The sequence below is a fragment of the Ostrinia furnacalis genome, unplaced genomic scaffold, assembly GCF_004193835.3.
Source record: "Ostrinia furnacalis isolate ACB-3 unplaced genomic scaffold, ASM419383v2 OfSCF5357, whole genome shotgun sequence".
NCBI lineage: Eukaryota > Metazoa > Arthropoda > Insecta > Lepidoptera > Crambidae > Ostrinia > Ostrinia furnacalis.
This window is the reverse complement of record NW_021135596.1, coordinates 260,082-394,194: the sequence shown is the minus strand read 5'-3', so window position 1 is coordinate 394,194 and position 134,113 is coordinate 260,082. Positions and strand designations below refer to the sequence as shown.

Below are 134,113 nucleotides of genomic sequence, written 5' to 3'. Positions count from 1 at the left end.
TTTCAGCCCGATCAGTCCAGTGTTTTGGGCTCTGCGTTGATAGATCACTATGTCAGTCTGTCAATTTCACCTTTGAGTTATATACAGTGTGAGTCACGTTAAAGTGTACATATGAAAATAGATGAAACTAGACCTATTTTTATCGACAAAAAAGAGGTCAATTTTTTTTTGAGATTTTTTAAAATATTTTTAAAGAATTTTTTTTCTTCCAATTACTTATTGTAAAGAAAACGTAATAACTTTTAAACTAAGCGGTATATCCTGATAAAATAAAAACAGTAATAATGATAAATAACAGGCGATACTAAAAAAATACATAAAATACACAAAAAAGGCCAACAAATAATAAAAAATGATACTTTTTGAAAAAAAAAAACTGCTTTTAAATTCGTGTTTTTTTGGTTATTTGATAAATTTCTCCAAAAAATGCCCCTATAACCGGTGGTTTTTATTACATTGTATTATTTCCTATCGTATTACCTTCGTAAAACCAAAAATCGCATGTCTCTATCCCTATCACAACGTTTGCAATGATCGTTTGAACTAAGCCTCTCCGGGCGCGCCATTCAACACTTCGTTAACAACGAAACTGAAAATGGCTCTAGATTTGTAATTTTGATAAAAATAAGTTAGATTTCAAATAAAAACAAAAGATTTCGAAGTAAAATAAGCATTTTAGTTAAAATTAAAATTGTCTCTACCTGTAAAGGAGAATAATGTTGTGGCAGGCCTTTGTTCAAATGATCATAGCAAATGTTGTGATAGGGATAGAGACATGCGATTTTCGGTTTTACAAAGATAATACGATAGAGAATAATACAAAGTAATAAAAACCACTTGTTATAGGGGCATTTTTTGGAGAAATTTATCAAATAACCAAAAAAACACGAATTTAAAAGCAGATTTTTTTCAAAAGTATCATTTTTTATTATTTGTTGGCATTTTTTGTGTATTTTATGTATTTTTTAGTATTGCCTGTTATTTGGCATTATTACTGTTTTTATTTTATCAGGATATACCTCTTAGTTTAAAAGTTGTAACGTTTTCTTTACAATAAGTAATTGGAAGAAAAAAAAATCTATAAAAAGTTAAAAAAAAATTAAAAAAAAATTTGACCTCTTTTTTGTCGATAAAAATAGGTCTAGTTTCATCTATTTTCATATGTACACTTTAACGTGACTCACACTGTATATTTGGAAGAAGATGTAAGATGGACTTATAGATGATTTAATTTGTTGCTAAATATTTTTTTCTTTTTAATAAAAAGATACCAAACATCCATATAAGATTCATTCTTACAAGAGAAGTTTTAAAATAGAGTCCAAAATGAAAAGTTCTACTTTCCTGTCATGTTCCATAAAGATTTTTTAATAAAAACCTTACCCTATCATGCTTTCACTATAACCCGTGTTAGTGGCCTTGGTAACGTAGTCTCTCAAATCCCACTATATTTTGATGGAAGCGTGCTCCTTGTTCTTGCGAATAAACCCCATAATTATCTATAAATGTATCCCAATGAGAATGTGACGTGCATCTTTAGAGATATTCTACTATGAAGATGGAAAATTCAAATCGCTATAACTTCTTAAAAAGCAATTATTTTCGATTTGTAATCGCACTTTTTTATATAAATTTGCTTATATGTATAACTATTCAGAATATAGTAAAATCCTAGCGCAAAAACAATTTTTTTTGTTGGCCGAAGTTATGAGCTGTTGATAAGTTAGTTATTAAAATTGAGCTGCCAAAACGCCACTCTATAGATTTTGTAATTTACTTTTACTAATTTCAAACTCAACTCAAGGTCTAAGCACAGATCTGTCTATTGTGCGTTTTCACCATCAATCCATAATTTTTAAGTGACCCTATGGTAACACATAACAGGCATTGGTTTTCATAGGGGTCACTTAAAAATTAAGGATTGATGGTGAAAACTAAATTATTAGTCATCTAAAAAGCAAGAATAATTAATAATTGAAGTTCCTATTTGTATTTATCTCTTTACCTGTGGGGACCTTTAAATGTTTCTATAGTCTTGATAGATTCAATTAAATTGTGTAAGTAAGCCCCATAAAGTAATTAAATAAAAAANATAAAAAATTTGTGCTTTGGAATTATTGTTTAATGGTATCGAGCCTACCTAATTATCCAAGCATTTTTTGGACAAAAAATGGACCCTTTAAGGTTCAAAGGGTTCCCTATTTACGATATTTTTCTGATAAATGAAAATAACACTTGTGTGTAGACACTTGTGCAAATTCATTGACAATTCCATTGTGAAATAAATTAAGAGCATTGTCTGTTTGAGTATGTACACTTGACTTTACGCAGTTAATGCAGCGACAAAAGCTTAATTTAGCCAAGGTATTGTTCTGTGTGGTATTAAACAATATTTGTTTTAAGTATTTAAATATTTTGCTTTGTGAAAATGTGAGGAACTATACAGTAGGCCCACAATGTGTGTATATTAGATATTTTTTAACGCCTGATTCTACATCAGATACGCTTTGGAAGAANGCAAAGTACAGACTTAGAGCTTACTGAGAGATAATCCTGTTTTTGTAGGACCCCGTTTAGTAGTATAATGCCCGTTTTCACCATCCTAAAGTCATTCGTATGATTTATATACTAAAAGTTAAAAATATTTCTCGTTGGTTAGTCTGCCACTGCTCTATGTAGAAACAAAACGTAGTGCAGCCTTAAAATATATGTAAGCTGTAAAAATCAACGCCATCTATCGGTACAGCAGGGAACTACTTGTTACGAGTTACCGCGCTCACGGCAGCAGACGTAATCCCTAATTTTAAGTGGCCCCTTTGAAAAGAATATTCCTGTTACGTGTTACCATAGGGGTCACTTAAAAATTAGGGATTGATTGTGAAAACGGGCATAAGTGTTTAAATAATAATTATTTACACAAACATCCCGTTTGCTGTGTCTGTGATGAAAAAATTTGTTGCAAATGACCAAAACCGGAAAACGCAGCGAGGAACGGTCCCATCCACAAGGTGGACGACTTTATAAAGATAGCAGGAAGGCGCTACCACTTTTGGCTGATTTTTGCAGTCAAAAGTGGTTTTGATCGATTATGAGTTTTGATTGTAACATATCTATTGAGATTTATGGATGGTCTATTACCTGAGTTATGAACATTTATCCGCTATACCTAGTCTATTCAGCGTAAGAAAGTGATTTAGACAGTAATTCAAACGTTTCGTTTGATGCGTTCAACTTTCTACGAATAAAAATATTAAGTTGTAAAAATAAACCACTTTTTAGGGTTCCGTAGCCAAATGGCAAAAAACGGAACCCTTATAGATTCGTCATGTCTGTCTGTCCGTCCGTCCGTATGTCACAGCCATTTTTTTCCGAAACTATAAGAGCTATTGAAACTTGGTAAGTAGATGTATTCTGTGAACCGCATTAAGATTTTGATGCAAAAATAAAAATAAATATTGGGGGCTCCCCATACTTAGAACTGAAACTCAAAAATTTTTTTTTCTTCAAACACATACGTGTGGGGTATCTATGGATAGGTCTTCAAAAATGATATCGAGGTTTCTAAAATATTTTTTTCTAAACCGAATAGTTTGCGTGACAGACGCTTCCAAAGTGGAAAAAAGTTGCCCCCCCCCCCCCTCTAACTTCTAAAATAAGAAAATGAAAAATCTAAAAAAAACATATGATGTACATTACTATAAAAACTACCAACGAAAATTGTTTTGAACGAGATCTCTGATTTTTGTGTTTTTATCCTTCCAAAATTCTTTTTTCCCCACTGCTCAACTGGTTATATTTCCCAATGCCCAACTACAAACTTCTCCAGTAGAGCAGTGGGAATTCCCCACTGCTCAACTATTTGCAGTTGAGCAGTTGACCAGTGGGGAAAAAAGGGTCGATCCTTAGATTTCTAAAGAAAATATTCCCGATTCAAATATCGATTAGGTTTAAACGGAGCACCTCACTGGATAGAACTGTCTAAATCACCAGGTACATCTCTTTGCACAAACATTATGCAGGTATACCTAGGTAAGCCTACTGAATTTACATTCCATTATATTTTGATTACGTTGACTTATACTCTAGTATAAAAACAGTTAAAATCACATCCACAGGTTTATTTCTGCTCTAGATTTAACCGATACCTACCGATAAAAAAGTTTTGCGTCTGTCGTGTCTCTAGTACAGGGCTTCCCATTTTTTTTTGCCAAGGAACCCTAATTGATTATACTTTTCCTAGCGGAACCCCCGTACTACTCCGCCCGCACGCCCTGCCCCTCCCTTGTGCGTAAACAAGTCGGTGCGAGCGAACAACGTCGGTCACGAAACGTGGTATAATATTTTTTACAGAACCCTTGCGGCCTTTCCACGGAACCCCAGGGTTCTGCGGACCACCATTCGGGAACCGCTGCTCTAGTAGGACTCGTACCTATGTACGTACTCTTACCTACATAAAATCAATACCGTGAAATTACTATATTTATTAAAAAAAAAAACATCGACGTTTTAAATAACTGTCTTAAAACCGTATAATTTGATGAATGAACAAAATTTAGAATAGAACAATATAAACAAGCAAAATAATGCAAATGTCCCAGTATTGACCCAAACAATCAATGAAGTACATAGGTTTAATTTGCCCATTTGGCCCAACTAAACGCAGTAGGTATGAGCATTTATTGTTCTACGAAGTACTAATTAATACGTGATAATAATTTACTGCCCAAAACTTAAGTAAACTTAAAATGACATAAAAAATAATTATTATCATTGTACATTTTTATTTAATTGATAATAATAGATGCGATTTTCGTGAACTCACAGGCTGAAGTGTTGCCAATGTAAATCTTCGATTAACGGTTTGATTTCAATCGGTTCCTTCATCACGTTAATCTCAGATAGAATGAGTTCGTGTAGTTTCTCAATATTCTTATGCAAATAAGATGGCCGTGCTAAGATATTTGGGTAGCCCCGGGAACGACGTGTGGGGTAAGGTCAGTCGTCTATTGACTGGTTCCCGCGACCTCGTACACAGGAAAATAGTTACAATAAAAAAAACGAAATTCACGAAAAATCTAGCAAAAAATTTTGTTTATTTAAAAAATAATTAATTTTACACACACCATTTACTCAATTAATATTCTTAAAATTAGGTTATGCTTGGCTACATTAATAATAAAATGTACAAAAGTGATAGGTATGAGACAAAATGTAAAGATAGAGTCAACAAATACAGAAGACTTAAAAGCGATTTATTCAAGCCAACCATGCTTAGGTACAGACAGAATTAAGACTATAGATAGGATTAGTGTCAAATTGTAGCAATAATAAAGATGAATCACTTACCTTTAGCGCGGCTGCTGTAAAAAGCTGTCAAAAAGGTGATAAAACCTGCTGAAATCGTCATAAAATACAACACATTCTACGAAAAGCACTGAATATCGAGACGTTCGGTCATTTATAAAATATATTTTTAAAATATTTTAGCCTAGCATCGTGTTAGCTTTGCTCTATAGGACGGTAAGGGTTAAAGGTTAAGACAAAACTATCTACAAGTCGATTGATCGTATCTCAAGATGATGGGGTACGGGCGTCGTTAGGCACGGCATAAAGACGTGCTGATTGAATCAGCAATTTGGCGAACAAAAGCTCTTATATAATGTATGGTGATGGTAAAANTAAGTGTCCATTAGAATGAAAGGGTGCTTAATGTATTAAAAAAAATAGAAAATAATTATGATGGGTTAATGTTTTTGGGCGGTTTTTTAGGCGGTTTCTGACAATGTCCTTTGAGATATGGCAAAGTACAGACTTAGAGCTTACTGAGAGATAATCCTGTTTTTGTAGGACCCCGTTTAGTAGTATAATGCCCGTTTTCACCATTAATCCCTAATTTTAAGTGGCCCCTTTGAAAAGAATATTCCTGTTACGTGTTACCATAGGGGTCACTTAAAAATTAGGGATTGATTGTGAAAACGGGCATAAGTGTTTAAATAATAATTATTTACACAAACATCCCGTTTGCTGTGTCCCGCAAAAAGCCGAGGCCAAGATAGGATTTCCACGACTACCGGTCCGGCGCTGCCCGCACCCAGGAGCTTCCCTTGACCTCTACCAGATCATAGGTTCACCAAGTAGGAGGCCTGCCTTATACGTCTCATCGTATTATTCGATTCAAAGTGGTATAAGTAAGTACATATTAGAAGACAGCTATACTTTTTATGCAAATTCGCCTCTATTACAACTACATACCTAATTAAAGAACTCATAATGGCATAATGGCACAGATAATAGTGTTTTATAATGAAACTAGCTGTGCCCACGACTTCGCGTAGAAGTCGAAAACGTTCTCATAGGATTTATAAACGGTTTTTTAACGTTATTAACTAAGTGTACAATAATACTTTATAAAATTTAGCTTGATGTGCTGTCATCTGGACCTAATTAAAGAACTCATTATGGCACAGATAATAGTGTTTTTAATTAAATAAATTAATTTTAATGATTATTTTACATGTTTAATAAACCAAATCAATCCTATACATTCGAATCGAGTCCCAATTTCATTAATAAGTACAGCTTTTATTACTTAAAATGTTATCTTAAAATATGTAATTAAAAATTACTTGAAATAATCGAACTGCCCAAGGCGGGAATCGAACTCACGACCTTTCGCTTCCCGCCTTAGGCAGGTCGATTTTTTCAAGTTATTTATAATTTAGTTTGAGATGCAACTTTAAACGCTAAAAAATTTTAATAACATCTTAGTTACATAATTATCCTACGAATACATATTATAAATGCGAAGTTTGGATGTATGGATGTCTGGATATTTGTTACTCTTTTACGAAAAAATTACTGAACGGACTTTGATGAAACTTTACAGTACTATTTTTTATAACCCAGATTAACATAATTATAGGCTATAATTTATGACGATCTGTAACAAACTAAATTTGCCGAAGAAGCCGCGGGCAAAAGCTAGTAATACATATTTAAAATCTAAAAATTGTATGTAGGTATTTATCTGTTTTATTTTTAAATTACAATCGTTTCAAATGACTTACCAGAAACCGTTGGTTACGGGTCTTGACTATAAATCGACCAGTTTGGCTGACCCTTCACTCATTCCTTTTGCTCGTTCCTGCAATATACATAAAGAGGTCATATTACACTGGCGCACAGCCAAAATACGTAGGCCCTCACATCACCTACGTTTTAACTTGTTACCATACACGACAGGGGTCTTGATAAAATGGTAAGGAGTTGATAAGAAAGCCAGCTGTGTGCATTACCCCCTTACAAACATCTGGTGTGTCTACTTAACGACTGCGACGCTTTTTTCTTAAAGTTTGGGATAAATAGGACACTCACCTGCTCGATGGACCGACGACCTTAGAAGATAGCTAAGAAGGCAGCGGCTGGATGATGACCGTGTTCCCGTCCGATAGAAGACTGACGTTACCTGAAATAATTACTTACTTAATGAAAAAACTTACTAAGTATATTATAATTCCTACCTTAAAATGCCTAAAAGCCATAATTAACTTTAGTCAACATAACTTACTAACAAATAGAACTCTTTACGATAAAGTTCACTAACCGACTTCTAGCAAGCCCTAAGCCAATCAATAAACCTAAAGTACCTACTTACTTTCATTTTAAAAATAATTTAATGTAGTATTAAAATGTATTTACTTACTTAAATAAACTTTTAGTTCACTAGAATTGAATTTATTTGGTTAATTTACATAACTTATATTACAAAGTATTTACTACTTACTGACTGTTCCCAATACTAAAGAAAATCGTATCATTACTAATTTTTCCACTAAAACAATTACTAAATTAATAAATACTTCATGAATATTTAACTTTTCACACTAAGCAGACTAATTTAATTCAATAAAACAAATTTTCCATTTAAATTTCCTCCGCGCAAATCTCTGAAAATTTTCTGGTTTTTTTTCTTACCACAGATTAAGTGCGCGGAAACGCGCGGTTTTGGCGCCAATTTTTATTCATAGACTCGTAAACGGCCAGATACACAGAAAAGCAAAGGAATTATTTTTCACAGTCAGCATAACTTTTTTTTAGTAGCAATTTCTATTTCATACCTATGAATGAAATTATGATTATTGTTATTTACAATGTTTTAGTGTTTTAATTAGTAAGGCTGATATTGTTTAAAAGTATTGTCGTGTATGATGTGTTGATGACACTCGCATCTAATCTGCCTAAAGTTGTTTATTTTTAAAAGAAACGTTATTGTAAAAAATTTTTTGGGGTATTAATTGCTATTAAGCAACAAAGTAATTAATTTTGTACCTTATATGTATTGTCTTGAGGATGATTGAAAGAAATCGCTTAAAAATAACTCGTGCTACAAACCGAAACGCCAAGACACCTGTTCCCGCTGATCAGTCATTTCGTCAATTCCCGCCCCATGCTACAAAAAGTGATGATTAAAAAACTTCAAGCATTGTTTTTTTTAAAGCACTGTTGGCATTTGGCTTAAAAAACTTTGGGGAAACGCATTAAATGTTCTGTGACTTGTTACACAAGTTGTGGAATATTGTTAGAAATATGAGTAAATAATTACAATTCGTCTGAGGTTTTACATGTAGAACAGTTATGACGTACGTTTTATCAAATCCTTTATTTGCCTCTGTCTAGTTTCTTTAAAGATACTTACTTACATTATAAAAACAGTTAATTATTTTTACTTTTTTATTTATACAACGGCATTTTATTGCCATGATAGGAGGGCCTAATGTATCAAATATCAAAACAGTATGTAATGTAACAGCAGTAGCAAAACATGACTCCTGATATTGTACCGAGTTGTATGTAGTGAGCTATGATGCCTGCCTTGATTAGTTAGCTACACTAATCCGTAGACAATAGAGTTCTAAATTCAAATAATTTAAAAATAACATCAATGTTAACAAACAGGTTTTTCGTACAGGGTTTTTATCTGAAGCACGGTAATACTTATGATAGTATTACCGTGTCTGAATATGTAGGTATGAGGAATTAGTAAATATCTATGAGCTTATATTAGTGGAATATTGAGCCATTGTTGCCATTCTAAACTCGTATAGTTGGCCTGGTAAAATAATGATCTGTTTCGCATCACTTCACTTAAAAATAATAATTTCCGATCTCCAACTGTTTATCCTCGTTTAAAATTATTGTTTTGTAGGGCATAAAACTATGAATACGAGAAATGAATTGCAACTTTCTCCTAACGATTTTCCAATATGTCGATGTATTGCAATTTAGTTTTTACTATACAATAAAACTTTTATTGGGGTTTAGGTATTTATTGATAACAGATAAATGCAAAATTCGAACACAAACTTTTCTCATAAACTTATTTTAACCATCTTATGTAACAAGATTTTACTTTTAAAATGTTTAAGCCCATTCCTTAGTTAACCACGTTAGGATATTGGTGTGTACAAAGTAGGTAAATACAGAACACTTGCAAGTAATTTCCTACACCATGCCAATAAGATACAGCGTCATACAAAGGCACAAATATTTTTCCCATCCAGGTGAGCATTCGTCAAATGTTTAAAGAGTCCCTAGCCCGTACCATGAAGCAGCGAGCACGTCACAATTTGCGATAGTCGTCGCGAATTTAGGCGAAATTCAACCTTATTTCTTTGGAGCCCTGCAAGTTAGGTTGATAGTATCGTTGGGGTTACTACGATAAGTGTTTGCGTAGTAACCGCAAACATCGTAACCTGGTTCTTCGCTCGTAAAGCGACCCTTCGTCTCAACCCGACGGATCTCTAATTAAGTAGGCTAGAGATTTATTGGTGACTTGAGCAAGCAACCCTAGTATTACGTTAATCTTAGGGACGAATTGATTAACGTTCTCGATAGATTTTATCCTAATTCAATACATAAAATGTGTTTGAAAATTATAACTGCGACTCTTAACGCTAAAAATTTAATAACTATATAAAATGTGTTTGTAAAAAGTTTTGTTTGTCAAAACAAGTATCATATAACTAACTCACTTAAATGACTGTTTTCATTTACATGGCTCTACCATGATCTTCTTTACCTTCCGTTTGATTAACAGCCGCGTGGCCTTGTGGTTTGCGCACTGAACTACGTCAGCTGCCTGCAGTCGTAGGTTCGAATCTCGTTAGGAACATGTTAGTGCATGAGCTTGATATTTATATCTGGAGTCTATACTTATTTATTAATAATTCTAATTGGCTGGTGAGAAAAGTCTCATTCCACTGGCATAGTTCCTAACTTTTTATAAACATAAAAAATAATAATAGACCTCTTATATTTAGATTTACGTACCTACGTACGTTGGTGAGTAAACATAACAATCAAAATCACAAGTGTATACTTGCGAATAAAAACACAATGCCTCACAAACATACTACAATTAACAAACAAAAAAAAACAAAAGACGTTCGGTTATCGCCACAAAAACAACAAACGAACAATGTCCCCGTAATTATATCATAATGAAGACGTAAATGTTTAACGAAGACAACATCTGTGGGACCGTGAAGGCGCTATAAATCGATAACGACGTCACTACTGAAAGAGCCTCTCATACTAATGAAGACGAGTCAATCCAACAACTGTCGCTCGAAGCTGTAAAAAAATATTCCTTTGCCTATAAACTAATCATGAGTGAAGAAAAAACATCACTTTTTTACTTTTATTGAATGAAACCCGCGAAGGAATAAAATTATGCAGCCTCAGAAATTTTCCCGCCAAGATGTTTGTATGTTGCAAGCCATAGACAAAAAATCTGCGTTTTAACATAAATTTTCTACTATACACAAAAATAGAAATCAATAACTTAAAACTAATAAGTCTGGTTAGCGATGATTTTTTTTTACAGTTATGAGCAGATTATACTATTTTCAACCGTCATTATAGCTACTATAAAATAGCTGTTGGCACAGCTGGCTAAATAGAGCAATCCAAATTCAAATAACAAAAAATATAACCAAAATAACAATAAACATTGTGGATTGAATAAGCTAATTATGTTACGTTTATTGGTGGTGAAGCCTGGTGAAGGCCTGATTTATAAAATTATATGGAATCCGGTTTCAATCCGATTGCGATGAGCTTGTAAGGGGTTTGATTACTGGTCGAGTCAATTTAAATAATGTAAGTTGGCGGGCTTTATGCTTAATTCCTTTACTTAATAATAATGGGTATACGAGTAGGTATTGTATTTTTATTATGTGAGGTGAATATTGTTGTGTCGATGGGATGTGCTTAAAGGCAAAGTGACATTCAATTACGCTTTGCTGTACCTAAGTAGAAAAGGTACAAAAAGTTGATACGGATTTATCGAAGCCAAATCGCTATGGAATCATACAAAGTCTAAACGTATGCTGCAAAAACCTGAAATCTATTCCGAAACGCTGGCAAGAAGTTGTTACGAATGTTCTCTGGATAGTTAAAGACTATCTTACAACTTAACTCCGACAATCTTGACACTTGGCAGATCAAAACTTGCGGACAAATTACTTGATTGAAAGTTTCGGACACCGGACAAATTGTCCGGCCAAGTATCGCGGGCAAGTTGACTAACTGACTTACGACTTGGGCAGAGCGATGGCAAATAGCGAAGCCACTTGTCAACAAACGAGTCTTGAGTTTGACTTAATTGAGATGTCTCAACTTAGTCGGACTTGACTCCTCGATTTAATCCAAGGAGTTGTCAAACTTTATCCAGTAAACTTACCAGTTATTGCCTGATCGGTTTGATAAACATCAAGAATGCAGAATGCAGCAGAAGATTGGCTAAAATAATTTGTACCTAATAATGTTTTAAAATCTATAAATATCTAATCTTATCTATACTTATAATAAATCTGTAGAGAGGTCAATTCTGTACATGAAATATATTTTCAAAATAACTATCAGGGGGTGATTAGTGATCGATACTGATGCCAAAAATGCAATCAGTAAAATTTTTGTCTGTCTGTCTGTCTGTCCGTCTGTATGTTCCTTATAGAAACAAAAATTACTCGGCGGATTTTAACGAAACTTGGTACAATTATTCTTCATACTCCTGGGCAGGTTATAGTATACTTAGGAATTCCCACGGGAACAGGAATTAGCAGGAAAATCCTTTTGTATGAAAAATCTAAACCGCTTAAGTTAGACGCTTGAAATTTGGCATGCAGGTACCTTAGTAAACTTAAAACTTAGTTACAAAAGGATATTGCAAAATTCTCACGGTAACGGGAGTTAGCGTGAAAAAACATTTGTTTGAAAAAATCTAAACCGCGTAAGATAGATGAAGGGGATAAAACGGGATCCACGCGTACGAAGTCGCGGGCGGCCGCTAGTCTTCAATATTTTTGATAAAAGAAAACGAAAAACAGATTAACTTAGGTAATACTCGTAAGTTGGTAAGTATCGCCGATTGCTAAAAACTAGACACAGCCCATTTTGGTCAAGTTCAAATGTGGCAGTGTTGTTTGTGTTATATTTTAAGCTAAGTGGTTTATACAACTCTATAATATTTTTTTCTTTTGGCTGAGCAGAAATTGCACTCCTTGTCTTTTGTACGTCTTTTAAAAATAATATTCCATTGTAACGTCTTAAATTAAAAGTAAAATAGGGTTGTCACCCTCTCCTGGTAAGACATCCTGTTGCTTTCTTGTGAGCACAGAGTATGACAACGCGTGCGCTTCGACCGTTCCTTACCGTTTGAGTCGTAGTTCTTATCTCTTGACGATAAGGATACGTTTTACTCAGCAAGGATGTTAAGGTAAGTTATGGAAATTGGAAACATCCGCTCGTGTGTCGCGCACGCGTCTTGCGGGTGCCGTGTGCACTATCCGTGAATAGCGGATAGCCGTTATGTTTAAAAATAATGGAAGAAAAATATTTTAATTGAAGCAAAAGTTCGTTATTTATTTTTAATATAGGATAGGAAAAATAAACAAAAATATTACTTGGTCACAAAATTTTATTCAAATACAATCATCAAGTTTGTTTGAAGGCTGTGTGTATGACACTTATTATTTTATTTATGATACAATATTCACCAGATTCTGAGTTCTAGTTTTGAAAAAACAATCTTAAGCTATAAAAAAACCACAATAACATTTTAAACCAGTATTGTGCAGAAGTAAACAAGATTCTACTAATAACAATGGCAGTGGCGCGCGCGCAGAGCGACCGTTAAAAATAAGTCACCGTGCGTTACTTCCGACAACAGAGACGAATTTGGGTTTAATTCTGATCATTAATCATTATTGAAACTAAGTATTTTACTACTGCAATAGATTCGAACTACTGTATTCGATGAGCAAACATTTAGAACTACCTATGAAAAATAGCTCAGTAAGAAGGCGATAATGGCTAGGTGTATTATACCAGTGAAAATAATCCAAAATGGACTGAAAAATAAGAATAATTTTATTCTGAGGACGTTCATCACAATCTGACATGCCAGTTGCTTGATAACTATCTTTTATTGTTTAAATATTTTAATTAGTAATACAGGACAGGCTTACAACATAGGCTTAAACAATTTTAATTCAACAATATTTAACACAACGTGATACATATTATGACTAATTCAAGATTAGTGTCTTGAAACAAAAAAAATTGTGTCAAAAATGTCAGAATTTAATAAAACATGGTATTTTACGGTATTTAAACAGATGCATTCCTTAGGTGTAAAAATGTTTTATAACATAAACTACACAATTATTCCTTAGTTCGTCTCTGTGTTAATGATTGCCTTTTATGTTTACGAACAATATTAGTGAGCGCGAAGAAAGCGCACCCCTCAAAATAAACCTTTTTATCGCTACCTGGCGGCAATGACCGGCTAGTAGACTCTATTGAGAAGACTATAGAAACCATTTTAGAAAAGCTTTAAAGGACTTTTGGTTTCGAATCTTCTTAACTGGTTGCCTTGGACGCTTAAAGAAATGTGGCCGTCGCCTTTTTGAACGTGCCTTAAAATCTTACATGCTTAGATTATTTGTTTTCTTATTGATAACTAATTACTATAAATTAAGTAATTTTCCTGAATCAGAGATTACACAGAAAAAAGTAGAGTTGTATTTTAGAACGGCCACAATATTGCTTTTTAAGCCCACAAGAAGTACTTATCGTTCTCAAATTCTACATAAATTTGCTTCTGATAAATTATTATCTGTCCTCCTGCAGTGGAGACTTAATGACCTAATGAGATAATGTTGATGGTAATAAATTTTGTAAAACAAATCAATACATAATTACATAAAATAATTCAATTATTCAACTAATATGTACATACAATATAAATGTTTACAGTTCTCTTTTCTTCTCTACACTCTCTTCTTGCAGTCACAATGTTATAAGCACTACGAAAATTTCACCATAATAAAAAAATTCAAACGGCCACTAGTTAGCAACACACTGTTATCACTATTGTAAACCAACACGAGGGGTCCGAAGGGCCCGTAACGTATTTTCGCCCTCAAGACGGTGAGTTCCTTGCCGACCGCCGCAGCGGCTGACTGCGCCACCCCTACGAGCGCGCGCCAAATTCAAACTTGACAGTTCGAATTCAAATTCGACAAGTGAACGGCTCTGAAAAGAAACAAAAGAATATTCTTAGTGGCCAGTTTTTATTTTCATTTAAATTTAATCGTAAAAAAAGTTCCTAAATATAGTAAGTTTTAGTGTAAAAAAATATTTAATACAAAAGTTGTTAATTAGTGCAATAAAGTGAAGTTTACAGCAACGTATGGTCTGATTAGGTGCTATAAATTAAGTGTTTTATGTTCAAAACAAGGATTTACATATTTACGAAGAGGAGATACTTCAGGAGAACGGTAAGTGTCATTTCAGGTAGGTAATTCCTATTTTAAATAATATTTACATTTTTTTTTTAAATACTGTAATTAAAACATCTCCGAGTGATCATTAGACTGGCAAACAGTTTTACAGCTTTACTGAAACTTTAGGAGCTCCTAAAGAAACAAAATTAAATCGAATTAATATGTGCATAANAGTTAAAAATAAAAATATATTTTTTTCCAAACAAATTCAGCCATAATCAGACACAAAATTAAGCAACAACACGGTTTTAAGTGACGAACATTATTCTTTGGCGCAATATTCCTTTAAAAATAATCACTGAATCAAGAAATCAGAAACTGTCAATGTATAGACCTTTGACCCTTTTTTTTATTATTTCATAAAATCCGTCTTCAGGTCGCCACAGAACAAGGCCTCGCGAAATCTGTCTTGCCCACATCAAATTTAGGTCTTGCCCCGCCTCTGTATGCACCAATCAAATTATTTTGTAAATAGTTTATCGTGAAATATTTTTGCCTAATGAAACATTTGGCAAACCATACTTTGCCAAACAATAATTTGCTAAAAAATAATATGCCAAGAAAAACATTTGCGAATTAAAAGTTTGCATTAAGTTGCTTTGCCAAATGAGAATTTGCCAAATGAAAATTTGCGAAAGGTTGTTTGCGATGTGATAATTTGGGAAACGTTTTTTGGCCAAACATTAGTAATCCGCATAAGGGTCATTTTTCGTTTTTATTGAAGACAAGACCAGCAACATGGTTACCTATCTCGTTCGCTTATGGGCTACTTTCATATGTGTCCACGAGAATCCTGCATTACTGAATCCCGCAAAACTGGACTGTTGTATAAAATTCGAATGACTGAATGGATCGATTTTTTGCGGTACCTACACTGCAAACGGGATGTTCGTGTGAGAGTTAATATTAAAACACGTATACTACTAATCGGGATCCTGCAAAAAACGGGATGTCTCTGAACAGGCCCTAACGGTGCGATGCGGCAAGGTGCAGTATCAATGATGATAATAATGATGATGATGTTGCCGCATCATCTACATATAGACTAGTTTTTTTTATCCATGACGAGGAAGCTCTTGGCCTGTATCTCACTTGATGGTAAGTGACGATCAGGTCGAAGGTGGAAGCAAGCTTCACTCGGAATCCTCACCACGTAGGAACTGGCTATCTTACCTCTAACTGCCGATTCTAGTGATTTTATCTTGGAAAACTAAATAAAGTAAGGCATCGTTCCTCAATCACGTTAACAAACAATTATGACACTTATGCTTTTAGCATTATGGGGCATATAGATAAACTTGTCCAATAGTAGCGCCCTCCTGTCAATGTCATAGTTGAGATACTTCTGTTCAAACATGACACTGACAGGAGGGCGCTAGCTATCAATAATCGTTTATAGTTCCGATTTTTGCCACTTGGCGTTACAGAATCGTTCAAATAAAGCAGGAAGCTGTAGTTGTCTGCTCTACTAGGTAATTTATATAAATTGATAGATGTGCAATAAAGACTGAATTTGAGTTAGATGAGTTCATAATAATATAATTAATATTTTATTCTTGTCTCTTCTTTTATTTTTACAACTGAAATGACAAATCTGGTGTCAGATTATTGTGCGCAGAATCAAAATACTTATTAACTTTATCTTTTAGTTCGAGATTAGATTACTACATATTACAGACTTTGTAGGTACATATTCTGTATCTCTAACTACTGAACCACGGAGTATGTATCAGTTTTAACTTTTACCAGTGAAAATCCGTTCATATTTCGTTCCATCCCTGTTTTTCAAATGTTTTTCGTCTAGCATTAGGCTTTACTCCTGTAGCATTAGGTGTCGTTTTCGAATGGACATCAATACTTTTAATCTGGCTACTGTTTCAGTAGGTCCTAATGTTTTTTTAGCATTAGTGGTTTATAAATGGTGTTTGAATGAATTATGTACATTTTGTCATTTATTAGAGTAGGTAGTGTTAGAATTTACACAACAAAAAACTTGTATCAGATAACCCAAACACGCAACAGATCCCCGCCGCTCATTGAAGCCGATCCGACATAAAAAACAACGCGGACGTCAATGAAAGCGTACTCATGTTAAAGAGCCAATAATTTATTTTATCTTTATCGAAAAATAATTCCNTCTATAGGATGGCATATTTCAAAAAACAAAACTGCACTCAAGCGTGTTGTCACAGCAACCGCTGAGCACATACTAATTGGATTTCGGTCCGTGGACCTATTTACGTGCCAGAAACAGTCTAGTTGACATGTCTTCTCTAGTACGTAGTACATTATAACTCAATGGTTCAATGTTAAATTTTATAGCAAAGTGATTATTGACAACTCTACAATATTTTTTTCTATTGGCTGAGCAGAAATTGCACTCCTTGTCTTTTGTACGTCCTTAAAAATAATATTCCATTGTAACGTCTTAAATTAAAAGTAAAATAGGGTTGTCACCCTTTCTTGGTAAGACATCCTGTTGCTTTCTTGTGATCACAGAGTATGACGACGCGTGCGCCTCGACCGTTCCTTACCGTTTGAGTCGTAGTTCTTATCTCTTGACGATAAGGATACGTTTTACACAGCAAGGATGTTAAGGTAAGTTATGGAAATTGGAAACATCCGCTCGTGTGTCGCGCACGCGTCTTGCGGGTGCCTTGTGCACTATCCGTGAATAGCGGATAGCCGTTATGTTTAAAAATAATGGAAGAAAAATATTTTAATTGAAGCAAAAGTTCGTTATTTATTTTTAATATAGGATAGGAAAAATAAACAAAAATATTACTTGGTCACAAAATTTTATTCAAATACAATCATCAAGTTTGTTTGAAAGCTGTGTGTATGACACTTATTATTTTATTTATGATACAATATTCACCAGATTCTGAGTTCTATCAAAACAATCTTAAGCTGTAAAAAAACCATAATAACATTTAAACCAGTATTGTGCAGAAGTAAACAAGATTCAACTAATAACAATGGCAGTGGCGCGCGCGCAGAACGACCGTTAAAAATAAGTCACCGTGCGTTACTTCCGACAACAGAGACGAATTTGGTTTTTTTTTTTTTTTAAAGAAGGCGATAATAGCTAGGTGTATAATACCAGTGAAAATAATACCAAAATGGACTAAAAAATAAGAAAAATTTTGAGGACATTCATCACAATCTGAAAAGCCAGTTGCTTGATAGCGATCTTTTATTATTTAAATATTTTAATAAGTGTTTTTCACTTAATTATCGTCTTCATTTCAGCCACAGGACGTTGCTGAACATAGGCTTAAACAATTTTAATTCAACAATATTTAACACAACGTGATAGGTACATATGACTAATTCAAGATTAGTATCATGATGAAACAAAAAAATTGTTTGTGTCAGAAATGTCAGAATTTAATAAAACATGGTATTTAAACAGAAGCATTCTACAAATCTTAGGTGTAAAAATGTTTTATAACATAAACTACACAATTATTCCTAAGTTCGTCTCTGTGTTAATGATTGCCTTTTATGTTTACGAACAATATTAGTGAGCGCGAAGAAAGCGCACCCCTCAAAATAAACCTTTTTATCGCTACCTGGCGGCAGTGACCGGCTAGTAGACTCTATTGAGAAGACTATAGAAACCATTTTACAAAAGCTTTAATAGGACTTTTGGTTTCGAATCTTCTTAACTGGTTGCCTTGAACGCTTAAAGAAATGTGGCCGTCGCCTTTTTGAATGCGTAAAAATCTTACATGCTTAGATTTTTTGTTTTCTTATTGGTACCTAACTATGTACTATAAATTAAGTAATTTTCCTGAATCAGAGATTATAGAGAAAAAAAAGTATGTAGTTATATTTTAGAACTGCCACAATATTGCTTTTTAAGCCGACCAAGAAGTACTTATCGTTCTCATATTCTATATTTGCTTCTGATAAATAAGAAAGGGTTGTCTGTCCTCCTGCAGTGGAGACTTAATGACCTGATGATATTAATGAAGGTAATAAATTTTGTGAAACAAATCAATACTTAATTACATAAAATAATTCAATTATTCAACTAATATGTACATACAAAAATGTTTAGAGTCTTCTTCTCTACACTCTCTTCTTGCAGTCACAATGTCATAAGCACTACGAAAATTTCACCATAATAAATAAAATTCAAACGGCCACTAGTTAGCAACACACTGTTATCACTATTGTAAACCAACACGAGGGGTCCGAAGGGCCCGTAACGTATTTTCGCCCTCAAGACGGTGAGTTCCTTGCCGACCGCCGCAGCGGCTGACTGCGCCACCCCTACGAGCGCGCGCCAAATTCAAACTAGACAGTTCAAATTCAAATTCGACAAGTGGACGGCTCTGAAAAGTAACAAAAGAGTATTCTTAGTGGCCAGTTTTTATTTTCATTTAAATTTAATCATGAAAAAAGTTCCTAAATGTAGTAAGTTTTAGTGTAAAAAATATTTAATACAAAAGTTGTTAATTAGTGCAATAAAGTGAAGTTTACAGCAACGTATGGTCTGATTAGGTGCTATAAAATAAGTGTTTTATGTTCAAAACAAGGATTTACATATTTACGAAGAGGAGATACTTCAGGAGAGCGGTAAGTCTCATTTCAGGTAGGTAATTCCTACTTAAAATAATATTTACAATTATTTTTTAAATACTGTAATTAAAACATCTCCGAGCGATCATTAGACTGGCAAACAGTACCAAGGTTTCATTACAAAGAAAAAAAAAAGTTTCAGTAAAGCTCCTAAAGAAACAAAATTAAATCGAATTAATAGGTATGTGCATAAGGATCATTTTTCATTTTTATTGAAGACAAGACCAGCAACATGGTTACCTATCTCGTTCGCTTATGGGCTACTTTCATATGTGTCCACGAGAATCCTGCATTACTGAATCCCGCAAAACTGGATTGTTGTGAAAATTCGAATGACTTTGAACGGATCGATTTTTTGCGGTACACTGCAAACGGGATGTTCGTGTGAACGTTAATATTAAAACACCTACTAAACGGGATCCTGCAAAAAACGGGATGTCTCTGAACAGGCCCTAACGGTGCGATGCAGTACGGTGCGGTATCAATGATGAGATGATGATGATGATGTTGCCGCATCATCTAATACAGACTAGTGATTTTATCTAGGAAAACTAAGATATAGTAAGGCATGGTTCCTCAATCACGTTAACAAACAATTATGACACCTATGCCTTTGGCATTATGGCGCATATGTAGATAAAGTTGTCCAATAGTAGCGCCCTCCTGTCAATGTCACTTGGGACACTTCAGTTCAACCATAACACTGACAGGAGGGCGCTACTATCAATACTCGTTTATAGTTCCGATTTTTGCCACTTGGCGTTTCAGAATCGTTCAACTATAGCACGTATCAGAATCAGAATCATCATTTATTTGCTATAAATGTGGTACAGGAGATGGATACGTAGCTGTACTTGTCTGCTCTACTAGGTAATATCTTTAAATATAAATTGATACACATGTGCAATAAAGACTTTGAATTTGAGTTAGATGAGGTCATAATAACATAATTAATATTTTATTCTTCTCTTCTTTTCTTACATTTTTGACTACAACTGAAATCACAAATCTGGTGTCAGATTCAATGTGCGTAGAATCAGAATATTAACTCTATCTTTTAGAGATTAGATTAGATTACTACATAATACAGACTTCGTACATATTCTGCTGAACCACGGAGTATATATCAGTTTTAATTTTTACCAGTGAAAATCCGTTCATATTTCGTTCCATCCCTGTTTTTCAAATGTTTTTCGTCTAGCATTAGGCTTTACTCCTGTGGCATTAGGTGTCGTTTTCGAATGGACATCAATTAATTATGTACATTTTGTCATTTATTAGAGTAGGTAGTGTTAGAATTTACACAACAAAAAACTTGTATCAGATAACCCAAACACGCAACAGATCCCAGCCGCTCATTGAAGCCGATCCGACATAAAAAACAACGCGGACGTCAATGAAAGCGTACTCGTGTTAAAGAGCCAATAATTTATTTTATCTTTATCGAAAAATAATTCTGCGATCAGCGCATTTTTCCCGCGGCGGGCGTCCACGTGGCCCGCGTGACGTCACAATCACAACGCAACCTTCACCCATTCGCCAATAATTGGGGCGTCGATCGCGCGAAACGCAAAAAAGCACGTTATTTTTAACGCGAAATAAAAAAAGTAATGAGTTATTGATTCGCGCGGGGTCATTGCACCGGTAATAACGTTACGGAACGCGGTGCAAGGTCGCCGGTCATTTGCGTATGCCGCCCATTGACAGTTTTTTAAACGCTCCCGTTTATCAATGGGGCTGTTTTTTAAGTGGGCGTAATTAACAAGACCACATTTAATTAAGCAGGTGTCTTACTAAATGACTTTCTAGTCAGGTGTGTAAGAAACACCTAACCAAATACTAAACCTACTTATTATTAGACTACAATCATCATTCTATTATAAAAGAGTAGGCACCCAGGTAGAGCATTGGATTTCAGATGTTCTAACACCTACAACTAATAAGGGTGGATTTCCATTGACACAGAATTGGCTATAACAGAGCGGAGTTTTCATACATTTTATTTGACAATGGCGCCTCTAAAATAAAGAGTTGTCTAAAAGCTCGCTAGTCTCTACATCAAAGTTTTCCTTTACATCAAATGAAAAGATAAGTTATAATTAGCAGTATTAGAAGTTTAGAATAGAACTTAAGATCCTTAATTTCAACGTTACGTAATAATATTGCGTCTCTACATCACTTTTCAGCAGTTATTTAATAAGCAAACAGCTGCATAAGTAAATAAAGCACAAAGCATAAGTTTTTGTACACTGTAGGCAAGGTTATACAAAAAAGGTAATTTTTTACCACAGATTTAAAAAAAAAATAATTCAACCAAAAAACATTTTGTTATGACAAACACAAACAAGCTGGCCAGCAAACACAACTATAATTAAAAAAAAGAATTTGATTTGAATTTTCAAAATAAAGCGATTCGAATTTGGAATTACGCATTCAAGTGGGCAGCGGCCGGCTACACCGCAAGACGTTTAATTGTCGCACAGATTTACGGCCCGGGGATGTGTTGGCCAAATTGAAAGTTCACTATAAATTAGACTGGAATGCCCACGGACAGTGCTAATGTATGCGTTCTCGGACTGTGCTCTTGATTTATAAGGTTTAAGGGATTGGAGCAATCTTGGTATTAGAATGAAGGCGGTTTGCTTTATCCTTCTGAGATTAAATTTGTAGCTAGAATAGCCCACAGACAGTTTAACTAACTTTCAACTATCTGTTAGATATTACAACGTTTTTGAGTAATGACGATTTTGCAATTTTGCATTAAAGAAAACAAGATCTTACCTCCTCTATTTTAATTTACAAGCTTTATAAGGGAAAATATAGTTATGAATAATTATTATTAAATTCTCAAATAGTATAAAACCTCAGTAAAAGTTCGTAATAACCTCAGATCATAGCTATGATCTGAGGTAATAACGGATTCCTCCAACTTAAAAACTCGGCAAAGGGAGCAGAAAAGTCTTATTAAGTCCTTCGTTAAAACTGCATTATATTTCTCATTTACGAACTGAATTGAAAGGAAGGCTCAAACTGAAAGAACCACAATCCTTTGTGAAAGTTACCTACTCGAAAAACTTATTTCGTTACAAAGTAAAGTAGGCACTTGTAATACTTACGCACATTATTACCCTTTAAGTACTTATACTTTTCTTTGTTCGAGGTCTTAATTCTTTATCAGACCGTACTTAATACTTTTTCCAAACCAAAATACGTCCAACCCATACCTTTTAAAGCATTCTTTAATATAACTTCGTTTTATCGGCTTTTAAATAAACAAATAAAAACTTGGATTTGTTTTCACGCGCTCACAAAGGTCTCATAGAAAAGTCATAAACGGACTTTAGGTTTATCCTCAACATTATAAGAGTACAATGTTTCGTCAACCCAACACATCAAAACGACGGCTATTTTGTTGCAAAGTGAGACTTCGAATTTGAAAAAAAAACAAACACCGAGGTAAGTCTGGAAGCAAACTCGAAAGTCAACTGTATGCCACTGTATTAGGCTTTCTTTTACCTCTGAAAAAAATTGCACATACGCCACGAGTGTGAAATAAACAAAAAGTTTTTATTTATCATTGACACTCAATTCTTAATGCACAACAATAGAATGTGGTCTTTATTTCGAATGCGCAAAGTTTACAAACGAGTGTGCTTATCCGGAACGAACGATAAAACGTTCCAAATTCAAAGTTATAGGTTCGTCAATAAAAAAGAAGTTAGCTTCTTACGTTACGCGCCATTACAAGGTGCGAATAAAGGGATCACGGAGAGGTGGGCATTTTACCGGTTTACGGTGTGCGCCATAGAAATTTGTTTTTCTTTATCGCATAGGCTGATGCGGCTGGACGCAAGTAATGTCGAATAAAGTTGATGGCGCCAATAATATGATTTATTATGGGGCCCAGGCATGCAAATTGGAGAAATTTTATAGGACCCATTCTAAATTTCACATTGGTATCACAAACCTTTTACGATACAGCGCATACAGTGATTGTGTTTAGTTAGAACTATATTCATTATGTGTTTTGTTCAATTTATAGATAGTGGTAGAGTCGCAAGCATAGCTTGATCGCCTCAAAAGTTTTTATAATATTTAACAAATTGATTTATTAGAAAACCGCAAAAAATATATTTAAAGCCATACGCTAGGAAAATTCAGTAGTAAAAAAAATTTTACGAGACATTCCAAATTAAAAAAAAACACTTTTATCCTTTATTCACATTACTTTGCCGCAAGACTGACTTGGCGTGTCTTAAAAAATGTACTCACAGAACCACTTAACGAGGTGTCATAAACGGGTAGTCAAGTTAACACTCGATCAAATAACATTGTGACACTCACCTTCCGCGACTCAATCTGGTGCGCGTTAAGAAGAAATCGACAACAGTTTTACGACGTGATTCCCGCTTAAAATTACAGGGGTGCCAACTTTACGAGCGGAGGTGACATCTTGTCACGCATTCGCGGTGATGACGACGTATTTGATGTTATGTCGTTTTGGAAAAAATGAGCGCTACAGCGATAAAAAAGAGCTGTTTTCGTTATTTAAAAAAAAATCTCAATATTTGGTAAGAGGAAATATTTTTAAATCAAATAGAGAAACTATTTTTAGCAAACATGATTCCTGTGCAATTAAATCTCTATTACTGGCTTTGTTATAGGTAACACGACATGTAGTTTTCAGAAATCACTTTTTGTGTAAGCTAAAAACGTTGAGCTAGTCAACCATCGAATGGGAAATGAAGTTGTGAACGAAACATGATACTTTTTACGCCATTAGGATATGCGACACGAGAAGTACGAGAACTAAAGGTAAGTAGTACTATTTCTTTAATTTTTTCTAGATCTGATTTAACCTGCAAAGCTTGAAGACATGAAGATTAGACATGTATCTGTAAGTGGCTTTACATTTTAGATATCATTTGCAATAAGTAAATACAGGTGGCGTCCTAAAACACATTTAAAAATACTACAACAGGTAAAATCAATGCACCATAATTATATTTTCCTACCATTCTTTCTCTTTTCACTTCTCAAAATCAAAGTGCATTTTAAGTGACAGACTCCATAAATCCAGCGATGTCAGCGGCTACGATCAGCTACGCGCTACGAGTGGTACAAGTGCTACGAAATGTGGTAACGGCGAGCGCTACGAGACCCTTATCGCGCGCTACGCCGCCTGGACGGGAGGACCATTATTTTAAACCCAGCACCGACACTGTCCCATGGTACTTGTAAAGTACAAGAATAACAGAGCAGTTATAAATGTTGGCAACATTGTGTGTCAACTACTACCAATCATGAACGTAATACTGACTCACATGTGAAAGCAGCTTATCTCCACAAGTCGGCGTAGGTTCCTTCTTATATTTCAGTTTCAAACAATTTTGTTTATCAAAGCGTAATTTGAATAAAATATTATTAATGTGCTTGACCTTAAATTATTTTGTAAAGATAAAAATCAGCTAGTTTAAATAAATAGTTTTATCTGTAGCAGGTAACCAGCTAAATATTGTTCCTATACGCAGATTTTCTGCAAGAGTTGGCTATCAAGAATGAAACAGCCAAATAATCAATTCTGAATTTTGTTCTTGTCACTTCTAAAGTATGTTGATTCCAGTTCTTTAATTTCAAACGTTCACAGTCACACCCAGTGTCCTTTTCAGGAATACATCTAGTTCCGCGGAGAAAAATTACGTTATCGCGGTTTATTTAAAGTAATCGCACAGGTTTACGAGCCCTGCTTTATTATGCAGCTCCAAGAACGAATATGGCGGCTTTTGATGAGACGAAGGAGCACGCAAAATAATAGGCACTTTTACACAGTGGTTATTATTGTTATCCCGAGTATAAGAGAAAGCGGCTGAAGCTCATAATATGTTTAATTTATACCTATTATTAATGCGAAAGTTATTTTCATTGACTGCTAATAATATTAAGTATACTTTTTTGGCGTGCGAAAGTTCTCAATGATCTCAAGGCTTAATTATTATTACTGACGGAATTGCTACCATGCACCTTAATTTTGAATTTCCGATATTTTAGCACTGTTGCAAGCGCCATGGTCACGGAGTAACTGAAGAAACTTGCGGGTGAGATCTCAAGGCAATTTTGCTTAGCAATCAAATAAAAATGTAAGTCTATGTTGTGTACATTTACAAGCACAACAAAAAGGGCGTAGAAAATACAAGAGTATTTAAATATTTCTAAAACTAGCGGCCGCCCGCGACTTCGTACGCGTGGATCCCGTTTTACCCCCTTCATCTATCTTACGTGGTTTAGATTTTTTCATACAAATGTTTTTTCCCGCTAACTCCCGTTCCCGTGGGAATTTTGCAATATCCTGTTGTAACTAAGCTTTAAGTTAACTAAGGTACCTGCATGCTAAATTTCAAGCGTCTAACTTAAGCGATTTAGATTTTTCATACCCGGATTTTCCCGCGAATACCCGTTTCCGTGGGAATTCCTAAGTATACTATAACCTGCCCAGGAGTATGAAGAATAATTGTACTAAGTTTCGTTAAAATCCGTCGAGTAGTTTTTGTTTCTATAAGGAACATACAGATGGACGGACAGACAGACAGACAGACAGACAGACAGACAGACAAAAATTTTACTGATTGCATTTTTGGCACCAGTATTGATCACTAATCACCCCCTGATAGTTATTTTGAAAATATATTTAATGTACAGAATTGACCTTTCTACAGATTTATTATAAGTATAGATGGGGAGTTACTTTTACAAAGCTGTCAAAATGCGACTCTCCCATAAAAAGATTCAAAGGAGTTGAGACATGTACCCTTTGTCATACTCTTGTATGATTTTGATTTGATTTTATGATTTCAGTAGTTGGCAAACTTAATTAACTTATTTATTAATTTCAAAGCTACTTACAAAAAACAGTAATTAGGTACTTAACTGTGTTTTTGATGGAGTTAAAAAATGTTAAGACAGACTGACAGTCCCTGAAATAATAGTAGGTATGAAGCAATCATCATTTAAATACCAGTAGGAACTTTTACTCTTTTATTTTTTTTAGTAAAGCCTTTTAATTACTTAATTAGTATACATTTCCATTTGATATTACTAACTCTGATTAAATTTTTAAACTGTCAATATTGTTACGGGTTAATATTAACAATGCATTATTCATGTAATACAACTATTTTATTCGGCAGTAATTTATCACCAATGAGTTTATTGTAGATTTTGGCCAAATAAATACGTCCTGGCGACATCACCTCATAAATATTTACATTTGCTCGCAAATAACTATGATGACTGATTGGTGAAACTTTTTAACAACGTCAAATGTTTTATATTAACTTAGATTTAAAAAAATACTTAAAAATAACACGGGACATTTTGATTGTTAGTTTCAAATGTCTAATGTTTGAATGTAATAAACTTCGACAACGTTTGATGAGCATTTGAAACTGCTAGCGCCATCTGTTGTAATTAGTAGTACAACTGGTCATTAGAAGACAAGATTAAATTAAATTAATAAATATCTGCCACTTGCGTAAAACATAAAAAATAAAGTTGTGAAAATAATAAAATGTGCAGCTGCAAGAAATACCGAACATTTCGTGCGAATGCCAGTTTTATTCGACACTAAACCTTCTTTCTCGGTTCCAGCAACAACACGACGAGGCGACACGATCAAAACGTCTGTAAAAACCGATGAAAACGAAAAAGATAACGCGAGTGCCCGTTGAATGGCCGGCGAGGTGAACGCTGCACTTTCACGATTAATAAAACGAAAAATTAAACGACGCGTTAGAAATGAACCATCGGCGATAGTTCCTATTAGCGCCGTCATTCAGCGCCGCGCTACCGTCGCAATTCCAATGAAGTTAGTTCCGCTACTCAACGCCGCATTATCCTAGCAGCACTGTCGACTCATATTAGAAAATTTTGATCTTTATTTTTTGTTAACGTCACGCTACTTGTTTTTAGTAGTAATTTTAACAGATTTAAATGTATATTTTTTATATTTATTTAAAAATAAAAAAAACCCTACATTATATTCTGTAATCAGCATAATACGACTCTATGCTCTACTTCGTTTGAAGAGCTTTTTAGGATAAGCTAATGTTCAAGTGTTACGATACTTTCTTACTTAGAATCCATTTAATAATTAAAAAAAATAGATAAAAATAAATAGGTATTTATATCAGCTAATTAGTTCATAATCCCACGGCTGAAGTCATACAAACGCGTCCGAAATCGAGCGCGTGCCAAAAAAGTATTGAAAAGCTTCGATCACATGATCGGTCGACAGATCGAAGCGGGTCAAGCACAACAGGTGAGTTCGGAGCGCATCAACTAAAAAATAAAATATCGAAATGCGAAAAAATAATAAAAATCGGCAAATATAGTAAATTGAAAAAAGAATAGTGTTGTCCTTGTCGTGTAGGGGAGATCGGGGATGCGTGGTCCCGCTCGCGGCCGCGCGCACGTGGCGGCGGGGCGCCGAGCGCCACATCCCGTCGCGGCCCGCGCCGACCGGCTGCGTTGCCCGTAACCTCCGAATGACCTCATTTTTTTTTCTCCAATGTAAATATTCGGCTCTTTTGCCGCATAGTCTATAAGTGGTATTAAGTTCCTTCGTCGCGTTCTATTTTTTTTTTTCATACTCATTAGTGGACTATTAACTTTCAGTGACAGACTTTACTTCAGTGTAATTTTAGTGAAACAAACTGATTTTTTGAGGACTCGTTGTATTGTTACGGATGTTTGTAAAAATTAGCTGCTAAGTTCGGACGGGATTTTAGACTTTTATTGAACTTTTGTGGTGTAGCTGGAGAAAAAAATATAAATTTGCCGAAACTGTGTTTAGTTGTAAGTTTGCGTCACGCCGTGCGAGACGTTCGAAGAATACATTTCATCTGATGTGGAAGGTAAATTTGTGGCACTCAGAGTAGAATGTTATCATTTTGTTTTTATTTTTTTTGCTTAAATTTTATTTTGCAAGCAAAAATAAAAATATTCTCAATTCGCGCACGATAAAAGTTACCACAGTATTTTTTGTTTATGAAGTACAACGTGAAAATTTCCGAATTTAAATAAATTGAATAAAATAATTTGTCCGTGTTAAAAAAATAAAAACCTCTAGGTTCGTTAAAGTTCTATATTGTGACTTTTTGAAATAATAAACTCTCATCTCATTCAGAGGTTTTTTTTTTATAAATTCTTTGGGGTCTGTTAAAATAATCTATTGTTATTTTATAACCATAACATAGCAAGCGGTAAAATTTTCACGGAAACACTTTGTGTTTCTCAACTCGGTTTTCATGTTGTTTGTTTATTTTATCGCATTAAATATTCGAAACGATATTTTTTTTAAATAGATTTATTTCATGTAAATCCAATACCAGAAATAATTTAGTGATTTTATCATTGGTATTTCATCCACGCATAAAAAAATAGACAGGTCTCTAAACTCTAAACAGTTATCTATTGCATAATTTGTAATGTTTCCACTTAAATATAACGGTAAAATTGTCGGAAATAAATTATTTAGAGCTACGTAAAAATGTATTTCGATGCGAAAACCTAATATTTATTTTAAACCTTTCCAAACATTTAAATATAAATTAGTAAACATTCCATTAGTAGTTAAAAATTACCAAAATAGAGTTTCAGTCTAATTTTTGTGACCAAGAGAGCATTTTTATGTTGATGTTGTAGTCGATTGGTTCCGCAGTTGATGTTTGCTTGAGTTGTAGAGTTGAGAAAATTAATCAGTGTTAAAGTACACCGTCACATTAAAATGTAGAAAGAAGGAAAGTAGATTTTATTCCTTAATTATAAAGTTAATACTTACTATGTGTCAACTAGTGCAAGAGAAGAGAGTAACAGTGTCCAAAAGCGTTGAATTCGTAAAATTCGTAAAAATTGCATAAAATGTAAAGTATCCCAAGTATTTTCTAAAGAATATTTTTTTTAACTGTGATTGTGTAAAAGGTATCTATTTCGATGGAACACAGAACGGCATTGGTAAAAAAAGAAGCCAAAGTGTTCGTTACTTACAGCTTTTTCAAGGCCTATTTATATATTTTTTTTCTCTGTCCCGAAGTCGCCAAAATTCTAGTGCCTAAATACCTAAAAGTAAGTTTCGTCCTTAGACACATCCAAACTCAGTATTGACATTATGTATTTTGTGGTACTCGATTTTTCGTTTGTCATTTTTCAAAATATATAGCTTTATTTTCAAACTATCCGTCTTAAAATATCTAAACAAACTCTACATCGATACAGTTAAGTAGCATCGCACTCGACTGTCCACTTAATTAAAAAAAATCGAAGGCACGTTAATCGCAAAGGCTACATATATTAATCAGGTTCCATTTTTAAAATTTTAGTCTCAAAATATCTAAGAACAAGAATGTCGAAACTGTAGCATCGCTCTCGACTGTCCACTTAAAAATCGAAGACTCATTAATCGCAAAGGCTACTTTAATAATCATATCCCATTTTCAAAAATAGCTTCCATTTTCAAAAATTATCGTCTGAAAATATCCAAGAACAAGGATATTGAGATAGTAGCATCGCTCTCGACTGTCCACTTAAAAATCGAAGACTCGTTAAAACCGTTGGGGTTGCTGACCCCGCGACAGCTGGACCGCGGGATGAAAGAATCATAATTTGAGCGCCACTGTCGCTGGACCGCGGGCAGCCATCTTGCACGGAAAAAAGGGGTGTCGGTTTTCAGTGTCATTGTTTTTTTTTTGTTAGATGACCATTGTGGCCAGTTTCAAGCGAAGTTCGTTTGATGACATATTTTTGATTTAGAAAAATGTAAAAAGTTTTAAAATAAAAAAAGTCATGAAATACGACACGTTCCTATGATTCGATCCTATTCGACTTATTTTATTTTAGTACAAGACTTGATCTTGTCGAATTTAAGACCTAATTTATAAAATTTTCTTTATGAAAATCGCTCAAAGTTTTATTTAACTTAATTTTCTTGCAAAAAGCAAAGTTACAAAGACATTTTTGGAACAAATCATTTTTTTTCTATTCTGAACTAATGCAATCATTTGAAGTAGCGCCCGTAATCAATCCGAAACTCCAGCGCGAAGCACAATAGCGGGTGACGTCACTCGTGTACTACAGAAAAGCACAATCACTGAACGCGAATCACTCATTGATATTGTCGGCTGCCGATTACGGGGATTTTTTGCGAATGATTGAATTTTATTTACAATTAACCCGGCCTCGGCACAGTCGAAAGCGAGAGTGACGATTAAATGCCATTTAAAAATAAAACAGCCCGCCGCCATAACATTGGTATGCCGATAATTTATACGTATACGATGCTCTCCGTGTTGCGAACTTTTACGCGCGTACGAAGTAATGCAAATGAGTGTGTTTATTATTTCAATGCGTAAAAAAACGTTTGTATAGCGTATTTGCTAGCGTTATGAGTATATTTGACTAGAAAGGTATGAAAAAACGTCTCGGCTGTAAGACAGAAACCGCCCAACGTAAGACTAAGAAGGGGGGCGGCGCGAGCCCGCCTAATTTGTCTTAGGCGGAAAAATCGCGCGGCGATCACAAGTGGCTCGTAACGAAGTCGGGGCCGGGGGCGCGGGGAGGGCGGGGCAGCGCGCCGCGTCTCAGTCAGTCGTCCGTCTGGAGTCGCGGCGGCCGGCCGGGCCGCGCGACCTAATACACGTTCCTCGTGCTCTTGTGATCATAAATATTAAAATTAAAATACAAAATTCAAAAAAAATCCTAAATTAAACTCTAACCGCGACTAATCGAAAAAATATTTTTAGGCTAAATCCCGACCCTCACTTTTTTGACCTAAACTGTTGGCAGTGGAAAAGTTTTTTGCAAAATTTTTAATATTTATGTCGGTTACATTTGTAAGAGATTAAACGTTTGGCCGTTATTGAGAATATTTTTATTTAAAATTTATTTTTTTTAACGATCGAGATCTCGAGTGAGCGATTGATAACTAATAATAAATTAATTGTAAGCGTTAAATTAATGTTAAGGCTAGTCGTAACTAAGAATCAATTGACTGCCACAAATATACTCTGCTATTCGAAATTTACTGATGGACTTCTGTGGTTTACAACGGACTTGAACTTTTTTGTGCGACAAAGAAAATTATTCCTCGGACCAAGGTTGTGATTCTCTTGTTTTTATAGAGTAGCTGTCTAGTGTTTTAAGTAAATTAGGAATTGTTGTATTTTTTGCCATTATGTTTTTTTTTTCGGAATGTGTATTAACTTTTTTGTTGCAATATTGTCAGTATTTAATTGACTACTTTTGTCTGCTAAGCTAGCTTTGTTGTGTTTTTAAACAATTTTATTTTTCCTTTGTGAAGTAGCCGCCGCGCCGGGAAATTCAGCCAATAGATGAAAAAGTAATTTGTGATAACGTAATGTAGAGCTAACAATATTTTGTTTATTTAGATATTATACTTGTGTTATAGGAAGTAAATTACTATTATTTTGTTTGCTACTTTATTTTACCTTTGATTTATATTTTTGATTTTTACTGTGTGATTTTTTTAATAAATCTTTTTTGGTTGTTTTTGTTTTCTTTTTATTTTCCATTTGGATTTTTAATATTTATACAGGTGAGTAGCCGAGCATGAGACATTTTTAAAAGGTAGAGTCTCTCTATAAACATTGATATTCTGGTTTCATAGATAGACTGTTAATATTAAAAAGATTTTAATTTTGAATGAAGCCGTGTTAAAAATTATGTGCAATTTGTATCACTGGTAGACCATGTTTGCATTTGAACTCTAGATTACTAGACTGGATTTTTTTAAAATTTATTTAGTACAACCAACAGTACTGTTGTGAATTCATGATCCACGCTTACATTTTAATCGTTTTGAAAAAGTAGTGTGTAACTCTAGTAGTGTAACTATATAGTCAAAAAGAAGTGTAAGCTTGAAAGTTATCATTATTTTGTCCATCTGCAATGAATAATAATTTCCGTTTTATTTTACATAAAAAAGCTCATGCTCTGTTATCCTAGCTTGATAGAAATAACATTAAAATAGTGCAAACACTTCTAAATACAAGCAGAGACATTTCTACCAGAGTACCAATAAGATTTTAGCGAGGTTTTTAAGACATGCCTGTTATTGAAGAAGTAAAAATAATACTAAAAATGTGTTTTTAGAACCAGTTTTGAATAAAGGAGACGGTTCTGAACACAGATTACCCGTTCTGAATGGGGCAGGTGGGGCCATTATAGTTTTATTGAGAATGTCCATAACAAAAGAGATCTTTAGGGGACAACTGATGTTCCCTATAGATATTATTCAAAATATATCATTACGAAAGAAAAATCATGTATGTCACTTATTATTTTGAGAAGAACAAATTCTAAGTGTAGACGATATTACAGAAAAATATAGGTACTGAGGGATTATTTAGATCTGAAACGAAATAGAATGCAAATGTGTGGTTTTATGTATTGACAGAAAATTACAAAAACATTGTGGGTGAGCTTTTCTGGTTTGTTTTTAGTTGCAAATAACGGCATACGATGTTTGTAGAGTAGAGACTAGCTGTAAAGATCTGAGTTTATTAGAGAGATTGGAAATTCAAAATAATTGATTGACTTTACTATGTTATATCTTTCTCAACTTGCTGGTAAAAATATCGTCATTGTTATTTTAAAGTTAAATCAATTTTGCTCTATAATAAAGTGTAGATCTACATTGATTGTTGAGTAAGGACAAAATGTTATAAAACTAAGAGATACAAAATAGGTACATGATCTTGGCATACACAGAAGCTATTAAAGCCCCGCTGTTAATAATTTCAAACAACGCCCAAAAATAGGACCTACTTATTAAAATCGTATATAACTGTGGAAATCTGTAATTAGCTGTAAGTTTTATTCAATACTAATGTATAATATTACCATAATGTATCGCCGTTGATTTCCCAAATAAATAAATAAAAAATAACTTAGATATTTAAAACACTAATTATATGCTAAATAATTCCTATCGCTTAAAACGCAAAAAATTTTGAGATGTTGACATATTTTCTATGGATCAATATTATTCTTAGATGATAATAACTGTTATGAGGGTACAAACATTTTTCACACACAAATAAATCCATCTACTTCATATGTGTATTATGTATTTTACATCATTATTAAAAAGTGAATTAGCTTTTTCTTGTAAGAGGTGATTTTTCAAACAACCACCCTACTGTGCACATTCTTTCACCGACAGGACATTTTATACGCCAAAGTAACGTATATTTGATTGTTACAAGCCTAGTCCACACAGGACTAAAGCTGCGGGCAGTTTTCTAGTTAATATTTTTGCACCGTTTCATCAAATAAAAAGCTACAGTACCTATATGAATACATGGGATTATTTTTGTGTAGGATTAGCGACTACTGTGGCGCCTGGTAAAACATTATAGCAATGAACTTTTACGCTGCATTGCCGTTAAGCCTTTGACAGGCGCCCAGGAAATAATACTCGAATATTGAATAACAAATACTGTATGTAATTGTTCGGTCGAATTTTAATCCAATGCGTATTGCCATTCATTTATAAATTAAAATGTAGTTAGTATTTGCAAAAATTTTAGGTAACAAGTAAAATTAAATTAACTTTTTCAATATTTTTGAGCCACCATTTTTTCTAAATAGTAATAATGGTTATGAACGACTTAACCATTTTAAAGACAGGGGAAGTAGGTAGGTAGCATTTACTATTTCATAGCAATTTCAATCACGAAATTCACATAAATTAGTAGCAAATTAAAAAATATTTAGATAAAGAAATTAAGTAATAACTACTAACTCATATTAAAGTGTCGTAAGCCTAATATTAGTTTAAAGCCTATACATCCGTAAAGACATACTATCACAATCTAAAGCTAGAAACGTGACAAAATTAGTTTTTTTTTATAATTACAGGCGTATTATTATTTGGTAATGCTGTAAAATATTCTTAGTAAGAAGTTAAGCTTTACATTGCATATTTTAAGTTAACGCCATCTATAATTCAGTAGTAACACTATTATAAAACTGTCAGCAACAAGCAAGCTCAAAAGCTCACCGGGGATCACGCTTTAGTTCCCATTTTCAACAGATGGCGTTACAAAGCGTCGCAAGCGCAAGCGTTATATTATTCCCTTGACACTTTATAGATGGCGCTAGTAGACATTGTAATGCATCCAACAAAGTATAGAGGGCGTTGTTGAAATCATACTAATCATACATAAATGTTAACCCGTTAGTTTGTTAAGGTTATTGTAGAGGGCAGTGTAAGTTTTAATTTTATTTTCTTTGTTGGTGAATTTTTATTCCCTTTTAAAGTATTTTCAAGCTTCCTAGTTAGTAACTAATTTATTTACTAATATGCAATATCGTAAACATTGGTTACCGCTTATTTTATAAATTATTTTTATACTTTAGCGTTATTTTTGTTTAAAATGTAATAATTTAATATAGTTCTCTCTTTACAAAAATACTGTGTTATTCATTAAAAGGTATTCTCTAAAAAGATATTAACTGAGAGGTAGGACTGTCCTTAGAGGAGGTTGCTAAGACGTAGGAGATTTCTAAGATGTAGGCGTATGGGAAGACACGAGTGGGGGGCACTAAACTCCTAAGAAAGGGGGCGGGGCAAGACGTAGGCGTGCGATTGGCTAGGCTTAGAGCCGACTTAGAAAGACATACGTTAGGTAAACTTGGAAGTTATTGCTTGGCTGGCGTGGGAAATGTTTTATTATGCCTACCAATCGCTACAGCGATTATAATACTCTACATAGCATTAAAGATTGTTATAATATGCTTGGCAGTTAGTTTGCTATGAATCTTTATGACACAATAAAACGATTCTTTAAATGAGATATTGAGTTGGATTTCTGTATCATAAAATAGTATGATAAAGTATAAAGTAATGTAATATTATCTACCGATCATAAATGTTTTATGGTAGAATATCAATTCTTATAATGTATGAACTCAAAGAAAAACAAGCATGATAACATTCAAAGTATGGAAAGAAAAAAATTGCCACTATATTTTTTATCCGAACCGAAAGAGCGTTAAAACTCTCTGTCTGTTATCTTTTCATGCCTAAACCACTAACCATTTTTTATGCATTTTGATACAAATATTTAGACCTTGTATAGGTATTATGGAATCAGGTTACGAAATAAGCGAAATAAGTACCTACAAGTTAGGTAAATGTGAAATAGGAGTTGACAGTTCTCAATCAATCATTTCTCATGTTGGCATTGACATGAAAAAAGATTTAATAACAATAAATGAAGTTTTTAAACGGGGACGCGCGATAACAACTTCCAAACTGAAACCCACGCGGGCTATACCGCGGGCAAAATGTATCTACTTACAGAGTATAAAGGGTTAAGAAAGCTATAAGAAAGTGGGCGTCACCAAGGAGCCGCGGAGGGTGGGGCGTAAGACGTGGGCGGGGCCTAAGTTTGAGACTATCGATCGGGAACTTCGGGACTTTCATGTGTCCCGCGGGACGATGTGTGAAGCAAGAATGAGGGTGTAATGCTTTGCTATTTTTGGGTAAAATACTGTGTGCGTAATCGAAGAGAATCCAACGTAATAAATAGTTTTAACGCAATGAATATACGCAACGCGGCTGGCGGGCTTATAAGATAACCAATGTTCGAATTAATTGACAAATAGATTTATTAATTATGATTCGGATGCACTACTTTGTAGGTAAATAAAAGAGGACTGACATGTCTTTGTTTGGGCTGGGAGAGTCACATAATAAATAAGGCTGAGTTTCACCACCTAACTTTGACCGTAACTAAGTTTAAGTAGCCGATAACCGGTGTTTTTTGTATGAAGTTTGTCATTTTTTGACATTTGTTAAAGTCAAAGTAAGATGATGCAATCCAGCCTAGGTGTACGAAGAGCCTAATTAGGTTGATATCAAAATAAAGCTTTGTCCCGCCAAATACATTGTCATTGAAAGATGTCGGTGTCCTTTAGACTGATATGTTATTAAATATTTGACGAATAATTCTATTTCGCAGACTTCCCTAACCGCCATCGAAGGGAGCTACCGATTGGACGTCTTCAACATCTAGACTTTAGGTAAGTAAGTAACATATCATATACTTATGCCCTATACTTCTAGTATTATTTAGAGCAGTGTTTTTCAACCTTTTTCATGACACGACTCCCTTAGTATGAAAAAATCCCCGACCGATCGCTTTTTTTTTCATGCATTTTTAACCGACTTAAAAAAGGGGGTTCTCAATTCGATCCATATAACATTTACGCAATTGCATAGTTAGAATTCTGATAAAACTTTACTTTTTTTTACTGAAGTAGTTTTAAAGACCACTCGCGACCCTCTAGGGAGTCGCGACCCACAGGTTGAAAAACACTGATTTAGAGCAATGAAATCTATCATTCTTGGAACTGAAAATTTATTGTAAAAACCCAACTTTCCACATCTTTTATTAGTAGGTAGTAGTACCAGTTATGTGACTTCACATACATAATATTTATTTGCCAACTTAATTCGTGTAATAATTTTACAGTCAATTAAAATTTTGTTTTTTTTTACAATCACTTTAAAATTAATTTGATTTTGGGTTCACACACAGGCTTCAGTAGGTTACCCTATTAGCGTTTCAAAAAGTTTATCCTTTACAATCATCCTTTGAGTCTACTGCTTATCTGAAAATGTCATATCATCGGTCTTTTTATCAAAAAACGTTCAACAATTCTGAAACGTTAAAAATTGGAACTACATAGTAACCCAGTATTGATAGTAGCAGCGCTCTCATGTCAGTGCCATATCTGGGACACTTCAGTGTGGTCCAACTAATAGTTGGACTTTTCATAATAATAGTAGGTAAGTGACACAAATACCATATTTTAAACGTTTCTTGTCTCGATGCAAAGGCCCACATCCATATCGGCGGATGTCCGCGGACGCTGCGATATCCTGCAGATAGCGCGCGGACTCAAGTCGAGTGTGAGACACTCGTGCGGATGTGTGGGTGCGGTCATAGGCTGCCAAACTTTAGATTCACCTTGTTATTATTTGTCATATCGACTGAACACGTAGCTGGCACGGTCTGGAAGACGTAGCGTGGGCAGGTCTCCTACTACGTGGACCGACGATCTGGTGAAGGTCGCGGGAAGAGCCTGGATGCGGGCAGCGCAGGATCGTTCATTGTGGAAAACCTTGGGGGAGGCCTTTGTCCAGCAGTGGACGTCATTTGGCTGAAACGAACGAACGAACGACTGAACAAAAGAACAGAAAATAGTCTTTAAAAGTGCCAAATTATGTGGCCGTTGATCTATCAAACCAACACAGCTTATCAAAGCTGATAAAATCTGAACGAACACATTTCACAATTTCACTTTAATTAATACATCTTATTCTAAAATCACATAGACCGAGTCGAGCCACTGTACAGTGTATTGACTATTGTTACTACTATAAAAAAAAAACTAAATTCGCCCAAATTAAAAGATTGAGAACGGCTGATAATTCACTATCGCAAAATTCTCATGCATTATCAACAGTCACCATTCTCGCACTTGTGGAAACATTCCACATTCATTAGTATAATACGAGTAACTATTACAATACATTGTAAAATTTCATAACATATTTGTTTATGTCATTTGAATATTGTACTTTTCAAACGCCTTTAAAAAATATTCACCAGATATTACAACTACTATTATTAAAACAAGGCAACCAAACCAAAAGCTTAATAGTGATATATTTCTTAACTTAAGAATATCTCATCCCGTATTTTCTAACTCTTAACATGAACTTACAATTCAAGGGCCGTATTCAGAACTGCTCAAAGGGTAAGAGTACCTATGTTAGGTCTAGTCTCCATAGCAACACTACTCTAGCAATTGTGTTCGCCATCTTAAGTTTTTAACCGCTCCCGTCTCGCTAATGGAGAGGCTGATGCGGCCGCTCCGTTTGTGCCTTTTAAACTGTCTTTTTTTGCTTTACGACGGTTTTATTTTGTGGTAATGACTGATGACGGAGAGCTGGGTGGGCCTCTATTCGGATTTCATTATGTCTCTAAATGCAAAACAGTGGTTTTATTAAACTATCCAATTGATTCGAAAACGAATAATTGGTTATAGGTATTGGCCCAATATGGCCTAATACTTTTTTAAACCATAGAGAAAAAGATAATCTGAAAATTTACGCTTTTACCTATAAAGTAAAACATCCTTTTCTAAGAACCTTCAAAAAATACAATTTTATTTTCATTATTCAGTTTAGGTTGTAAATTAACTATCAGATAGGTACTGGATGTTTTACCCTGTTTATGTAAAAAGACTTCATTGTAGATAAACAATAACATTATTTAGAACAAGCACTATCGAAAAAAAAAAATCACTAAAGATATTATAAACAAAAGGAGTTTTACTTTTGTTTTAAAACGTTTTTGAATCTGCATTGCAATCTTAGTTAGCGCTCTCATTTTATCCGCACACAATATTAATACGCCAACAAAGGCCTAGCTTAAGTATAAATTAATCTAGGCTATTCATGTTTGACGGTATTTCGAGCGGGAAATTTTTATTCATAAACGCTGCAAAATGAAGACTTTCGACTAGCGCGGGCAAAGACATACAATAACCCACTAACGAAATTAAAAACCTCATACAGCTCCGTCCGAATGCACGTAGAGGTAGAATCATTACTTAAACTCCATCTTTTTAAATGCTGGCTGGATAGTGAATGCACGACCCTTGAAAACGGTTTAGAAAAAAAAGGAAAGCACACGCATCGCGTCCCATTGTACGCAGACACGGTGAAGGTGGATCTCATTACGGAACGTTCGGAATTAAGAACGCGATGAAGCGAGTCTTAGCGATCATTACAGGAACGAAACGCGGAGCCTTTTATGTTGGCAACGCTTTTCTGCCGTTCTCTTTTCGGTTTAGAATGTCGGTTATTCAGAATTTGTGTCGCGCTTCTAAGTTTGAATGTGGTTTTATTTTAATTTGTAGTTCTTTGCGTCGTGGTTCTGAGCTTAGTTCGGTTTATTAAACTTGAGTGATTTGTTTTGGTGGTGTTTTACCAAATCTATTTACCTGAAAAGGTATTACAATTTATTTTTTTACTTGCAATACAAGCTTGCCAAGAATTCTAACACGATTGAACAACTTAAACTACTTATTCATGCGTCTCAAATCTAAGTCGACTTCAGTTCCTTACTGGTTTAGGTTTGGAAGTGTTTAAAATACATAGGTTAAAGTAATATTATGTACTTAAAAAGTATAATAAATGGTGTTTTTGTGTATAACATAAATTATTTGAAATGGGGGAAAAAAGTTCTATCTGGATCATAATATAGTGTTTTGTCGTTGTCGTGTAACGCACACTAGCGTTCAAAAGACGCTGCTAATTAGTTTTCGCGTTAATGCGAAAACTTAACGCGTGCCATTCGCGAGTGTCGGTGCGTGAGGTGTTAGCACCCAAGTTGCCGTGTAAGCGCTTGACATTGAAACACACGGGAGGAAATCACGAGCGGGCGCGACGCGGTTTAGTATCTATACTAATATTATAAAGCTGAAGAGTTTGTTTGTTTGTTTGTTTGTTTGTTTGTTTGTTTGTTTGTTTGTTTGGTTGAACGCGCTAATCTCAGGAACTACTGGACCGATTTGAAAAATTCTTTTTGTGTTTGATAGCCCGTTAGTTCCTGAAGGCTTTAGGCTATTTATCATCACGCTAAGACCAATAGGAGCGGAGCACCAANATCTGTGTGCATACATTAAAGAACTTCATTTAATGAAAGGTCATAGCTGAACTGATTTTTGCTGCCAAATTTTTAACAATCTGTTACCAGACCAACTAACATTGTGACATATATCATGATGAAGCAAAGCGATTTGTCTTTTTGCGTGAAAATTTAGTAGCGATCACATAACTGAATACTTCTCCAATGTTTCTTTATTCAAGAGTGCTAATAATGACATCTCTGTAAAATCGCTTCGTAACCGCAGCGTCAACGCCGCGGGCGCGCGCCCGTATGCTCCCGCGCCTTTCACGCCGCGACCCGACTTGCGTCACACATTGTGCGCCTTCTTTGTGGCGCCATGTTTAGAATTTCTTGAATAGTTTATTTAGTAATGTTACAGGGTTGAATTCTTCAAGAGTTTCAATGAAAACTATGCGTAAAATTATAATAGCGAGAGCAGAGTATTGTTTCTATGAAGAATGTGGAATTGTCTTAACATAAGACAGTATCGAATGGGCTATTAAATAATGATTAATATCGTTACTATCGAAATGACGGGTTTTTCCCAAAGGTCCACGACTCTACATTACACAAGAATCGAATTCTACCATTGCCTAAAGGTATTTAATGCCCGTTTTCACCATTAATCCCTGATATTTTTTAAGTGATCCCTATGGTAACACATAACAGGAATTTTGTTTTCAAAGGGGTCACTTAAACATTGAAAAGGATTGATGGTGAAAACGGGCATTACAGTGCTGATATTTCTTTATAAATTGAGTGCTGATATGTTTTATTCCCAGGAACTAAGTATACTCGTATTTGTGCTATCGCAAAGGATAGTGTTAATACCCTTTAATATTGGGTCACGTGGAAGAATGTAGTCCTTCAGCGTGAATCATTTTGGCAAAAACATCAAGAATCTATTAGACCCAGGCAGTTATAAACATTCATTTTAGGATATCAATAAGGCGTGTCGCTTACCAATGGACGTATACCATATTCATGACTATGTGTCAAAAGTTATATACCGAAGAACCTCTTTAGGAAGTGTACAATAAAGACAATTACAATTAAGCTCGATATACAAATGAAAGCTATTGTAAGCTCCGGTCACCGCGCGTGACGGGCCGCCATCGCCATTGGCGGAGCTCGCTTCCGCTTCCTGAAGCGATGTAAAGGTTGGTGCACCTGTACACAGCTGAATTAGCATTTGACGGTAATTATAGTGATTTGGTGTGGGAAAGAGTTCGGTGGAATTTGACGGGACACTTGGTTTGATTAAAATATTACATATTGATAAAAAAATCGAATCTGTACAAGGTAATACTTAGCAACCCCTAAGGTATAACAAAATAGTGANATAGTGAAGGCAACTGTTGTACATTTCTTACATTAGTTGTTTGCTAGATACATTTTTCAATTTTAAAACAAAAATACTTAAATATTATGAATTTCGTCTGATCTGAAATATTGCATAATAAATGCGTTTTTCTTTTGTTTCGTACGTAACTATGTAGAAGATTTTTTTTAAAGATAATGTACCATCCTAGACTGCATCTCACTTAACACCAGGTGCGATTGCGGTCAAATACCTGCCTTGTTATGAATAAAAAATATATTTAAAATAAAGAGTCTCATTAATGAGTAAGCACTAAGCATGACTTGGAAAAGTTTTGCAGAACAAATGACTGCCTAATACAAGCTAAAGTTATTTCATATATCATCATCTTTAATATCAGCTTTTATTATTATTTACTCTCAGTACCCTCAATGTAGTTTAATAGTAATTGCTACTCGAGTAGCGTCGTTGTTGCCATGTCAAAAGTTACTGCATTACCATATTGCACGGGCCTAAGACTTCTTAGCTCTATATTCTTTACAATAGAGTCTAAAATGGCTTGGTAATTCTTGGATGTACTCGGCCAGGTGCAGGCAAAGACAGATGGCAGCCAAGTCGCGTGGCTGTTCCATTTATGCTTGGGGTGAAGCCACAACTCGTTTTTATTCAAAATTACGACATATTTATTCAATGAAAACAGGTGAGAAGGAATTTAAGGAAAATAAATTATTAATGCTTTGATTAAATAGGACTTGATTTACATTATTTATTTCTTTTAAGTCTATGAACTGTGTCCAATTCTTGTTTTTTATTATTTAGAATAAAAAATATACTGGCAACAATATTACTATAATATGAATGCATGTCTACTAAACAGGAAAATAAAAAGCTTAGTAAAATTATTTGACGAATAGTGATAAGGAAATAGATTTAAATAGAATTAATATTTTTAGCGTTGTTAATTACGAATAAGACAACAATATGTGCTTTAATGAGGGCTCAAAAGTTGAATGTTATTGGTTTAAATTGACTATGATAAAATATATTATCAAATCGATCGATCCGTCGTTTAAACGTATTAAAGAAATATTTTTAAGTAAACAAACACTCTTATCACCTTTAAAAATAAAAAGGTCATCAACCCAAGTGATACTAAAAATCAGAGCTGTACGCATCTTGGCACAAAACGTAGGGCGCGCGCCAGGTGCCCGAAGCTACCCCTGTCACACTAACAATATAATACTTATTATTACAACTCCTTATTATTTCTTGTTTTAATTGTGCCCCGACTTGGCTTTTACTCCTTTTGTTCGGGGTTAATGGCGTTTATTGTTTTGCCTTTGTTCGTTGCGTGCGCGTGCCGGCTGCGTTTGCGAAGATCACTCAGGTAATTTTTGTGAAATGGCGGTCATTTTTAGAGTGGAGAAAGAATATTTTTAGAGGGCGCTACATTTAAAAAAATATCGTAACTAACATTACCTATATCGTAACTCAATTCACTACTATGTATGTAACATAGTTTGTGATACTTATAAAGAACGTAACACTCAATATTTCAAGCATATAAAATTACATAGAAGTCGGATTGAATCTTGTTGCATAGCTACGAGATTATTTACTTTCAAGATATGCTACGCGTGTACTACGAGACGTAGACGTCTACGAGACAATCTCGTACTGTCGTAGAGCATCGTAGTCAATCTTAAAAACATAGTGTTGTTCAGGAAAAATATATAAACATTTTGAAATTAAATATTAGCGTTTATCTCAAATCGGTGTCTATCTTAAAAAGGTTAATTAATTACACAAAAAGTCTTCTAAGGTTGGGTCGCACTATCTTACTTTGATCTTAACAAACGTCAAAAATGTATCAAACTCCGTAAAAAAACACCGGTTAACGTTATAGTTACGGTCAAAGTTAGGTGGTGCAACTCAGCCTAAATCTTTTTTGGCTATACAACAAATCGGACTAATGATACAAAACATCAGTATTCCGAATATCAAGACAACAAGTTAAATTGGCGCATTCCCACCAACCGCACGAGTACAAGACGAGTGACAAGACAGACGGCAGCAAAACAAGCTAAACATTAGTGACTTATGCAGTCGTAATAGGGACGATTTTGCAATAAGAAGTTTATCTGAAGTGTTGTTGACTGTACATTAGGCCAACTTGTAATTAGTTACCGTGTGTGATCGAAGATTTAAGCGACTGGAGGTCTACTCCAAACAACTTTGAGTTTTATAGTCGAATGGAAAATTGATGCTAGTATTCCGTAAACGAAAGAGATGTAGTCGATTGTTTGGAAATTGGTTTGCGGAATAGGGTCTTTGTTTACTGAGTAAGTCAACGAAAGTTACTAGATGACTCTACATTTTTGCACCATACTTTAACCATTGTGATGTTATATTTATCAAAAGAATAGCTATTGACTGAGACTTAGTTCGAAATTTAGCGAGATTGTGTATAGTTCATAAGCTGTAAGCTATAACATTGTTATGTTTCATCAAGATCCGACCAGTAGTTTCTGCGTCAATGAGCAACAAACACCCATTCTTACTCACAGAGTTAATAATATTAGTATAGATGACATTCTTGAAGTACTCATGATTTATACTAAACTAATAGCAGATAATGAAATAATTAAAACGACCCATACATTAAGCACGCATTATCACTGCCAGATGGCCAGACGACCCCGTCTTAGTTGAGTCATGGCATCTCCAGTTACATGACAAAGAGTACAGGATTCGGTTCCTTATTTGATCACTCTATTTGTTGTTAGAATAACTGCTTGTTTTAAAGTACACAATTTAAAGTAACGTCTATAAAACATGCACAAAATCAACTAAGGGTCATTGATATTAATCTCGACGAGAAAGTTTACAAGATGGATTTCAAAACACAAATTCCTTAAAAACACTCTCTGTATCTTAAAACTGAGTAGTTTACAATTCAATTTTAGGAGCTTTGAAATTAATTAATAGTTAAATAACTTGTCGAACAAGTGACGTCATAGTCCCTTTATCTTAAAAATCAATAGGAAAGTCGCGTTTTGACAGCATAAAAAAGTATGTTAATTGACTAATGTTGATAAAAAAGAATAAAAAACAAAAGAAAATCTTAATTTTCGAATTCAACACCGCAGTGTTTTGTTTGTTATCAACGCGTGGATATCTTATCGCTGTCTTATTTTTATATTGCCACCAACAGTTCAACGACCTACAAAGTGCCTCTGGCAATGTGTGCCATGGACAAACATTGCTTTTGGCTTATTCAGAGGACGCCTAGCTTCAGTGCTATCAGAGGTTCCGATAACGTATTTATTTATTTAAACAACGAGAGGTTAACTTTTTGGGAAAAACTTTGAAAGCTTTTTTTATTTAAAAACGCGTACACAAAATCCAAAGATAACATGGATGTACAAGCAAATTATTTTTATAGAAACAATATATTTTACAATCATAATTATTATCTTTTCAAATGCTTATGTCCTTTGTGAGCTTTTTAAAATCTGTTACAAGCTTTCATAAGCATCAATAACATAAGTGTAAGCTGCACACAACAATTGGATATTATAAACTTTTTTTTACACCAGGAGATAGGAAAGATGCATTTGCAAATGTCAGAAAAGGTGTTCCAAAAGGCGCGTGCGATATCCCGCAAACCGTGACCAATGTTTGATCAAATATTGGCAAAAAAACAACAGCTACTGATGATTTTTTTTTAAGATGAATCCGCAAAAAGGCTGCTTCCGGACCGTAAGTTTTTTTTGCATTGAAATGCGTTTCATTATAGTTCCGTGTTATTAACTGGCAAGATTAGAATTATTGATGTGTGTTTATGTTGATAGTATCGAAATATTATACATAATGTGATTGAAAGGAGGATTGCATCTTATTTAGTTGTAAGTAATTTCATTTACCTGATTAATAATAACACTCTGAAACTGTTAGTAATAGTCTGATCTGAATGTTCCCAGACCACTTGTAAAGATTCTTTTGTGTAACAAGTTTTAAAGGTTACCGCGACACAAGCTTCGCTTAGTGCGGTATCCGCTAGATATAAGGACTTTATGTATTTGGTTTTACTGGCAATAAACGTTTTATTATTATTATTATTATTAAGTAAGTTCATATTTGCAAAAAAAAAATATAATTTAAGGTGCGATCGACTGACCTCTTATAGATAAGACCTGGAGAAAGACTTGTACCACCTTTCGTAGACTTCAAGGAGGTAGATAAGGGCTGAAAGTTACATAGAAATAACAACTTTATGTACTTGCAATGAGTACTCGATAAGAAATCAAAAGTTTTTTCTTAAGCTACAAGTGGTTATTGTGCCCGCAACCCTCCCACGGCGATCGGGATTAAGGAGCACATGTCGTGCCCTCTGGGGCAAAAAATACCCACTTAAGTTTAACGTATGGTATAATTCACAGAGGATTTATTTTTCTTGGGCCATCAAACAAATTAATTTCGATTTAAATAAGGAATGGAATTGAATAATTATGGCTTTTTTTTAAATAAAAATACATCAACGTACTTTGGCTGGTAGCTAAGTAAAAGAGCGTTTGTTTTTTGAAACCCTGCCTGGGTTTTGGCAAGTCAATGAGACAAGCTTCAAAATCCCTATCTGGCGATAATATTGAATATCCTGATCTACAGAAATGCTTTTGCAGAAGTAAATATTGGAAAGAAAAATGTACTGAGTGAAAAAAACTGACACGACGGCTCACGGGAGCTCACTTGTGATCGAGCCATCAAAATTTTATTTTAGCTCTTTTTGTTTGGTCCGCTCTCGGTTATAACTTGCATCTAAATTGTATTTATCGGTGCTTAACGTTACCGTCTTAGGGTTAAGACGCAGGGCTGTCACGCGACGCGGTTACGGAACACGCAAATCACTTGTTAACACCGGTAATGGGTCTTGTAACTATTGTAAGGGTGTTTTGTTTACGGAAGATTGTTTAAAGAAAATTAATTAGCGACGCGAATATTTTGTTTAAGGGAAATTAGTCTCCTTCGCTGTTCTTTTGTTTGCTTTGAAGTTCAAAATAAACGTAAATGTTCAAATTACCAAGCTACTCGTATCATAAATTCAGTCAATGTAGAGACGACGGCATGCCAAGTCAAAACACTGCAGCATCTTCATAAGCTATCATAATACTTACTGCATATTTTTCAACAAAAAATTACCTATAGTCTGATCCTCTGTCGACTGTACATATTATTACGTTACTCCGTGGCCACTCTTACTGCGTGACTTAATAGTAGTAAAATAAAAAAATATATGTATTTTCAATGGTAAAGAAAAAGTTCAAACAAGAATGTAGAGACAGCCCTGTTTCTTCCCTCATCTCAGCGCTGCTCAAGATTTACCAAAGGGGCTGGTGGTCTTTTGAGTGTCTCGAGGGGTTCTCACGTAGCGAAGATGTTTAACACTCATTTTAAATTTTATAACGATGTTTATCTTTCGGAAAATTAGGGTTAGAAAGACAAGATTCGGGTTGAAAAATGTGGCTCATGATTAATTTGGCCAACGGAAACTAAACAGTTAATTACTGATCCCCTGAAAAAAATTACATGACTGATCTTTCGAATATAAGTTTGCTTTTTTCTCATGGCTTAGCATGGCAAGCTTACAAGTGTTTTGCAACAATAAATAAATAAATGGGATAAAAGTTTAATAAAAAACATAACCCTCCTTCAGACGTAGTCGGGAAAATAGAAAACTATGTTTATTTCGCTTTAATGTGGATGCTCGGTCTTTATTGCAAGGATAAATACATAATTTTAACTAAATACTATACATCTGATCATATTAAGAGTCGAAGGGGTCAAACTTTCATCAATGAATATTATTTCCGGAGAAAGTGTTATTAAGTTATTATCTTAAATTAAATCTCTATTTCCTGTCTCTAAGAACTTTCTAATTCCCTCTTGAGAGGATCCCATCCCTCCTTTGTGATTTCACTTATGTATACCATTTTAATTAGATTTTTTATCTGTATCTGCCTAAAATCTACGTAAAAATGAGCTAACCTATGATTTATGGAGAATGGATATACCTAGTATATTAACAGCAATGAGATGTACGAATCAACCCTCGAATTTTTATATTTTGTTCGTATTGCAAACAATTTCGAGACACCTCCCTAGTACTAGTATTCCCTACGTCGTTTTTCACTACAATAGAAACACGAAAAGGCTACTAAGTAGGTACATATTATGTAACTACCTACTGCATGCTCAGTCAGTCCAGTTGTAAAGTTAAAGGTACATGTTCAAATATGTATTCAGATAGTCATCGTCAACAAACGGCTAACTTTGAACTGTTAACGGCACAAAACGGCAACGACGTCAAAAGGAAAAATAATGGACAAAAACAGCGAAAAAAAGCAGCGAAACTAGCTCATTGTTTAGTGGACACGCTGGAAAATAGGAAATATATGTTAGGTAGGTACATACCTCCATCCGATCTCGTAATAATAAATAAATAATACGTTCTTGGTATACATTATTTCATAATCACAGGCTTTAGATAAGTACAATTTCATTTAAAGGAAGTCAAATTTAATTTAGATCTAGGTACTCGTGAATTTTCGCTTTCAAAAACAAGACTCGGGTGATGTGTGGTTTTCTTAGCACTTATGCAGATTTGCTGGGTTGCACCATCTTACTTTAACTTTTATTAACAGACATCGAAAGTCTGTCTCCATACAAAAAACAATGGTTATGGTTAAAACAAGATGGTGCAATTCAGCCTTAGACATCACAAACAAGCACTTATCATCATCTCACTTCAGACTATCAGTAGATACTCATACACGATCACAATGCATCTAACTTCGAGCGAAACCGGCAATGACGTCACAGCGCTCGCAAAAGGAAAAAATGCAGCACAAAAAGGCATAATAGAAACAAAACAGCAGCGAAACTCGCAGTTCGCGCATTATCTAGCGCAAATTGCGCAATTGTGCGATCGCGGGCAACACAAGACTTTTAATATCCGAGGAACGTCGGAGACAATCCTCTTAATCAGGGGCCGACATTGTGCGAAACGGGGCCACACATACGGCGAGATTAGCAGCTTTGTGCCACGGAACCACTTTTGTTGAGCCACTCGATTGTTGGTGATGACTTTTAATGTTATTAACTGATTGGTTGACTGGTCGGTGATGATTGATATTGATATTGAACTGTAGGTACACTGTTCAAGCTATTTCGTGACAATTTTAAGATCAAATCAATATTCAATAGGGTTTTTTTAGTTCTTTTAATAACATTTTCACGCTACCACTACGAAACATAAACTAAAAACGAATATAGAGTCCGTTATTTACTTTAAATTGTGATATAGAATCAATACATTGTAGATGACAATTATTTACTTTACACTTGTCAATTTTCTACATTTCCTTAACCAGAAACTTTGAAAAGCAACAACCCTAAAACCTTCTATTCCGTATCGCATTAAGCAAAAAGATTCCTCCAACAATAGAGTCACGAGCTCAGCCACAAAAAGTGGAGGCATCTTCCACACATCGCTCAAAGCGAGGCGGAGCCCGAAACACAACTAATTAAAAATCAAATCTGTCAAAGACAAAGACCGGCTCCGTTTTATTGCGCTGCAGAACCGGCCGGTATAAAAAACATAATAAAGAAACAATGTAAACAAGTTATGGCGTACTTGAGTAGCTCATTACGCGCCGAGTATTAGCCGGCGCGGGCTAGCTCGCAGCTCAGCCGTGCGCTCGCTCGCTCGCTCGCTCCGCTCAGAGGCATTGTGTAACCTATTTCGGTTTAGATTACGCTTTTATTGTGATGGCGGGCTAATTAATTATGTTCACTGTGACGTTGTATGATGTTTCTTCGCTTCTGCTTCTGAGTTTTTATAAAAATGATGGGATTGTTTAGATGTTTGCGGTTATGACTTGCGGATATTAAAGTAACGCTTCGTGGTTTAGCATACTGTAAACTTATAAGTACATAGAGGATTTTTTCGACAATGCAAAATATGACTCCACAAAAGGCCTCTTTAAAAGTGATACTCGTACTGTGTGTAATATAAAATATTTGGAAGCATAACGTATAAAAAAGATTAAAGAATGATAAATCTTATTCATTGCATAGATTATTTCAACGCACTTGTAAGCTAAAGAAAAAACGTCCGATCATTTTTCTAACGTTGTTTATCGAGTAAATCGCCGTTGTTGTAACAAATATGGTATCAAAGTGCGCCTTCGGAGTGGCTTACATAATTAATTTAACGGCTGATTAGCTGACAATGGGCTTACCGACCGTGGATTAAATTAACCGACAGCGTACGGGCGTATCTCCAGAATATGTCGGCGATCTTTTGTGCCTAGGCCTGCGTGTTAGCAAGTATTAATCACCACAACATATTTCACGACAAAGTGGTTTGATAAATGGCACGATGATTTTAAGATTCATTGCTGCAAAGTATACAATAACTGAAACCATAGTAATAGTTCTAAAGTAAGGACTACATCCATCAAAACGATTGATTACATAAAAACACGGAGCTATCGACTAAAAATATCCGAACCCGACGTGTTCGTCAAGTTAACACCCCAAATTGGAGATCTGTAAAAATAAAACCGCTTTTATCGATTCCGAAAATGTTGCAACCGCGTAGATATAAACATTTGTTTTGATGTTTGCGAACGTAAACAACGCCACTGTATTTATGCGTTCTTCGACAAACAAACTAAAACTGGCAGTATCGACAACACGGAAAAATAAAACGAACAAAGAATCGAACTTGCCATTCGATTAAGGTTTTGAATCGATTAATTGAGTAAGCAAGTTTTGTATCGATGTATTTTTAGGGGCGTTTTTTCTTCTTTTTCAGACTTCTAACGGGCTTTTTTCTGTCTGAGTGGCCATGTTCATTATATCGCGACATGATACGTGGACATCTCGATAGGGAAGACTTTTTGTTTCGATCATAATGGATCTATTTTTCGTCTTTTTGAATGCGGTTAACATGGATGCCATTGTGGCGCTGCGAAATGAAATCAATTGAGTTGTGAAGTTGCGTACAGAATTGGTACAATCGAGGCTCGATTTTTATGGCGTCTTTTGAACAATGGAATGGATTTACGTACATAGGATTTTCCCTTGAAAATTTTCATTTTATGTTCAGACTTCAGTTAGATATAGTTCTTACAGATATGGCCAATTTATGCAAGAACAAGTTTTCGATGCATTGTATAGGAAGGACAAATTATTTTTCTGTAATATAAAAAATCTATAAATTAATCGCATACGTAAAGATATCCAACAAAAGCTCTACGTTACAGGAAAGCTCAAAAAAGACCGTGTGACAACTGACCTTTAAAATATTTTATCCTTTTTTACCCGACTGCGCCTGAAGGAGGGTAATGTTTTTAAATGATCAATTAGCGATGAATCACAAGGAATCGTCAAAACACGTGTCAAGATCGCGAAGGGCGCCAAGCGATAAGCTCCGGCGGAAGCGGCCATAGCGCACGGCCACGCTTCCGGCCTCAGTCACGCACCGAAGTATGCGGAGCCTACAGGAACTTGTACTGGCAGCAAATAAAATAAATATATAGCCTTGGACATTTAACATTGCGCCATCTAGTCGTAAACTAAGCAAAGCTTATAAAATCAGTCCCACAACGGATATACTTATACCTACCTACGTACCTACATATTATACTTTTTTTCATAAATACATATTATACAGAGATAATACCTATGCCAATACAAAAAAATAAGATATTTAACACCATTAAGTCAAATAATACGTTCAAATAATTATCGATTTTCGGCTTTAATTCCTAGGTTTAAGCCCTCTAAATCTACATTAGATTCGGATTTAGCCTAGAGTCAAGTCAGTTTTGGTAAAATTTAAATAATTAGACTGAATTATGCTGAAACAGTGTCAGCCTAATTATAATAACACAACGGAAAATCAGGACTTTAGATCAATATTCGAGTGTTGTTTTATGTGGCCAAGAGGATTTTAATATAGGCGCAACTTAAGGTATAAGCATATAAAAAAGATTTTTTGTTAGCTAAATGTAGCGATACCACTACTAGAGGTTTTTGATTTTATTTATTACAGAGTTCAACAGACCGAATGAAGATCAACCAAATTATTAATTTTACACTGTAAGTTGTTTATTATTTCGTGGACAATCAATTGTTTTTCTGTCCGTACATCAGGTGCAATAATTGTATCACACTCATCGAAGGGCGATCGGAGGGCGAGTGATGAAGCACTAAGCGGTTCACAAGGAAATACATCGATTTGTATTGTCCTAATAGGGTGTGACACGTTAAACAGATTGTAGAACAAAATATTTACTCGATTGGAAGATAGGAGCGTATTTTATAGAGTTATAAACAATCTACTTTAGTTACTTGGTTATTGGAGGGTTTTATTGACTTACAAAATACGTTACTGCTGGCTGGCTTTTTGTATTCCTACAGTTTGAAGTTGTGGTCTCAGAATTGTAAATATGTATAATTCTTATAAGACCAATTTCATTTCGATTAGTGTAAAAATTGTGCAGCGCGAGAGCTTTTAACCAGAGCTTTTAAACGCAAGTTATTAAAATAATTATTTTCCAAAATAATTCAATTAATTATGTAAATGAATATTGCTTACAATAATTACCCACAAACTTAAGTGCTCTTTACAATTCTTTAAAATATGACAACAACTTGTTCCACTTGACTTTTTATTCCCAACAAATGTCACTTGATATCCAAATTACATGCTATGTTCCACCATCAGTTCAAAAGAATATTAACATACAAAATGATAGGTGTGGATTTACAATAAGTCCCCTGCAATATCTGTAAGGAAGCGGCAAGTGGGACACTTGTCTCTGGCTTATCTTTGTCGATGGTATCAAGGTTCCGTTATGTGATAGCATAATTATATGTTTTCCGCTCATCTTTTGTGGAGTACGCGTGCACTCACCGCTTCCTGTCTTATGCGAGGGGAAGTGTGCGCACGACACAAGCGATCAGCGATTTTCGGGAACCAGTATTTATCTTCTAATTGTATTGGTTGGTGTGGGGCTCTCTCGATCCGAAGATTAACGCCCGTATTCACAAACATTACTATGAGGTCTCACAGCGCACGTGGACGCACAGTGTGACACACGTACCAACCACAGAGCTCTGTTCAACGCTGTGCGTTCGATTTGCTACTTCAATTAAGCAAGCATCATGCACAAATTATTTTCACGTTGGTTAAGCTAAGCTATTTATAAATATCGTGCCAAATAAAGAAACGAAGTAACGATTCAATTTACCTTACTTAAAGAAAGATATAAGTAGAGACTTATCGTTTAAAACAAATTATTTTTATTAAGATAACGCCGTTTTATAAAGAACTTGAACCAAAAGTAGGCAAGGGAAAGTGAAACTGTACCAAAAACATATCCAGTGAAAATCAAGTTTCAAATTGTCTAATAAACTTAAATTCAAATGACTAAACATCGTCGTTTAGACTTAAAGAAATTGCCGTATCTCTCCGCTTGTAACTTAGACCGTGTCCCCATGAATGTATGGAGTATAATTGAAAGGGGAGATGTGATTTAATGTTTATTGACGATAATATTAAAAGCTTTGTCTCTATTTGTTCCGTGGTTTAGCGTCAAAGTTAGTGATTTAGAGAAGGAAGACGATCGTTTAGTTTTGGTTGTAAACGGGACCCTTGTGGGACATACTACCAAAATGAGTATCATGATGAGGCATCGACTGTTACGACTTTGTTTTGATTTCAGAAAACAAATGACTGATGCGGAATCATTGTTTCAGATATTTCGATTATTTTTTAATCTTTACGAGAGATGATTAGATGATCTTTAATACATTACATGCGCAAAGCAGGAGGGTACAATTTGGAAAAATGTTGGACATTAAAAATAAAATAAAAGTAACAAAAAGAGCTATTTATCATTTCAAGTTGCCAAAAAATAATATAATGAGAAAATAAATAAAGATAACTGCAACCCTAATGATCAACATTATTCAAAACCGAAATGTCGATTCGAAAATATTTAAACGTTCAAGGGTTGTGCTTAATTTAATGTCACGCGTATTTCGGAGGCAGCCCTCAAGACAAACCAAACAGATGGTCCATGGGAAGCTGTTACGAGTTTAATTTGTCTTGATCGGAGCCTTATCTTCATAGCTTTAAGGTTCAGATTAGACACGTCTTCATGGTTAATTGGTAAACTGATTTCAAAATATCAGTCGAGATTAAACTTTATTATAAATAGATAGAGTATGTAGTTTGGCGGTGTTAGGGGTCGCGTGCGGCACCAAGCCATCGATTTAGGGTAGTGATTGTGGCCCACTGACATAAATCGGTGTAACCTTGATGCGGTATTGTTAATCAATTAGGTGCAGTCACCAGTAATGAGCCTTTGCATTTTTGTTGCAAAATCACACTTATTACGGCTACATAAGATGCAAAATGTTAATATGAATACTACAAACTTTTATTGAACTAATTCCCAATTTTATTGCCGAAATAAATAAATAATAAATAAATAATAAATAAACAATTTCACACAGCGCCAGCTAGCCCCAAAGTAAGCAACTTAATGCTTGTGTTATGGGTGCTAGCTTAACGGATATACTACTTATATACTTTTTTTTTTATAAATACATAAATATTATACATAGTCACACCCAGACCCGTCACAGAAATTAAAATTCATCATTTCAATTTCTGCCCGGCCGGGAATCGAACCCGGGACCTCTCGGCATAATAGTCCGTTCTGAACCACTACACCAAACGGCCGACTGAAACTGAACCGAAAGTCTAATTACTCGTAAGAATGAGGAAAGGAATCTACCAGCAGTAGATTATGATAATACCCGTAAGTTAGAGGATTCATCATCATCATCATCATCTCAGGACGTCCACTGCTGAACATAGGCCTCCCCCAATGCTTTTCATGTTGCCCGGTTGATAGCGGCCTGCGTCCAGCGCCTTCCTGCTACCTTTATGATGTCGTCAGTCCTCCTTGTGGGTGGACGTCCCACGCCGATTAGAGGATTAGATATTAATTAAACACACTCTAATTACGGTATGACCCAAAAGTAGTCAGCAGTCTCTTAAGCGTTGTTAGATTCATAGCGTCTTTCAAACTTACAAAAGGTACAACTGATTCTTTCAAACCAATCAAAGTTACAAAACCGTCTACCGATAGATCTTTCAAACCAATAGAAAATATGATAAATTGCAAATTTACTCACCTTGATAACCGCGTGCGCACAGGTAAGAGGCTGACACGACAGATCGCGAAGAAAAAACTGAATTTGAAGATGACTTACTTGAATCTGCACCTTTCCGAAAGAGTTCTATTGTGGCAACACCTTGTGCACATGTTGCCCGCATTTGGATTTTTTGCAGATCTTAAATTCGGGAGATTTTTGGAGATAGATTTAAAATTTAATGAGAATTTAAGGATGAAATTGATACTGGATAGCCAGTATTTACGTTTAAATAACGAACTATGACTCTCGGTATTATAATTATGTTAATTACGCTAGTTGACCTCGCCGGGATTTGAACCCACATTCGCAATGGATATCTGGCCAACAACAATACTTAATTAGTGCTAAATCCCAGAAAGCTTTATAAAAAACAATAATATAAATTATCTCTATGAACAGAAACTCAATACAATAAAGTAAACAAACAATTGGTTTTGTAACATAGATTACAAGAAACAAGATTTCGGCTTTGGAAGTTATTGCAACTCTTGCGATAGAACAATATTGATAAACTAGCTAAACTGCTGAGTCTAAGGAATCAAAACTAAAGTGATGATGTACTTACAATTACTTGACTACGAATAGGTAATATCTACTGAAAACTTTTCGGCGTCCGTATCGTCAGTCAGTACAAATTACACGCCACAAAACGAATCAAGCTTATCGGAATTATTATTACAAATCGAACAATATCGAAGATTAGCGCGTTCGGGAGATTCGATAAGACCGAGGGGAGAGTGGTAATAATAGAGGAGAAAGGGGTCGCTTGCACCTTTGCTCTATTCCGGGGCGAAATGTCGCGTGCGCGCACCTTGTTGGTTCTTTCAGAATACAAACAAAAGCACATGAAACTATACATTTTTGCTTCAAAATAGTCTCTATTACAAATGCTTAAGAAACCGTAGTGTTGAGCTTGATATCTTCTGTACCGTGCAGATTCGATGGTCGGCTCTTTTCTCTGAATGCAATACATATTTGATGAAGGTTCATTCGAAGGACCATACGGGACACTCAAATGTGACGTTGATATTTCTTTACAAATGATCATATCACATGTCATAGCGGTAACGGGGTATTATGATATTATTACAAAGAAAAGGAAAGAAACAATGCAACCAAATAGATGGAACAGTATGCTACCAGCACTTCATAAAATAATTTTACTGCCTTACTAAAGTATGCATTGCTCTTTGCAAAATTTTTGACTCGTGATCGTGACTTGATAGGATAGGATAAGCTTGTTAAAGACACAAAGTGTTTTTTACAGTGTGCTTATAATAATAAAATTGATGCATAATCGACGTTTAATATTCAAAATCTTAATTAAGACTGCAAACAACTAGTACTTAATCCTATTAGTTACGTATAACTCATAATCCGACACTTCAGTAGCGGGCGCATGACAGATGTGAAATCAATATTGCGATAAATTTGCATTTAACAGATACCCTGAGTATAGGGGTGCAAATAATACTTTACAAAAATGCCCTCGACTCGCAGATGATGATGCTTCGGTTCGCATCTGCGCGCGCGCACGTTCTTTGCCAAAGATGTTCTTGATGGATGATTGTCTTGCTATTGTTTGTGCGAATGTATTGGGTTTCGGTAAGCGATTCCTTGTGATGATTGACGGGATATTAATGATTTATAAAGAATACACTGAAAAAGTTTATAAAAAAGTACAAATATTTTGGTTTGTGAATGAAAAATGAGTGAGAAATAGGATGTTTAAAACAACATCATTAATTAAAAATGTGACGTTTACCTTTTTTACGTAAAAATCTAGTTGATCATACGAAAATAAGAACACATTGCGAAGAAATTAAAAATTTAAAGTTACTTGTGATAACTTCTTCAATGACTCTCTTGAATCTTGAAGTAATTGAAATAATTATTAAAAACAATGTGAAAACACAAATATATAAATATGAGAGAACACTTAAAACAAACTTTATAGCATAAGTATAATATTAGTGTATAATCATAATATACATTGCAATTAAAGATTTTGATTCTCCTCCTTCTCCTTCAGCATATAGTCATAAAATCAAATAAGTAAATGATCAGAGAGACTAGTTAGCTAATCTAANGCTAAATATCCAAAGATATTTTGAGAAAGCTTTCGATCGCGTGGATCACGTCATCCTGCTCGACAAACTTTTTCAACTCGGCATACGCGGGGATCTGCTCAGATGGATCAAGTCCTACCTTACGAATAGATGTCAGGCCGTTGTTATGGGTGGTTTCAGGTCAGACTATGCTCTAGTTCCATCAGGAGTCCCACAGGGATCACATCTTGGCCCTCTATTTTACTGTGCTTACATATATGATATTCACAAATGTAAAAAAATGTAATATAGCTGTTGAGTTTCTGAATAAACTAAATAAATAAATAAATAAATATTATAACAAACACCCTGCATCTTCGAAACCAAACGATCGCCACAAGCTCTATCGATCGGCGCATCCCTCCGCCATCTTGGCACAGCTGCGCGCGCGCGTCAAAGGTGGGGGCCTTCGGTACTTGGACCGGGGGCCACCTTTGTGGTACTTGCAGGATTACCGCCCTCGATCGAAGGGTGCTCGATATTTGATGTAGCTGCAGTTTCGCGTCTGGGTATTGATCGGGGAGTCATTGTTTGGGGCACTAGAAGTAGCTATAGTTTCATTTTTGATAGGTTTATGATATTCTGAAAATTAAAGATGGAATTTTAGATCGATTTTCATCGATAAATAATTTTAAGTTTTCATTCTGAAATAGCGAACTTGTTACTTTATATGATCATGTTTTTCTATAGATTCCATTTCATAGCATTTCAAAGCGGTACTTATCATTTAAATACAAGATAAGAAATAATACTTATCTGACCATAACCAAAAAAACCTAGTGAAAGTAAACCTAACTCTCCCAATGAAAGTGCCCAAAAATGCATAGGTAAATGACTAAATCTGAATAAGAAAAGCCTTTTAATGTCAGATTACGATGTGTGGCCCTAAAAAATGTGTAAAAAAGCATTAAAAACAACACGAAAGTCAACTTCTTTCGTCCAGATGACCGACAGCGCCACCTGGCCGAGATCTTAGCGCCCCCTACATTAAACCACGAAGACATTCGATACGCCCACAAACAATTTAAATCGCCGGATCAAACAACATGTGCAATGATGGTATCTCATATACACGTGCCTTCCACAAAAAAAAGTTAAAAAACACTTTAATTCTCCCCAAGAAGGTTTAAACTTCCACAACCTCTTCGGAATGAAAGTAATCTAAAAACGCCTCGCAAGTTCTTTAGCATCTTCAAGGCGTTTCGTACCGTAAAGTTGAAGAAATAGAATAGAGTTTGGTGTGATGTCTTTTTTTACTACGAAACGTAAACCACGTAAGGTGCGGGCGTAAAATCAGCTGTTCGCGTGCTCGCCTTTTCCATTCAACATTTAAGTTTAAGGCGAGCAATAGTGATCTTTGCTGCAAACTACTTTGTAAAACCGAAGTAGAGACGTGCAAAATCTTTTTTGCAGATGATTTTATGATTGTGACTCCTATTGCTCTAGACTTAGAGCTTATAAATTGTTAAAATCTTAAGATCGTTGACAGGAAAATATGTCAATATTTTTTGTTAAGACCTCGCTGTTTCTTTTCATAAGATTTGTGAATGAAACCGTGTTACAATTTACGCAAGGTGAATCTATTTAGTAAATACTTTTAAATCACTAATATTATAACGAATTATTTTGCTGAAAGGTGTTAATAATAATAAAAATTAACGACCAGTAAGTAACCTTCAATAATCCTCGAACAATGCGTCTCGAAACAAGTAAGGGCATTACGCGCACTTCCATGCAGGGCCCCCTAAGGGACATGTGCGCACGCGCCGCTCGCAATCACAGTAATAATATCTAAAAAATAATAATAAATCCGGGTGAAGAATAAAGAAAATCACCCCCCGGCTCCCCTTGCCTTTATCTTGCAAACAGACTTCAAAATGTTAAAGATAATAGGGTGGTGGACCCCCCGTTTGCGCGCACCTTTAGCGGGGGTTGATCCACGCGCGAGGGCGACAATGCGACAGACGCCAGGAATTTGGCGGTTAATTTCAAATTTCGAACGCGTCTTAAACGTTTATGACGTTTACCTTTTGTTTATAAAAATATTTTTTTCGTTAGTTTGACACGACGAAGTTTTAAGCATGAAGTTTTTTTTTTTAAGTTTTAAGAGGTAACAAAACTTTTTGCGTGAATGTTATACTTTTATTTGAAACTTCAAAATAGGGTCTAATTCAATATTTTTTAATAACCAGTACTTTAATAATTCAAAGTTTATACGACTCTATAGTCAGAAGATCTATCTTTTAGCAAACATTGAAGGCGTTCTAAACTGTTGTCAACAGCTCAACAGTCCGTCAGTGTAGCGTCAACAAAACAACACCGTCTCAAAACAAATCGAAAGCCAATTACAGAGATATGAAACGGCGGGTAGGACGTTCAAAGGCTTTGTCCTACCTTTGATTACTGCGAGTGAGGACAGCGGACAATGCACGAAAATGGAGGATTAGTTTTTGTTGGGAACATAAGGTTGCGCCTTGACGGCAATTGGTCGGTGTTAGGATTTTTAGGTTGCCTTAGGGCTAAGGTTTTAGATAAGAATCCGAAAAATATAAGATTCTGAACGGACTGCTTTTAACGTAAGGTACTCTGTGTACTCTCCTAGATATATGATTAAAGTACATATGTATTATGTATTTTGAAAATGAGGTTGATTAAAGTTTACGATTTGAGTCCCCATCGACAACCTATGTAAAGGGAATCGTCTCTAAACACTGGACACAGAGGCTTAAGGCTCATAAAAAGGTGAAATCGTGCTCTATAAAGTTATAATGATGATGATCACCATAAGATCTGCACTAACTAATCTAACACAATCAGAACTAACTAGTGTAGTGATAGTTTCGAATTCTAAAACGAATTCTACTCAATTTCAACAAAGAATACACTCAACTTGACAATACTCTCAAATGTAGAATGTGTTACACTTTAGTTACTATAACAAGAGATGCTCTTTGTGTCGTAACAAGCGAGGAAGCTATAAAATACTCGCACTTCCGTGTGACGATTAACTCGCCTCATCACTTCCTCTGAGATATCTTGTTTGAGCCCTTTGTTGGCCAACATTGTCAATTGACACTGTCCTAGTCATTAACACTAATCTTTTAATTGTACAAACTCCCTTGATACAGGCAAACAAAAATGAGAAGCATTGAAATATTTTATTTTTAGTGGAGTTTCTAATTATTAGTAATCCAATTATAACTATGCTAGCTGTGTTTGTAACTATGAAACAGAATCAAAATATGAATTGAGATGAATATTGTTAGTTAATTCAAACAAACACGTTTCCTCCAAACAGAATATCATCTATATTCAATCGGAATGTAATTGGAGAAACGTAACAGCGCTCGAGTTCGTTAACAATCAAAGAAACAGAACCACAGTCCACCATTCATCTCATAACTATTAATTAGTGGTCCCCGATCGCCCGTAATCAAGCATAAAATTAAAAGTTGGCACACGCCGCGTAAGGGGGTGTCCACACGAGCCTTATGGCACACCAATTTGTTCAAGACATCTGGCCATCGCTCCACACCTGCCTGCCCTGCTCCCCTACATATAGGTATGCCACACAACAACAAAAATAAACCCCTCCGAACTCTATCAAACAACTACTCGTACAACACTCGCAACAAGGCTCAAAACTGTCTAACAAACCATTTTTAAACCGCAAAACGAATGCCGTGTATTATGGTTTTGGCACAAGGTCCGATGCCCTGTCATTCATCGCAACACACTCATTATGATTCGGAAGTGACGAACAATTTTTCGAGTCCAATTGTTCTAAGTGCGCTCGAGTGAAACACCTGAAATGTGCAAATTACGAGTTTTTGACTATTAATTCGCTCCCAGCCGGTTAACGGACGTCTTTCAATTAGGCACATGTCGCTTATAAAACGTTTGTAAACTAGTCGGTCTGGCCGTCAATCTCAATTATTGGGATCGCACATCGTGCGTACGTTCATTCACTCCAAAGCTCGTATTATACACATAAGACGGTGTGCGTCTAAGACTGTGTGCGGTCATGCGGTTTCCCATTCAAGACGGGCGACCTTCTTACGTCACTTCCGCTGGGAACGCGCCGTGACGTCACCGTCTTGCAAGTGGGCGTGTGGACTTGCCCTAATGACACGATACATCCGTATTTTGACAGCTCGCGTTCTTTATCGGAACAAGTGACGAGATAGAAGGGTTAAGTTGAATGAATACGTTTTATAAACGTATAATTTAGAGTTTAGCATCACAAAGCTTGATCGGTCACAGGTATGGTTATGTAATGTGGACTTCCGATGTCATAATTCATCTTGTGCAAAAAAAAAACAGTTAATTGTGGCCGCAGGGGGCAAGGATGCGGGATGGTATAGTGGTAATTTGGGCAAGTAGACCAATTTTGGGCCATTGTGGCTCAAGGGGCTCGAAGAACCATTCCTTTCGGAGCGCCCGCATGCCCGCGAATAAATATTAATGTCACATGGCTTTGTGACTGCGGCAGTTTTTTCTGAACAGTCGTAAAAATGGTGGCGCAATCGAACATATTTCATTGGATTGGAAATTGAAACAGAAGCAGCTTGTGTGTAGAGCAATCAAGATCGGAAAGAAAGTACGGAATACGGATGAAGGCATTTCGAACTAAGCAATGTGGCATCTTATGTTTTTTGAACGTTCTGTTTTTAACAAGATTGCACATAATCTAATAATTATGCTGTCGACTGTACATACATATAAAAAGTCAATGGTTTAGTGAGTTTATTACAAAGTGCCAAGAAAACATAAGTTGCGAATACCAAAGTTTTATTCTAACAAGATATTTACTAGATCTGTTGAACTAAAGCAAAGCCAAGAAATGGGCTTAAGTTGTTAGAGCAACTTTAAAACCACCTTACGTGCGTGCTTAAATCGGTCGACTACGGATCAATGCTTTGCACAACTTTTTTTAACAGATGTGTAGATTTTGTATCGATCTGACTATTATATCTCTCATCTTGATATTTATACATCTGGATTGAAGCTGAATAAAGTAACTTAGCTTTGGGCATCAGTACAATGATTGATATCATATTCATATTATTCGGTTAATCACTTCATTTTCTTCAAACACTGGTGTCAAATCTTATGAATCGCGAAATATCTGACATGGTTCGACCTAAAGTACCTAACTATTTTCTTGCCGGGTGACTATTATAGACAGACCTCTAATTATAGAGGTTTTAAAAGAGCAAGGTTTAATCAAAATAACATTACCATTAAGCAGCTCTACAAAGTTGTCTATAGTTGTTGCAATTCACGAAGGCGAGTGAGCTTTATATGATGGATCGCTACTGTTCTTTTTTCAAAAGTTTTGATAGACATTACACTATCGTTATCTGCATGTACACGTACACACACACAAGTAAAGCTCACTCGCCTTCGTGAGTTGCAAGAACTAACAATGTTTGACGTGTAGAGCACTTCAGCTGTCGTACATTATTTGCAAATGTTAAATACATTACTTAAAACATCTGTAAGGCTGTCGATATGTGTACAATTCGCAATAAATTTTAACTGTCGTCATTAACAAATTGGCCAAGAAATACGAGAGCATGTGAGATACGAATCTAAACTTTAATTCTTTGATTTAAGGTCCTAAATATTTATTGCTCTAAGTGTACAGTTAAAGATGTACAACCAGGTGGAGAGGCGTGCGCCCGCGCATCGAACTTTACAGCCTATTAAGTTCTAAGGGCTGTGTCAGAAGGGATGAAAGCCCTTGAACACAGGAAGCGATTTGTAAACGCATGTTACGATTTTACTTTGATTTATTGGTGTCTTGTTTTTATGTGCCATTAATTGATTTTTACCCGGCTTTGCCAGAAGGAGGGTTATTTATTATTTTATTAGTTAGTTATTTTAGTTAGAGACTCTACAAATGAAGCCGTGCGTAAGACGTCTAATACATATAAAAGTTTGACGTTAATAGGAATTGTATAAAAATTAAGTATCGATGAGTACAAAGTCAAAGCTTTATAATATAGAAAAGTCACAGTATTTATTTTATTTTATTTATTTAATAGGACAACCAACAAGACATACACTGGAAGACAATCAATATTTACAACGTATTTAACTTAATCTAAGTGCTGCCTTAATTATAGGTTGCCACGTAGTAAAATAATACTATATTATTACCATCTATCCCTTTAAAAATAAATTACCTACCTTTATACAATGATGTTTTATAAACAAATACATAACATAGTTCACAGCATCCGACTATTTTTTATACAAAATAGCTCTTATTATCATTCGCATAAAGAAGAACTCTATGCTTTCCAATTGGCTAAAAAAAGCATAAAGATCTACAGATCGGCGCACGCGCACGCGCCGGGTGGCCGCACGTGGCGGCCCCTATAGAACGATATCGATATCGATCGAGGAATAGGTGTTGCTTCGCGCTTGCAAGCCAATATTGGATTTTATCTACTGAAAGAAGAAAGTCGTAAAAGTAATTTATTTTTTGCAATAATAAATCTTTCGCACGAACGATGGATGACGCTTTTAAAAAGCGCTTTTACGCAAGAACTTCCAAGCCAAAGAATTCCGTTCCCGAACCCAAAGTTTCTGAAATTCAGTTCATAATAAACCATAAGTACCTACCTAATATGTCATGAGTTAAAGACAGGCTTTAATATTAAACCTATGTAGGTATCTGATGTTTATTTATTTCTGAAAATTCAACAAATCGAGACTATACCTAATTTACGTAAGATACATAAATTGACTTGTGACAACTTCATGTGATTTTTCTTTGCAACACAAATCATACTATTACAACTACTCAATATGCCAAGGTGTTTGTCTTGTTATGTACTTAGTAATTTACATACTTAATGGTGTGTCTTTATTTTCAGATCAATCGGGGCCACAGGCATAGTTTTCCACCGGATAAGTGTCTAAAATCATATTAATGGTAAGCTTTAGATTTATGTAGAATATTCTAGATGTACATTATACGGTTACTAGCAACTTTCCATTAATTTCTAATTGATTTAGTTGTAAGAGCAAAATTGATACACCACTGGTAGAGTATCTCAAACATCAGTGTGCTTACCATGAGATTACGTTAGGTGTGCTCGCTAGCGAGTACGTCAAGAAAAACCTTTACAAAAGATTTTAGTTCTCGAAAGTAGCCGCTAGGGGCGCTGTACAATCTGTCATACATTTAATGTCATTTTTTTACTCAGTCACTAGCGAGTACACGTAACGTAAACTCATGGTAAGCACACAGAAGTTATAACGACATAGCGACATAGATAGAAAAACGTATAAAAAGGTCACATAGCACTTTCCTTCTGAAAACGATAAATAATTTAAAAACTTTTTGGTCTATCTATCCATATCCATAAAAATATCTAGAGAAGAAACCCGTTAACAAAACAAAAAAGTTCCAACGGTTCGAAATTCGAATACCAAATTCCGTAGCACCTTCACAGCGTGATTTTGTTTTTCGCGCGAAATATTCGGGCAATGGAATCTGAAAACAGGATAGATTATTAGTTTTTCAGACGTTCAACCATATTTGCTTTCGCACGTAGATACGTCGAAAAAGACTTATTGAATGATCAAAACTGCGTTCGCTGCCCGTGTTGCATCACAGGAAGCGGGAGCAGGGTTGCCAGTACTTATCTTAATGTCAGAAAATGCATTGGGAGCAGACCTAACATCCTTAACACATTCTTTAAGCTCAAAAGGCGAAAATCATGCCTGAAAACCGATATGAATGGCATGCTATGTAAGTGAAAATAATTTATTTAATAGAGTTGGGCTTAGTTTTCGAAAAAAGTCTTTTTGTTGTCATCCCTAGCTCAGACCGGTTTTCGGCGGCTTCGTCCGGATAAAACCGGTCGAAACTCGTGCATACCCGTATTTTGTCTGCGGGCTGACAGGGGTGGACAGCGCATGAATTTTCGAATAATCAGACGTTCGCCATGCGCTATACTTTCGTGCATATGCATCGATGGAAACCTACAGCGGCCTATGAAAGGCGAACCTTAAATTGGTATAGGGCTTTTAGAGGACTGACTTAATTTGCGTCAAGCTTCTTTAGCGTATGGACAAAATGTATGACAAGTGACAACCTTATTCTACTAATCATTATAACAGTTTATTTAGATTTCTAATCATGTAAAAATAAATTAAACATTAACATGAGCAGTGTAACTAATACGTCTTTTGGAGTTCATTTTAAATAGACACAATGACTCAACAAAGGGGCTCAAAAATGACTGAAATTGGAGGAATGTCGTGAAAAAAGCTTTATCTTGTCTTTTCCTTTGCTATTTTTTTGCGGTTTACAATGTAGGGATTAAAGAAAAAAATTAAATCAAATAGAGCCTTCGATTAGTGGTCGATTTTGAAAATTCAAAATTCTGGCTGATAAGAACCGCTACGATAAAGTGAGGTGTTAAACGAAACATTAATCAGGAACAACGTTTTGAATATCGAATGCCAAAAGCGGCAACTATCGTGTATCAATGCGCATTGCACAGCTGTATAACGCAAATTCGAGGTAGTGTGTGGGGCCACAAAGAACAATGTTTCAACTCTTGAGTAAACTGAATTTAATCATGCTGATCAATGTGAACAAATATCTGTTGATAATAAAGTAATGATAAGTTAGTTTCACGTAAGTTTTTATTTTCAATCTCGCGTCATTCAGTTTTCAGCTTTCATTCCTATTTACAATGTAATCTTGGAGGGATAATACATCCTCTAAATGGTTAAACCCCCAACCGGTGATTACAGCAGTTTATGGGCACCGCCGACGGTGTGGCCCAACATTAGCCTCCGATAAGACTTGACGTGGTTATGAGTTTCTGATCGCCTTGCGCCCGGCGACGCCCCGCGTCTATCGCAGCGTGAATCACTGGCCGAAAACAACCAACCTTCCGTGCATGTTCCATTTTCGAACTCGAAGATATTTCAAATCATGAATATGGTTGTAGTTCTTGCAACTCACGAAAGGCGAGTGAGCTTTACTTGTGTGTGTACGTGTACATGCACATAACGATAATCAAAACTTTTAAAAAACGAACAGTAGCCACCACACATGTAAAGCTCACTCGCCTTCGTGAATTGCATGCAACAACTATAATCTTAAATATTGACTTGAGTAGTCGTCCTTTTAGAAGTTTAGTCAGAGTCAGAGTCCTTTTAGAACTTTGAATTGAAATACATAAGCTGAAAATCTATTGAATCCTTATTCCATGATGAAAAGGCAATGCCTGTTCAATAACAAAAAAATCACGTAAAATATAAAACAGCTTTAAAATTTTCACCCCATTCGAGTTCACAAAGTCGCACAGAAAACGCGAAACCAATATTCTCCGTAGAACGCGATACCTGGCAGCACAACTACAAGACTAATCAATATAAGTAGGCACAGCTCATTCAGACGCTATAATTCCGTTAATAAAAATACAGAGAGGACGGCTCAAAGGGGGCACGGTGGGGTCGGAAGCGCAATGGGCTTCGGAAAATTCACCCGGTGAATGGGAAAACGCGGCGATAGACAAACAGCCAGGCTGACCCCGGCCCCTCCCCACCGCCCCCCTAACGTACATTTTGAAATAATGCCCCCAACGGCTGCGTTACCGTGAGCGTAGACTTCCATTTTCGAATTTTGTTGCGCGTGCAAATTCGAATTACGAAATTTCGAATGCAGCGGCCAATTTGCCTTTTTAACATCCGTTTTAGAGGCAAAGGCAGCTATTGATACAGACTATAACAATTCCGAACGTAATTTATTCACTGCTAATCCACAACCAAAATTGCGTGCTAATAATGAAGCCTTTACCACAACAACGCACTGTCAGATGCAAACGTATCTTAGTAAAGTTAGCGCGGGAACGCACAGAGAGGTTATAAATCTCGTCGACACGAAATGGCTGACCAGCTCCATCCCCCTTTCACAGATCTATGTTGCAATAGCTGAGCTGCTGCAAAAGTGTGCGCCATAAATTTTATACAAGCACCAGAGTGTGCGGTAAAACTGGACTAGGGTTTGTGTGTGTGAAAATTCGTGTCGCGTAAGAGGAGTGGACATTGCCAGTTTTGCTTTGTGTTCGGGCTGTGTGCGAGTCGTGTCTACCAGATAGCGCTGTAACGGATTAATCTAAATAAATTGACAGAAACTGCGCTCATCGACATGCGGTTGGTTATCCGCCTTGTTCATTTAAACAATTGCTATTTAGTCGAGAATAAACTCCATTTGGAGTACGTTGAATCTACAAAATGGATCGGCAGGGCTTTTAAACCAAGGTGACCGTTACCTAATCTCAGTCACCCGAATGCCGGCGACTGCACATTTTTTGCGTCCATTTTTTCCTTGGCTTACAGCCTTTCATGTAGTTTCCATCCGGACGGTTAGGGCTGAAAGAAGTGTGAATCGGCCCGTGAGCTCCGCTCAGGTGTGAACGCCGCCCGGACTTCCCAACCACTTAGTCTGACACTAAAAATACCTTTTCGTTTTTTTACAAAGCCTACCAGTTCGCACTGGGCCCACAGTCTACAGATTAAAAAAAATAAAGGCAGTGTCAAAACATCGCGCTAAATCCTTGTCCAAATCAAGCTTGCAAGGGAGGAAGGAAAGTTGAAATGTCTACCCCAGACATCCGTAATTGACTGGCTATCTAAAAAGTGACGCACACCACTACACCCCGTATTAAGGACGTTATCGGCTACGCACTTATACATGTTTACTCATAAACGTAGCTAAAGTGGAGAGTATTGCACAAAAACGCATCTTCCCACCACCCCCTACCACTGGCGGGCGAACGAATACATTCGACTAGCCCATTTGCAATATAGCATTGTGTGAGTGACCGTCTGTAGAGTCCACGACTGCGCCAGTGTGGGTGCACCCACACCACGCCGCCTTGCTTAGCCCGTGCGTAGTTTCATGTACGTGTATGTACTGTAGGTATTGGTTTTCTGTAGCACCGCTGGGCTTAAACAAATTTCAAATTCACAAAATCGTGATTGGTCGGTATTTTGTTTGAATAAGCGGACGCACCACCCGCTCGGCTTAAAATTTGCTAGCCAATAATTCGTTTAGGTGTAAAATGATGAGTTTTATCCAATTTGTTTACGTATCCGACTTGATTGTGATGTATTGCAGTCGGCAGCCACCCGATTGATATTTTGTTTGTTCCGCAGCCGTGGGTATTAATCATTAGAAATTATGTTACCATCAATATTTTTTCCGGTGAAGCGGAACACCTCAAAAAGCGCAGCAAAAAAACATATCAGTCAAACAGAGACGCATTATCGGTCCAAATGAAGCAATTAAGTGTGCACGCGCCACTACCCTAGACACCGGATGACAGGCGCTCTAATGATCGTCTTAGATTCCAAATATCAATTTCTATCAAGTTGGTCGAGCGCATCGACGTCCCTCTAAATTTGAATTCGGAACCCGGAAGTCCGCTACAAAAACCGAACTAATCAACCCTGGAGTTCGAAATTCTAACTTGTCTATTCATGGTCTTTTTGGCCAGCATGACGCTGATAATTCAAAACTTCGAAAATAGAACAATGCATGGCTTCCTTCAAGACGGCATTGTTTAATTGGAAAGGGCGTAGAGTGGAAACTGATCGCGGGCGCGGACGGTTATTGAAGTGTGAATTTTAAACCCTATTCTAAACACAATAGAGCTCGAGCCTATGCTTTTATTGATGTTTGAAGCTAAGACTAAGATGGAAATTGCCAAGTCATTTCACACATGGCAACGTATTAGACATATGGTTCTAGGAAGGTGATAATGTGAGTTTTAATTAGTTAACAAAGTTTCGTGGCACCCTTTCTAATCACCAAATACTTTAAAACCCTTTCAAGGAACTTACGGAACGAAATTATAGCAAAGAAAAGGATATGCTTCTCAGAGGTTTATAACATTGGAGTCTGTTAGGAGGTTACGATAAGAAAAGAAAGACTTGAATAAAACTATTTTGCAAATTGTATCGTTAAAATAGCACTCGATTAAAAAACTTCAAGTTTCAAAAATAGAACGTAACTGACGTTTGGCATAAAGGCGAGTGCACACCGTCCGAGACGCCAGATGCGCCCCGGCCGGTACGCCACGCGACAGCTTGGCGGGCCGTTGCTAAAACTAAGGCGCGCGGCCAAACGTAAATAATTATGGAATTAATAACGAGGTCTCGCCATCTGACGTTTGTGAGATATGTCATCGGATCTATCGGCCCTCAAATGTCCAATTAGAATGCAACTGAATTATTGGCTGGGTGTCGGAACGTCAAGTGTCTTCTATCCTTAATTACGATGGTATCGTCGTTAATATTTTAGATTTTGCTATTGGAATTTATAGAGCTTATAGACTTTATTAATTCGCAACTAGTAATAATTCCATGCGCTAAACCAAATAGGTACATACGTAAATAATCCGCTATATTCACGAATAAATTCTATTCAGAAACTCTGTTTCAGAGCACGTACTGTAGAAATTATTTTATTTTTGTCAGAAATATTGGACACGTTTACCCGATACACCATTCATAGCTATTCCTAGAAACACCTAAAAACTTAATACAAGGGAAGTTTTACGAGTTTTAAATAGGTGTCATTAAAAAAAGAGCCGTATTATAATTATTCCTGGTGTCAGACGTTAGTGGCGCAGTATGGCACCCGTGAGGACACGCCCTAATGATGCGCGAGCATGCAACGATCATAATCTGCTTGTCCATAAAGAAAAAAATTGCATGTTATTTTTTGCTTCAAGAAAATAGAGTAATGTGAGCACAGATTATTAAGCGTTTAACGTTTGTTTTCAATATAAATAAAGTACTCTCGTTCAAGCTTAGTTGAAAGCTTCTAAGCTTCATTTTTATCTCTCAAGTATTCGTAACAACTTTAGATGCTCATAGAGTTCTATAGGTGTATGTTTTTATTTGGAAACGTCTTGAAACATATCTTTAAAGCACTTTCTTACAAAATCTTATAGAATGAAAAACAAGAAAACCCATTTTGTCTTATTTATTATAATACTAGCGGCCGCCCGCGACTTCGTACGCGTAAATCCCGTTTTTCCCGCTAATTCCCGTTCCCGTGGGAATTTCGGAAATTCCTTTCTTAGTGCACCTCTACGGTACCTAAGCTACGTCCCTTCTAAATTTCAAGTGCCTACGTTTAGCCGTTTAGGCTGTGCGTTGATCTGTCAGTCAGTCAGTCAGTTTCTCCTTTTATATATTTAGATTGTGTTATTAGTGTTCAATAATTAAACGTACCAGATTTCCAAAAAATGTCTCGCGTTATTTACCAAAAAAAATCCCGTATATCATAACAAGCAAGCTGTCGAACTCACCCAACGGGCTCCCATGAGAACATTAGCCTATATAAACAATGTAGCATTGAAACAAAGGCCTGTTTGCTCTTAGACCTCTCACCGACCGTGGGACATCCCGGACAAAGGCTCCTTAACCGCGACACAAAAGGAATCTGTGGCAAGAAAAAGTAAAGAGGAAGAAACTGTAAGGGAATACCGCTCGGACGCTGATTGCCACATTGTTAGTTTTTTATTGTTTAATTCGCAGCGTAATCTGTGGTTGCGGTGGCGATGCTGCCAGTATTAACATTTGATATTCGAACGACTTGCATACAAAAAAAGGGAAAAAAGTAAGCAGTTGTTTATAATCCTTCTTGGTTTCAAATTGTCTAATTTCGAATTTCAAATGTTCTATTTTTAAAATTCATTTATTTTTAATGCACACAATGGCATAGTCTATTCTATCACCACAAAGTATTGAAGAAGCTTCTTGTTATCTCTTCTACCCGTTATCATCTCTCACTTTCTAGAGACGCGGCATTGTCTAATCTTGAATTTTAAACGTTCCATTTTTAAACTGATTACTTTTTATTCTGATGATCTCTGTTATACCTCCACGAAGTATTGATTAAAGAAACTCCTTGTTATCACCCATTATCATCTCCTCACTTCCTAAAGCTGCTTCCCTCTCACCCGGAGTGTCATCGGGCATAGTTCTCATAATCAAAAAAAGATTTGTCCCTCCGGAAGGCGGCCCCGCAGCCGGTCGGCCGGCAAACGATTATGGCCCTCCTCGGTTACACCCGCAAGATGACCCTTGAACACGCGTTCGGATATCTGTCAAGAACGTAAGAAAATCTAGAATTTTCTATTCGGTTTTGAGACCAAAAAAAAATTATAAAGGAACAGGTTTAGTCACTAGATTCTCAAAAAGGGAGAATTTCGAATACTATCGAAATATTGTATTTTATTTATCTTCAGATCTTCTTCGTCTGTTTTGAAATATCGTTTTAATTTCATTAAATACTGGCTGGCTATCAAGCTAAATTATAAACGCTATCACATTATTTTAAAACCAAATACATTTTTCAAATAAATTCAAAATTGGAACGCATCATTTTCGAAAAATAAATCATTTCAAATAAATTCAAAATTGGAACGCATCGTATCCGAACGCAGCGCAAGCGGCCGGCAGACAGGAAGGAAGCGTAAGCGGACCGCGTGAGAAGCGCGCGCGCACCGTGTGAACAACGGCACAGGTGGTGCCTCCCACGGGGCTGAGATTGGGGGTGTCTTGGCGTTACAATGTTGATGTCTTTGACCACGTGGGAAGGGATGTTAATTGGGTTTATCCGAACACCATTAGATGACAATAGGGTAGTTGACACATTAATCAACTGAGGAATCAACTAAGGTTTTTTTAAACGTGAATATCCCATAGATTTTGTATGGCAATAGCAGCCGTCGACGTTACGATTTGGCCAACTTAATAATTTAATTAATGTTAATAAAAAAGCAAAAAAACGTCAAATGTTATGCCTTGTTGAAATTTTCAGCCACACTTTATGGACGATTCCGTCAAAAATTTGCAGTAAAACTACTGCTATTAAATAATTAAATATGGAGAACATAAGCAGACAGGAACAGAAATGATCAAAGAAAGAGAGACAAGACTTTCTTAATTTAAAAAATAAAATATCTAACACCATAAATACAACGGTACGAGGACAAAAACTTTATTCCTTTTTTTAACACTGCCACTTTGCAGCTTCCTCTGAACTCGAGGACCTTTGAGGTCATAATATCATTATTTATCGCAAGTGTGGTCCCAAATGGTCTAAAGAGGTCCCCGGTTTAAACAATAACGGGTGACTCAGATGATGGGTTAATAAAAATGGGGCAAGTGCGAACGGGACCGATTTAGAGGTCCTGTATAAATGTAAATACTGAAAATAAATGTAAATTTTATGTACCTTCTATCCTAAGTCCTAAATGTACTAGATAAAAAAAACCCTCTTTATTTTCTGTTTAGAATTTTATTGTAGAGTTTATGATTTATTTAATATGAATGAAATGTTTTCTGATCCATGTTTGTCTGAGATTTGTAAAAGCCTGTTCAGAGAATGTAGAATTTCTTATTTAGTTAGTGTAGAATTTATTATATGTTGTTACCGGGAAAATATCTGATGGCTAGCAGCTTCCTGATTGGTATGGAGAAATGAGACTAAAAATGAGGATAAATTGGAAAACTTTAGAATATCAGATTGATGTTCAAAAATGTCATACAGTGATCCCTAAAATCATCACCAATCGTTCCGTACCGAAGATCAGGGGCGACGACCTCCCCGAATGGCACAATCCACAGGAGCAGCGTAAAAATATGTAGCCTAATGAGTTATAATAATAATATGACTAACTATGGACTTATTCCGAATTATGATTCGGAAGCTTCAACGACCATGAAGGAATGGAAATCTACTTAGTACTATATTTTGTCACGATTTAGGCATATTATTATTATGAATCAAGAACTGAATCGGGAAATCGTCAGTTCGATCTCCGTCCGCTAAATTATTGTGATTCATCACAGCAATTTAGCAGCGGTTGTGTTCACCCAAATATCTAAACGTGTCATGTTTAGAGTACGAATAAGTTAATGTGTTTAGATAAAGGTAAAATACTTTTTTCAAATAATATTGAAAAAATAATTTAAAAAAAGGAACGAGAATTTGAAATTGAAAAAGGAACGAGAATTTAAAATTTAAAAAAGGAACGATAGACCTGACGGAACAGCGCGGCGCGCTCCTCGCCGACTCCCGCGCAGACGGCGGAAGGAATCAGGGCTCGCTCCCGCGTCCGGCGGCACTTCCGGCGTGCGCACGCGACGCCGATCGCCCGCCGATGCATGGGATGCCAGTCGGAACGATGCTGGAAAGAATTTTGGTCATTATGGTCATTTGAAGGTCTTTTAGGATTTTTGATAGGTAGTTACGGCAAATAAAAGTTTAGAGCGTTTAAAAACGTAGTAGAGACCTACGTTAATGAAGTAAGTGATACTGTATGTATGTATACTGCTTGTTAATAAAAGCATCATGACAGGTATCCTTGACATCCTGAAAAAATATTGTCTTAATGCAAACCTTTGACAAACTAACAATTGTAAAACTTATCTGATAATGTTATGACCGGTAGAGCCCAAGTAATTTCGCAGCCAAGGCTATTTTTAGACTTTTAAAAGGTAACGATAGAGTAGAGCTTTAAAAGGTATTCGTAATAAATATTCACTTGATACAAAATGTAGACCAAACTGGCTACATTTTTTTGCATAATAACACCTATCACATCTTCATAAAAAGCCTCAGCGTTTACTGTACCTACCTTTAATTTCACGCCGCTTAGGAAGTGGCCTGAACAAAAGCGTCAATCTACACAATCAGTCCGTACGACTGGCCACAGTTCCGGGGCGGCTTCCGAAGGCACCGCCCGTGACTGCGCACGCGCCTTTACTTTGATTCCACGTTTGAGCGTGAAAATATAGTCAAAGAACACTCTACTATTGTCAAACATCCATAAATTAATCTATTCATGATGACAGTGCTCAATTACTGTTATTATTTTTATAAACAATAACTTTTTAAGTTATGACAAAATGTCGAAATATTGGTACTAACTGCTGATATTTTTGCATCCATTTATAAAAAGTAAAATAAAAATAACTTTATATATTTTAATATGTTTAAGCAAAAAGATCTTATTGCAGGTACATAAGACTTCAACCCAAACAAAACCCTCCTCTATAGTGGAGGAGGCTCATAGTCCAGCAGTGGACTATAAAGGGCTGTTGACGATGATGAAAATTCCAACGAGTATGTGCGTACCTACATGGAAATTCAATGAAATTGTACTTACGGTTGTAGGTATCTACCCTCCACCGGCGATTCTCTTCATTACGATAACCATTGACAAAAACAGAGTTCATTTGTTCAAATTGGATCTTCAAAACATCTGAACACTTGCCACCTCGTCTTCCTTACAAATGAAGCGGTGATTTCCCATCGTCCTTATAAGTACCGTCTGAAATAAGCGCGTGCGCTCCCCGCAAGGTGTATTTTGGAAAGCCGCGGGGGCATTTTGAAGTAACCTGTATATTTTTACTGGACAAAGAAATGAGGAAATATAAATAGAAGTAAACAAAGAGTAGCCGTGACATTGGTCGACGAGCTTTTTTTGTTGCTTGAGGAGGCAAAGGCATATGACAAAAAATCTTTTCCCCAAGAGCTTGCCTTTAACTTCTTTCAAGGTCGTAGATAAAGTCAAAAATGTCTTTATTAATTAACGTTTAGGCTATTTTGTAATAGTGAAAAAATATTAAAACTAATAGGTATTAAGTTCTTATGTTCTTAACCTTAGCCTTGTCACAAAGCTCAGCAAAAGCTCTATCTTTTGTTTTGAAGAGCACATCACCTTGTTTACCATCGAACAGTCGATAAATTTACGAATCAAAATTAAACCGATATTCGTTTTAAATCGCTAGCCATCCTATTAATTTAATCGAATATAATAAACAAATTATACGTAACACCACAATTTAATTTCCGCTCAATTTTTAACGCTTTCGTGGAACACTTCATGGAAAAAATACTGATTCGGGCGGCCATGATAATCTGCATTCAATGTTTACTCTTTATCTTTAAAATCATTTTTCAGGCGGGCAGTAAAAATTCCCCTGTCATTAAGTTAAGTGCCTTTGGAATATCAATTACACGTGTTTTCACTTTTGTTTAAACATTTTAACTGCTATAGCAAGTTAAGCTTTTATTGTTTTTGAAGTTCAGAGTTTAAGACATAATTATATGGCTCTAAGTATGCTAGTTTCTATAATACTACTGCCTTGTAAAGGATCAATATTTTACAAGGACGTATTGACTACGAAATTCTATGTGTAATTGTTTACCGTTTAAAAGTCATAATCAGACTCTGTTTAGAAGTTTTTCTTGTAAAAAAGCTCCTAATAAATGAATAACACCCTAAAGCCCTACATATTTACCTTCATTTATGTCAGTGTCTGTATCATACTTAGGTATTTGTATGAGTACTCTACTCCCATATTTAATACAACACAGTCATCATTTTCATCACTGAAATACAGGTCTAGAGCTGCCTCATTGAGGTATAAAAACACTATCATTTAGACCCTGAGTTTAATATTCGAACCAAATTCAAATCAGTAATATGAGGAAAAAATTGAATTCTAAAAATTCCTTCCCAATTTCCTATCGATCTTAATTAAATCCAGCCAAGGCTTCCGTCAATTAAAACAAGCACCTAATGCGATAGTGGCGCCGTGCTAACTGGCGTTCCTCAAGGCACAAATGAGGTGCTAATGAATAATTAATGCTCCCGCCAATTATAATCGCGTAAGAATGCATGGGTGTGGACTGGCATAAGTATATTGATTAACAAGTTTTTACATTAATTACTAGACTTATTTAATGTAAGTAAGCACTATAGAAAAGAAAAAATATAGACTAACGTCCGTGTTCACAAACATTACTATGAGGTCTCACAGAGCTCTATTCAACGCTGTGCGTTCGATTTGTCGATTTTCTGCGTCACTTGAGCAAGCATCGTTTGTGAATACGGGCGTAAGACTCCCCGCAAATTACAGACTTTTCAGTCGATAGATTAGTCGCGCTGTTAATCAGTATGAACATTGAACATGACTGTATTAAAGTGCGCACATTCTTCCAATTTCAGTATCGGCTGACTCTTCATACAAATTAGAAACCGCCGAAACTATAGGCCGATAAAAAATCTGTTGTAAGTATTTGGTTTAATTTTGAACCACATCGGGGAAGCTTTCCTCTACCTACATTTTAACTGATGGATTACGATCAAGCTGAAGGTAAAGCGAGCTTTACCGACATTATTCATCCACAGAGGAACTGACTATCTTACCTCCAACTATCGAAAGGAAATAAATGTCTAATATCATGCTCAAGTATCCAGAGACAGGTGTATATGTATACCTAACCTAGTTTGGGGACCACTTGTTCATCATCAACCATCACCATCATCATTTTAGCCATAGGACGTCTACTGCTGAACATAGGCCTTGTAGACGTAGTTAGTGATAATTTATAATCTTTGTTTGATTATATTATTCAATTCTCTTGACTAGATGTCGACTAGAAGACAAACCCGTCATGAATACTTAACCAGCTTTAAGATCTAGTAAAAAAATATCAGTCACAGACGTTTCTTTACTCACACCAATCTGAATCCCAACGAGGCGAAGCGAAGAAATTTAAAAAATTCACTCCAACTACCGCACTGTTTGCTGAGGGCGCATTTAAACCGATGTTGTTCTTGAGGGAGGCGGTCGAGTGCTTCCGAAGGCTCAAGCCTGTACATTGCAAAATCGCCTCTATTGCTAAGGACGTAAGAAGCCACCATTTTTAGCTTGACGTGCCGTCGCCTGTACCTCCCCGGTGCGTGGTGACGAGAATTACGGAAATAAATGAAGAAGAAGCTCTTGCGACGACGAATTTATTTGGGAGACGCTAGGTTAATGATGTGTTTGCAAAGCCTGAAAGTTATAGGTATATTTTTTAAAATAGTAACATTAACAAGTGAAACAAGTGTTGATTTGATCCATTCAATGACTCACGAAAGTATTTTTTTAATTTTTAATACCATTTGCGTGATGTAAGGCGACCAAGCACCTGAATTTCATTGAAGTCATGACATTTTTATAAGCAATATTGTGTAATATTATCTCTAAGTTTATAATAAAAAGTTTTATTAAAATCCGTTGAGTACTTAGCGTGAAAAAGCAACAAACATTCTTTCCCGTATCAGATGTCACAACAATGGCAATAAACCCAGGGCCAGATTATTTCAATCTGAAGATTTAAAGCTAACATCAAAAAGCCTGTAAAAGCCTAGAATCTAAATCTGTCTCTAGGCAGACAGGTAAAAAGGGCAGTAAGAAAGCAGCGCAGACGGGACACAAAGAGCGCGCGTGAAAGGGCAGACAAAGTCATGTATCAAGTTCACTCGCGGAGGTTAACCAACCGTCCTCCCAGTACAGTTGCACAGGTAAACTAGAAGGGTATCTTTAGTCTTTAGGGTTTACTTGGCGGTCAGTGGATCAGTAGTAATATATTTTTGGGTGAATAACCGGACTCCTTGCCTTTTAAGAGGAAGTTTGAGTCTCAATTTATAAACATTAATATGCATGCCGAATGAATAAATAAATGTTTGTAAAACACAATGTTGCTATGCCCAAACAGGGTCTATGTTTGAATATAGATTGTTTATGACCTTATGTACTATTCTTCAATAAAACCACCGACTAAAATAGGGGTCAAAGCGCATAATTATTATTACGAAACAACACTCGATTCAAGCTCAAGCTCATTAATAACCATCTATGCTTAAGATTTTTTACTGTTACGTATTAAGGACCTCGTTTATTTGACCAAGTGTACCTGTAAACGACGCCTTACCAGAGGTAAGATTCAGACAATACAAAGCACAATAGTAACGCAATAGCTGCTCACAGTTATCAGACCGGACCACTTTCTTCAGCACAATGCTGCCTAAAGTTACCGCAAGGTTAAACTGGGAAACAAAACACTCGAGATATTTTTGTGAGGTTTAAAGTGTCAGTTGACTGACGAAAAAAGTATACAAACCTTTTTCTTAGCATTGAGGTGAAGGTCACTACAACCTTTTTCTTAGGTGGCATGTTAATTTATTTACAAAACCCTCTATAAATAAATAAAGAGAAAAAAAACCTTTTCTTCTTTTTCTTTTTGGGAAATGCCTAGTGTCAAATAAAGTAGATATGAATGCTTTAGTTGCCAGTGTTGATGGATAGGTATTAATGAGGGCTATCGTTTTTATACTTAACAGTTGGCACCCCTGGCGATTGACAGGAACTTACTCTACAGTGGCGCCATCTTGATGAGTGCAAATGCGATAGTCCTACCACTTTAGCACTCACCAGATGGTGCCACTGTCTTCGCTACTAGCAAGCGACAGGACCTTACTCTACAGTGGCGCAAACTGGTGAGCGCTAAAACGATAGCCCTCATTAAGCAGTTTTAAAACAAAACACAACCTCCTAATCATCATTTTAGCCATAACGTAAGGACGTCTACTACTACAATAGGCCTCCTGGAATGATTTCCATATTGACCGGTTGTACTCCTAATACCTACTCGTTTTAGAGTTTATTTATTTACTTAAAAAAAACTCAAAAGCATACAACTTTTAGAAATATTGTATTACAATGGTGATGAGAAGTAACCAAAAGTTAGCCTTTTTCAAAACAAAACTAAAACCATCTTAAAAACTGCTCAGACCCTATTTCTATTCAAAAACAAACTACTGTATACCTATAGGAAAAGTGTAGGGACGTCTCATTTGTAAAGGCTGCAGATGAAGCTTCAATATAACCTATAGTCGTCCCCCTCTTTATTTTTTCTTCCACTAAAGTCTAGGCGGCAAACTTAGGGGGTTTGTCTTACCCCTTTTGGGGGGTCCTTCAGGCCCTTATCTGTTGTAAGTTTGTACAACGTGGATCGCAGGGCGCCCCCTTCGGCGACGTATCTTGACTCGTGTTGCTGGTAAACTTTGAATTTTGGGCAAAGAAAAAACTAGCCTTGAATGTTTTATTTCTTGCAAAAAGATCTTGGGTGTATTTTGTTATCATGATGAAATGTGATAAAGAAAACGTCACAACATAAAATTAAATATGACTTAATGGTTCGTGTGATACCGACACTTACGTCTACTCATACAAACCGTGTTAATTCGTACTAGGATTTGAGGACCACTAAACCTAAACTCTATATTAAAAACCGCACATACATAAAATGAATACTAAGGAAACTTATATTTTTCACAAAAAGGTACAATAACAATACCGACAATGCTACGCACAGATTGTTTCAAACTGACGTAGGTATTTAGGTATTTCCGACTGTAGTTTAAATTAGGGAAAAGGCCAAAGACTTATAGTTTTCCTATCCTATTATACCTACCACCAAAAAAAGTGTTAAAAAATATTTATTTTTGCAAGTAGGCTTTAAAAAGCACTTACTGTTACTAAGATTATCCGGTCATTTCCTAAACAGCCGTACTATGCACACCACCTGCGACTCACTCGCATGCAAGTTGCATCTTTTTATTTCCCGGCACAAACGGCCACAATGGGCTGATTAGCCGGCACAACTAGACCCGGACGGCACACCAAATTGATGCTTAGGCTTTATAGAAATTAAGGCTTTTTAAGCCTAAACCACTAAACCAAATTGATGCTTTGGGTTTATAAAGGAATAAGAGACTAATGGCACTTGAAGTGTTAGGAGAATTATGTGTTTCTTAGACTAAACTCCTTGGAGAAGGGTAGAAACATTTAAAAAAAATGTTTTTATTACAATCAGAGATTCGACATTTGAAAATGACGAAAATACCTGAAGTTTTCCAAACTAACACCAGCACCAAAAATGATTTCCAGATACTACTTTATAACCGCAAGTTTTCTTAGAAGTTCAAACATGCTACGTAAGAAAGACAACTAAAGTCTGGTATAATCCTGTAAAAGATTTAAACTTTAAACCAACAGCCAAAACTTTACTCGAATTTAAAGCACTGTTTTACGTTTTAATTCTCATTACGTAAACGAAGCGAACGAAACCAACCGTTCGCAATAAAACTTCATACCCTTTCCAATCGAGTGCAAAAAAAATACAGATCTTCCGAATCACTATTAAAAAGTATGAAAATAAACCTCTGGACGGTTCTGAACCCTGTAATGCCGAGCCTTCCCGGCCCGGTAAGATTGACAGACGAAGGGTTGAGGCGGGGGGCGATAGGGGGTTGAATTGAAAGAGAGTGGAAAAAATTATACGTGGCAAGCGACGCATCTTAACTTTCCAGCGCGCAGCCACACGGGTTGAGATTTTGAATTTGGAAAATAAGGGATGAAAATTGGAATTGACTTTTTTTGGAAAAAAAATCTTTTTGTGTTCCCGGGTGCTCAGAAAAGGGCACAAAATAATACATGATAAAGAATTTGAATTACAACTCTAAATTGGTTAAGTAGTTATACGAGTAGGTATGAAATGTAATGAAAGTAGCAAAAATATGACAATTATTAATGTGAAATATTCCACAACACTTTCCTTCAAGTAACAAATACATTATCCCCATCCGTATTTAACAATTTTAAATTATTTTCGGCCGGTGCGGTTACAAATATAATTTTACCTCTACTGCTTTGAGACAGGAAATCAGTCACTACTAGTGACTGGCACTTGTTAAACATTTTATAGAGCAGTTACTTACCAGTAGGTATTAACATCTTCTCAGCTTCATTTCAGCACTGGCCTATTTATTGTCCGGAAGCAGTGGTAGGGTTAATACTAGGACGTGTAAAAGTGATTTTTAAAAGCCTACTTGCAAAAAATAAATGAGTTTTTGTTGTATGTAACTAACATAACATCCAGAAAACCACAATAAAACCAGCCGAACTCGTCATTACGACCCGTAACATGCCCTCACAAGCGGAACACGAATGTAATTAAAAATATATATGTATAACAAAACAAAAAGTCTGTCAACTCCTTGCACTTTTCTAAGTATGAATTATGCCGCTCGGTGTATTCGTTAAGGGGCGGATCCATTCATTCTTTTTGTCCGCAGTTAAGGAGGTCCAAGGGGGGCCCCCTCCCCCTGAACTTGCGACTGAGGAATATTTTTTTCTAGACTACTCGACGATGCTGGAAATCGACACACTTGCCGTAGTTTGTTCCGCTCGCTACAGCGATGATAGTTCGAGTGACTTTCGTTTTAGTTCGTTATTTTTGCGGGTTTAGTTCGTGATTAATTTTAATGTGGACTCTCAGACTTCCGTAATTGTTTTAATTTGAGCGTCTGGTTATTTTGTTATGTCATTACCGGGATAATTATCGTACAGTTAAATAACTTTGACGGCGGGTTGATGGGTCCTTACATCATTATTTTAAGAAGCTACGCTTTCGTAAATGTAGCGTTGAATGAAATTAAGATTTAAAAAATCTCTTATAAGTGCTACTACGGGCTATTCTCTGCCATCACCCTTTTAAAATGTATAATGTGGTAACAAACAAGTACATAGCTTTACCTAAAAAATCCCTCACTGAAAAGCATACTCTCCTATTGGCAGCTGTATAATTATTTCCAGCAATCAAAAAGAAACTTCCACATNATGATAGTTCGAGTGACTTTCGTTTTAGTTCGTTATTTTTGCGGGTTTAGTTCGTGATTAATTTTAATGTGGACTCTCAGACTTCCGTAATTGTTTTAATTTGAGCGTCTGGTTATTTTGTTATGTCATTACCGGGATAATTATCGTAAAGTTAAATAATTTTGCCGGCGGTCTTTACATCATTATTTTAAGAAGCTAGACACTTCGTTAAATGTAGAGTCAAATGAAAATAAGAAATTAAAAAAGCTTTTTACCCGACTGCGCCAGAAGGATGGTTCTGTTTTTAAAGTTCCATCACAGCCTACTCTTCTCCTTCATAATCAACTAGTGTGGTGAAAAATAGGAACATAGTTTTATCTTAAAACATCCCTCACTGAAAAGCACACTCTCCCAATGGAAGCTGTATAATTATTTCCAGAAATCAAAAATGAATTTCCACATTATNAATCAAAAAGAAACTTCCACATAAAACTTTTTATCGATATAAAATCTATCGTATCATTCCCCTCCCTACCAGCAAGGAGGTTTAAGACGGTAATGAAGTGAATTCCTCCGCTCTTTGAGCCGCCACCTCCAACACTTCCTTGAGCCGCGAATGACGTCATCCCACTGCATCCCAACATCTACTTGTCTTGTGTACTTTACGGGGAAATATTGCACCTGCATTAATTTTGGCATGGAAAAAGATATTATTTTGTCTGATTTAAGGCGAAAGATGGTCTGAAACTATTTGAATAGAAACTGGCGACAGTGCATCAGAAACATTTTGAGCACTTATTGTGACAATTTTATAGGTATTTATGTAAAGAATAGACACGTAGACCACATTATACCAACATAATTGTTGCAAACTCGACTATATTACAATAACTATACATACGATAGTTTGAAGTACCGCCGTCTCTACCTTTGTGAAATACAGCTTGCAAAAGTCTAAACAGACTTTAAGTCCTAAATAATTTGTACTTAGGACTTAAAGGACATATCTGTTTGGAAACTACATTAATATTTATAGTAAAAACCATTGCCCAAAATACTCCAGCAAACATAAAACCATTCAATCAACGATAAACAAAGGCAGGTACGAGTAATTGCACGAAAGTGCAGAAGTTACGAAATAAAGGTTATCTTGCATCGTACTTAGCGCAAGTCTGATCAGATAGCGGGCGTTTCTAGGGAATTGCTCGAAGTGGATGCGTTTTACAAACCAATCTATTATTGTTGAAAAATCGCTCTTATCTCAACTGCTTAAGATCCCAGTGTTGAGCTTTAGGTGCCGCCTGTACAGACAAGTTACGAATAGTTCAGTCCTTGATAGACTAATTGTGATAGTTACTCGTAAGTCGAGTTATTTGAGTACTTATTGAAAGTGGAATTAGTACGTTTAGCCAGTAACTAATACTGTACGTGCTACTTAGATCTGTGTATTTTTTTGACGTACACCTAACTCTATCTGTGAAGACCGTGCCACAATGTTATTATTGTGTACGACCTTCCTATATGTATAATAAAAAATACGAACATTTCATTTCCTTGGCAATGACAAATACGACATTCAAGCTTCGATATGATTAAAATTCATACAAGGCATATTTTGTAAATTATTTTTTGCGACTTGTATGCAAACTATTTACGAACGTGAATTCTATCGTCAATACGAACTATGATATACAGAGTTATATCTTTACAGAAATGCTTTAATATCTCGCTATTACTTAGAGATTCATACTTTCACATAAATACTAAGGCTGGGTTGCACCATCTTACTTTAACTTCAACAAATTTCTGTCAAACGCCATACAAAAAGCACCGGTTATAGTTATGTATGGCCACGTTTAAAGTTAGGTGATGCAGATTACCATCACCTAAATGTAAAATTAAAGAATGATTAACGAAGATCAGATTGGATATGTTACCAGCTGTTATTCGTACTTCACGAACTTCTCAAATGCAACTCAAGTTGTTTACAAACTGACCTCAAGCAATATTAACCCTTCTCTAAGTTGTCCCAAATCAAGTCGCTTAGTAGGTACCCAAAGTTAAGTTGAGATTAAGACGCAAATGTCTTGAAGGTTAAGTTGGTAATGGGAGGGTGTGTTTTAGCAATTAAGAGGTCACAAATAGGAAGAACCTTGTAAGGCATTATACGTAGAATCTTGTAACATGAAATGAAGAAATTGTTATGTTTAAAGTCACTAAAGAGACTTTAAAAGTTTTCAGAATGTATATTTTCATTTTGGTTGTTACCCTCCTTTTATTGAGTACCAAAATAGCATAAGCTTGTGAAAACAAACTTTAATCAAGACTGAAAATCGCGTGAAATTTTATTACAATGTGTGTCTGGCGTAATACCTATCTCATGATGTGTGCGTAGGTATCTAAAAGCTGATTAAATGCCGTGGGCGCAGCGTTATAAATAATGTCAAGGGCGCNAGAATAGACACATAGAGCACATTATACCAACATAATTGTTGCATACTCGACTATATTACAATAACTATACATACGATAGCTTGAAGTACAGCCGTCTCTACCTTTGTGAAATACAGCTTGCAAAAGCCTAAAATGTCCTTTAAGTCCCAAGTAATTTGTACTTAGGACTTAAAGGACATGTCTGTTTGCAAACTACATTAATATTTATAGTAAAAACCATTACCCAAAATACTCCAACAAACATAAAACCATTCAATCAACGATAAACAAAGGCAGGTACGAGTAATTGCACGAAAGTGCAGAAGTTACGAAATAAAGGTTATCTTACATCGTACTTAGTGCAAGTCTGATCAGATAACGGGCGTTTCTAGGGAATTGCTCGAAGTGGATGGGTTTTACAAACCAATCTATTATTTATTATTGTTGAAAAATCGCTCTTATCTCAACTGCTTAAAATCCCAGTGTTGAGCTGTAGGTGCCGCCTGTACAGACAAGTTACGAGTAGTTCAGTCCTTGATAGACTAATTGTGATAGTTACTCGTAACTCGAGTTATTTGAGTACTTATTGAAAGTGGAATTAGTACGTTATAGCAAGTACTAACACTGTACGTGCTACTGAACCAAAAATATTGGCTCTATGTCTGAAATGTAAAATTCAAGAATGATTAACGAAGATCAGATTGGATATGTTACCAGCTGTTATTTGTACTTCACGAACTTCTCAAATGCAACTCAAGTTGTTTACAAACTGACCTCAAGCAATATTAACCCTTCTTATCTGTCGTCTAAGCTGTCCCGAATCAAGTCGCTTAATACCCAAAGTTAAGTTGAGAATGAGATTAAGACGCAAATGTCTTGAAGGTTAAGTTGGTAATGGGAGGGTGTGTTTTGGCGATTAAGAGGTCACAAATAGGAAGAACCTTGTAAGGTATTATACGTAGAATGAAGAAATTGTTGTGGTTAAGGCCACTTATTTAAGTGACTTTAGAAGTTTTCAGAATTTGTAGTTTCATTTGGTATTTACCCTTCTTTTATTGAGTACCAAAATAGTTTAAGCTTGTGAAAACAAACATTAATCAAGACTGAAAATCGCGTGAAATTTCATTACAATGTGTGTCTGGCGTAATACCTATCTCATGATGTGTGCGTAGGTATCTAAAAGCTGATTAAATGCCGTGGGCGCAGTTATAAATAATGTCAAGGGCGTATCTGTATATTTTAGTTTTAAATACTGAAGTAGTAAAATTTGATTATGCCCTCTTTTGTTCACTATTAATAGTAATAGCATTATTAAACTTGTTAGATATAAAAATGAAAGATAATAATCCACAAGGTGAACAGATGACCTCGTAAAGGTTTCAGGAAGGCGCTGTACTTATCAGGCCGCTGCCAAACAACCAATCTGAAAATCATTGGGGGGAGTTCTATTCAGAAGTGGACGTCCTGTGGCTGAAATGTAGATGATAATGCAAAATGAAATGTCTTATTTTTTCCCTTTTTCTTTATCCACAACGAGGATGCTCTTGGCCAGTATTTTACCTGATGGAAAATGTGGATCAGGCCGAAGATGTACTAACTTTGCTCAATCTAAAGATCATAGAATTATCTTATCCCATTTCGTGTGCCAAATAGTGACGTATTCGCGGTTATTGCTCTACTTAACCCACATAAATATTTACCACTCCTAGACGAGTGTTAGTCATCGCAAAAGACATAAAGCCGTCCACAGACGCCACAACAACGTGAGTCAGCGTTTAAGCGCCGCGGCCCAATTGTCGCAAGACGGCGTAGGATGTGGCAAAGGTTAAATCCATAGCGTCACATCCTCGCGCGCTTCCTGCTTAGTCGCGTCTAATTGTCGCGGTGTGTGTACGCGTATGGGTGCCTTTATGCTATGAGAATAGACGACTTTTTTAGGCTGTGACATTCATAAAATTATTTTTTGGTTGCGATGCTGCCCATGTCGGCTTTTTCTTAAATTAAAATGATCATCTTGAAGAGTATCAGTAAGCAATGTGTTGGATTACAGATTAGTTACGAGAACATGTGTTACATCTAGAAGTACAATAAAGTTAAACTCCATCCTTTTTTTAGAAACTTTCACTCTAAATATAAAATTCAAAGATCACGAGTCCAGTCGTTAAAAATAGACAGATTTTTGTTGACTTCTTTCAATAGGTATATTTTTTAATCCAAAATACACTCAGATATTCAAGTAAATATTCTACAGTTTCCTTGCTTCATCCTGTACATCTGCTTTTATTAGGCTGTGTCCGTCAAAAAAGTGTCCAAATGCGTACACGCAGCCGCGAAACCATACGCCGCGTGAATTGAGCGCGCGGATTAATTGTACAGAGGATATTCCTTAATGAGTGATTAAGCGGGAAGAAGATCGTTTGTGGGTCACGAGGCAGATTTCACAACGGGGTTCACTTTGAGCGGGCCGTCTTGTGAGAGATTACAACTGGCATAGACAAAACATAAAAATATTTATTGACTCAGATATCTGGATTATGGAGTTTAACAGGATCTAATTATCTAATCATAAGTATGAATGATTATTTAGGAGAATGAATGCATTTTTGCGACTTACTTCACTTATTGATTTATTTGCGTTAAAAATACCTACAACTTCTTTCTACTTTCAGAGGTTCTGATAAACCTACAAAAGTACTCAATAAATGCCCGAAATGTAGAGTCATATAAATATTTTTGAACGATCAGTTAATTTAAGCCTTCAATCACTTAATAACCAGAACTTCTTGCACGATATGTAAACTTTGGAACTAATAGGCAAGCTACGCAAATTAAGTGTGTAACCTCTGAGCTGAAAGAGATTAGTGGTCTACGAATGTAAAATACTTCAATCTAAATATATAAAAGGAGAAACTGACTGACTGACTGACAGATCAACGCACAGCCTAAACGGCTAAACGTAGGCACTTGAAATTTGGAAGGGACATAGCTTAGGTACCGTAGAGGTGCACTAAGAAAGGAATTTCCGGAATTCCCATGGGAACGGGAATTAGCGGGAAAAACGGGATTCACGCGTACGAAGTCGCGGGCGGCCGCTAGTCTCTACAAAATTAATAAAAAAAATATTAAAAAAATAACTTCGTACGATAAAACTGTCTAGGTATAGTTTTATCGTACGAAGTTAGTCAACTATTTTTACCATGACATATTACTTTAGATATAGTGGAGCAGGACGGAACTAGTCTGACGGCCAATTGCGCTACTTTAGCCATAATTATGGCAGCCCGAGATGAGGTAATTAGCACTAAAATAAAACACCTCATCTAAGTATAGGACAACAACACGCCACTTTTAAAACATTAAGTGATAATGAACTTTATGAAATGAACACTTATTTACAGTTACGTGAAATATGTAAAGGTCTATAGTGACATCTACAAAAACCTTCACTAAAATCTGGTTAAATAGAGCCCACATCAATTTGAAAATGCTGTGGAAAACCATTGCCTTTTTTACTGAGCAGAGTTAAGGGCTACTATTATTACGAAGAGGAAAGATTTAAATGTTTGTTTGTTTGTACTGAATAGGCTCCGAAACTACTAAACCGATTTCGAAAATCCTACATCATTTCTGACAAACATAGGCGGTACGAAGTTCACCGGGTCGGCTAATCTTTTATAAATGCATGGACTCTACATTGAGCACACTTGCAGCTGAATATCCAACCAACTATTGATTCTTTAAATGTCCTTTAAAAACATTAGTGGCGAAAGTATGAGAAGTACTTTCGATCACCATCATGATGACACTCTAACTAGAGTTGTTTTTAGATCATGAAATCTATTAAAATGCCAAAATTAATCTTCAGTTAAAAGTTATTTTGAGATGGAAACATCTCCCTTATTCCGTGCTTCTTCAAGTATTCGAAGTCATTCCCTATACTTTTTAATGCCAAGCTCTACCTGAGACGGTCGCAGTTTTCCAAACACCCCAGCTAAGTTGAGTCCGCAACCCGTACAGTTATTACCCGATATTACACTTACGAACAACCGCCATTAAAACTGCAAGCAACTTATCCCTTACATATGCATGCAGTTGCAGTTTCAGCCGGGTCATTTATAACCCAAAGTCTGACTCGGGATGTACGAATGCAAGGAATGGAGAGCGAGCCAAGTGAGCCAACTTGTTCGCGAGTTGTAAAGCGGTGCACGTTACTGCACTGAGGTTTTATTGAAATTTGTACGTTTGCACTGTAGTTTGGAATTGGCTGTTAACATATTAGAAGTGTTAGATGTGTAGTTTGTTACCACGGTATAAATCAGCGCTTATGTAATTATGATTTTGATTATGAATGAGATATACTTAATAGGATATCAACCGGATATATAAGGACTTAATAATGAACAAGAGATGTACGAGTAGGTATAAGATGGAAGGTAAATAAACTATAGGATTTGTTGAATGTTGAGGATGATAAACTAATTATGTACCTGTAATTTGTTGTATTTAAACATAGAACCTAATGATTTCCAGGTTAAAATAATTAATATTTTTTATATCAATTGCGTTATTAATTATAATTGGAAAATAGTTTACCATCCGCTATAACCGTGTGTCCCGCCGGAATTCAGACCTGTACAGCCTTCGGTATACTTTGGCCGGTGGCCAGGCGTCTTTTTGGCCTGAAGATGTCGTTGCGCCTTGCGACACGGGCGCATCAGTTTTGCGGCTTAATCGCTCGTGTGCCGCTGCCTTTATTGTTAGGGTTATCGCTCTTTGAGACTTGTTCGGGTATGTTGGGATACTTGTGATCTTATAATTGCGAATTGTGTTGTATAATCGATTTTGTTGTGTAAGATGTTGAATTCAGCAAATTAAACTGTAAAGATTTGTCTGTAAGATTTAAACTTAATCTTTAGAAACATAATTGTAGCGTTTAAGAAACTACAGCCGCTTTATACTGGAGACGAACCTCAACTTCGAACTCCTCTTACGTTCTTTTAATTTAGTTGCGGGTTTAATGACAGTAGGTACAACTTTCTCCCGGGACAAACTTGACCTTCATTGATTGGGTTTTTATCGGCGAACAAGCTGTAGACTGGCTACATAGGAGTTGCAGTGGTGGAAACGAGAGGTGGGAATAGTCCCGAATTCACTAATTACTCATGGTAAACAAATGACTCCCCAAAATGACATATCATAATACCAAATGGCTGTCATCATCTTCAAATAAATACAACTTGACCTTAAAATCGTACAGAATGAATCAAAATCACAGCACGTGGTATCTGTACCAGCACACCAGCCTATATTTTTCGTTGAAAAATAACCTCTATTCCAACTGCATAAGATGCCGCAGTGTGTGGCTTGACATGCCCTCGTGTGTACTTAGGCAATTGTCCCGCTGGGGTCCGCGGGCAAGGAACGGAACCCTCAATTGCGCTAACGAGGAAACAATCTTGTACGCGCACCGGTTGCCGACGGAACTCTAGCCAATCTCGGCTGGGATTGAGCTGAGTGTTCACTGCAGGCAGGATAAAGGCATATTTTTAGTCAATACCATCTGAGCATATCCTTTTCTTCGACTTAAACTTCTTTATCTTCTCAAAAAAATCTGTTAAGTGTTCTTTACCCAAAGTAGCCAATCTCGGCATAGGTAGAGCTTAGTGTTCACTAAAGGCAGGATATAGGCATAATGTTTAGTCAATACCATCTGAGCCAGTCTTTTCTTCGACTCAAACTTCTTAATTTTTACAAAATAATCTGCTAAAATGTTTGCTGCATGATTTCTAACAATCATTAATATTGACCTCATCATCATGGATATCAAGATCTTGTTTCAATTCAAAAATAATAGTTACATAATCATCATCATCATTTCAGCCATAGGAGGACCACTGCTGAACATTGTCTTATAATGATTTCCAGATTGGCCAGTTGGAAGCATAAAACAAAAGAGTTACGTAATAAATAATAATTAAATAATAAACAGCCATATAACAAGACGAAGGAATTTTCGCGAACTAAATAATTAATTTCCCAACGAATATTGTAATTATGCAAAATATTTACTCCAACTGTATGTGGAATTCGCTCTTTACGGAGCAGTATTGATCCTACCCATCAACTACAGAGTAAACCAAATATCTGGGGGCACGGTAGTGCCCCCGCCAAGTCGAGCTACAGTTATCTGCTACAATTTAATTTGATTATTTCTTGTAACAAAGAAAACCAAGCGACTAGCNTGATTATTTGATAATTTAGCCAATTGAAAAATATCTGTATCTGCAATCGAAGATAATATCTGTGACTTTTTATTACGGACTCGTTTGAAGATCTTGACCAGAATCCTGATCTTGACTGTGGGGAAAAGAATATTACTTTCTTTTACTTAAATAACAAATAATGAAAGGTAGCATGCGTTAAATACCTATAATACCATTATGGCAAAAATCATTGAGCAGTGCTGTATTTGTGACTGTAGCTTTCGCCAGCCTTCAAAATACTGAAACAAGTTTAAATATCAACGATTTGATATTCTTTCATCTGTACACCAAGCCTAACATGATTGTTTGGGAGGAAGAGACAATTTGATCGGCGTTTAGCCTGGAAGCAGACGGTAAGTGCAAGAGCGCTAAGTGCCGGCGTGTTGTGACTGCGCGCGTGGATGTGGCCAATTTAAACGATAGATACGTTTACTATTACTATTCCAATTTGTTCCATGGACCTTTTGATATAAAACTGCCTATGATCTTGGGCGCGAATTTTCTAAACCATCAACATAATCTAAGTCTGGATACTTTTTAATTTTGAATTCTCTAAGAATATGATTATACAAAAATATTGAACGCTTTAGGACTCTTAATTAAATAAAGTGTCTTTAACCCTAAGGGGAACAGAATAAATAAACAAATGCTAGCCTCTGACTTCATACAGCAACACTAGGTACTAATTACCAAAGTTTAAAAGAACTTGTTAACCTCTATCTTCCAAAAATATTTATCATCTTGAGGAACCTATGTCCTGCAATTTGACACGAAGTTATCTCTGTATTTAAGCAAGAAAAAAAAGCAAAAAAATATTTTTGGAGATAACGGCGTATATTTTGTAGCGTTCAGTTACAAATTAACGATTTGTTATTGCAATAACATTTGTTATCTACAGGACGTAGTCATTGTTCCTTCAAGCCGTAAAATATTTAATTCCCAGTGGTCAAACTTGACGGATATGTATAATGGTGGGCCGATAGTGTTGTTTTTCCTTCAATAAACAATAACTCGTGTTTCTGTTGATAAGAAACGGGCCAGATGTGTGGCCGGTTGGTGGCGCGGCCTGATACATGAACGAACGCTCTTGGGATGTTTCTAGAAGGAATTTTATAAAAAATAAACAATTCATTTGTAAAATGTCATTTTGTAAGGCTGAGTTGCACAACCTTATTTTTACCGTGACTATAACCATAACCGGTGTTTTTGTATGAAGTTTGACAGACTTTTGACCTTTGTTAAAGTCAAAGTAAGATGGTGCAACTCAGCCTTAGTGTTTAAAAATGTAGGATTGTAGTAGCAGACGCAGCAGGGAAGCATTGACGTCAAAATTAAGACGAACATGGGTTTGACTGGTAGTTATTTCAACATCATTTTAAATGGTGCTATTTCATGGAGAGACTTTGTTGCAAACTGTATGCCATTACAACCATTGATATGCCTGGTATCAAGAACTATAATAGATTGAGAGAAGGGACGAAGAAGTCATATAAAAAATATCAATAAAATTCGCTCTGTCCCTGACAAAATGACTAGAAAATAACATAACTAAGATTAATATGGGTACTAAATGGGTACTAAATAGGTACTAAATATTACTTGTGTTGACTATTGTTACTAACGCTAAAGCTTACAACTTATGCATCACAATTAAACTGTAACCAGATATATTTTATCGCTTTTCTGTTCAGGACAAACGGACAGAAGGACGATAAGACCGCGACTAGCCGTTTCGCAATCGTCAGAACGTGCGATTATTTTTAACTTTATTTCTATTCACATAAGAGGTATAGTGCTTTGTTAGATTGGACTCTATATGGTAGATATCTTTCACATGTGATGGGCGTTGACGACTGGTGTAAGTTTTCCTTATCGCTGGTATGGATTTCCTACTTTCTGTGTGGGATGGTAAACAAATTACTTAGTCATTAATCATCCCACTCTTCCTTTCTTTAACCCTTTTGGGTTTGAGTCCAGCGTTGGGACTTTGGGAGTTTAGGTCAAATCCTCTATTTGCCTCTGGTAAATTAAAGAGCGTCGTCCTCTTACAGTGGAGTCTTAATAATCTGATGATGATGATACCTATACGTAGTGTACTTAGAGCACCCGCCCAAATAGCACATGCACGAATAGCACCTGGCCTAGTCCACGAAGAGCACCTATAGATATCGCTAATCGTGGATTCAAATTTATTTTTACATTTTGTCCACGAACAAAGAGAACAAATCCCTATCAATAGGTGCTCTTTATGGACTAGGCCAGGTGCTATTTGGGCATGCTCTAAGTGACTACATCCATTTCAGATTCTAAGACTTAACTAACTAGGACTAACTACTACTTGTAATATTATTATTTAATATCTCGGTGGTCTTGATACATTTCAGGAAACAAATAATCTTTAGTAATTTTCCTGTCGCATATCCCAAAATTTCTGGCCTTGAACCGTACCTACTTGATTAGGCACTTATCTGAATTTTGAATACTACCGAATACTACCTTTGAATATTACTGAAATTAGTATTACTTAGAACATCAATATTTCCTGGTAGGTAATTGCTTTATTTATTAAATTAAATATATTACTTGATTTTGTTCGTCGACATTTTTTATCGCTCAAATATTTCAATTTTGGTACCTTTCCAATTATCACGATAATATAGGTATTCCGTATATGAGTCAGTTTTAATTATCTTCTACCAGAGATTGTATACTGGTGTGGTGACGTGAAGATGTTAGCTAATTCCTCCCTTTTGCTTTTAGTAAATTAGAAAGAAACGTCTTCCTGCAATAGAGTCCTGCATATGAGGACATTACACTATACATATATTTTTGTCGGACGTCCACCCGCAAGGTGGACCGACGACCTGATAAAGGTAGCAGGAAGGCGCTGGATGCAGGCCGCTACCAACCGAGCGATGTGGAAGTCATTGGGGGAGGCCTATGTTCAGCAGTAGACATCCTGTGGCTGAAATGATGATGATGATATTTTTGTAGAAATGTAGCATCTGTCACTACCACATTAGGTGCCAAAGTTGATGAACCGTCTACATTATTTAATTTAGGTATAGCTGAAACCTGCAACAAAGAGTAATTAAAGTTTTTCCAAGCGATGGCGTGGCGCTCTCTCGTGTCTACGTGTCCATATTGGCCATAATATTATGTCATTACCGATACCGCGGTAGATACAGTCGATCTCAGACTACAGATATATTTTTACCGCAAAATAGCACTTGTGCCAAACTTGATGAGCCGTCTACATTAACTTTAGGTATAGCTGAAACCAGCAACAAAGAGTAATTAAAGTTTTTCCAAGCGATGGCGTGGCGCTCTCTCGTGTCTACGTGTCCATATTGGCCATATGTCACTACCGATACCGCGGTAGATAATACCGCTAATAAGTGCCTGTCTTCCAACACCAAGCGGTAGTGGTGGACTGCTGTCGATAGTTTGCAGTTACAAGACGATCGTGTCGATAAAACATAGACACATCGTCATGACCTGAAAGAAAGGAATTTAAAAGAGTGTGTGAATAACGAATATTTTTTCGGTCAGTATAGTCGTTGTGAATTTACAGATGTGTTAGTCGATCCAATTTGACAAAGTTCAATATAAAAATTACTTTAGCTGTAGTTTATCTTAATTCAGATTTTATAAAGTACGCATTTTTTTTGTTGATTTTTTGATTTGGGACACATTTAGGAAATTTCAGTTTTCAGTCGCTTTTACAGCCATCTTATTTTCGACTCTTAAATTATCTTTTCTTATTCACATCTTGATCTAATTTAGTTACATCGACAAGAAACTCAAGTGTCCACTTTCCTTCAATTTTAAACATATTATAGCTTTATTCATAAAGAAAGCAACCCATATCGATATCGAGCTTCAGCCGGCCGCCCTGAGCGTGATCTTATCGCTCGTTTTTATTCTCGTGATACCCGCCGATAAGCCGGAATGTCCTTTTTCATAGAACGCGGTAATGGCGCAGGAGGCACGCCATCCGAGCTTCATAACTTATGCATGCTGATTGCTTGCCTTCACCCTTTACTGGACACCACAGTGGTTTTTTCGTTATCTATCTTCGGAATATCGATATCTGGGGTTAGAGGGCTTTACATCTCTAATTTTGGCATTCGAATACTTGATGAGAAAATCAATGGCAATCTGTAGCAAGATTTAGAAATTGATCTAGGTTTAATGGGGTACAGTTATCTATACATATGATATTGAAGTTTTTAAGATACTTGGTCTTTGAAAGCTTGAAGATAATCAATATTTATTATACGTAAGTCACGTCATTATCAGACATGGAAGAATATATCAAGATAACAAAATATTTGATTCCATCGCCATATTTATGCAATGGAAGCACGACGGACAGACATACATATTGCAGGTATACGAGTGTAGGTACGGGACATGAAAATTGTCTATATCACGCGACCAAGGTGACCCATTACGTGCCTATCTCTGCATCTGCAGCCTTCGACGATCGCCGCCATTTTGATTTCGAGCTTGCTTTTGTTTTAAAATTTATCGGTAGAGTCACGATTCCTTCATTTTCCTCGTGATTATTCTTTATCTATTAATTACGCATTATTTCAATATAAGCTCATTTTATGTTCTAGTCTTAGATATTGTAAACATAGAAGAAAAAGTTAGTCAGCAGATCTCTACTTTTTGCCTCTTTTAAGATCATTTCGTTTCGGATTCTGCCAGCATAAACTTTTTGTATTTGGTTTTTCATCCCAGTATGATTCCGCCCACTATGCTAAATTTTAGGTCCAAAACAACATAGTTTTGTGTCAACAAAGTTATCGAAAGTCGACAATAAATTACGGGTTTATCAAGAAACGCGAGCGGCGTGTGCGCACCGGATAAACGCTTTAATTAATCTACTCAGTTATTTTTACGCTCTCGCCAAATTAATTATTTTATTATGACGTGCGATTGCGTCATCAACTAATTGGTGGATTTACAGAAAATACATTAATGTATTAGCTATAGCTTTCAATTGATATACAAGACAACTATGCAGAAGCTTAACGAATTCTTTCATACAAATCGACATAAATTTGAGAAATCTATTACCTTCCAAGATTTACAATGATATTACTTAATGAGTAGCTGACACAGTCTAAAAATAGATCTAATCTTCTAGATAAGTTTATTTATTTATTTATTTATACTTCAATGCCAAAAATATTAACATTAGGCGAACTTAATGCCATAAGGCATTCTCATCCAGTTTACCTTTGGGTTATGCAGAAAAATTAGTTTGGCGGTATAACAAAAAAAAATTTAAATAAAACAAAGCGACGGCAAAACAAATAAGCTACATATACACATACATAAATAATATATAAAATAATATAATAAATAAATACATACTAAGATGATAGATATAATGATGGATGACGATAAGTTAAAACAGAAATCATTCATGAAGATGATTTGATGACATTTGGAGAAAGTGGTTATGGACAGATTTTTTGAACGAAAACTTGCTAGAGGCTTGCCTGATATCTTCAGGCAGAGAATTCCAGAGCCTTATGGCCTGGAGACGGAAGGAGTCGGAGAGAAAACCAGTTCGGTGAAGAGGGGTGGAAAGGACAGACTTATTAGAAGAACGGAGCTGACGTGAGTGCGTTGAACTGAGAAGAGTGAACTGTGACTTGAGATAAGATGGGGAATTTGGATCATTCAGGATCGAGAAAAGAGTACATAAGATTCTGACTTATGTACTCTTTTCTCGATCCTGAATGATTAAGTTCAATCCAGCATCTCCATAAGATATAACCAAAAGCAAGCCTCTCTTGACTCTGTGAATAAAATACGTTACCAAGAACAAGCCCTAAGTTTTACAATAAACGAATCCAATTTCCTATCAAAACATACTTATTTAAATTCGTAATTTCACCTCCTTTCCACGTCAAGTCCACCGTGACCGTGCCATATGGCAGCTGACCATAAGTTACCGGCAAATTATGGGCAAAGTAATTGCAAGGGTAGCGCATTCCCACGCATTTCTGTACACTTTTCACCCCCTACCCGTGCCATATGGCTCGATGGTATCACTTATTATTTAACTCGGAGCTTAATGAGTTCTTTGACATGAAGATGTATTGGTTGGTGTGAGAAAGACATGGAAATTAATTGGTTAAGGCAAAGATAAAATAGATTTGTTGGGCACAATTATTCGCACACCCTTAAGCGTAAAAGATAAGAATTCAATTAATCCATTTTAGATAGTATAAATGATGTAAATATTACTATTTGCTACTTGACTTTTGGTAATTTGGTAAAATAAACATAATATTTTACTTTTAATTTAATTTTAGTTTAACTTAACAATATTAAGTACCTACCTACTATGTAGGTAATATACAGGCAAAGATAGTTTTCAGTAAAAACAGTTGGAAAGAAGAAGTTTCTTATCTTAATGAGAAATTATAAAGTTATGCCAAATTGCAAATTATTTATTTATAGTTGGCAAATGACGTAGTTAAAGTAAGAAAATTCTTAAGATCAAGACACCTTTTTACAAAATGTTCTAAAAAGGCCTCATTCGCGCACTGTCAGGAAATTCTCCTACACCCTGTTTGCAGGCCATGAGAAAATGTACAGTCGGAAAGAAACGTTTCCGTAAAAACTAGACGTCGTCAGGTCACGCCAAATTAAGCAAGGGTGCGTTGCAGCGTAGTGATGTCCTTGAACAGGGCTGCATTCGATATCGATATTTGGTAATTTGTTTACTACTTATGATTAAAAGAAGGGCTAGGTATTGATATAAAGATATCGAAATGTGAGAGTCTAATCCAACATTTACGATTATCCTCTGAGTGCTTATTGGTTTTATTGATTTATCCTAGTCCTAGAGTTTGTAATATTGTATCTTACACATTTTTAGAAGAGTTGGTCTAAGAGTTTGGAGTTGGAGAAATAAAGAGCGGAAATATAAAGTGATTAGAAATTATTTTGACGAGTTTTTTCTTCATCGTGTTTACAAAAAAAGGCACCTATTATTTTTAATATCAGAACAATAACTCTTCAATATTTTATTATTCCACATTATTCTGTATTTTGCCATCATCATATTTTAGGTAGACTTAAATCCAGACTCTACTTAGTCCAATTTCAAAGCTTTAGCTTCAAAGTAAATCTGGCAATGACGTAGNTAATGACGTCACTCAAATCATCGACACCATTTATGCAGGTCATCACCACCCTACCAGTGCGATATGGACGAAAATCAACAGGTCGTGTCGGTGCACATGCCAGCCTGTAGTGTTATGTAGGCCGATTTACATCTTACGACGATGGCCAGTGAACGTAGGAATTGATTCGGCAGCCATGGGTACGGATAATTGCTATTGCTATATTGGTCTGATGGCCAAAATAGACCTTAAACGCTGCTCTGACATCGATTGGCGAGCGATAAGGTTTCAGGCTGTTTCAGTTACAACATTTACCTTAGGTTGCACCATTTTACTTTAACTTTAATAAACGTCAAAAGTCTGTCAAACTCACCGGTTAAAGTTGTAGTTATTGTTAAAGGTAAGGTGATGCAAGTCAGCCTTAATGTCAAGATTTGATTCCAAACCACCCAGGTACCTAAGTAACTGTATAGCGCAAAAATTATAAGGACATGAAAAAAAAATCCTAAAATTGTGTGGACAGCTAAAGTCCTAAAACTACCACAAGGACAATCGATTCTTTTATTTTTTTCAATTTTTTTTAATTAAGTGTACAGTCAACGTTCAAATCGCGGTGTGTAACGCACCCTTATAGGGTGCGCCTGATCACAATTTGACATGGCATTGTTTATTCATGATCCGGTCATAACCAAAATTATTTCCGGCAATAAGGCATTGCGATACATGCATTCCCAGACACAGGTTTTGAGGGGGACCTTATTGGAAATTGGTCTTTAAATAAACAAATATTGTCTTCTAGTTATTTTTCTAAGAATTTATTAAGTGGGTGTGATTTGAAAATTAAACTTGCCTTTAAAAACTTTACATTTTTAATTAAAAAAATTAATAAAAATACTTTATCTGCCTAAGTATCTGCCCGCCCTCATCAGGTAGAATAATTTGTAAATTGTATTTCTTTTAAAAGATTGAAGAGTTTCCTACGCCCGCGATATGCTATCCCGAAGTGGCAGTAGAGCAAGCCTGAAAGAAGGGTAACTACTTATACGTACATCCATACGTATACGAATACGTATGTATATCTTGTCCTGAAACGAACCTATACAATTTGAATTAATATAAAAAGTTGCTAGAACTTGCTAGCTTAAAAACTAACAGAGCATGGAATCGCCGCGCCGCGCCGTATGAAAACCCAAAAAAATTGATCTTCCAATGAACAATGGAAAAAGTTTCTAATGTCATTGAACTACGATGACAATCTAGTGTAGTCACGGAATTATTATAATTCAAGTGGGCCCACGTAAATCATCACGGGCGGTGAGCGCCAATAAAGCGGTTTTCACCATTGCATGTACCTGTGTCGAAAGTACTACGACCTGGCGGACAATATAAAGAACCGGATACACCGGAACAATTTCGAGACGGTTCAGCGAGTCACATACCATGTGACCGGTAAGTAGCACTGACTGTCCCCCTCACGGGAAACACAGCAAGATTCGTATGTCATCCCAAGTTTATAAGGTTTAGAATGGTCTGTGGTGTAGAGTAAGGCAGTTGTTTGCATCTCGCAATCTCGCACTGTCGCAATCGTACCGAAATGACCACAAATTACGTGGACATAATGATCGGGTGCGATCGGCGTCGACTGTACAGCAATTACTGCGAGCTAGCTCTGGGAGAACACGTGTTAAAAAGGCAATCAATTAACTATTTCTATTACTGGTCCGTGGAAAAACCATATAGCTTCTGAGGCAGTATTATTTTAGACACAGGAACTAAGAAATACGTTTGTGTAGGCATAAACGTCTGGAAGGCAACGTTTATTTTAACGTTAACGTCGGTAAAAGGCACGTGTACCTATTTTTTGTAACCATCACTTTAAACATCATCCCTAGACTCCATTTGCAGTCAATTCTTCAAAATTTCAACTGAATAATACTGAACGAGTTAACCAATAACTTTCCTAAATAAATAAATAGCATATTAAGTAGAGCTGACCATTAAGTTACTAAATATTTTAGCCCCCCAAGATAAGGAATAATCTAATTAGAAAAGTGATTTTTCAGCGTGAGGCAGACTATTTGCGGTTGCTTCTTCAAAAGTGCAACTAAAAACACTAAACGAGTAGACCACTAACTTACTAAATATGTTTGCCCCCCAATAATCCAATTAGAAAAGTGAGTTTTCAGCGTGAGTGTGCCGAGGCGTGACGGCAAGTGGTCACGCCACGCCATCGGAAGCCAGCATTGATACCATCTCATTGTGCGCAAATTGCTCCGGATGTTGTCAGAGACGCAGATCTGTGAGAGTCCATTACACTAAGGCGGCTAAACGGAGAGACGAAACAAGACGTTTTACGAGAAAAAAGTCGGACGATTCGATTGCATCAAACGTTTTAAAAATCAAATCAGAATATAAATAAAATCTATAAATAGCTTAATCTTATCAAAAATACAAGATCTATTATTATTCCATTTCAGTAACTAAATGGTAGAGTCGACACAATAATTGACAATACAACCAAAAAATCGTGTAAGCTTAAATAACGTGGAAACGATATACAAAATGTTACTAATACTGAAGTTCTTGGTAAATACTGTACATATTTGCGATAAAAAACATTACTAACCCTTAACATAAAAATAAGTTAGGTAATTAAAAAAAAGTGAATCAACAAAGTTCGAAAATTATGATTTCATAAGGCTACGAAGTGTGAAATCATTTAAAAAGTGTTGATGCAATGTAGGCATTTGAAACTATGCAAACATGAACGGGACAGTTTGATAGACAATTTCATAAGTTATCAGATAACAGTGACTATAAAAGTGATCATGAAAGTCAAACTAATATAATTTAGCGACTAAAATAGCGTTTTAAACTCAAAAATCGTAGCACTGTCTAAAACTGTATGATACAGAGAAGTTGTCGACAGACTGACGGAAAAGTTTCGTGCCCCGTCCAACAGCGGACACGGCGGCAGTGGCGCATGTCTCACAGAATTATTTCTGACATTTTTAGCTTCATTGTCCTCTCTGAACGGAGTCACGGTCCAAAAGGAATTAATGCCGGCTACATAGCCTTTGTTATGTACAATGGACATTATGTATCTGTGCTGGTAAGATAATCATCGATGGGCGGGTTGCGACAGACTGAGAGTAAGCTATAGCTACATCTCTATCTTAAGTTATCAAACGAGCACAAACATTGTGTACAACCAATAATTTTACCCATCATGAATACGGTATTATTAGACGGAAAATTTCAGTTATCTAGAGCTCGGATCGCGCTTTCCTTGTCCTAAGGCAATTTTGTTACGCGGTCTACTTTTTGTTTTATGACCAGTCATTAGGAGAAATTATCCTACCACCTGGCTGAAACTCATGTTTATCGATATCAAACAATAAAATTTAATAGTGTTCGATTTGTAGATAAAATCGTAGTATAAGTGTGCACATTTCTATAATATTTATAAATAGTACCTAACACTTAAATATTCATGGCTACGTAGTATAATTTTTGTATGGAAAGTTGCTAGTAATATTTGTTTGTATTATACGTAAGACATCCGGCGTGCATCGCGGCACGAGCGGCGCGCAGTGCACGCCGCCGGCGCACGGGCAGGTGTGCTGATCGCGCTCCCCTCTCTGTTGCAGAGCGGGCGATGCGGCTCGCGTAGCGCGGTGGGGCCCTGCCCGCCGCCCGCCCGGCCAATCGCGGCCCGCCTCGCCTATGATGTCATCGGAGGAGGAGGCCGACTCACACGCGCTCTGCTCGGATAAACTCCTAAAGAAACAGAAACGCGCGAGACAGCGCGTGGACGCCGGTGAGCCGCGCAATTCTTATTCCACTCTCGCGACGAACGGACTCGCGCCCGCGCGCGCCGCACACATGAGCGGTGGACTTTACGGCGCCATATTCGAGGGCCGTCAACACTTCGGGCTTTTCGGACCGGGTTACGCTCCGGCCGAAATGCTCAACGAACTACTTGGTCGAGCGCCCGCCGATGCCGGCGATGAAGCCTCCGGGGGCGACTTCGCGCACCGGATGCTCCGCGACATGCTGCAGACCCGCAAGAAGGAGCTGCTGCGGCTCTCCCCGGACAATAATAATGTGCTCGCGAACAACAACAACGACGAGCCGAAGGGCGAGCCCAAGGACGAGCGGCCGTCCTCGCGCGACTCGCGGCCCGACCTGGACGACGCGCTGCTGGGGCTGGACAGCGCCGGCGACTCGCGCACGTCGCCGCCGCCCGCCGCCGACGCCCTGCTCGCGCCCAAGTCGGAGCCCGAGGACCGTGACAGTGATGCTCAGCGTTCCTCCCCGCGACCGCTGGATGTGAAACGTGCCCGTGTTGAGAACATTGTGTCGACTATGCGTTCTAGTCCCGCGCCTCAACAGCCACAAGTGAACGGTTGCAAGAAGCGAAAACTGTACCACCCGCAGCAGCACGACGGCGCCGCGGAGCGGTACGGCACCAGCCACGGCAGCAGCGCACAGACGGTCTCGGACGACTCCGAGGACGACGGTGAGCGACACCCCCCCATTCAACAAAAGTTAGTAGAAAAGAACGCCCTAAAATCACAACTTAGAACAATGCAAGAGCAATTAGCAGAGATGCAAGAGAAATATATGCAATTATGTAATAGAATGGGTCAGGACTCTGAAACTGTCGACAACGATGGTGTTTCTAGTGATATCGAACAACCCGAAGATACGGTGCCTAAGTCTGAACCGGCTTCGCCCGCAAAGGAAGTCCCTCCCCCGATACCGAGCAGCGCCGCGCCAAATATGCTGTCACAAGTGATGAGCAAGATGATGTCCGCGAAGATGCACGCGCACGCGGCCGCGCACCCGCACCTGCCGCCCGGCTTCAACGGCGCTCTGCCGCTGCTGCCACATCTACCGCCCACCGAACACCTGCACCCACCGCACCCGCACCAGCACCTCAACAACGCCGCCGCCATGTACCTGAACGTCAGCCAGAAGCTGTTCCTGGAGCAGGAGGCCCGCATGAAAGAAGCGGCCGAACAGCAGCAGCAACAGAATAATCAGCAGCAGAGGCCACAGTCTAATCAACACTCGCCTCAGCAGCGACAGCTGGGACCGACACCTAAACCACCTCTATCGACAGAACTGGCTGAAAGATTAGATGCGATACGGAGTAGTAACGCTGGATCGGTGGGGCCGGTGACCGGCGCCGACCTGGAGGGATTAGCCGAGGTGCTCAAGAGCGAGATCACCGCATCGCTGGCTAGCCTCATAGACTCGATAGTGACCCGCTTCGTGCACCAGCGCAGAATGCTCGGCAAGCAGTCGGAGACGGCGGCCGCGGCGGCGGAGCAGCTCAACAAGGACCTGCTGCGGGCGACGCGCATGCTCGACAGGAAGTCGCCGCCGCCCAAGGCGCCGGAGAGGCCGTCGGGGCAGATGTCAGGTAACACACCCGTCCACCACCCGGGAGCGCCCAACGGCGTCTCGTTCATGACACACAACCCGATGTTGATGAGCCAGATGAACGGCCCCCGCGCGCCGGGCGCTGCGGCCTTCCAGCTGCACGCCGAGGCGGGCGGGCCCGGCCACGGCGCTCAAGTGCGGCCTCCCGCAGGCATGTTCCAGGCGCCGCCGAAGCCGCTGGGGTCGCTCTACGGGGCGATGAACGGCCACTTCGAGCGCGAGTCGAACCCCGAGCAGAACGAGGCGCTCAGCCTCGTGGTCACGCCCAAGAAGAAGCGGCATAAGGTGACGGACACCCGCATCACGCCGCGCACCGTCAGCCGGATCCTGGGGGAGGGAGTGGGCCAGTCGCCGGAGACGAAGTTCCCGGAGTCGCCGTCGCCGCGGCCGTACCCGGGCGGCATGGCGCTACCGACGTCGGTGGCGATACCGAACCCGTCGCTGCACGAGAGCCAGGTGTTCTCGCCGTACTCGCCGTTCTTCGGGGCGGGCGGCGGGCTGGCGCGGTCGCCGCCGGCGCCGGAGCGGGACTCGCCGCCGCTGCCGCACGCGCCGGTGCTGCTGCACCCCGCGCTGATGGCGGCGGCGCACCACGCGTCGCCGGACTACCTGCGCCACCACCACGCGCACCACGCGCACGCGCACGCGCACGCGCCGCTGCACCCCGCGCCGCACCACCCGCCGCACCTGGACGCCCAGGACCCGCACTCCGACTGCAACTCCACCGACCTGCCCTACGACGGAGTCCAGCCTACTATATCCTTTTTAAATAGATCACTCGAATGTACGTATCCAGCTGTATCATGCAACAGATGATGCGCATACGTAACGTTCAGCATGTACTGCCTAATGTACTGGCAACATGTTGAGCGTCGCGTCCTGCGCGTGAATTGTTGCGTAGCAAATACACAGCTGAAGTATACTCGCTTTCTAATCCGGGTCAACTCGACGACGTTAACGAAATCCGAGCTAATACCGTAGGGCACAAATCCTTCCCCGCAAATACCCACAGATATCTTATTTCTGTAGTGTTTAACCTTACGACTGCTGCCGCCCATTTCCTACTTAGCAGTTGTGTGTTACGACTCTGGAAACCTCGCAAGTGTTGTGGTTTCTACGTTTTCCACATCGATAGTCAATCTATTGTTTCTACATTTTCATTGAGATCGCCTTCTTGCCTATTCGAGCCTAATAACTTTCAGCATTTTGCTATGCAAACCTCCTTATCAAAATTCCTCTCACTCGTCAAAAACTTTAGAGCTTTTCTGTAATTATCATATTTCAACCCTAACTTTTAATTTCATTATTATATTAATTCTGTCCTAAATCAGTACAATCTAGCATCTCTAGCAAATAAAAGGCAATCGATATTAAACAAAGCTACGCAGATATCGGATAAGGCACGTTATAAGATTAGGAATGCAAACGGATTAGACTTTGCGGGCTTCAGCGGCGAGCCTACGAACTAAGACTGGAATAGATGTGTAATTAGGTCGACCGACTGTGTGTATTGTGCCTTAGAACTATGCTTTCATTTGTTTGAAAGAGGAAAGCCAAGTTTTTAGTATTTTGTTATTCAAAATAACAAAAACTATAGAATTTTTCTCCCATTTGATTATGGTAATAACCAATTACTAGCGTATCACAATATTTAAAGTGCCATTAAAAGCTCGAAAGTTCGTTAAAATTATCAAATTTTACGATAAGTCAAAAATGCTCAATAACGTCCTTGGGTTATCTCGGGTTATGATTTCCTTTTCTAATGTTTATTTCAAATTGCTGATTAATATTAATGATGTTTCAAATCAATTTACGTATCACAATAATGTCCAGTTAATTTTAATAACACTGATTTAGATTTTGCTGACAAATGATTCTTTCAGTTTAATATTTTCCGATATTTTATTAAAAAATAGGCATGCGTTAGCGTAACTTTCTTAAAAGACATTTTAATTTTGTTTCAACTCTTAATGTTAAAAAATCTGAACAATATGGTAACTTCTTTGGACATCATTTTAAAACCGCTTGAACTGTGTACCGATATCCAAGCCGCATACCCCAAAAGATCCTTAACTCCAGTGCACTCTTCGACGCTGACTCCGATGCACCTGCGCAAGGCGAAGCTGATGTTCTTCTGGGTCCGGTACCCAAGCTCGGCAGTCCTGAAGATGTACTTCCCGGACATCAAGTTCAACAAAAACAACACGGCACAGCTAGTCAAGTGGTTCTCCAACTTCAGGTTAGTGATTTTTTGTTATTTGGTTGTATGTGGCAGATAAGGTATTGTTTAACTTTGCCTCACTAAAATTAACTTCTCTGTTCGAACAGCGATTGGTAGAGTCATTTTGTATTTTATTTTGAAATAACAAAAAAAATTGTGATAATTTATTTAAAAGATTTCAAGTCACAGTATTTGGATTGTACTCATACCTTATTTACCACGTAAAGACCAAAAAATTTTTCAGAGATTCAAAATGTATCTTGTTTTTCTCTGCAAATACTTTATTCTATGTTTACTTCTAACTTAATTGTATTCAATTGAATTACTTGTGTAGCGTTACCAGAAAGGTAGGCTATGTTAGGTTCAACAGATGATAATAGAACATCTTTTTGAAATCGATAAAATAGTGAAAATCGACATCAGTGTCTCGAAATATTGTTTTACTATGAAATTTGTTTCTATTTTACATGAAACATATTAATGGCATTCAGTCTTACATATTATTGCGGTTTCATCTAATAATAAATACTGATTCAGTTCCTTCACAAATATCTATAGTATGAAAGCGTAAATACATATTATTATAAATTGTTAATGAATGTGTCACTTTACACGTCACTAATTTAAAACAGTGAAATCAATGACGTACATTGTTAGAACACATGAACATAACAAATATTTGTAAGGAAAAAATTAATGAATGACGACGTCATCAATGAATTTTGAACTTTATTTACTTAATCAAAGCCTGACATTTTCCGGAACATAGGTTTTATATTGACGCCTAAAGAAAAGCCATTTTTAAGACCCTATTTACTTTTAAACTAATCTTCATTTAGAAAGAAAGAAAGAAAAGATGTTTATTTGGTATTTAATCATATTTACGAGTATAACTTTACTTACTGTTTTTATTAAAGTAAAAACTAAAGATTGGGACCATGGGCTATTCGAAGCAAATAAACATCGTAACTCCATTAAAAACCGGTAAAACGATTTATTAATGGCCATCCCTCATTCCAGTTAGTTCTGTAATCTAATAATATGGTAACGGGGTGAAATACACTATTTCCTAATCACCGAAGGGGTTCTAACCCCCGTAGTATTGTGACGGATTCGTTAAACAAACAAAAAATTACGTCATAATTAATTCCATTTGTGGTGCATCAAGAACAACACTACGATGTTTAAATTAAGTTTGTCATTTTATAAAAATATTTTTCCTCGTTGGGGCTCAGAAATAACAAGGCTCGTTACGGGCTCGATAAGTTTTTTTTAGATTTACTTAATTATATGAGCTGATAGTAAGTCTACGTCTGTATTAATTTAAAAGCAGATATACTGGCAATAATCTTGTTTTCGAAATTGAATAAATAACTTCAGAGAGTAATAAATAATTCTCGATACTATGACTCTAGCAGCTAGACGATTATACGCGTAACTGTAATTTATCGATTATTATGATTCGTTAAAACTATTTTGACTACATTTTTAACCGACATCATTACAATTTAGAGACGTAAAGCTACAGTAAACACACTTCTTTTACTCTAGATTAAAATCCCAAGAATTTTCCAGAAAAATCTCTGTAATTACGCGGAAAATTCCCCCCAAGTATTGATTTCAACTCGACAAATTTATTCGTTATCTCCCGTGATAAGAGTCACCTGCCCTCCTCTGTGATAACGTGCCCTTCTTTACATTACCTATCAGGCACACTCGACTGATATCACCCTCTCTTCCGAATGGGTTGTGTGCGAAAGTCTAATATGTAAGGGTGTAGCTACATGTGAAGCTATGCTATGTCGAGCGATAGTATCGCGTGAAAACATAGCCTTTTAAAAAAACAAGTCTTTGAAATGTAGAGACTTAAATCGTGTCAGAATTAATTTCAATGATAATAACATTCACACTATTTTTTATATTCCAATTAATTAGCTCCTTAGAATTATTATTTATTTTTGCATCATACACGATATATTAACTTTAAACCAGCTCAAAACATTGGTCAAATGTGAAATTATCCGAAGAAAAATTATGTGTAGGTAAAAAAAAGCTTTAGTCAGCCTCTTTACAGTTAGTATTTGGACAGTCAAATAGGATTATTTTAAAAAATCGTGAAGATTTTTTAAAGACTCAAATACAGATCTTTAATCTTTCAGTGGAGCACAACGTTTATAGTCAAACTTAGTAACACGCGTCACTGTTGGCCAACCACTCCAGTGATATATCACCTTCGATATTAAAGCTTTCTGCCTATCTCAAGCTGCTAATCTAGACAGATAAAGCTCGCCGTAAAAGCTCAGATATGGAATTATACGTAAAACTAATCAACATTGATATGAGTTATTAGAAAAATACATATCACGTCATATTAGTTATATTTTAGTATAAAAATAAAGAATATGGTTTGAAAATTGGTAAAAGAAAGACTTAATCACGATAAAACTTTAGAATGCACCATAAACAAAATTACGCGCCATTTTCTTTCGGAATTCTTTGCCATAAACAAAGTTTACCACCTACTTTATACTGTGACCACAAAAATAAAAAATGCGGGATTAAAAACATTTTCTTTGAAAAGCGACTTGGGACAAGTTCGTCCATTAGTATTGTCCCTTAATGGCCGCATTGTGGACAACGGAAAACGGCCATTTCCTTGGCGATAAACATCTGAAAGCTGAAAGGGTGAGGGGTCATTCTACAATCGCACGAAAGGCAATTACCACCGGTGCCCGGGTGGCCAGATACAACTTCTTTCAGGGACTTCAAAATAAATCGTAACAGAGACATTTACGACAACAGAGGATAATAGGGTTCAGTTTTTTCATTAAAAATACCTTATTAAAACCTACAAAAGCAGTTTCAGTAGCGTATAGTGCGACTCCAATAAGTTATAAAGATTTAAAGCAATATAAATACCTAACAAAAAAATGTGGGAGTAAAAAGCATTACTTTTCATCTAACTTGCGTATTAGCTAAGCCTTTAATAAAAATAAATCCCCAATAAATCTTGGCCACCCTACCCAAACACCTTCGCAGTGGATTGTTGCATTTTAAATTTACGGAAGCATCGATTAGGTTTCCCCTCTAATTAGGGCTCGCTCGCGGTTTGTAGGAAACGACGATTAGTAATGTAAACATAATGAACGTAGTCGTAGATTACAACGTCGTAAGTAGCAGGAATAGCGCGAATTTTTCTTTTTCAAAATGTCGTAAGTGATTTTTACAACTTGTCGACTAATTTTGAGAATTGACCACTTATGTAATTTTTTAACAATGCATTTTCGAGTTGTGTATTGGAGATAAATAAATAATGCGTAATAGACTTAAATAAAATTATTTATTTATGTTAAAGATATGTACATGAAAACCTAATTATAACTAGTGTCCATGATTATTATCCTTGTTTTAGTGTGAGAGTAACGATGTTTATCTTAATTAAATTAATTGAGTAATAATCGTTAATTATATTTTAACGATAAAAATTCTAATCGAAAGTCAAGCGTACCCGATAGCCTTCGTATCGATACGGTGGAAAACGAAATGATAAAATGGAAAACCTAATTAAACTTAAATGAACAGTTGCGTCAACATTTTATCGGCATTAATTAAGAATAGAAAAAATATCATGTAAATACCTCGGTCCTCGATTCATACTAAACATATTTTCGTAGCAAACTCGTAGCATTTCGTAGCAAATTAGAAGGTCTCCATAGCAAGAACTTTATTTGTAAATAGTTTTTCACCGGTACAAATCAGCAAAATAAGCTTGAATATAATATATTAAGGCTGAGATGCGCCTAATTTTAACGATAACCGGTGTTTTTGTATGGACTTTGAAAGATTTTTGACGTCTATTAAAGTTAAAATAAAATGGTGCAACCCAGCCTTAATGTCCCAAAGTGGCTCTAACCAAAACAAGCAGTGATGTATGTATGAAAGCACGCCTAGTTGACACTATAGGCATTGACACGCGAAGACGTAAAGGCCTCCACACACGGCCGGCCACTTGTTGAGGTGAGGACACCTCGAGGGCCCTAACTAGGAGAGCTCTCGCCGTCTTTTAGCACGTCTGTGCCCGCCTTAATCTTACATTCCTTTTTTAAAAGATTCTTTTTTATCCGTTGAATAATTAACAAACCAGCCAGTCTCCTTTTTAGAACATATTTATTCTATTACGGACTTTTTTTTTCAATGCCATTAAAAACCTTTTTTTAGTGAGAACGCAATGCAAAATTGATTTTCATTTCTATTAGTTTTAGCTATTTCCCCGAACAGTTTTCAATATTAAAATAAAAAAACGTAAGCCTCATCATACCTATTTCAAATAGGACGTAAGAGTAATCGCTAACATTCATTTCATTTTACTGAAACGCATTGGAGAGGATTTAACTTAGAATTAATTAAAAATATTTCAAATGAAATATTTAAAATTCCCAACAGCAACATTGTTTTATTCCGCTCCTAACGCTAAAGATTTGCGAGCCAAGTCGCTCCTTCAGCTTACAAATATCAAGTGCAAAAGTCGCCGGCAAAGCACAAAGTCTTTATGGCCCTCCGCAGAACAAACATCCTTTGCTGCAAGTCGGGCCAAAGACAAATTCTTTTGGCGCGCTCTCAAAGAAGTGAGCGCGTTTGCAAACAAAGACTCGCTCGTAGAATTAGCCAGCGATAGCACTAATTAGCAACGGTGACTCATTTAAGTTATTTCGCTTAATTAAGTTGCGCAGAAGTGGTCTGTGGTCGGCCCGCGGAAGGCGTCATAAATTGTTGGTACACGGCAACACTCCAATTAATCTTTTTACACATCCAGTCGCGCGAGGGCACACTTAGAACTGCCTTTTCAGCGCGGACTATGGGACCTCATGCGCGCGAGAGAGGCATGCCCACCGTCACATGGAGTTAGAAATACTCGACATGAACATGACGCAATGGCATCTAAGATAAAAAAAATTAAACTTAAAAAAAAAACAGAAAAATAATAAATTCTTGAAAATAGAGTAGATACTAGTTCCCACGATCACAACACTAACAAAGAGAGCGAAATAAGTAGAACAATTTTAGATAATTTAAAAAACAAATTGAGAACGAATTCCCTCGTCTGTAAGTGACTCTCGGAAACGGAAATGTTGCCAGCCTTACGTCGCAATTTCCACATGCCTTTTTAACTTACCGTGTTAAATGCCTGGAGAGAATAATATTTGGTTCAATATTAAATATTTTCGCATAAAAAAATTCGCTTCAGATTCTTTAAGTATTCGTAATCCGTAGCAAAGGCCNCAAAGCCCGAGATGAAATACCAGCGTTAAACTGGTACAATTAAAAAGGTAAAGGGGCCACGAGATGATGTCTGCGTGCAAGCCTCCCCGACGTGTGAAGTCACCTTGCAACACTATTGTACGTAAGGTGCAAAATTTAATTGGTTGGCTAATACACTGCACCGCGCGGATGCTGGAGTCTAATTTACGTGTTAACATTTTTAATAAGGCCGGCGAGCTAGGGCGGCAAGTGGCCAGCCATTTATATCGCGGCACGCCCGTACGAGCACCTCCAGTAATTAATACGACCCTCTCGAGGAAGCTTATGAGTAGTTTTCCTTCAAAAACGCTGCTAATTACACGTTATACTTTTCACTTCTTTAGTGGCGACTAATGTCAACTGCCAATCCTATTAGCGTGCAGCGCAAGAATTCGTCGGGCGAAAAGGAACGTCACGCTTGAGTTGTAAATTCTCGCTAACGTGTCTTTACTTCCGAATTAGCGACTCACGCACGCGAGCGAAGTGGGTAATAGGTGCGAGGGCGCGGCTGGATATTTACATATCATTGCGATACGCAAGCCATTATAAAATATTAGCCTTTCGCCAGCCGTCGTCGTTAATAATATAATTAAAACACGCGAAGGCGCGGTCTTACTTATCGCTGTAATCAAGAAGGAGCGGGTGAGGGCTGTGTGATTCGGACGCGGCCGTTTCAAAAATGGAACGCACTTTTAATTAGTGTTTAGGTGTTTTGATGGGTCCATTCTTAGATTATTCCGGTAATTTGTTTTAATTGGCTATGATGACGGGCAATTAGGCAAATGAAACGTCATGAAAACTGCTGTAATCCATTGATATGTTGATGGCAATTTTGTACAACTACGCTTTTTGTAAAGGTACTTTTTCGCAACCTTGCGCTAAATCACGGATGCAATCACAGCAAGTACCCAGGCAGTTGTTTGCTGACGCAAACTTGACTGCGCTCGCGCCCGGCCGCGCTCGCAGCCATCCATCAGCTAATGAAAGAGTAATTAGAAAAGTGGCGGTTTCTTCCGACCGCCGGCCTTATCTTGTCTTCGATGGGGCATAAACTTTTTTAATTACTCCACCCAGCGTGTGTGCTGTTACCAATCACTATTAAAAGCATTTTTTAAAATCTCGTATAAGTACAATTCGTGTTTTGAAAGGGTTTAGGTTTACAGCCTAATAATAGAATGAAAACTTGTGTAGGTGTCTTTAATTCAAATAAATAATTGTCTATTTTCGTTCTGAGACCATACGGGCTTATTATTAGTATAGCTATAAACTTTTTACATGTCATGACAATGTACATACCCTTGAGTAGTTTGTCATGTAGCATGCGAGGCCGCGGCACGCCTTGCTCGAGTCTCGAAGGAGCGGGGCGCGTCGTTCTTTCATTAGTGTACACCTTAAAAAACCCTGTAATGACATATGAGTTTGGGCGGGAAAGTCACGCGACTTTTGTTTTTTTTATTCGCTAAAATAGAGCAATGACATCGAAGTAGACTGCTTTCGCTTTTCATTGTCTCCAAAAAAAAACTTAAATTGTTTTCTGAAAACATTGCATTGTATTCTAGGGATCAAGTAACGATTTTCCACATGAATGAAAAGCCATTTATTCTGGAAATTTTTAAGTGAATAAAGTTTTATAATATTGTAATTCTTAGAAACAATAATATCGTGAATATTTTGCCCTTGTTTTATCCTTCTACTGGTCGCTATCAGCTGGGACGGAAACCGACCGGCGCATACGCCGCGATATCGGTTCCTGAAGTCCGGTGGCCAATCTACGATGACCTCACACACTTCATTATTCCCACAACACCCTCTTTTGTTCAGCCCATATCACCAGCTCGTACTAAACTGGCCATGTGGTTTTGAAGACGACTACTTATACTACATATTTCAAACTAATTGCTCTATATTGTTCTGAGACGTTATTATTTCATTAATTAATTTTATTTTGTACGTTGGCATGACCTATAAATGCTATGACATTGTTGGTTCGACGCAATTTACCATAGATAATGCATGCATTGTACTCGAATTGCAAATACATAAATACTTTTAGCATTCGATTCCAAAGCTACACATTAAAAAAAGTGACTAGATTTTGACAATACTTTTTTTAAATCAAGGCAAAGGCATCGAAGTATAAAGTTTTTGTGGGCATGAACCAAAGACAAGGAATCACGTGGGCACGTAAAAAGGCGCGTAGGCTCGCCACATGGGAAATTATCCAAGTGGCACAAGTAGGGCCCGCCCTAAGACGTAATTAATTAAGCACACTATTCCAATGCCTATATGGGAGTGGCGATGTAATTTCCATCAAGATGCCATAGATAAAACAAAGCGCTTTCTGTATTTAGCAAGTTACCATAGATTAACAATATTGTTTAGTTGTTGACAAGGTTCAGATCAAGATCAGAATGAAAGAGATTAATTTTATTAACATCACGCCAACTTTTTTAAAGTTAATGTAGGTAAAATTGATCGATTCGCAAATAAAAAGTAAAAAAATAGTTGTTACTCAAATTATTGCAGTTGTTTAAATAACCATGTTATTGACATAGTTTATTTATTATACCTGTTCTTAAAATAACAGAAGTTAAAGTCCGTTTTTACAATAAGGGAAAAAACCCAAGAATTAAAAATAACAATTGCAAGGAATTTTACATTCGTTTTCCGTCAATACGTCTTGATTGCAGAGCAAAGTGGCGGATTGTTTTCTCGGAAAACCCAGCTGATAATCGCTATACAATGCCTTATTATGGTATAAATATACACATTTCTCGACACAACTATTACTGCGGTAGGTATTTTACAGAATTATTTATAATATTACTGAAAATGTAAATAACGATTTTACACTTTGCCCCTGCCAATTTATTGGTTACTTGTGAAACTAACTTTAGTATGATAAAAAAAAAGTTATGTGTACTGACACATAATCCGTGATGCCATAAAAGAAAAAAAAGTTTAGAAAATTACAATAATTTTAAAATTTCAAAATTCGAATGCATTCAAATCTAGAAGAAGCCGTCATTTGTTTTAATTTTTCCGAACGCAAGTCCTGACCAAAGCATCGCTCGCTAATGAATATTAATACATTCCTGATACGTCTAATGATAATTACTTTACGCGTGAAGTCTGCGCGACTACTCGACATATTTCCCAGGGGCTTTTTATTGCTATTTTAACACTAAGATTTGTGTATAATAACACCAGGCAATAGAGAAGGCGTAAAATGCGTGATGCAAATGTAGAGTCGTCTGATTTTATGATGTATGTATTTCATTCTGATTCGTGTGTCGTTAGATTTGTTTTATGTTCATCAAGAGCTGTTAAAGATATAGAGCGACTTTCTTTGCTTTTTCGGGTGACTTTATCTTGTATCTATCTCTATCCGAGAACTTTAAAGCCTTTGTAAAATAAAAAAACAGTAGTTTATCTAATAAGCCAACATGGACTTTATGATACTGGCTGTAATAGTAAAAAAAAAAACTAAGCTCTATCAACGAATCAAAAATATAAGTATAGGTACCGCAAGGTCTTGACCGTAACACAAGCTTCCATCATCTCGTTCTACAAGGATGAACCACAAACAAAACGCTCGAAAACGCTTTCAACTATCACCAAAAAGTCCACTCGCGAAAAATTGCGAATTTCAAAACAGCCGCATCGCAATGGAGACACTTTAAACTGCTTTTTGAAACTGTCTCCCAACAGTAATTAGCGAACTAATTCTGTAATCAAGTAACCGTGAATGGTCAGCTTTATGTAGCCCTTAAACGGCCATGCGTCTGTTTAACCCTTCGCTTTTTTTCGAATTTTTAATACCGAAACGAGTAGTTGGGGGGGTAATAAAATCTCGGCAAGCACTCAAATGAGCTGAACTTTTGAAGCGGGAGTGCAAGACAGAGCCAGGTCAGTGAGGAGGGAGTCATTAGCCAGGGCCGAACTGGGGATTTTACAATCATTCCGATTTAAAAATAATCAAATCAAATCAAAAATATTTTATCCGTTAATAAAGTATTCCTTAACAATATATTTTACTTTCTAGGTCAGTAAGTAAAATATAAAAAGTAAAAAATATACCTGTATCATCAGGTGTTAAAGAAAGTTATTAAAGGGTAGGAATGAATATGATATTTTACATAAAAAGGTTTTGGGTTAAAGAAACTGTACTGTTTCATCAATTAATTATAATGTAACATTGAAGACATTATGGCATTGCTAATTTGAATAATATTAAATAATAATTGCGACGTGAATAAATGCGTAAGTGTAGTGATAAGGGGTATTAAAGAATTTGAATATTAATTTTTGGTCGCTAACAGGAAATAGTTTATACCTAAACTGTACATAAATACTAACTCAACTATAAAATCTACTACGCACGACTTTAACCAGATGCCATTATTTAATGGTAGTCTCAAACTATTCTTTAATTTGACTCAATAGTTATTTAAAATCTCAATATTTAATTAAAAAGGCACACCAGCTAGTATAAACTATGCTCGTTTTCATTCAACAGATAAAGAAGGCATTCGCGAGAAAGTCAACTAATCGACTTGCCCGCATCTAAAACGGAATCCGCTTACGATTCGTGTCAGATTTTACTTTTAAATTAAATATTAAACGTCTATGCAATGATAAGTGAGTCTTGCATTCCGTTATCCGTTGATTTACATAACAATTGAATCTGACTCTTGACGCAACATATTACGGTAATTTTAACATTAATTGCATTATTGTCAAATTATATTGATGTCTGTTTAAATGTTCCTGAATACTTCGAGCATCAAATAGGTGATGTAACGTTAAAATCGTAATTTCTTTTTGAATAGGCACGCGTAAAATTATTGTCAAAGTCGTTGAACAGGCCATTTAGTCCTCGTAGAATGCTTAAAATAAATACTAAGCCTAACTAAATAGCTAAAGTGCTATTTCTGATGTTTTAGCAGTAACTTATAAAGTTTCATCGTCGAGTACTTAGTTCGAAATAACAAAAAAGCACGAGCACCCAACAAACTCAGAAACTTACGCTTTAACAAATGTGTAAGGTATTGTGATGAGTTCTCGAACGTGCAATGTAGACATTTTATACATAATATGACGATAATGTGACCCTTAGTGCGGCCCTGCACCGGACGGCGCAGTCTGAAAAAAAGTTTTTTTCACTAACTGAAGCATTAATCTGGCCCGGTATTAGTTTACAGGCGCGCCTGTGTGCGTGCCGCGCATGTGTGCAGCCGTCCAACTTTTACATAGAGCACGCAAAACACAGAGGCGCTATTCTGAAAAGTTCGCAGTTTCGGCCGCGCTAACTTCTTTAATATCGGCGAAAATAGGCCTTTTGATATGACTCGCATTATGAAACATCGTGGGGGGCTTTTGTTAGGGCTTTTGTATGTGGGGTGTGAGACTTGAAGTATTTTGAATAAACAAACAACAAATAGGCTAAAGATCTTAAAATTATACTCGTGACATTGACACATTAAACACTTCTTCTATAGTTGTAGTAGGTAATCTGCAACAAAAATGTGCCTAAAGTGTGAAACGCCGTCGACTCTACCATTATGAGTTGACCATAGGTATTCCAATCCACTACAAGTATCGCCGCCGTCCAAAGTATTCCGTTGCAAAAAGAAGGTTCGCAGTTTCAACCTTCGAATAAAACCTCACCTCTAAATATTCCTCTCCTTCTCGCCCATAGACTAACGATATTGCTTTTTTAATTCGTCCGCGTCTGTGCCTTGCGAGGTCTGTCCACGCGCCTCCACTGGCCGGCGTCCAGCCACCCACACAAGCGCAAGCACACAACTTATCCAGGGTTGCCATTACGGGTTTTATGAGGAGTTCTTTTTTTGCTAGACACACTTTCAGCTTAAGAACTATCGGCGTTCTGGATGCTTGCGAAGTGTCGATGAGCTTGGCTTGAAATAGTTGAAATCCGTGATTGTTATCTTTTCTATTCTATTTGTTGAAGATTAATGCTTTTATGTATATTCTCTACCTAATTTAATTTATTGACCAACTTACCTTATTCTTAGTTAATAATCAATTTAAGTAGGTATACTAATTTAACACGTTTCGCGACGCTAACAAATTAACAATGACGTTGATGACAATATTTTTTTACCGCCCATATCAAGAAAAATGCGTGACTTTAATCAGGGCTTTCTCTACTTTTTATCAAAAAAAAGCAAAAAAAAAACAATAGGCAGCCCTGTCCATAACGCATAATACGGCTGTAGGCATCGCGGGTCCGCATCACGTTTTAATAACCATTGTATTTGGCGATCGAAATGAGCGGTGTTTGGCGAACTCGGAAATGTCTGGAAACTATTTTTCGCGATCTACCCCCACCTTTGCTGTAAGGGCGGCGGTATACATGCATACTGGTAGGTACACAAACCGGTTCCATGTATCGTGCTACTAACTGTCATTTTGCTTACTGTCAGTCTTTCAGCGACTTGGCCCGTGGACCAAGCTAAAAGTGGACCAAGTCACTGGAAGACTCACTGTCAGAGTCACTTTAAGATTCTAGAGTAGATTTTTGTTGATTGTACCAACAACATTCTACAACATTTGATTTTCATTTTATTTTAGTTGGAAATAGAGATTAATATGAACGCAAACTGCAAGATACTAAATTCATATTGCATAAGTTAGTACTTGCTACTTTTCTATGTTTTAAAATTCATTCAATTCTGAATCGCTTTTACAAAGCACATAAATTTTAGTACAATTATTTATTATATTCGTAGGTTCGTTCGTTCGTTCGTTTCAGCCAAATGACGTCCACTGCTGGACAAAGGCCTCCCCCAAGGTCCTCCACAATGAACGGTCCTGCGCTGCCCGCATCCAGGCTCTTCCCGCGACCTTTATTCGTAGGTACTTAGTAGGTAATACCTAAATAAATTAAGTTGCGCATATTAATATAGTTTTAAATAATAATTTAGTCCATGGCAACTTCTAATTTGTAATTTACGTCACAAGTTAAAGTCTTGGTTTACCTGTTATGATACGAGTAAAATAAAATAACTAGGAATTATTATACATCCTCAGTAATCGCCAAAGAAGTCGTACTAAAGAGGAAATTCCAAATATTAACCGCAGCGATAAGTAGGTATATTATACATATATCATTTGAAATAATTTCAGGACATAGTATTAATTAGGTATTAAATCATTTGGAGAAATTGTAACGGAATAAAATATTATTGTTTCGATTTAATCTTTTCAACCGGAACTCTACATTTTAGGTATATATGTACGTAGGTTTTTACATTTTTAGGTATCACTAGCTGACCCGGCGAACTTCGTACCGCCTTAGCGTAGAGATTTTCTTAATATTTTTTCCGTAAGAACCATCCTTGGACTTCCACAAACATTTAAAAAAAAGAATTATCGAAATCGGTTCAGCCGTTCACACGTGATGCCGTGACAACGCGAAATGGGTTTCATTTTTATATATATAGATTGCGCTAACGGGGTTTTATTGGAGAAAATATTTTGAAGTAGGCACATAATAAAGTTACCTCGTAACGTTATTTTAAATATCGCTTATCACACACAAGTTAAATCGTCAATGAAATAAATAAATAGTTTATTCATGAAAATAATTCTATGTAGGTACCTATACTAGATGATTTTTTACCGTCTCGATATTGTTACAGGATGTTTGCCCATGAATTAACCATGAACTTTCACTATGGGACCAACTCTAAAATCACAAAAATCTGCTGTTTCATACATTTTGGTCAACCTGTATTTATTGAACCGTTGTATTGTAAGTGTTTTTTTTTTCATACAGTGTATTGACAGACTAAAACTTGACGAACATCGTAAGAAAATAGGCTAGTGTGTGACAAATGAAATTCCTGTTTTTATAACCGTTGCTTGAATGCATGCGGGCGCATACCGCTATGCGATATGAAACTGGGGTAAGAACCCAGTACCTTTGCCGTCTGCGATATGCCTTGAACTAATTATAATTAATTGTGCTATTATGTATTCCGTGAGTAAAGTTAGCAGGATATTAGTAGGTTTAAAACTGGCTTTCGATTTAATTGCCACAAATTATAGAGTTAATTTCTGTAAATTATTCATAATTTAATATTTTACAAATCACCTGTTACGCAACACTTTCATGAGTAGGTTTATAATTAAACTTGTGTGTAATATAAAAAAAATAAGTTACAAAGTATCTGTAAACTGTTCAGTGGCGGACTTCACTTCGATGTAGACAATAGCACCTACAAACTCAAAATAAAAAAACAGTGCTCCTTTTACCTAAACATTTGCTGTAACCAACTTCCATATTATGTCTACAAGCTGTGTCACACATTGGCGGCGAACAGGTTAACAAAACGAAGAAAAAACACAATGCACGGACCCCTCGGTGCAGCGTCTTAACTTTTCGACATAGAGTTAACAACGAAGTAATATAGAGTCGGCAAAGATAAAAAACTTAGTGGTCTCTAACTATCTTGACAAAACGCTTACGATTATAAAATGAAAAAAATGTTATTAGGTATAGGTTTGTATCTTTATTTTTCTGTAATGTTTTATTTCTGGCCGCATTTTTTAAAGAAATTATTAAATTAATTTACAAACCAGTTGCGAACTTTTTCTTTTACTTTGAGTTGGGATTTTATTATTGGACAAAGGAATCTAAAGAGGTCAAGGAATAAAATGTTGAGGAACAAGTCTAAACATCTTCAGTCTACAGCCGATCATTTCTGCTGGTTTCACACGGGAATCGAACGTTGTCTTGAGGGGAGCGGACTCCTTGCCACCAACAATAAGGGTTAGCAAGATTTGTACTAAGGAACACTTACAACAAAAGGTCCTTTGATGGATATGGATATTGTAGAATATTCATTAGTAGCTGATGGGGGTAGACTCATATTCAAATTATGCACTTATATCTTAATAATTATGAGGTTATCTAAAGATATTACTGCTTTAAGGCACCCAATTTCTTAAGCCCTTAAATGAGCTTGTTCTGCTCTTACAAAAATACGGCAAAAGTTATTCTCTATCATAATTCGAATCCTTGGGATGGTAGAGTCAAATCTACCATTGGTTTTGCTATAAATAAAGTTGGGATGTTCTGTGACTCGTTTAAAATAAATAAAATCAAATAAACATCTTGGCTAATTAGCCCAAAGCGGATCCAAAGTTCTTACAATGTCTTGGACTAACTTGGAGCAACTTTCTTAGCAGACAATAAGAAGTTGGCCGTCTCAAGGAAGGTCGTTACACATTTTATTCGGCCTCATTCTCAAAGTTCGCTTTTATAAGAAACTCGCAAAAAACGCGCAACTGTCAGCTACAATAGGATCTAAGAACTTGGCCCCAGGTAAGCGCAAGATGCGATTTCTTAAGAAAATCAAACAATACCCCATTCTTACTACCAATTTCAACACCTAACTCCTTCGATTAAGGTCCAAAATCTTTCAACACACCGATCACCTGTTAACCATTTCGCTATTGTATTACTCATGCAGCTTAAACTTACTTCCAAGTCAGCTAAGACGAATTGTCAGCTTTATGTGAAGACTAGTAGAGTTTAATTTAGTATTTGATCAAATTCGCCAAATAATACGTTAAGGGTGAGTGTGTGAACATTTGTAAAGTTCAAACTAACAGCTGATTCCCACAGTAACGGTTTTTGAAATTATTTATGACGATTATAATTTTGGCAAAGAACTCTATCTACATAATGTGTTAGATTAGAAATAGTATTTATAAAAATATACAAGCCACAGTGTTTCAGCGCTCCAGAAAAAGTGCGCAAAATATGTACCTAAGAATTAACTTTTTTGTTCATTTCGTAAACACAAAAGCCTAATTCTTTTCGCGTTGTTGTTTCACTTGCCCGCATGTGTGGTATATGGGTGACTTGAACACGTTAACTGCTTACAAATAGCGCCACAGTTACGCGGACGATCTTATCGCAATTGTCGATTTCTCTCAAAAATGCCACAAGGAAATCGTTACTAGCGCTAAATTTAGATGTCACGCGTAATTTGAAATGTATGTGCGTAATTTGAATGAAATTAAATTACTGTATTGGGGAATGGGGAAAGCTTGACGAATATGGTTGATTAGTGAACCACTAAATTTCCTTTTGCACAAATTCAATGGAGATCATAAATGAATCATGTTTATCCTTACAAAGAACTAGATAAATTAAAATACGATACACTTGACTTTGATGATTAAGTAATAACATCAAACATCTGTTCAAAGTAGTTATTACCGTTAAAGACATAATGACGAACATATGAAAACACTTAACATTTTTACGACCAGAATCTAATCTTAATACCTACATTCACTTAAAAGTGTAATTAGAGACAAAAGTGTCAGCGAGTGTGTGAATCGCACAGTGGTGCGCTGCCTCCCGCGCCAGCCAAAAAGACATCTAATTATTTAGACACTTCATTTACTTACTCAATTAGTAAGGCTGCAATCTCGTGCCGAGTGCCAATTAAAAAATAATAGAAGCCCTCGGTGTGCGAGCGAGAGATTGGAGTGCCTCTTTTTCTCGCAAGTGGCTTAGAGATGAGGCTTGTCGATTGATAGCTGGGTATTCCGTAATTTAGTCGCTCAACCAATTCAGGTGGCATATCGTTTGCAATATTCTAAATCCAATTGAGATATTATCAAACCTGAACCAGATAACGTGATTAAAATATTTCAAACTCTGTATTTATTTATGACTTTTAGGTCTAGGAATCATACATTTTCCGTATCATACCGTAAAAATATAGCACAACAACTGCAATCGAATACCAATTAATCAACAACAATGAATATGATATAAAAAAAATACCAATAAAACATATTTCGAGACTCGACACGACCCCTCCAAAGCGCGCAAGTACGCGTCACTTGCAGAAACGTGAAAAACTGAATTAGCCCGTCTGAATGCGAACTCGTAAGTAATTAGCCTCGCGAGACTCTCGATCCGCTCAACTCGCTCTCGTAAGCGAAGCGAAGATAGCGAAGCGATGCGACACGGCAAGCGGAGAGCGAAAATGGCTAATCAAATCCTTTCCCGCTGTCGACGGGTTTCGAGTGCTTTTTATTTTCATTGTGCCATGAAGTATCACGCTATACGTACACGCGTAACTGCCAGCAGCGTTCTTCATTAGTAGCCATTTCGGTTTTTAAGACCACGTAAATGAGCGTTCGCGCCCGGAACAACATGATTTCACACGTGGATTTTTACGAGGATTATTTTTCTTCTATTCTTTTACTTATTTCGACAGGGATAGTTCTGTTTACGTCAACGGTTTCTGAAGAGCAGATCGCATTTTCTGATTATTTAGTTATCCTGCAGAGATAAAAGCTGAAAAGTTATGACCGAATACGTGATAGTATTCAGACTTGGATTCCAAATGTTCTTTACTTTCTACCAACATCTACTCTACTGGGTTTTACGATTCCTATCAAATAACCCACATCTCTGTTAGCCCCTTCTTCTACAACAATAAATATAATTTACATTATCATGACTAACCTTGGCTTCTTCCTTGCAGAGAGTTCTACTACATCCAGATGGAGAAGTACGCACGGCAAGCCATCAGCGAGGGCCTGAAGACGCCCGAGGACCTGCACGTGGCCGGCGACTCGGAGTTGTACAGGGTGCTCAACCTGCACTACAACAGGAATAACCACATTGAGGTGAGTTTGCAACACCATTTACAAAATACATTCTAAGATTACCACCACCTACACAACTCTTGAAACTAAGTAATAAGCGAGCAAATTTTTTTAAAGGAGTAACAATGATTGTTAAGTCGGTAATAGGTCAGATTGTTATGATTCTGTAGTAGTAATTTTTGTGAAGGTAAATAAGATCATCCATGACATGGCTGATTAAGCATTTGGGGGGGGCAAGCTCGCTCCGTGATAGATCGCATCTTCGAATAAAATAGTAATCAAATACCAGCCAATTCTATATCACAGTTTATACAGTATCAATATTATTTACAATTTATCTTTTATTGAGCTTTTTCTAATGATCGTTTTCCTTTCGCTCCAGGTCCCACCCAACTTCAGATACGTGGTGGAGCAGACCCTGCGAGAGTTCTTCCGCGCCATCCAGGGCGGCAAGGACGCCGAGCAGAGCTGGAAGAAGTCCATCTACAAGGTGATCTCGCGGCTCGACGACCCCGTGCCCGAGTACTTCAAGTCGCCGAACTTTCTCGAACAGTTGGAGTGAGCGCCACCTCGACTCGACGCACACAATGTTTCGGCATAACAAAATTTTTGGAACAAATTCATTGGACGAATGTTTCGCACACCAAAATTTTACGACACTCGCATTTAGGCCTTCAGATCAAAATTATTGATAAAAAAAAGTTAAATTAAATTATTAAAAATTTGAATTTGTACGTTGCAAGTCGAGTGGCGTGGTGCGGCGAGCGGCTCGCCTCGCCACCGCCGCGCTCTACTAGGAAATTCATTAGGTTATACGAGTAAGAAAAAATTTAAGTCACCTAGATTTTTATTTCTGCACATAATATATTTCGCTATATATAATTATTATTATATTATTATTAAGTATTATCTTAAATGGTTTTTATAGTTGTGTATATCTTAAAATCATTTATTGATTTATTCTTTAAGGAGAAAAAACGATTAATATATTAACTGCTTAAGTTTTGAATTTTCTGTTGTTTTTATTTTTGGTTATCCTTTATTTCCTTATCCTTTGGAGCATGTTTTTTGTTTCTCTTGATCCTCGTAGTGTTTGAGTTCCATGGCACACCCTGTGTGGCCGAAAATTGTCAACCTTTACCTCGTCATAATTATTTTAGGAATAATTAACGTTAACCATAGTAATTAGTACAATAGAGCAGGGTTATTTTTCGATCCACAAACAAAGATTCTAAAGATTATTTTTATACTGATAGCCAGTTTTGAGTTCATGCAGAAGAATTTTCAATAGAAATAATGATATACAGTCCCAAAATTTGAAAATTATTAAACATCTTCAGTTACAGTTAAAGTAAGCATCTTTGGTTGTATTTTCAAATATTTCGGCAATGTTCGGATCGCGATTTCAGTTTGCCCGGAGTATCTGCGGGCCCGCCCGCTCCGGGCATAGGGGTTAAGTTTATTTGTTAGATAAAATACTATTTTCCGAAATTATGCGTGGGCCATAAGCATCACCAACATCTTACGAGTGCGGAGCGTCACACCATTTTATTTTCATTCCACAAAACACAATTTCGGCAGACTAATGTTTTGTTCTCTCAACCGATAAGATAAGTAATTTAGAAATAAAAAAACTCAGCGTTTTACTTTGTACGGAACAGTTTACATTTCTAGTATTAATTTCTCAAAACGGGTTTTATTTATCGATTAAGACAGTGGTGACGCGCGCGCTCCGCAGGCGGGCGCCCCTCGGCGGCCATCCATTCCATAGACAATGATCCACGATCCAAACAGGCACAATAGTTGAAGGCAGAACATATCAATAGACCGGCATCCTCTCAAAACTTTGCAATTCACAAAATTACAGTGACACAATTTGGCATCCGTCAGTTCCAAAAAATGCACTGGGCCACCTCGTCCGATCAGAAGTGCCTTCAAAAAAATGTTGATTTTTTACAAGAAAATAAGAAATTAATACAAAAGGGCCCTCTATAGAACCTACCGCCCAACCGAGGACGCCGCGCGGCGCCCGCGCACTCCGCCCCGCCTCGCGCACGCAACAGTTCGCAGTAACGAACAATCAGTATACATAAACACACTTACTATTATACTATAGAAGAATAATTAGTTTGATTCGTAGATATATGTAGCGCGATGCGTTCGCCGCTTGTCTCCCGGCGATCGGAGCGCCAGTAGAGTATGAGCTCGAGGAGAGGGTAGGTTTAGAGTAGACAACGTCGGGAGGCAAGCCCGAGCAGAACCGCATGTCTCGATGTATTTGTTATAACATGTAGATGCCGGCCGTCATCCCCGCCACGCGGAAACACTTTCAGTTCACATCCTCAGTTGACAGATAGACACAAAAATATACCATATCGTTTCGCTTTTTAAAATAGATATTATAAACCGTTAAGATAGATTGTACAGAGATGTATAGCGATTGTACATAATACGATAGTTTTAATACAGAAGAGATAAACCGATAACTATCTTAGCGCTAATGGTATAAGTTAAGGAACAATAGACAATGGAATATTTAGAATTAATTTGCGGAATTGTAAAAATATTAAGCCATCCTCAGTTAAGAGTATGTACCCGCGCAGGGCGGACGGCCGGTCCTAGCTAAGCAAGTGTAAGCATTTTTCATTTGATATTACACGTTTGTTATCGTTTCATTTGTAACCATTTGATCTATTACGATAAATATAAGGGTACCTCAGTTTAGGATGGACCAGGCGTCGACTGGTATGCTTAGAATAGCGTTCAGGTTAGGTGAGAAAGAGAGATACGGAACTTTTTTCTCAGACATCGACACATAGAATACACGCAGCCTCCCCCTTTTCGATCAAACGGTTTTATGTTCTAAATTTTTCCTGTCGGCTTTTGGGTGCAGTTTGGAACTAGTTCCGAGTGTGCCCGGAGCCGTCCCACGACCAGCCACACAATCACAGCAATAGCCCGGGTTAAGTTTCCTCGTTCGCGACGGTAGGTGAGTACGCAAGTGAGCAGTCGCCGCAGGGGTTATTCAAGATCGAGCATCGTTCCATGTTACGTTACGATTGTGTTTTGTTAATGTTATTTGTTTTATCCGTACCATATGACACTTTAGAGCTAAGAAGTTTCGCTGTACATACTATAATGATAATTGTGTCTCTAACCATTCCAGCGTGGATTAAACTAACATTTGAATTGAGGAATGGAATTGATTACATTTACAGTAAGATATGGACAACAGTTAGCGACACAATGATTAGATTTGTTAAGGAACTAAGGTATGCACCGAGAGAGCACTGAATCCCACTTTTTAGCTCTAAACTGACAACCACCATGTACTTTATTCCTTGTATAGTAAGTAATGTATCCGTTATTCCGATCTCTCCATAGATTTCTTCATATCTAATAGAAGTGTTAATGCAGGCTACACAACACATATTACAATAGAAATGTATTGATTTTTCATCATCAGTATTCAACCGACATGCCGTAATTTGCAGATACTTGGAGCCGTTAATGTTTTGACTATATTTTCTGGCAAGATTAAGAAAGTGTTAAGAGACATTTTGTACTTTAAATGATGTTTGATTATGTAATTTTTAGTCCGGATTTTATACTTGAGTGATTCACTGTGCAACAGCCGCTACAAGACCACAATGGATATAAATGCGATCGTGCCGATTTGAAACCATTCGCAATTGAAGTTTTGTAAGTTATGGGTTGACAATTTTTCTAAATTAATATAAAGACTCGAGTTTGAAACATCGAAGTATTTAGTCCACAGTGATCATGGGGGCTAACCCACAGAAAAAGTACAAAATTCGGTGTTGACTTTAAAGCTCATGTTTGTATGTATTAATATGTATGTAGATTTATTGAAATTGCCCTTTCGGCTACGTCAGTTCTTATTGTTTGAAAATTTGTATTTAGATGATAGTTTATTTGTGTTCAAAAATTGTATCTAATGTTTTTGCTTTACATTTTTAGTATTTTCGAATCCGTCTACGAAATGTTTGGATTATCAATGTAAAATGAAATAAATACATATGTAATTATTTTCAAAATTAATTATAAATAAAAAAAACAATATATGTAGAATATTTGGTTTCACGTTTGGGTATTATGGTTCCTAAATTTTCGAAATTGTAATAGACTCTATTGTATGTAGCATTTCATTTTTGGAAGTTAGAAAACATTTAGGTGTACCAAATAGCTGTATCAACTTTTCTATACGTGAGAAAAATTCATTAAGGGAAATGCTGAAATTTAGGTAGTTATGAAATAAGTATCATTCGTTTATAATGTGTGATTATATTAACTGACAAAACTGAGCACGGATATACTATTAGGATGTCTTAATACAAATACTGCCGACGCTTAATGATAATTAAGTAAGATGAACTCGAACGCCCATTGTTTGGATAACATTGTCAAGTGAAACAATAAGTAGTCCCAAGCGATCAAAAGAAAAGCGTTCATAATTTTGTATTCGAAAGTAATTGTATTAATTTTTATAATATCCTTGTGGTCTTCATTCGTAACAGCGATACACGTTCTTTTTAATACTTTGTGTATTTGTGTTTAGTTAAATTTGTTTTGCGAGCTACGTTCGTAGCTGTTCGTTTAATATATTTGTAAACTACGACTAGCGGATGCGGACACCAGTGATAAAAATTAGTGACAAAATTTTGAAAAATAAACGAAATTATTTTAGGGTGTAATTTTTGTCATTTCTCCCACTGCAAGGGGGCGCGTTCCACTGTGCAGCTTCCACGCTGGGAGGAATGGCGAAGGTTGAAATTTAAATTTGACTAGTGTTTAGGCGTCGTTTCGGTATCCTCGCATTTCGGCTAAGTGATAAGGAGCCCGCGTCCGCTTGTTACGATATATTTAGTACAAATTTCATGATGTTAAGGTTTACGAGGCTCAAAGCTTTTCTTTCGAAGCGCCCGCGCCGCCGCCCCCCGCCCCGCCTACGATATAATGACTCGTGTATAAAATTTTATTCAAAAAGAGTATTTTTGTATTGAATATTTCTAAAGTTGGTGTAAAGGTCAAAATTTCGTAAATTATAGCAATGACAAGAGAAGACATTAGGTAAATTTAGAATGTCATGCGTTTTTTGTATTTAATTTTAAGAATAGTATCGGATATTAAACGTTTAGGAGCATTAACCATTTGTAAATAAAAAGTTGAGAGGCGCGGGTGCAGGACGGCGGAGCGGTCGCTGTTTATATAGATAAAAAAATATATAAATAACTCAAAGATGTTTATATGGTTCTGGATGTAAAAAAGATAAATTTAAAAGAAAGTTTAAGGTGAAAAAGCGAAAAATTGTAAACGATTCCTCGGTATTTGTCTTAGAATGGCTACTAGTGGGTCACTATTGTAATCTGTGGGCCTCAGGCAAGTCATACCTAATGTCACGAAACTAAACCTAACCTAATACGCATTAATTATTACGGTTCTTAATACTACAACAATACTTATACATTAATATAATATCACATTGTCATAATGCTTATAATTTACGAGCGTGTGTCTTTGTCCGTGAATGTTAGGATCTAACCACTGTTGGTGTATTAGACATAAAGTGGAGTTAATATTGTGGAAGTTAAAATTGTATCAAAATTGAGATCCCGAGGCCGCGAGGCCGTGGATCGTGCAAATTGCGTTCGTATAATATTGGCGGTTCTAAAATCTGTTGTTCAAAATTATCAAAATTAATCGATTGAGTATTTGAAATACGGTGAAACATAAGTTGTATCTCTACTAGCAATGTCAGCATGGAGACTTGTTGATACCAGTGAGGGATGTTTCTTCGTGAATATAACGAGTAATAAAGCTAAGCTTTTATTTGAATTCTGTCTTTTATTTATATGCCCTTACAGTCCCATCTATGTCGACATTAAGCACAACCAAATTAATAATTGAGCCAACTTAATAATTTTAAATTAAACCAATTCGTTGCAACCCTCATTTTCGAAGCCTTTGCTGTGACATGAAAAAAATCTAACGATTCGTGTATCAAGCCAGTACTTATTATTATTATGTGATCAAGCGCGTACCGGAAGGCGCAGCGTGGGACGTCCACCTACAAGGTGGACCGACGACATCGTGAAGGTAGCAGGGAAGCGCTGGATGCAGGCCGCTACCAATCGATCAATGTGGAAAGCATTAGGGGAGGCCTATGTTCAGCAGTGGACGTCCTATGGCTGACATGATGATGATGATGATGATACTTATTATTATTATGTGATCAAGCGCCATAGAAGTTTAAAACTCTCTTCTGTTTTTTTTTCTCTGGTTTGTTGGACTCGGATTACTTATATTTTTGGATTTTTAAATTGTTTTGTTGTATTAAAAAAATAGGCAACGATTTGTTCACCAAATAAATAATGCAAAAATAAATTTAAAAAATAAAATAAAAGTAGGTAATATGTAAAATTACTTAAGATTGTTTTCGGCAAATAGAAATAACAAGCAACACATTTTATTGTTTAGCAACCAAATTCCACAAGCCGATTTAATTACAATATTATTTTTTTAAATAAAATAGGTAATGTTGAAGGACCACTTCTCCACTGCGAAAATATCATGCACTAAATACTACTACTAACTACACACACAATCACAATGAGTTTCAATAGAGGGCGCTGAAGTCGTGCCAGAAATAGCATTCACAACACAAAGCATCACAAACCAAACTTAGCGACCGCTTGCTTCAGTGAGTCACACTTGGAGAAACAGATGGCACACTCGATTCCGGAGCAATATTTTAGCCCGCGGTGTCCAGATTTTTTTTCCTTTCATGACCTCCCTCGGGTCGCCCAGTTTCGACATCGCTTCTCGGCCTTTTGGCTAAGATCAAAGTGTAGTATCTGTTCTTTTCAGCTTAATATCTGAAAGTTCCCTCACTGAGGGACCAGTATATTAAACTGATTTTTGTCCTTTGAGAGGATGTTCGGGGCTCGCTCCACTCCTCTCACGGGTCGGCCCGGCATTGCAGTGCCGCCGGGATCGGCCCACATAAAACTTAAATAAGTCCACCACTGGGACGCCTTGAACTCCATTCATGGTGTCCCAGAAAGAAACTACAACTCATCATGACTGACCCTCGTAGACTAGAGGGTAACTCGTACTAAGTTCGCGTTGTCTCCAGGAACCCATGACCATATCGCTCTAAGAAAGCTGATGCTAGGTAGACTAGCAAAATATAAAATTCCAAGTAGGTACATGCGAAGTGTCCCGTAATACATATTTTATTAGTCTGAGATAGAGATAAAGGATCTCAAATGCGAGGTAAAAAATATTTTTTACGTGCAGACAGTTGGACTGCTTTCAGCCGGTCTGCGAAACACTGTGCAATGAACATTTTACACCGTTTTTTTTTCTTGTCTTTCGCGGTCATTTTGAACCGTTTGATTAGCCATAAAAGATAGATCTAATTTATTTTTCTAAACATATTCTTCTATCGTGGGTAAGTTGTCAGATAAAGTAGTCAAGTCTTTTGGAAAACTAAAATAAATATCGGATGTTTTTTGAACATTTTCACGGTAGCTAGGAAGTAAACCTACACAATACCACAGTATAAACCGAAGTTACTGTTTGTAGCAAAACAGCAATACAGGATAACTGGCTGAGGAAGTTTTATGTCTCTAAGTTCGTCTTCCTACCAATTTAATGGCATTGAACAATAAAAACCTGCAGTCCATGCATCTAATATTTTGCTCGAGTAAGCAGACTCATACGCAATACTCATTCATTGGTAAGCACGGCTCATTTTAACCCCAAATGCTAATTTCATGCAAGCTCCTTCCAAACGGCTCCTGTCTCCCACCTTGGGCACCCTTGGGGCTGACAAATATTCAAATTAATTAAAATTAACCCTAATTTATCAGCTGAGAGCAGCAGGATTTGAGTCGATTGCGGTCTTGAAGACCTAATTGAATTTTGTATGGACTCTTCAGATTATATTAGTTGCCGCTTAACCACTCAAGCTTGTAAGGGTGATTTTTGCAAAGTGAGATATCCAGAAAAGACCGTCAAGTATGCACTAGAACTTATCTGGTGGGTTAATAACTGGCGACATCAATTAAGTTCAAACAAAAGTACTTATTAATGAACTCAACTGAAATATTAATAAAAATGCAAAAAAAAAATACTTTAGTCAATGACTTTAGTCTGTATTATCAATGACTGTCTGTCGCTTAAACAGCTAAACCAATTTTGACGAATTTTGCTATGGAAGGCTATCTTTTCTCGCAAAGGGTTAAAAGGAGATAAAAGATATTATTATTGAAATACCATAGTCACTATCTTTTTTAGTAATTTTTCCAGTACAAATAATACAGTCGTTTATGTGGAACTAAAACTAAACGGCCACAGCAGGTAACTAAACTACTCAAGTAGTTCTCATGGACGCCGACAGAGTGCGCTAGGGCTCCGTTGAAAAGCAAACCCAACGTGCTCGGTGCACAATAGCAGCTGTCACAGCTGTCTACACCAAGATGTCACTGCACATCGAGAAGCTAAATTCTGTACCGCGGTGTCCAGATTTTTTTTCCTATAAAGACCTCCCTCGGGTCGCCCAGTTTCGACATCGCTTCTCGGCCTTTTGGCTAAGATCAAAGTGTAGTATCTGTTCTTTTCAGCTTAATATCTGAAAGTTCCCTCACTGAGGGACCAGTATATTAAACTGATTTTTGTCCTTTGAGAGGATGTTCGGGGCTCGCTCCACTCCTCTCACGGGTCGGCCCGGCATTGCAGTGCCGCCGGGATCGGCTCACATAAAACTTAATCCCCGTTGGAACGCCATGAAGCTTGTAGTGTGCCAACTTAGAAATACTAAACCAATACGTAGTCCTCGGTCACTTGAGAACTTCTCTTTTCAACCGACTTCAAAAAAGGAGGAGGTTCTCAATTCGACCCGTATGTTTTTTTTTTCTATGTTTGTTACGCGATAACTCCGCCAATTATGAACCGATTTGAACAAATCTTTTTTCGGCGTATAGGTAATACCTCAAGGGTGGTCCCATTTAAATTTAATAATAGAAAAAACAACCCCCAAGGGTGGAAAATTGGGGATGAACTTTTTTATACGCAATATCTCCGCCGATTATAAATCAATTTGAACGATTATTTTTTTGTTGAATAGGTATTATCAAAAGGGTGGTTTCATGCGAATTTGAAGAAAATATTTCACCCACAAGGGTGGAAAATTGGGGATGAACTTTTTTATACGCAATATTTTTTAATTTTTAGTTTTTTTTGTGTTCACGCATTTGAAGTCGGTTTTATTTTTTTTTAAAGTTCAAAAACTACTGAACGAATTTTGATGAAACTGTACAGTATTATTGTTTATTACATCATAATAACAACGATTTAATTTCACGCAGGCGAAGTGGTGAGCAAAAGCTTACATTATCAAAATTATTAATAGCTTTGGTTCGGACTCTTTTTAATGTTTTATAAATTTTTATTAGGTAAGACATTTTCTAATGCATGTTAGGGGCCATCCATAAAGTACGTCACACGAATTTCATGATTTTTTGACCCCTCCCCCGTCCTTGTCACAGGTGGTCACATTTCTAAGACCCCCCCTCCGTAGTGTGACGTCACATGTTTTGCAATTTCACATCGAAAAATTATTAAATTAACAAAAAAAATAGAAACAATAAAATCACGCGCGAGGTACGGTGCTTTTGGCAGCATTATAGGCCAGTAGAATTAGATTTTAAATCTGAAATAATTCCTACAAAAGATTTTATTGATTTAATGTCTTCATTGGTTGCCCATTAACTCTCCTAGGTTTTCGACTTCGACGGAGTTGTGCTTAAGTGGTGGGGGTATTTTTTAGTATAATTTAGGTATATTTCAAATTACGCGATTAGTACCTCTAGATATATTAGATTTTGAAATGTGATGTCACGAAACTTAGGACCCCTCCCACCCCTTGTCACACCATGTCACACTTTGTCGACCCCCTCCCCCCCTCTTTACGTGTGACGTACTTTATGGATGACCCCTTAAAAATCTGAAACATAATTTTCCTTGTGAGTTTGTGAAAAGGCACTAAGTACCTTACAACATGGTAATGACAAAATTAATTTGTGATAATTAATTACCTACCTACCTAATTGTAAATCAATGTTTTTAATGATTAATTGAATCATGAAGTAATTCATTGTTATAATATCACTTAAATTAAGATGACAATATCATGGTTCAGAACTTAAGCATATTTAAAATGTTCTCAAATTCTTATTTAATAAAAAAGTGGTAACAACTTCCAGTATTTCTAGCAAGGAGTTACCTTCATCCTACATCACCTCCACCTTTGTTGATCACAAACTAATGATAATAATAATCTATCTACTTAACTACAGTACACAAGGTGGTATCAGAGACAGATATTTTAATCCATAAGAAATAGGAAGATCCATCCAAGAAAGTATGCAAGATCAAAATATGGCCAATCAAAATGAGTTTGTCTTTTTGAATAAGGCAATATTATCTTTTCCAGTTTTTTCTGGCATTCGTCACTCGATTCATTTTTGTAAGATGCCCGGGTAAAGAAGAAAATAAAGAATTAACTGCTTGAGACCACCTTTAACCCAATACTAATCTACTGCTATTTAATTAATATGTGAACTTTCTATTGTAGATGTTGACATAATGTTACAAAGAGTAAAAAAACTACAATGTAAAATTCACACATTCATTAATAATAATAAAATATCATTTCATTGGACAATTCATTTATTTTTCTGATTTTTAATCAACTTTTTAACATTCCAGATGCATGTACAACAATATTTACCTTAAACCTAAGTTGTATCGGTCTTTTTCTTCAAGCCTTTATCCTGCAGTTCAGCTATCCCGAACAACATTAATTTTATATGGGCCTTTATCTCCGCTGCTTTGTTCTGTATCGTTTCCCCTTGTTTCTCAAATGCCTTTATTCTTACATCTAAATATTTATTTGCTTCTTCTAAGCTAAATTGTAGGTAATGATTCAATCCTATATTCACAAGCAGTTCTGATGTATCTGGCACAGAAGCTTCCATAAAAAAGTTACAACCTAAGTTCACTTGAGTCTTGAATCCATTAGGATGCATACTTTTGTCTGCTACCACTTTCAATGTGTGTTTTTGTTGAAGAAGATCGGCGATTTCAGCGTTATTTGCGACAAGTTGTGATTCCACTCCCCGCAAATCTTGTTTCAAAACATCGTTTATGAATCTCTCGTATTCCAATATCCTGTCTTGAACGTTACCTTGAGCCATTTTATTCTCTGGAAAAGAGAGAAAATGAGAACTGAACTGCTTTGAAAAGAAAATAGGTATACATAACCTATAAATGTAAAGAAAAAAATACGTTACCTTGTTGCTAATGCCTCATTATAAATTTCCGAAAAGTTTGCTTAGTAAAACAACAAACATAGTAACAACAGCTTTATTATTCGTGCTTATAATGAAACTTTTCTCGATTTTTAATACCAAAACAAGTCATCCAAAATAATTATTTCTATGAGAATGACATCAATGACATTTGGTCCAGTTTACGAAGATAGTCAAAACATCTATTCAGAATTTAGAATATCCGGCTGAAGGAACTGCTCACTGGCACTGCTGGCCAAAAGCGCAATCCATGCGGTTTTGAAACAAGTATTCTTTTTCTTTATTAAAATGTCACTAAACCCAGAGAAACAAACTTTTGTAGTAGAATGTTCATTATTAATACGACTTTCGTAAATGCACGTGATCTTAAGAATCTCATTTCACGCCATCTAGTATCTAAAGTTTGAACCAAGTGATTTTCGTTTTGTCTTAGAACTGTCTTCGTAAATGCTTCCTTATAGCGCCATCTATCTTTTATAGTATGAACTAGGTACGGTGGTCAGTGCCATCTATCTTTTATAACATAAACTAGGTACTATGGTCAGCGCCATCTATCTTTTACATTAAAAACTAGGTACTGTGGTCAGTGCTATCTATCTTTTATATTAAGAACTAGGTACTATGGTCAACGCCATCTAGTGGTCTAAACTATTAGCAAATCTACTATCTAAAAGTTCACTAGTTTTGCAAATTTTGTAGATGGCAGTAGTAGCAGTAGTAGCCACCAANTGTTTATAGATACTGAG

General features: G+C 36.6%; 2 protein-coding genes and 2 non-coding genes across 7 annotated transcripts; 3 read left to right on the top strand and 1 right to left on the bottom strand.

Moving 5' to 3' along the window:
- Window positions 1-19,273: 19,273 nt before the first annotated feature.
- On the top strand, window positions 19,274-122,780 carry pros (homeobox protein prospero). 4 transcript variants are annotated; one of them, XM_028315891.1, is made up of 8 exons: window positions 19,278-19,436; window positions 36,479-36,539; window positions 63,817-63,875; window positions 100,985-102,765; window positions 102,937-103,569; window positions 104,865-105,024; window positions 121,848-121,992; window positions 122,354-122,780. In XM_028315891.1, exons 4-8 carry the CDS (start codon window positions 101,061-101,063, stop codon window positions 122,531-122,533), a joined length of 2,823 nt encoding a protein of 940 aa, XP_028171692.1. In that variant the 5' UTR covers window positions 19,278-19,436; window positions 36,479-36,539; window positions 63,817-63,875; window positions 100,985-101,060; the 3' UTR covers window positions 122,534-122,780. The 4 variants fall into 4 exon arrangements, with proteins under 4 accessions (XP_028171690.1, XP_028171691.1, XP_028171692.1 ...); XM_028315892.1 differs by having other exon boundaries at window positions 19,284-19,436; window positions 102,937-103,541; window positions 104,870-105,024; XM_028315889.1 differs by having other exon boundaries at window positions 19,274-19,436; window positions 100,985-103,569.
- Window positions 122,781-128,806: 6,026 nt separating this feature from the next.
- Window positions 128,807-128,999, top strand: LOC114361001 (U2 spliceosomal RNA). Its single transcript, XR_003656560.1, has one exon. It is a non-coding gene; the product is annotated as a U2 spliceosomal RNA (small nuclear RNA).
- A 1,567-nt stretch (window positions 129,000-130,566) lies between these two features.
- On the top strand, window positions 130,567-130,759 carry LOC114361002 (U2 spliceosomal RNA). Its single transcript, XR_003656561.1, has one exon. It is a non-coding gene; the product is annotated as a U2 spliceosomal RNA (small nuclear RNA).
- Window positions 130,760-132,708: 1,949 nt separating this feature from the next.
- On the bottom strand, window positions 132,709-133,604 carry Uxt (Uxt prefoldin-like subunit). Its single transcript, XM_028315894.1, has 2 exons — window positions 133,350-133,604; window positions 132,709-133,261 (listed from the first exon to the last, which is right to left on the bottom strand). The coding sequence occupies exon 2, from the start codon at window positions 133,251-133,253 to the stop codon at window positions 132,795-132,797; it is 459 nt and encodes a 152-aa protein (XP_028171695.1). The 5' UTR covers window positions 133,254-133,261; window positions 133,350-133,604; the 3' UTR covers window positions 132,709-132,794.
- Window positions 133,605-134,113: the final 509 nt, after the last annotated feature.

Bases quoted from the DNA above. Each gene is read 5' to 3' on its own strand.
- Uxt (XM_028315894.1), bottom strand. From the start codon at position 133,253: ATGGCTCAAGGTAACGTTCAAGACAGGATATTGGAATACGAGAGATTC.
- pros (XM_028315889.1), top strand. From the start codon at position 101,061: ATGATGTCATCGGAGGAGGAGGCCGACTCACACGCGCTCTGCTCGGAT. The intron at 103,570-104,864 runs GTACGTATCCAG...CCTTAACTCCAG, and splicing joins TTTAAATAGATCACTCGAAT to TGCACTCTTCGACGCTGACT. The intron at 105,025-121,847 runs GTTAGTGATTTT...TCTTCCTTGCAG, and splicing joins AAGTGGTTCTCCAACTTCAG to AGAGTTCTACTACATCCAGA.